Genomic DNA, 121896 nt, shown 5'->3' on the forward strand with positions numbered 1-121896 from the left:
CCTGGGGGTCCCAGGGAGACTGGCCAGAACAGGGTTGGGTGCCAGGCTGAGCTGGACAGACAGGCCCCTAGTTCCAGGCATGGGACAGAACTGGGCATGGGTGCTCGGGACAGCACTGCCCACCCACACCATAGTACATGTGACCCTGGCTCCTGGCCCAGGGGTGCCTAACTTCTGACACACACAGCTTGTGGAGGGAGGGGAAATCTCATACTGGGGAGAGATGGGAGAGCTGAGTGTGTGTGACATGGGTCTATATGGGGGGGTTAAATGGGCACCTGTGTGTTTGTGATATGAAGGGAGATGTGGGGTCTGTGTGTATTATATGGAGGAGATGAGGGGTCTGGGTATGTGATGTGGGGGAGATGGGAGAGATGGGTGTATGATGAGGAGACGGGTCTGTGTGTGTGATTTGGGGGGAGATGGGGGTCTGTGTGTGTGATGTGGGGGAGTAAAGGGGTCTGTGTGTGTGATGAAGGAGAGATGGGGGGTCTGTGTGTGAGGTGGGGAGAGATTGGGGTCTGTGTGTGTGATATGAGGGAGATGGGGGGCTCTGTATGTGTGATGAGGGGGAGATGAGGGGTCTGTGTGTGATCTGGGGGGAGATGTGGGGTCTGTGTGTGATGTGGGGGAGATGAGGGGTCTGTGTGTGTGATGAGGCAGAGATGGGGGGTCTGTGTGTGATATGCAGGGAGATGGGGGCATTTGTTTGTGTAATGAGGGCGAGATTGGGGGTCTGTGTGTGTGATGTGGGAGATGGGGGTCTGTGTGATATGAGGGAGATGGGGGGTCTGTGTGTGATGTGTAGGAAGGTGGGGGAGGGGTTTGTGTGTGTGATATGGGGGAGATCGTGGATCTGCGTGTGGTGATGAGCAGGGAGTCAAGGGGTGGGAGTGGGAAATGGGGGCGGTGTCTGTGATTTGGGCCCGGAAGGCCCAGAGCCCACGATCTCACCTGGGCCCAACATCCCATTCCCCCAGCCCCGCTCTCCCTCTGAGTCAGGGCAAATTTCCCCCAGCAGGCCCCAAACCATGCTATGGGTCCCGTGGGTGGCTGCTCCCGCTGCGGCTGCTCCCACTTCCTGCCCCCCCCAACCAGTGTCACCGTCAGGACCAGGCTCTCTCCGACAGGGGTGATTCAACTGGAAACCCAGCGCCCTGCCGAGCTAGTCAGAGTGTGCCTGCCGGGTAGATGGGGGTGGAAGCAGGGCTGGGAGCAGGAGAAGAGGATCAGGGTTAGGTGGGGTGTGGCAGGGCCCTGATCCTACCGTCAGACCCTTCCTCACCCACCAGGCCAGTCCTGCATCCCAGGTTCCTGACCTGGGCCTCCTTCCCCTCACCTGGGGAGCTGAGCCCCGCACCCCCTTAAAGGCCCAGCTCACCCTGTGAGGTGGGAGAGATGGGGATAGGCACAGGATCAGGACTGGGGGAGGGGGTGGATTGGTGCAGGATGGAGGTTTGCTGATGGGGAGTGGGGCAGGCATCTCTAGCAGAGCCCCAGGCAGGCACTGGGAGGTGGGGAGAGGCTGCGGCTGCACTGTAAGCTGTGGTTACTGTACAGGAAGCCGGGACGCCCCATGATGTAGGTCAGAGCCACAGCACTGGTACATGAAGGGTTAACTCTCCCAGACCAAGGGGATGCTCAGTGTGAGACTGGGAGCCCCTGCTGCCCCCCATACAGCCCCTACAACCTCCCAGCCAGGATCGGGGATGGGGCCCTGCTGTAGACAGTGGAGAATCCAGCAGCCTCATTTCAAACATGTGTGTGAGATGCTGCCCTGCCAGTGCCCCTTAGTCCTGACCCGCAGCCCCTGCTAGCCCAGCCCTGGGCTCCCCACTCAGCTCTGCCAGTGCCCCTTAGTCCCAACCAGCAGCCTGGGAGGGGGAGCTGCCCCTGGACTGGGTGAGATGGAGATTTCAGAAATGGCCCACCTCTCACGATAAGTTCACAGTGATCCCGGGGAGTGGGGGGGTGTCCTGATGTGCCTCTGATGTACTGAGCCCCATAAGGAACCCAGCCTAGGATCCCCGCCTGTTCCCTAGGGAGCCAGAGATATGACTGCTCCCTGCACAGTGGGGACCGACAGGGCCCCGAACTGGTGCTGAGGGAGGTGCGGTCAGAGGAAAGCTGTCGTCTGGGCCACGCTGTAATAATGGCGCCCACACACCCCGGTTTCAAAATGAATTGAGGCCGTCAGTCCCAGGGCCGTATACCCACAACAAAGAGCGACGCTGGACCCGATTCATCCTGAAAGTGAAACTCCCCACGGGCTTCGCGGGAGCCGCCCCCCAACTGATCGACTGGAATTCACTGTGTGGCTGGGAGACATTGCTGTAATTTATCTCTGACTGACTGAGATCAGGGCCAGGCGCTGCACAGACCCCGAGGGAGATCAGGGCCCCCATGACATCAGTGCTGCCTGGGACACGAGTGAGATCAGGGACCCTGTCACACCTGGCTCTGTACAGACTCCGAGTGAGATCAGGGCCCCCATCGCATCAGGTGCTGCACAGTCCCCAGCTGAGATCAGGGCCCCCATCGCATCAGGTGCTGCACAGACCCTGGTTGAGATCAGGGCCCCCATCGCAACAGGTGCTGCACAGACCCTGGCTGAGATGGGAGCCCCCATCATGAGGGGAGCTCACACCCAGTCTCAGCCCCAGAGTGCTCACAATTTAAACAGTCCCATCCTTGAGCCCCCTGCTCCCTCCAAGGCCGCCCCGCTCTGGGGACAAATCTGAGCCCCCCACTGCTCCCCCAGTGGAAGGTGTGAACCCAGCTGGCGCTGAGCCGGATCCTGCACAGTCATAGCGCGAGGGCCCAGCCCCACTCGCACCTCATTGGGTGGCAGCCTCCCTGCTCAAGTGAGGCCAGGGCTCCCACACAGCCACTCGGCCGGGACCACGGCGCACAGGCGGCACTGCAGGTAGGGTCCTGACAGCGGGAGGGGGCAGGACTCTGGGTTTGGACCCCTGCAGGGCACATCTCCCTGGGGCTGGGTGTCTGTCCAGAGTCCCTGGGCATGGGGCTCTGGGGCTGGCGTCTGCGCTGGGGTCTGCACAGAGGCCCTGGGGTGGGGATCCTCCCTTCCTGGCACACGGGGCTTCATCAGGAAAAGAGCCTGCCAGGGAAGTGGGGAGCCTGCTGTCTCTGCCTCCCTTTCCCACTTGCAGGCCCAGGCATTCTCAGCAGGGGGAGCTTTAAGATGAGGGACCCCCCCCCTCCACTGCACCCCAAGCTTATGGGCAAGCTCACCCCCCTGGAGCCGCTGTCCTGCTGCAGGGAACGACGGGGAGGTAGGAGGAGGGCTGAAGAGTGGGACCAGAGAGGGACAGGGCATGGGGTGGGGGGTGAGGAGTGGGACCGAAGAGGGCCAGGGAGCAGGGTGAAGGGTGAGGAATGGGACTGGGGGCGGGGGGGACAGGGCGTGGGGTGGGGGTGATGAGTGGGACTGGAAGCAGGGTGAAGGGTGAGGAGTGGGACTCGGAGGGGGGAGTGGAGTGAAGGGTGAGGAGGGAGACAGGGTGTGGGGTGAGGAGTGGGACCGGAGAGGGACAGGGAGTGGGGTGAAGGGTGAGATGTGGGAGTTTTTGGGGACGGGGAGTGGGGTGCGTGATGTGGAGTGGGACTGGAGGGATAGGGAGGAGGGTGGGGATCAGCTCCAGGAGGCATCGGCCAGGGGATGTTTCACACAGAGAGGCCTAGCCTTCCTAGCAGGTGTTGGACCCTGGGGTTCAGGGTGCTGGGGCAGGTCCCCCTCTGTGGGGGAGGCGCTGGGAGAGAAATGACCTTGGGCCCAAGGGCAGCAAGCAGGGGACGGGGAGCATCCAGCCCCACCCAGGGTAGGGCTAAGCTGGCAGCTGGGGTTGGGGCTGTGCCCAGCCCCCGCAAGACCCCCAGATCTCTGTAAGTTCATTGCTGTGTTTGCTGGGCTGGGTCAGTTCTCAGGCTCGGGCCCTGGGTGAGTTCTCTGCACTGGCCCCAGCTGCTGTGGGTACCATGGTGGGGCGGGAGGGTGCCCTGCTCTGCTGATGCCTCTTTCCCCTTGGGCTGGTCTCCCACCATCCAGAGCCTCTGCCCATGGCTGCCCCCAGTGCCTGGCCCCCCTGCCTGCAGCCACCTGGTAAGGGGAGGGGGTATTGGACCAAGCCACGAGCCTTAGCTGCTCAACATGGCCTTTTCCTGGAGTGCGGGGTTCAGGCACTCAAGGGGCAGGGTGAGGCCTCAAGGGATCAGGATTTGGGTGAGGGGCTTACCGGTCAGGAGTCAGTTTAGGGTCAGGGTTTACAGTCACAGGGGTGGCGGACGGCGAGGGAGCTGGCTCCAGCCTGCACCCTTGCCCCAGACTCTAGGCCCAGCTGCCCCACCCAGCCGGGTTCCTCACCCTCAGTCGCAGTCATTGGGAGCCCCGCACTCCCAGGGCCCCAGGCACTGCTGGCTGGCTGGCTCCCTCAGGGCTGGGAGTCCCCATCGGGGCCAGGCTCTGCCCAGACACAGCGAGGGTACCTCCAACCCCAATTGCCTAGCAGGGAGCTCTTACCAGGAGCCAGGGTCCAGCGGAGCCAGGGGAGCAGGGCACCAGGGGTGGGGCACTCTCCCAACAGCTTCAACAGATGGGGCCTCTGGGGCTCTCTGCCCCTTGCCTGGTGTGCTGGCAGTATCTGATCTCTCCCAAGAGCTTATCACCCCAGTGTCCTGGCCCCATGGCCAACAGGAGGTGTTGAGTCCCAGGGCAGCACCAGCTCAGGGGTAAGGGTCAAATGGAGACACAGAAACCCCTTTCAGCTGGGGGCAGAGCAACCTTCCATGGCCCAGGGCATCTCAGGCATTCCGCCGACCTGTCCTGTCCCCATCACCTGTCCCCCTGCCCAGGGACCCCGACATCACCCGAGCTGGGCCAGCTGCAAGCGACCAGCACAGAGAGTCCCCCCCACACCAGCAGCACAAGGAGGAGCAGGGGACATCCCTGGATTCCAGCCTCCCCACCGCAGCAGAAAACAAACTCTTACCCAGACAGGGCCCCGGATCCCCAAGCCCAGCTCTCATTTGCCCCCTGTATCCTTGGCTGCTGCCCCGAGGGATCGCCCCATGCATAGGGCTTTCCCTTGCAGCAGGCACTCAGTGTTGGAGTCCCCCCCCCACTATCGGGACCCCACTCTGCAGGGGACAGAGGGCTCGGACCCACGTACCCCCAAGAGTCCCAACCGCACCTTGACCAGCTCAGGCACTTGGGAGCTGGAGGTCCTGGTGCCTAGCAGGAGTCTGAGCCCCATGGAAATTGGCCCCAGAACTAGGCAGCTCAGTGGGGACCACGGTCCAGGCCCTGGCCACCTGATCTGTGCTCTCTGCAACTCACCGCATGCATGAAGGGCTGGAGAAACAGCTAGGGGGGAGCTTTTGTGCCATTTGGCCCCGCTGGGCCTGACCTAGATCACCCCCAAGGGCAGAGCAGGACCAGCCAGATGTGTGTCGGGGGGGCTGGGGCTGCAGCGACCCCCCTGGCCCAGGGGGCAGTGAGCTGGGGAGGGCGGGCAGGACAGCTCAAAGGCCCTTGGGATCAGTTTGAGAAGATGTTACCAAGCCGATGAAGTGCGAGGCACAGCTGGAACCCCAGGGCTGTGTTGGGAGTACAGCCCCCGCCCAGATGGGGTCCCATGCGCCGTGTAGGTCCCTGTGTCCCTGCCCTGCGTGATGGCTCCATGACACAGGGGTGTGTGTGGATGTCTCTGTCTTTCCAGGGGTGGAGGCAGCTTCTCCCCTTCGCCTTTGTGTCACGGTCCAGATGTTAGGGGAATCTCTCCCCCGCACTCCCTGCAGTCTCTGTCTGTCCCGCCAGCTGCTCTGCCCCAGACTCTGACCTGGCTCCCAGCTCCCCTGCATGGGCACAATGCTGGATGGGGGGGCATTAGATTGGGTAGGGATCCAGGTGCTCAATCTGTGTAATTGAACAAAAAGATTAAAGTGACCTAAGAACCACACTGGGAACAGACCTGGGGTAACAGCCTTGCAGATGAAGGCCTAACCCGAGAAGTAGCTAGACAAATTCAGAGTGGAAATATGGTGTAAATGTTCCCAGCTAGGGGGACAGCCCGTTAGATAGGGGAAGTTGCCATTGCTGGATGGTTTTCCATCTCCAGGGGCTGTTTTTCTAGCAGATCTGCCCAAGTGCAGCCAGGAATTCATGCAGGGAGATTCTCTGGATTGTGTCACACAGGAGGTTAGACTAGATGAGCTTTGTGGTCCCCTCTGGCTTTAGAACCAAGGACTCTGTGGGCTTGGCAGGCCCGGGGAGTGCTGGGTCTAGCTCAGAGCCAACTCTGTCTCCAGTGAATATCACGGCTGAGGCAGGGCAGTGGGGGGGCTCACAGGGACCAGGGCAGCTTGGGTGCGGCAGATTCTCCCAGGGCATTCATGTCACACAAGACAGATTGCAGTGATGGGCACATGGCTCCTGCCTCGTAACTGCTAAATTTCCCGGCACTGGGGGCTGGGGTGACTCCAGCTTTGCAGCCCAAGTTCTGCCTACTGCAGACTCTCCATGCAGGGAGACCCCCCCGTCAGGGTGGGCTTACATGTTTAGAACTCACCCTGGTCCCAGCCCTTCCCAAAAAGGAACCAAGCGCCCAGGGCATGAGCACAGGAGCCTGTGGCACTAATTGCTCCGGGGCGGTGACGGGGCAGGAGGAGCCTGACGCCACAGGCTCGGGGTGCCAGAGTTCCCAGCCCCATTATCCTGCCCAGGTCACCATCCACAGGGGTCACCAGGGCAGGGGGCTCAGTGACACCCCCTCACACTCATACCCAGAACTGCGTCTGGGGCCATGACGCCAATGAGCCAGGCGTGGCGGAGCTGGGGTCAAGGTCAGGGCTCAGCTCAAGGTCAGGGCTAAGGTTTCTCTGTCTGGTACCTTCTGGGCCCCCATCCCCTGTGTTGTCTGCCAGGGGTCTCTGGTGCTGGGTCTCTGTGTGTTATGCTGGAGGGGGAGGGCCGGGACACCCGGGGGGAGGGGGGAAATGGGGCAATTTGCCCCAGGCCCCCAAGAGAGTTTTTGGCGGCACTTCGGCGGCGGGGGGGGGGGTCCTTCTGCTCCATGTCTTTGGTGAAGTGCCCCGAAGACACTGAGTGGAAGGACCCCCGCTGCCGAAGACCCCTGACCCCCTGAATCCTCTGGGCGGCCCCGGGGGAGGGGGCCCTGGCAATCTCAGGTGCCCTGTGGGACCCTGCCCTACAGTGTTATCACTTGTTCTGGAGCAGGGCGGGGAGATGTGGGGCAAGCGGGGTGCCACCCTCCCCCGAGTTGTGGGGTTGCGCTGGAGGGAGGGGAGTCGGGCCCAGTTCTGTAGCCCTGCTGAGTTCCCCTTGCCTTCCCTCCTCTGCATGGAGCTTCTCCCGCAAGACACAGGGAAGGGAGAACCCTTTTGGCCCACAGACAAGACTGGCAGCCAGGACTCCTGGGTTCATCCCTGACTGGAAGGGGACTGGGGTCTAGTGGTTAGAGCAGGGGTGCTGGGAGCCAGGACTCCTGGGTTCTATTCCTGTCCAACTGCATGAGCTGGTGGGCAGGTCCCTTCTCCACCCTGCGATGTGTGATGCCCTGCATGCGTTTGTCTGTGTCTGCCCCCCCAGCCCTCCTCCCCCTGCTCTCACACAGGATATTGGGCTGGGAAGGCGCGCGGCGAAGGCACCTGTTTTCCGTTTGTTCGTTCGCTCGCGCTGGGAGATAAGCAGGCGTCGGAGCCGCCGCGCTGACAGGAAGCGGGAGGGGGGGTCTCTGCGGGACCAGCACGATGTGCCACAACGCTGCACTGAGCCCTCTGCAAACAGCCAGGGACCCGGGCGGGCCTCAGCCGAGAGTCTGTGGGTACTGTGGGGGGAGGGGGAAGCCTGGACTCGGGTTCTATCCCTGTCGCCAGGAGTGACTGGGGTCTAATGATTAGAATGGAGCGGGGGGACTTACTGGGAGCCTGGACTTCTGGGTTCCATCCCCAGCTCTAGGAGGGGAGTGGGGCTAGTGGGTTAGAGCGGGAGGGGCTGGACAGATCATTGGAATGGAAACACAAGACCAGGATTTGATTCCCGGCTCAGCTATTGGCTGGCTGGGTGACCCTGGGCAAGGCAATTCACTCCTCTTTGCCTCAGTTTCCCCCTCTGCAAAATGGGGACAATGACGGCTGGGTTCTCTTCCCAGCTCTGGGAGAGCAGTGGGTTAAAGCAGGAGGGTTGGAAGCCAGGACTCCTGGGTTCTATTCACAGCTCCAGAAGAGCTGTGTGTCCAGCTGGCTAAAGCAGGGTGGGGGGCTCAGAGTCAGGACCCCTTTGCTTAGAACTTGATCTGTGGGGGTGTGCTGCCCCCTCATTTCTCTGGGTCTCTTTCAGCTCCGTATGGGACTCAACGCCACAGGGATGGAGCCTGAGATGAGCACCTCTGGCCCCTTCTATTCCCCCTGCAGCATGGAGGCCGGGGACCCTATCAGCACGCAGGGGACGTATGCTGCCCTGGGCCCTGGGCTCTGGCCCCAGAAGATCGAGCCAGCCAACCGCAGGCTGGACCCCTTTGCCCAAGCCTTCCCCAACCCGCCTTTCGGGAAGCCGTGGGTGCTGGGGACTCAGGCATCCAGGAGCCAGGGCTTCAGCTTGCAGGAGATAATGGCCCAGCCACCCCCTATTGCCCCACAGGAGGGATACCCCCATGCCAGCCCCCTGCTGCTGCAACTCCCTGGAGGCCAGCTGGAGGGGTCAGGGCCTCCTCTGTCCTACTGCAGCCTCCCAGCGAGGCAGGGCGGAGGTGGGTACGGGCAGCAGCGCAAGGAGCCCCCACTTCCGTGCCTATACCAGGAAAACCAGCCTGCTAGCTACAGCCCCCCAGAGGGCTACCCGGGACCCGGTGAGTGACGGGGCGGGGGGAAGCGGAGTGGCTACAGGTGCCCTCAGGGGATGGTGGGGCAAAGATGGGGGAGGCCAGCTGAGGGGAACTCCAGTTTTGTGGAGGTTATGGGACTAGGGGATGCTCTCCGGGGCTGTGGTGGGGGGAAGAGACAACTTGGGGGGCAGTGGGGGGCATGGAGGGAGAATTCCAACTTGGAGAGTTATGGGGTTGGGAGGCACCACTGGGATGTGTGGGTCCAGGAGGATGCAGGGGTATGGACACAGGCCGATATGTGCCTGTGGGGACTGGAAAGGGGACACCTGGCTCAGTGTGGGTTATGGGGCAGAAGGGGGAACTCATCTCAGGGGAATTATGGGGCCACCCCTGAGGGTTACGGGATACACGATGGAGGGCCCCAGCTTTGGTGGGAGGCTGCTGGGATGGGAGGGGGAAACCCTGTCTCTTAGCTCTCACAGCCTAACCTCCCCTCCCTGTGTGTCAGCTCCCCAGGGGCTCGCAGGCCCTGAGATGTATGCTGGGCTCCTGGGCCCCCCTGACTGGCCCCCTGATGCCGCCCCCAGCCTCTGCTGCTACCAGGTAGGTTGGCACGAGGAGGGTGGTGGGAAAGGGGCGGTGCCCAGTCCCAGGACTATGCTGCCGAGGAGGGGAGGGGGTGGGGAGATTCCCCCAAGACTAACGGCAAGGGCAGTGGAGTCTACTGGTTAGAGCGGGGCTGGTGCTGAGAGCCAGGACTCCAGAGGTTCTCTCCCTGGCTGTGGGTTCAGACTCCCTGCACTGAGCCCGTCATCCCCTGCAGGACACTGAGTGCTACTGCAAGGGGCTGGAGTTTCGCCCTGCTGGTTTTGCCCCATGGCCGGGGGTCTCCCCTCGGGAGCCAGAGTCAGAGGTCGCTGCTGCCAGGCTGGGGCATGAGCAGAGCCCCCCAACGGCAGGCCACACTGCCACCCCCCAGGTGAGAGTGGGACCCTGGGGGAGTGGGGGCTGCCTCCTTGGGTGGGGCATGGGTGGGGCAATGAAGTCAGGGGAGGCCCCCCCCACTCCCAAGTCCCCATCACAGCTCACAACCTTGCATCCAGCTGGGCTCCTGATCACCCATTGGACGGGAGGGCGGGGGACACTGGGGAGGGGGATAGCCAGGGAAGGAGGGGTTGGGAGGATGTCTTGGTGGTTAGCTGGGTGTTTCCCAGCACGGGGGCGGAGAAAGGGGGAGTTGTTAGAGTCCTGCCCCCCCAGACCCAGCAGGGGTGTCGGCACTGGGGAGGGCACAATGCCGTTCCTCTCACTGCCCCCCCATGGGCTAGGCCCCTGCAGTCTCTGACCCCTTCTCCTCCCCAGGTTTCTGGGAGCTCCTTGGCCTCCAGTTATCGGGGCACTCCTTATTGGAGCCGGATGCACCGGGCCAGGGACCCCCCGCACTACACACCAACCCCCATGCTCAACCCGCTGCGCCGAGGCACGGGGCTGTTTGCTGAGCTGGGAGCCTCGCTGGGCGGTAAGTGCCCACCACCTTCCAATGCAGGCTGGGGGGCTTGATTGGTCGCTTGGGAACCAGGACTCCTGGGTTCTCCCAGATGCGGCCGAGTGTGGCCAAGGGGCAGGGGGTGCAAGGGAGGGTCTCTCCCTCCACTGAACCACGTGGGCTGGGTCCCTGGTTGTGGTGGTGGTGGTGGGGAGTCCATGAAGGTTTGTCGGGTGGGTACAGAGCCATATGGGGGGTTCTGCAGGGCCCTAGGAGATGGGCAGGGGGTTGGGAGTTCAGGGCAGGTTGGGGGACTGTGTCTGTGCCAGGGGCCTTCACAGCTGGACTCTCCCCTCCACAGGTGGCAGCCCCGACCCCCTCCAGTGCCTGGACACCCCGTAAGTCCTGTCTTTTGGGGTGGAGGGAGACTAGGCTACAGCCCCCGGGGCAGGTGTGGCAAAGGGGATGGGCCCCAGGGTGGGACTTTTGGTCCAGGGATCTCCTGGCGGAGGGAGGAATCCCCAGGCTGGGGGGGGCTGGGGAGTGTAAGTGGGGGGGAAATGGCTGTTCTGGGAGGGGCAGTAGTAGGGCGGGCACGTGCCTGTGGTTGAGGCCCCCTCACCTGCCCCTTCCCCTGCAGACAGATAAATGTGGGCCCCGCATTCCAGCCGGCACTGCCAGTGCTGCGGGACCCACACCTTGCCCGGCTGGACCCCCCGCAGGCTGATCTGGCCTGGAGGCCCTGGCCAGGGCTGGAGCAAGATGCAGAGACCCAGCGCCAAGGTGAGAGGTAGCACTGGGGATTATCAGGGGGAGGAGCTGGGACACTCACAGGCTGGGGCAGGGAGAGGGGGGGAGGCCCATATGTCCCTTACAGTGTGGGGAGGGGAGAAGCAGTGGCTCCTCTGGGGCTCAGTCTGCATGGTCCAGCCAGTCCCCAGCCTCTTGGGGGGAGTAGGCCATCTGTGATGGGGACACTCACCGTCCCACCAGCCCAGGGGCAGGGAGCTCTGTGGGTGAAGCAGAGGGTATACTGAGGGGTCCCATGAGCTGGGGGAAGGGTTCCAGGGCCCATCTGATGGCTGCTCTCTGGGTGCAGTGCGGGGAGTGGAGGGGTCCATGGGGTGGGGGTTCCCAGGGCCCATCAGGTTGCTGCTGTCTGGGTGCAGTGAGGGGGATGGAGGGGTCCCACTGGGCCTAGCTGATGGCTGCTCTCTGGTTGCAGTGGAGACACTGCTGGACGTGGCTTGCTCCAGTGCCCTCCCTGGGGGTGGCACCAATCAGGAGCTGGCGCTGCACTGCCTGTGCCAGGCTGGCGGGAATGTCATGGTAAGAGAACCCCCCACCCCATGGCCTGGGCCTTGGTAAGTAGCAGTGTCTGACCCAAGGCCAGGATGGTTCTGGCAGGGGAGCCCCCTGGGGAGGGAAAGGGTAGCTCCCCTGTCTCAGCTTTACTCCCCCTTCAGGTTGCCTTGGAGACTCTGTTGCTGCGAACCCCAGTGTGGCCCAAATGTCACCCTCTGGCCAGTTACCATTACACAGGTAAAGGGGGGAGAGGTGTGGGCAAGTGGCATGGCCAGGGTAGCTAGAAGAGTCTGGGGGCCAGTGCGGGCAGTGCTGGGGAAAGAAAGGGAACAGGGGTAGCAGCAGCTGGACAGGATGGAAGGGGAGTGGGGGCAGGATTGGGAGTTGTGGCAGTGTGAGAGGGTAGGGCTGTGGGGAACAGGAGGTTGGGGGCAGGGCTGTAGGGGGTACGGCTGTGGGGGACAGGAGGCTGGTGTGGGGCTGTGAAGGGGCAGGGTGGAAGTGGAAAAATTTGTATAGTGGGGGTGCTGAGAGCCATTGAAGCAAACACTAAACCCTGTATATGATGGAAACCACTTCAAGCCAGGGGGTGCAGCAGCACCCCCAGTTCCAGCCCCTGGGGCTGTGAGAAGCAGGGACGGGGGGGGGCAGGAACATTGGGTGGGGCAGAGTCTATGAGCGGGGTGGGATGGGGAAGAAAGGAGGGTGTGGAAGAGCTATGAGGGGGGTGGGGCAGGACTCCCTGTCTCAGATCCCTCTCCCTCCCCCAGGCAGTGACATGTGGAGCACCCATGAGCGACGCCTCTTCTCCAAAGCCTTTGCCCTGCATAGGAAGGACTTTGCCCAGATTCAACGTGCGGTGAGAGCAGCACCAGCCCCCTTCCCCGCCTCACTTCCAACCAACTTCATAGTCCCAGCTTGGCGGGGGAAATGGACACCCGGCTACTCCTGCCCTGGCCTCTCCCAGCAGGGGGCGATGTAGGGAGCCGGACAGGAGTGCTGGCTGCAGGGGGACGGACTCCTGGCCAACCCAGGCCTGGCCTCTCCCAGCAGGGGGCGCTGAAGGAGCCGGGTGGGAGCGCGGGCTGCAGGGGGAGGGACTCCTGGCCACCCCAGGCCTGGCCTCTCCCAGCAGGGGGCGCTGTAGGAGCAGGGTGGGAGCACTGGCTGCAGGGGGAGGGACTCCTGGCTACCCCAGGCCTGGCCTCTCCCAGCAGGGGGCACTGTAGGAGCAGGGTGGGAGCACTGGCTGTAGGGGGAGGGACTCCTGGCTACCCCAGGCCTGGCCTCTCCCAGCAGGGGGCGCTGTAGGGAGTGGGACAGGAGCACTGGCTGTAGGGGGAGGGACTCCTGGCCACCCCAGGCCTGGCCTCTCCCAGCAGGGGGCGCTGTAGGGAGTGGGACAGGAGCACTGGCTGCAGGGGGACGGACTCCTGGCCACCCCAGGCCTGGCCTCTCCCAGCAGGGGGCGCTGTAGGAGCAGGGTGGGAGCACTGGCTGCAGGGGGAGGGACTCCTGGCTACCCCAGGCCTGGCCTCTCCCAGCAGGGGGCGCTGTATGAGCAGGGTGGGAGCACTGGCTGTAGGGGGAGGGACTCCTGGCTACCCCAGGCCTGGCCTCTCCCAGCAGGGGGCGCTGTAGGAGCAGGGTGGGAGCACTGGCTGCAGGGGGAGGGACTCCTGGCTACCCCAGGCCTGGCCTCTCCCAGCAGGGGGCGCTGTAGGAGCAGGGTGGGAGCACTGGCTGCAGGGGGAGGGACTCCTGGCCACCCCAGGCCTGGCCTCTCCCAGCAGGGGGCGCTGTAGGGAGCGGGACAGGAGTGCTGGCTGCAGGGGGAAGGACTCCTGGCTACCCCAGGCCTGGCCTCTCCCAGCAGAGGGCGCTGTAGGAGCAGGGTGGGAGCACTGGCTGCAGGGGGAGGGACTCCTGGCCACCCCAGGCCTGGCCTCTCCCCGCAGGGCTGGGGATGCTGGCTGACCGAGTTCTCCCTGCTCCCCAGGTGCCCTCCAAGCGACTGGCCCAGTGCGTGGAGTTCTATTACCTGCACAAGAGCCGGCTGCGGCGCAGTCACAAACGAAGTGGTGCCGGGTCAGAGACGGGCGCCATCGGGGGCAGGGCCGGCCCCGGGCAGGTATGTGAGACCTCAGGGACAGGGATGGGGGGAGCCCCTGCCCAGACAAGGAAGCAGCCATGTCTGTAGTCCCTTCTGGGTGGGTGGGGGGGAGGGAGGAGGGGACGGGAGTCTGTGATGAGGTCCGTGATGTCCACCCTGTCTCTCTCTCTCAGCCCCCACCTACCCCGGAGCTGCCTCAGGACTCGCCCCCTGGCTCCAGCTTCCCCTGCAAACGTTGCGGCAAGTAAGTGTCTTTAACTCTTTGGGCTCCGCTCCCACCAGAGTGAGGGGGGCGGGGGGCAGGCTCCAAGTGGGAGTGCCCCCCAGGCCTCTTGCTTGCTGGGGGAGAAGCAGCTCAGAGGCTGAAGGGCCCCCGCCGATGACGCACTAACCCCTCCCCGCCATTCTGTCCCCAGGACATTCTACAAGATCAAGAGCCGAAACGCCCACATGAAGATCCATCGGCAGCAGGACGACTGGGGTGGGCAGGCGCGGATACTGGGACCTGGCGCTCTCCCTGCCCCTCATGCGGGGTGCCCCCCCTGGGCCAACACAGAGCCAGCCGAGCCTGTTGCTGAGGCCCTGGCCTGCCCTGGGCTGGGGCTGCTCTATGGGAGGGACATGGAGCAGCTCTTCATGTGATGGGGGGCAGAACCCCTCCCTTGGCCTGGCATGGAGAGCCCCACCCTCCAAGAGTTTGCCCCATTGGGGGCCAAGGGGCTGTGGTCTCCTCATGGGGAGCACAAGGTTACAGGAGCCCCGTGCCATAAGGGCAGGACCTGCCCCTGGGAGAGACTCCACCCAGGCTCAGCCTGGCCCCTGCACTGTCCTCTATGCCTGGGCAGCTCTGACCCTGCCTGCTGGGCATAACCACAGGGGCATGTGGGGCAGCGGGCCGAGGGGCAGAGAGACAGCCAGGATAGTGGGGGATGGGCGCTTTATTGAGGATATAACATGCTTATTGCTGTAACAGCCACCACGTTCATGCAACAGCCACACACACAAAATGGACACACAGGGCTCCCTGAAGCTGGGGAGGGGATCCCAACCCATTGCTGAGTGGGGTGGGTGTGGGAAGGAACATAGTGTCACACTCACTCACAGCTCCACTGCCTTTAGGAGCCCTGCCCAGCAGGGCAGGACCAGAGCTGCCATCCTCAGGCGCCATGCAGCGGGGCTAGGGTCCCCTAGATCTGCACACTGAGATGCTGGGCAGGGGGAAGAGGTCCTGGGGGGCGGGGGGGTGTTCAATGGGAATAAATCCTGGAGCAGCTGCCTCTCTGGGGGCAGGGTCTGACTTCCAGGCAGTAGCAGCTCAGGCTGTTGGGCTGGGGGGGGCTCCCTCAGCAGGGAGCAGCAGCACTGGAGATGCTGGAATAGAGGCTGCTCCGCCAGTGGGGTGGGGGCTGAGGGCAGGGCCCCTGAACGTCACAATAAATAAAGCAGTCTGGGGCGTTCAGTCCCCAAGTCCATTGCTCTGGCAGCCGCCCTGATCCTGTCCTGGGTTCTGGGCCAGCTCCCCAAACAGGCCTCCCTGTACCGTGGCTCCAGGTGCCACTCACACCTCGATGCTTGGGTCAGAGCCCAGGCCCTGCTTCTGCAGCAGCTCCTCCTGCTTCATTTTGGGCTTCTCCGACCGCGTGTGCCAGACCAGAACCTGCAATGGAAGAGTGCAGGACAGAGGTGGGGTCCAGAGAGATCCCCCCAGACTGCGCCCCTCCCCCAACCAGCACCCCCAGCCAGTCACCACAGCTGGAGGACTGAAGACACTTGAGACCATCCTGCTTAGAGGCAAAATTTCACATTCCCCACTCCCAGCCGGGAATGGAACCCAGGAGTCCTGACCTCCTGCCCTAACCCACTCGACCCACTGCGCTCCCAACAACACAGATAAAACCCAGGAGTCCTGGCTCCCAGCCCCGCTCCTCACCTTAGTGCAGTTGTCAGCTCGGGGCTCCAGCTCTTCGATGGAGACCAGTGACTGCAGCAGGCTGCTCTCCAGGTAGCCACGCTCAGCCAGCAAGTCAAACCGGGCCTCGCGATTGGCCAGCAGCAGCTGCAGAGCAATAGCGAAGCCGGCCATGTCCATGGGGAAGGGCCGGTTGGGCTTCCAGGCTGTGTAGAAGCCCACCACCCTGCCCTTCTCCACCAGGGGGCGCTCGAAGCGCAGGCCACCCACCAGCCCCACAGGCCAAACCGAGACACGCTTGGTGGAGCGGATCTGTGGGGAAGAGACAGGGGTGTCAGCAGCAGAAAGAGACCCCCACATGGGAGAGGCGAGACAAATGCCTTCCTGCTCCCCTCATCCCCTGCCTCCAGCGCCCAGCTATCCCCCCATTCCCCGTCATCCCACCCCACCTCCAGCGCCCTGCCGTCCACTCCCTTCCCCATCGCCCCACCCCCTGCCTCCAGCGCCCTGCCACCCCCCCTTCCCCATCACCCCACCCTCTGCCTCCAGTGCCCTGCCATCCCCCCCTTCCTCCTCACCCCACCCCCTGCCTCCAGCGCCCTGCTGTGACAAAGTGGGAATTTTTTGTAATATTTTTATTACACCTGTAAGTGTCTCCGTTTCCCCTATACAGTGCATTGTTACCCAGTGGTGGCTGGGGGGGAATGTCAGACTGTTTGCTCTCAGGGCAGGCTAGGAGACAGAGGTGAGGATGTTGCTGTCTGGGTCTCAATCCCCATACTAGTGGGACACCTCAAAAAATACCAGATAAATCCAATTGTCTGGACATTGCTTCCTAGCAATCAACCTCGCAGAAATCTATAGACTTCCACGCCTCTCAACAGGAGGCGGGGGGGCTGAGCAATGTTCCCCCAGGTTGAGATCCAAGGACTGGAGATTGGGGGGGCAAGAGTGGGTGGCTGGAGGCAGCCAGGGCTCTCACCTGGAGTCTGACAGAGGAGATCAGATGGAGGGTCAGTGAGAACTTGCACCAAGGAGCTCACTACAGCTTGGCTGGGCCCTGGGCTAACCAGACTGGACTGTGCTTTAACGTCTGTTCTCTGTGCTAACCTAAGGACTCCCTATGGTGTGTTCCAGAGGACTAATAAACCCAAGTGTTTTGACAACACTGTGTGAGTGTCACTGCCAATGCTTGGGGAGGTGCATTAATCCCTGGGGAGTGTACTAGTCTCCACTGGGGGTCTGTCTCAGCTGGACTCGCTGAATGGAGCTCACAAGGTGAAGCAGGAGTGCCGGAGGCCCAGAGGTCCAGTTTCACGAGGCAGGGAAGCCATGTGTCTTACACTGCCTCCAGGGGGTCTGGCACACTGAAGGGGTTCCTGCTAGAGACTCTTCCTAAACTGAAACCGTATCACCGACCTTGTGGATCCATGACAGGTGGTGTTAGTGGGGGGATGCTGAATGCACCGGTAGCATTTTGCAATAAGTGACTTGCAGCAGTAAACAAGGATAGTTAAATGGTCTGTAATCAGCTCCCTAAGACAGGCAATGCAAATGTGTGCAGGCAAAGAGGGCTAAGCGTTGGGAAGCTCAACAAGGGGCAGCTGATTGCATGGCTGGAGAAGGATGATCGCTCCAAGAAGCAGGTTCCAGATCCAAGGGTGTGAGTGTGAAAAAGGCAGCAACAGGGCAGCCTCAAGATCTGGCTCCCCATGCAGCAGTGGTCTTTGCGACCTGGTTCCCCACTGATAGATCTGAAGTAGTGGGACTTGGCACTGAGAGTGAAGGCGCTAGCAGATTGTTCCTACTCAGCTCCAGTCAGTTGACTGGGAGAAGCAAGGAGGAAGAACCTGCAGAAGGAGCGAAAGCAGGAACTGGATATGGAGAAGCAGAGGGGCACATGGGGAAAGATGCTGATTCTGCAGGGATCATAGATACCAAATTGTTGCCCTAATTTACGGGGCGGGGATATTGATGCCTGTCTCGCTGCCTTTGAAAAGGCTTGCGATTTGAACCAGGTTGACCCTGCAGACTGGCTCCGCTGTCTCATCCCTTACTCAGGCCCACAGCTATAGAGACGTTCAGCCACATGGATGGAGCTGATACTGGGGACTATGAACAGTTCACAAAGGCTCTACTGCTTACGTTTGAATTGACACCTACGGCTTATAGGGAGGTTTCGGGGTGCGCAAAAGACCCAGGGTGTGACCTACATGGAAGCCACCACCCTGATGGGAGAATATCTCCACAAGTGGGGTAAGAGTGCAGGGACATTACACGGGAGGATTGGTATAACCTGGGTGGGTTGGAGGAACTCTGAGATCTGTCCTCATGAGCTTAAAATGTGTCTAGTGCACAGGGAACTGAAGGACCTGCATAGCACAGGTCAGCTGGCCGATGAGTTTGTGGATGGTAGGTCTGGGTATGAAGAGAGACCCAAAGGGGACTGGGCTAAGCATGGGTCCTGGGAAAGGGAATCAGTGGAGGCACCCCAGGAGTGGGACTCGGGTAAACCTAAAGTGGGGGAGCAGCCATGTGGGCAGACCTCCTCCAAGGGACCTCTGAGACATGAGATGTAATATCTGTAGGAAAACAGGACAGAAGTGGGCACTATGGCCAAGGCTTGATGAAATAGAGTTTGCTGCATCACTCTGCCCAACCAAGAAGCCCGCCTTGTAGCTTAGGCTCTGAGCGGGAGCCACACAGCCAACTCCTCGGGGGCACCAGGGGTGGTGACAGATGGGCTCCTGATCCAGGCACTGTACACGTGTCCTGTGGTACTCTGGTGGACTCAGACTCATGGGATCCCCAGTGGGAGCAGAAGGTGCTGGTTACTGGGAAGATGTTCCTGCGGTAGAGAGATTCTGGGACAGAGAGCCCTTGTCAGAGCACATGTACAACCCATCACATGCTGAAAGGCTGTGTCAGCTGGGTTAAGGTTCCTTTTGTCTAGCTCTGACTCCTGTGCAGACCCAGGAGGACTCGGGGTGGCTGGTCTCCAGGATATCAGCTCTGACATCCTTTTGGGGACTGACTGTATCACCTTAAGACAAAATTCTGCCCGTTTCTGTACCAGCCCAGGATTTGAACCACCCGAGCGGACAGGCTCAGACTGGAGGTGTCAGTGAAAATGCAAATAGCTTGGCTGGCAGGGAGCAGGAGGGTTTTCCCCCCTTGCTTGCAACACAAAGGAATGGCTGTTAGCTCAGGACACCTTTCCGTCTGTAACCATAAAGCCAGATCTGAGTGGGGCAGGGGAATGGCCACAGCCAGCTACACATGGGAGATGTGAGTCATACTGGCTCAGGCGAAACTTCCCTGGTGCCTGATGTTGTGACCAAGGGAGCAAGCTCCCAGCCTGCCCTCACTGGGAAAGTAGCGGCAGAGTGGAGCCCTGTGGCAGCTGAAATCCCAGCTGAGTGTGGGCAGACACAGGCAGGGCAGGGGGATGGCCAAACAGGTTTGCCCTGGCCAGGGGGAGAGAAGCCCCAGTGAAGGGGCTGCTTCTGGTAACAGACACCTGATCGGAGGATGGCCCTGGCCACATGCGTTCTCTTAACCAAGAGAGCCTGAATCACAGCCCACCAGGAGCAGGGGGTGAGAGGACTGTCCTGGGGGTAAAGGCAACAGACTGACCCCAAGTGGGGAGAGATGCTTCTTGCATCACACAGCGCTGGGGTTGAGACACACCAATGTGCAGGAGCCTCTTGCATGCCTGCCTCACCAGACCCTGGGACACCACAGCCCCAGGGATATGACTGGGCGAAGACCAAATGATCCAGGGGTCATTTCCTAGGTCATTTCCCCAACCTAGGATAAGGACACCCCTGGCTGCAGCCAAGCTGACACTTGGAGGTCAGGGGCTCATTGCCCTCCTCAATCCCCAGCCAATGAGGGGGTCAAGGGAGTGGCCGGACCCCACCCCAGTTTTAAACTCAAGGTTTTGGGTTAAAACAGGGCGCGGGGCTGCACCCTGCTGGTGCCATCTAACAGACCAGACCTAAGAAAGGCTGGGAAAGTGCTTGGAACGGCGTATTGGAAACTATAAATTGGACTGAATGGCAACGGTGCTATAAGAATCTCGAGAGTGCCGGGTGGGACAGCTACCAAGGAGAAGGGGAAGATGCTGTAGTATCTCTGGATAACATTTGTGGGTTCGAACTTCCCCAGGTGACTGGTTTAAGTGACCCTGCTCAGCTTGGTCTCAAAGAGGGAAGAGATGTGACAAAGTGGGAATTTTTGGTAATATTTTAATGAAGCTTGTGTGCGCCTCAGTTTCCCCTATATGTTACATTGTTACCCACTGGTGGTATGGGGAGAGGGGCAGGGCAGGACTGTTTGGCCTTGGGGCAGGCTAGGAGACAGAGGTGTGGGTGTCACCTAACTGTCTGGGCCTTAGAAGTAGAGCCTGTGAAAAGACAATGGCAAATCCAATTGCCCGGACATCGATACCTGGTAACCAAGTGGCCCAGAGAACTATAGACTTCCCTGCCTCCCAACAGGGGGGCTGATCTCAGATCCAGACTGAAGAGATATGTGGGGAGACAGAGGAGATCAGACAGAGGTCAGAGAGAGCTTGAACTAAGGGGCTCAGTACAGCTTGGCTGGACCTTGGGCTAACCAGATTGGACTGTGCTTTGACATGTGTTCTCTGTGCTAACCTAAGGACTCCCTATGGTGTGCTCCAGAGAACTAACACTGTGTGAGTGTCACTGAAATGCTTGGCGAGGTGCATTAATCCCTGGGGAGTGTACCAGTCTCCATCGGGGTGTCTCAGTTGGACTCGGTGAACAAAACTCATGGTGTGAAGCAGGAGTGCTGGAGGCTCCAAGGAACAGGTTCAGGAGGCAGTGAAACCGTGTGGCTCATGCTTCCTCCACGGTGAGACCCTAGCGGGACCAGCACACTGAAGGGGTTCCTCCTAGAGACTGTTCCAGAGTTGGGCCCGAAGCACCGATCACATGGATCTGTGACACCTGCCACCCCCACTTCCCCAGTCACCCCACACATCACACCTCCGCAGTGCCCCACTCCTTCCCCCCCGAAGTGCACAGCACCCACCTCATCGAAGAGGCGCAGGCTGTAGGTGTTGTCGTCATCGGCAAAGTAGACCACGCCCTCCTCACTGAGCTCCCGGTTCTCCCGCAGCCACTGCAGGGCCAGGTTACGCTGCTCCACACCACGGGGCTTCAGCCAGTTGGGGTCACTCTCCTTGCGCTTGTGCTCCTTGGGTGTCTCCGTGTGCAGGTGGGTGAAGCGCAGGCCGCTCTGGGCCAGCAGCTCCGACACCAGCTGGGTCTTCACTGGGGAGTCCTCTACCACGATCCAGTGGAAGTTCTTCACGTGCAGAAAGGTCTGCGAGATGCGCACCAGCTCAGCCTTCTGCACCAACCTGCGGGAGGAGAAACAACAGAGAGATGCACCTGCTCAGCCTGGTGAGGAGTGGGAAACAATAGAGAAATATACCAGCTGGGGAGGAAGGGGGAAACAATAGAGAAAGGCAACAGCTCAGCCTGGGGGGGGAAGGGAAAACAATAGAGGAATGCACCAGCTTGGTCAGGAGAATGAGGGGGCAACAATAAAGGGGGAGAAGCCAGAGAGAAGCACACCAGCTGGAGAAGGTGGTGGTGTGAGAGAAACCAGGACATGCAGCAGCCTTCAGGGAAAGGGTGACTGGGGTGGGCAAGGGGGAGCAGGCAGTGGAGTTAGACTGTTCCTCCCAACGGAGATGAAGCAGTCGGGTTCCAAGGAGCACCTCTTGGGGATTGAAATATCCATTTCTGGAGTTGCCAGTTCTCGGCATTAGAGAAATCTCAGCTCCTCTGGCGCAAATGAGTTTAACACCAGCTCTATCTGCTGGAGGGATATTCTTCCCCTCAGCCATGTCTTACCCCAGCAAGGCAACGGTAACTGCAGGTGTGTAAACCCACACTCATGATCTCATCTGGTGAGGTTGGGAGGAGGCAGGACAGTTAGATCCTGAGCAAAATGGCTTAGTAGGTTCTGCAGAGGTTGCTTCCCCAGCTGTTTGGGAGCAACTGGAGTGTTTCCATAAACACTGATTGGCGTTGGCCAGGGGGAGCAGGGCCTCTTTCAGCCCCCTGGCTGCTAACACTGCAGCAGAGCCTGCTGGCGGGTTCCATGGGAGCCACAGGGCCCTAACCTGCTACCTGCAGGCTCCTGCTCTCCTTGCGGCTGGGTTTAGGCTGCTGAATCCAGCACTGGAGTCATTTCTGTTCCTAGCACATGGAGACTCTTCCCATCCCCAGCAGAGCCCCCCATCTCCCCAAGCCCAGCCTATTCCCAGCATGGCCAAGCCCCCTGCAGCTCCCCCAGCAAGAGCTCCCACCTGGCATAGGTGGGTGTAATGGCATAGATGATTGGCAGTGCCTGTCCCTCCAGCTCTGGGCCCCTTCCTCGTGCCTGCAGCCGCTTCACTTCACTCAGCAGCTGGGAGATCTTCTTGTCCTTGCCATGCATGAGGTCACTGGCCGATCTCAGGTGTTGGGAGCAGTCACAGGGCTGCCCTGGAGCCAGGCAGAGGAGGAGGCAGACAAGTCAGAGAAGGGAGACCCTCTGGGTCGCAGCTAGCCCACCCCTCCCTAGGGGAAGACTGGGCCCAACCGCATGGTCCCCAGAGTGTTCATGCCTGACTTAAAATCCGCTGAGTAACGGTGTTCCCAGTCCTTCTTTATCTCCCTACTGGGGAGCAGCGGGGCTCCCAGACAGATCCATTCTCAACAGGGAGCTGCGTGGCTCCCGATCTCCTCTGGGGACGATTCCCCAGCTGGACCCAGCCCTGGTCAGGGAACAACCAGGCTCCCATCCCTTCTCCCAAACCAGCATGCTCCCTCCTAATCCACCCCCTGAGCCTCAAGTATTCCTGTGACTCTCCGAGTTTCCTGCGACAGGGGCTGTGCTCTTCCCCGCAGTCCAAGCCCTGACCCCACACCTCTGAGTGAACTCCTGGCTCTTTATGCAGACGCCCACTGGAGCTGGGGCAGTGGCTAGTACCCAGATAGGCTCCCTCTCTGTCTGGCTGTCTCACTAGGGGGAGAGAGGACGGTCAGGGGCCAGTGACTGTTGGCACTGTGCTCTGGTGGGGACCGAGAACAGCTCCTGGCCGAGCCCACAAACCTGCTCTGAGTTCAGCCCCAGCACCACAGCTGTTGCGCTCAGCCCAGCACTCACCCAGCTGCAGCAATGCGTACATGAGCCCAATCACCGACACTAGGAAGTAAATGACAAACACATTCTTCAGCTTCACCTTCATGGTGCCACTCTGGCCCCTGGGGAGATGGGGAGGGAGTGGTGGTTATGGGGGTGTCCTGCTGCAGCACCCTCCGCCTCCGAACTGCTATGGTGAGCACATCCAGGAAATGCTGGGCACATGGACACGCACCTCTCGCACTGCAGTCCCCATCTCTGTACCACGGCCACCCTGGACTTCCTGCACCTGTCACCACTGGGAATGTCTGAAGGCGGGGCTTTCACCATGTTTCTTGGTAGCCCCTGGCATGACTGGGCCCCCAGCCCTCACAGGAGCCTTCAGTTTAGGCTGGGCAATGCAGCAGGAAGTGGATAAGGATTTGGAGCCATGTAAATCTCAGCCCCACCATAACCACTGTGCCCACTGTGGGGAAAGGGGGACATGGCACCATCCCCAGGGAAATCACACCCCGGGGATGCCGGGGGGGGGAAGATGGGGGATGTGCCACCATCCCCAGGGATGGGGAGAGTGTGACCCCATAATGAGGGAGATTGCACCACGGGAATGGGGGGCAAACATGGCACTGTCCCTGGAAGACTGCACCACAGGGATGGGGGGACATGGCACCATCCCTGGGGAGATTGCACCATGTGGATGGGGGTGGTGGTGGGGAACATGGCACTGTCCTTGGGGACATCGTGCCACAGGGATAGAGTCGACGGGGGTGAGATGGAGTGGGAATTTTCTGTAATATTTTGTATGAATAGTGTGTGCATGCCTCAGTTTCCCCTGCATGCTGCATTGTTAAGTAGGTGCTGGGAAAAGGTTGTTTACTCTCTGCAGGGACCCAGGTGTGACTGATGCTGTCAGGGGCATGGGGCCCATATCCCTGGAGAGTCCAAGAAGACAATGGTCACTCCATTGCCCAGACATTTGGTACCTAGCAACTAAGGACCAGGGATGGCCCTCCCCTCCGCAGGAAGCCAACCATGTCTGTGGGGGAACAGGAACAGAGGACTGAGGAGGGGCCAGGTGGAGGGTTGTTAAGTGTGGGCTGCTGGAAGCTGGAGACTCTCCTGAATGGGGACAAAAGAGGGGTCAGAATAAGGCTCTGGGCTGGCCAATATGCACCATGCTGTAACTTTCTGTTCTCTGTGCTAAGCTCAAGACTAACAAACGCTTCTATTTTACAATGCTGGCTGAGTGCCCCCGCAGATATCTGAGGTGGGACATTGCCCCCTAAGATTGTACAAGCCTCCTGCAGGGGGTCCATCCCAGTTGCACTGGCTGACCGGCGCTCACAGTGTGAAGCAAGGGTGTTGATGGACCAGAGGTCCAGCCTAGGAGGTGGTGAAACCAAGTGGCTTATCCTGGAAGAAGAGTTGGGTCTGGCACGCTGCAGGGGTTTCCTCACAGAGGTTGTTCCAAAGCTTGGACCATAGAACCAGACCTGTGGATCCAGGACAGGAGGCCTTGGCCCCGTCCCTGGGAAGATTGCACTATGGGACAGGGAGGTGGAGATGTGGCACTGTCCCCGGGAGATGGCACCATGGAGACATGTGCAGTTGGACATGGGACACGGCACCAACCCCGGGGAGATTACACCACGGGGACTGGGAGAATGTGGAACCGTCCCAGGGAGATCCCGTCACAGGCATGGGGTGGGTAGGACATGGGACAGTTCCTGTGGAGATCACACCATGGGGATTGGGGGCAGGGAACATGGCACTATCCTGGGGAGATCGCACCATGAGGATGGGAGGGCAGGGGACACGGTGCCGTCCCGGGGAGATCACACCACAGGGATGGGGGGGCGGGTGGCAGGGGGCACGGCGCCGTCCTGGGGAGATCGCACCACGGGGATGGGGGCGGGGGGGCGCCAGGGGACACGGCACAGTCCCGGGGAGATCGCACCACGGGGATGGGGTGGGGGCGGCAGGGAACACGGAGCCGTCCTGGGGAGATCGCACCACAGGGATGGGGGGGCGGGTGGCAGGGGTCACGGCGCCATCCCGGGGAGATCGCACCAGGGGGATGGGGGGGCGGCAGGGGGCACGGCGCCGTCCCGGGGAGATCGCACCAGGGGGATTGGGGGGATGGCAGGGGGCACGGCACAGTCCCGGGGAGATCGCACCACGGGGATTGGGGGAGGCGGCAGGGGGCACGGCACAGTCCCGGGAAGATCGCACCACGGGGATGGGGGCGGGGAGGCGGCAGGGGGCACGGCGCCGTCCCGGGGAGATCGCACCACGGGGATGGGGGCGGGGGGGCGGCAGGGGTCACGGCACCGTCCCGGGGAGATCGCACCATGGGGATGGGGGGGCAGCGGCAGGGGACACGGCGCCGTCCCGGGGAGATCGCACCATGGGGATGGGGGGGCAGCGGCAGGGGACACGGCGCCGTCCCGGGGAGATCGCACCACGGGGATGGGGGCGGGGGGGCGGCAGGGGCACGGCACCGTCCCGGGGAGATCGCACCACGGGGATGGGGGCGGGGGGGCGGCAGGGGCACGGCGCCGTCCCGGGGAGATCGCACCACGGGGATGGGGGCGGGGGGGCGGCAGGGGCACGGCGCCGTCCCGGGGAGATCGCACCACGGGGATGGGGGCGGGGGGGCGGCAGGGGCACGGCGCCGTCCCGGGGAGATCGCACCACGGGGATGGGGGCGGGGGGGCGGCAGGGGCACGGCGCCGTCCCGGGGAGATCGCACCACGGGGATGGGGGCGGGGGGGCGGCAGGGGCACGGCGCCGTCCCGGGGAGATCGCACCACGGGGATGGGGGCGGGGGGGCGGCAGGGGCACGGCGCCGTCCCGGGGAGATCGCACCATGGGGATGGGGGGGCAGCGGCAGGGGGCACGGCGCCGTCCCGGGGAGATCGCACCACGGGGATGGGGGGGCGGGTGGCAGGGGGCACGGCACCGTCCCGGGGAGATCGCACCACGGGGATGGGGGCGGGGGGGCGGCAGGGGCACGGCGCCGTCCCGGGGAGATCGCACCACTAGAGCAGGAACGTCCCACCGTTGCTATGGAGACCGCGCCATGGGGAGGGAACGTGCTGCCGTTGCCACGGAGACCGCGGCTGGTTACTCACCGCGCCGGCCCCGGGGAGTGGGTCTCAGCGCCCAGCAGCCTCCTCCGCACCCGGCCCCGGCACTTCCGGTCCGGCCCCCTGTCTGCTCCGGGTCACACTCAGCATCGGGCCCCGCGGGTCTCCTTCGCCCCCAGCAACTCACTTCCGGTCCGGTACTTCAGCAGCTCCCCCACTTCCGGCCACAATTGCAGGATCCCAGAACCCTTTGGTTCTTAGTCCCGGCCCATCACCGGCCCCCAGCGAGAAGCGGCGCCGCGTCCCTCCTCTTCGGCCCCCTTCCCCGAGCGGACCGAGCCTGACGGGGGAGGGGGACAGGCACCGCCCCGCCAGCGACTCTGGCCTTTGCCAGCCCCGGAGCGGCCACAGCCGGGATGTCGGGGCGGGTCCCAGGGGTGGCCAGAGCCAGAATGATAGCGGGAGGCCAGGCTGATGGGGGAGGGGTTCCTGAGGCCCCAGCCTGGGGGGAGGGAAAGCTGGGGCGGTGGGGGGAGGATGGGTTCCTGAGGCCCCAGGCCCGGGAGCAGGGTGGATGGGGACTGAGCCTTCAGGCCCAGGGCCAACCAGAGGTGGGACAATTGCTGTTCCTGACCCCCCCACACCCAGCCCCAGCAGAGAAGCCCACAGCATCACTTTTTTTCTTTTTATTGTTCATCGTTTATCAAAACATGAAGTTGATGACTGCTTCACCCCTTGCAGGGCCAGCCACCCCTGGCTCCCTTTGTCCATCCATCTCGGGGGAGGAGGCAGTTTGGGAATAAAAAGACACGCGCCAGTGCCAGGTCTGCCCAGTCTATGAGGAACGCTACCCCACAGACACCTGGAGAGTGTCAAGGCAGGGGCAGCAACATTGCAAGAGCTGAGGGAGGGCGTAGGGACGAACACTCCCGCCCTTACCCCTCAGTGTCACTCTTCTCCTGCCAGGAGAGGGGTCGAGGCTGCCTTTGGGCCCAGTCCTAGCAGCTTCAGAGGCCCCATTGGGTCTCACTGTGAGCCAAGGCACAGCTAGTTCCCCCCATCCCCCCCTTACCCACAGTCTGGACTCTGATCCCCAACCCCACATGATCCATTGCTCCCTCACCACTATAAATACAAGTGACAGTGAGTCTCTGTCATCCACACCTGACACAGCAGAACCCTCCCCTTCCCAGCAGTGGGGGCAGCGCACCACCTGCCCCCCACCGTGGGATAGGGGCAGGGGCTGCAGGAAGGTAGGAGTGCCCTCCCCCACCAGCATTGGGATACAGGGAGGCTCCATGCACCTACACATTCCAAGATTTGCTTCTGGTCCAGCAGTGTTACTTGGGGGACAGGCTGAGTTAGATGAGGGACCACCCCTAGAGAAAGGGAAGCCAGAAGCGTGTGTGAGGGGAGTCAGTCCATCTAGGACAGGAAGGGGGGTGTCAAAGGATCAGGCCAGCCAAAGTGTTTGGTCCCACGGTTCGGCCAGGGGCACCTAAATGTTCTGGAGAACTTGGTGACTGGGCAGCTACTCCCCTCCCCTCCCGGTCCATCCCACCCCCACCCCTACTAGAAGGGGCCTCTGAGCAGCAAGGGGTGTAGGGCTGTAACACACAAACCTGGTCCCTCGCCCAAGGATTTGTCATTCAGAACCAGGAGCAAATATTGCTAGAAATTAGTCTATAAAGCAGCTCAGAGAAAGATAAGGGTGGTAGGGGCTAGGTACTCCCATGCCCCTGCCACCCCTATACTGTGGAAGGCTGGGGGTGGGGTGGTGGTGTCAGAACTCCCCTGTCTGCCCTTCACAGGGGAGACCAGCCCTGAGACACAGGGAGAAGGGTGGGGTACTGCTGGCTCAAGGCCTCAGCCCTGCCTGGGCATGGTGTATCCTAGGGGGGGAAGGGGGGAGAAAAGAAACATCATCCTTCACTCCAAGCCCCCCCCCTCCACCCCCACCGCACGGCATTATCGCAGGGAGATGCTCCAGTTGGCTCCGATGTTGACGCCAGGTTTGCGCAGAGTCAGGACAGAGGTCTCCGGCTCGTGCTGGAAATCCAGGCGTGTCTCAGCCATGCCTGCAGGAGGGGAGGGGGCAGGGCAGCCATTAGAAAGGAGAGGTCCCTGGAGCACTCTCCCCCACCCCCCAACTTGGACCCAAGCCCCACAGGACATTTACTGCCATCCCCCATGACTGGACCAGGAAGCCCAAAGGTCCCTTGGCCCTGTGCCCCCACTCACCAGGCTGTCTGAGGAAGACGGCGGCTGGCTTCCCCGCTCCCAGGATCACCACCCGCTCAATCCAGGCTGGGCTCTCAAAGATGCCTTTGGAATCCGCCGATCTGGAAAAGGGGACAGAGCCTGGGGGTCAGAGGCTGCTGGATAGGGGGCAGAGCCGGGCTGGCACCAGCATGGTGGTAGGAAGGAACAGGGGCAGGCTAGTGTCATGGGGGTATCAGGTTGTCCAGGGTGGGCAGCACTACTAGGCCAGCACTGTATGTGGGGGGAAGGGAGGTTACCCGGCAGTCTGGGAGGGACTGTGCCATTTGGGAAGAGGGGGTGCCAGCCCTGTGGTGGTGCAGCGTGGGTACCAGCCATCACGGTGGGACAGGGTTGGATGGCAGCAGTACCAGGCCGGCACCACGTGGGTACCTGGCTGTCAGAGTGTTGCTGGCAAAGCTGAAGTGGCGGTGCAGGTACTGGGCCTTGATCTCGAAGTTGTATGTGTGCCCATCGTCAATGAAAAGATCTCCTTCCGCTGTACCCTGTGTGGAGACAGAAGCTGGTAAACAGGGGCAGGGTTACTAGGAAACCCCCACCCTGGGGCCCTGCATCACTCACCTGGGGGCTGAGCGCCACATAGAGCGTGTAGGGGTCGTGGTACATGCAGTCCGATGAGCGGCGTACCCGCTCCTTCCGCGGCACAATGCTCCCGCCTCGCTGGTACACAGGGATCTGCAGGGAGAGGACTGGTCAGTGGCCCTAGCTGGGGCTGGATCAAAGCCACGCCTCTGGAGGGGAAAGGCCCTGTGTCCCATTGCCCACACCCTAAGCCAGCCAACCCCCCTACCCTGGAGCTGGATCAGAGCCAGAGCCCCCTAGAAGGGAAGGCCCCATGTCCCATTCCTGAAAGAGGATGCTCCCCCATGACTCACACTGCTCATGGTGACAGGCACATAAAGCGTCTGGGGGGCATGGTGCTTCTGGTGGGAGTGGACATCATACCAAACCTGCCAAGAGAGGAGAGGTTACAGGGGGTGTCAACAGCTAGCGCCCCACAGCTCTCAGCATCCCGCTGCCCTTCCACAATGAGCCGCCTCCCTCCTCACCTCTCCTTTGCCAGGCAGGTAGACCTGCACGCCATGGGCACCCTGCTCTGTCACTGGGTGGACCAGCAGTGCGTTACCTGGGAGGAGGACACAGCAAGGTCAGCAGCAGTAAGGACATGGGGGGGAGGGGACGGCAGCACCTACCCCCCAGCCAGGGATCCCCATGGGTTGGGCACTCACCGATCAGGAACTGGTCATCAATGCTGAAGGTGGTGACGTCATCAGAGTACTCCACCCAGAGCGGCCTGGAACAGAGCAGAGCATGAGGGGGACCACACCCTGACCTCCACGAGCGCCCCCAAGCCCCTGCACTCTTATGAGCAGTGCCCCTGCCCCGAGCCAACCCCATTACTCAGCAACGCCTCCCCCCAACTTCATCCCCAGCCATGCCCTCACCCCAAGAGGTCCCCCACTCTCTCCCCAATGGTGCCTTCCCCAGTAGTTCCCCCCCCCAAGAGCTCACCAGCAGTGCCCCACCCACTCAGTCTCCAGTGGTGCTCCCACTCCATTCCCAGCCATGCCCCTGACTCAAGAGCCCCCCAACTACCTAGCCCAAGAGATCCCTCACTATCCAGCGATGTCTGTGCCCCAAGATCTCCATCCTCCAACTTCTGCTCACCTCATGACAGGCTGGCCAGAGCGGTAGCTGTGGTAGAAGGTTGTGTACCAGTAGGGCAGCAGGGCATAGCGCTGGCGGATGGCGGCACGGATCAGGGCCTTGTTCTCCTCCCCAAAGAGCCAGGGCTCACGCCGCACAGTGTCCAGATGGGCATGGGCCCGGTAGAAGGGCTGGTAGGCGCCAACCTGGTACCAGCGCACCAGCAGCTCCGCATCCGGGCTCTTGAAAAAGCCACCCACATCAGCTGCAGCAGGACAGAGAGGGACGAGGTAAGTGCTCAGCCTGACCCCAGGCCCCAATGTCCCCCATCAACCTTCCTCCTGCCCCCTAAGAGATGGATGGGGCTGTGGAGAGAGAGCCCGGTCTAACCCCAACACTCCCCTGCCCCGCCCAGCACCAGAGGTGAAAGCTTGACCCTAAGCCCCTCAGGCCCCCAACCCACTGAGAGACAGTGCCAAGGTAGGAGTGACCAGTCTGACCCCCAACTGCCCCCCATCTCCCTGTCCTGCCAACCCCTAACCCCCAGCCACAGCCTGGAAGGAGAGCAGCCAAGGCCAGCCCTGCCCGCAGACAGCTGCGCCCCATGCACACACACACCTCCGCAGAAGGAGATGCCCACCAGGGCCAGGCTCAGGCACATGGGGATGGAGATCTTCATGTGGTCCCACTCGGCCGCATTGTCCCCCGTCCACACCGCGCCTGCGAAGGGGTGGGCACCAGACAAAGGGGTGAGGACAGAGCAGTCCCCCTGTGCCCCCAACTGGCAAGGGGTTTACAAGACTCCCCCGATCATGGGATGTGCAGTCTGGTGCAACAAAAACGCTCATGCCAAGTCTTAAACGAAAGCTAGGCTCAGGCTGGTCATGGCTATTGGTGTGAAACGTTTGGAGATACGACGTGAGGTACCTGCGGAGACTGACCATGCAGTCTGCCAGATGATACCCAGGCAGAGCTGCCCAACAGCTTCCCACGACGCCAGGTATGCGTTCACCTGGCGTTTGGGTGGCATGTAAATGGAGCATTGTAAGCCAATGCTGCAGACGCGCCGATTGCCTATGAAGTCGAGAGGGGGGAGGGATATGAAATCAACAGGGAGGTGGCACACTGCCACGGGGTGTCCCTGGGGACAGACAAGGAAATTTGGGGGATAAAAAGGTGGCAAAAAGCCCCCCCTTTCTCCTGCACATAGGAAGCAATTGGGCAGTGCAATCACATTCATGAAAACAGGATCACAACCAGCCTTGGTTGAAAGGCTGCAAATGATATTCGGGGTGAGTGGAAAGGGCTTTCGCCAGATCAGCCTGCAACGTGTCTCAAGAAAGCGGGTGCCGCTTCTGGTTTGTGTGGGATCCTTTTGTCTCCGTTATCCTAGCTCACAGTCTCAGTCCTGGGTCCCCTGAAAACCACCACAGCCTCTCCACTACCCCCACAAGGGCACTGGGGGGCAGAGCTCCCCCCACCCACTCACCATAGCGCTGGGAGCCGGCAAAGAAGGCACGGCTCAGCACGAAGGGGCGCTCAAGGCCCCCCGAACGCTGCTCCAGTCCCTGTGCTGTCGCCATTTGCTGCCAGAGGGAAAAGAGAGACCTTGTGAGGGTAATTGGCAGAGTCTGCCAACACCTTTCCCCAACTGGGACCTCCACACTCCTTGAGGCAACCCAACCCCCCTGGGAGCCTACCATGGGGCTGCAATCCCCAACCCCAGGTGAGTGACACTCTTCCCCCACTGGGAACCCCACTCATTGGGATCCCACCACGGGGGTGACTTCCCCATCCCCCTGAGCCATGGGCCAACCCTCCCCCGCAAAGGTCTGAAGGCTCTTGAGCTCCCAACACTCCTGGTGCCTCCCCACACCACATAGAAGGTTGTGCAGGTGGCAGTGCCCCCCAAGGACTCCCCGCCCCCTTACCACATAGAAGCCGTAGAGGTTGTGCAGGTCACGGTGCTCCCAGCCGCCCTGGTGCAGGGCGTCTTTGTACATGGTCACCTCGGGGCCGTTGAACACAGATGGCTCATTCATGTCGTTCCAAATGTACAAGTTCTCCATGGAGGCCTGGGGATGGGGGGCAATGAGACACAGGTAGCACCACAGTCCTCCTGCCCCACCTGGGAAAAGCTGCTGAGTCAAGGGACAGCTCAATGCTGGCCCCCCAACCCGAGTGTGGGGACAGCTCACCCCACAGCTCCACTCCCCGCCCGTAGCCCCACTTCCACCCTACCTCGTAGTGGTCGTAGGAGAACATGCTGGCCCACCAGGCGCGCATCTCAGGGTTGGTGAAGTCGGGGGTAGCCAGCCGAGCCTGGGGGGGCGGAAGGGGAGGATTAGTGACACGCCAGGGGCTCCACGCCTAGCACTCTGCCTGGCACCTGCTCCTGGCCAGCCCCACCCCCACCCTGTCCCGGGCCACAGCCCTGCCCCCCATCCCAACAGCACCCCCAGCTCACCTGGCCAGCACCAGCCTTCATAGTCACTGCCATCCTTGGTCTTGACATAGAAGCCACGGGAGCGGATCTCGTTGTGGACCTGATACCCGCTGTCCACCTTGATGTGTGGGTCCACGATGGACACCATCTGGGGGGAGGGGTCAGAGACTTGAACCGGGTACCCCCACAGTCCAAGGGGGGGGTCAGGCGGGGCAGGGCATTCCTTGCCATTCGGGGCTGGGCTTATGGCTATGTACCCCTGCAGGGGCCTCACGGGGCCTCCGGCCGGCAGCTGCCCCAGTGTCTCGAGGTGGTGGGGACATCTTCCCTTCTATCTCTTGGCTCGGGACGCTGCAGGGCTGGGGGAACTGACTGAGGTCCCCAGGGAAGTAGGATCAGGGAGTGCAGGTGGGCGCTGGTGGGGTCAGGGAGGGGGCCATTGGTGGGTGGGCGCCGAAGAAGTCGGGTTGGGGGGGTTGTCAGGTGGAGGGGGCGGGCGCCTTACTGGGTGGGGGCCAGAGAAGTTGGGTCGGGAGAGTGCCGGTGGGGTCAGGTCGGTGGGGCATTGGTGGGCAGGCGCTGGCGGGGTAGGGTCAGGTCGGTGGATGTTGGTGGGCAGGCATCAGAGAAGTCAGGTTGGGGGGGGGGGTGCGTTGATGGGCAGGCGCTGGAGAAGTCGTGTCGGGAGGGGGGCACTGGAGAAGTCGTGTCGGGAGGGGGGGGCGCCACTGGTGGGCAGGCACTGGAGAAGTCGGGTGAGGACCGTTTGTGGGCAGGCACCGGAGAAAAGGGGGCCGGGGGGGAATCAGTGGACAGGTGCCAGAGAAGTCAGGTGGGGGGGGGGGGGCGCGCCGGCGGGGCTCTCACTTTGCGTCTCTTGGTGGCCAGGCGCCCCAGCATGTTGCGGGGCTGGGGGAACTTGTTGGGGTCCCAGGTGAAGTAGCGCTTGCCATCGGTGTGCTCGATGTCCAGCCAGATGACATCGCAGGGGATGTCGTGCACGTCGAAGCCGTCGTCCACGGCAGCCACGTCATCCTCATCATTGTAGTTCCAGCGGCTCTGATGATAGGCCATGGCAAAGAGCGGGGGCAGGGCCTGTGTACCTGGGGGAAATAGGAACCAATACATGGGCACCCCACCCTCCCGTGGAGCCACCTTCCCCTCGCACCCAGCCCTGCTGACAGGGCTGTGCAGCGACTCCCTAGCCTGGCCTGACCCAGCCCTCCCCACCTGGACCCGTCAGGGTCACACAACCCCATCCCCGCTTCTCTGTCCCCATCAGGGCCAAGTAAACTCTCCTCTTCTCCTATACCCACCAGGGCCATGTATCCCCCTCTCCCCACCCGTCAGGGCTGGGTAACCCCCCCCCCACCCCCAGGCCTGTACCCGTCAGGGCTGTGTACTGCCTGAAGACATCAGTGGGCGCAGGCCCCAGCAGCAGAAAGACATCGATGATGCCGCTCTCCGACATCCAGCGCACGTCGGTCTGGGGGGTTTCACCACCGCCCTGCATGTAATCCAGCATCTTCCCAAACAGTGTCTGCAGGGGGAGCCGTCAGCAATGGGGGGGAGGGGAGTACCTGCTCCCCCACTGTCCCCCTCCAACCTCCTCACTGCCCTCCACCCAGAGCCAGCCCCCGTCCCCACACAGACCCCTCAGTACCCCACTGGAGCCAGCTTCCTTCCCCCCCCACTTGGAACTACCTCCACACAGAGCTGTGCCCCCCCCCCCCCCCACAGACACACACTATCCCCTCCAGAGCCAGCCCCCCAGCAGACGATTTCTGAACCCCGCCCTGCCAGCCCAGCAGGAACCAGTGCCCTCGTACCTTGCCAGCTGTGTTGGAGCTGATGTCAACCCAGGTCTCGGCGGCATTGAGCCAGAAGATGCCCAGGGTGCGCTGGGTGTTGTGGGCCAGCAGAAGCGGCACGGAGCCATACAGCGCCATGGGGTTGTACAGCTCATATTGGAATACATCCAGGTTGTAGAGGCGGTACGGGTCACCCCCCCTGCAGGGACACATCAGGTCACTGCCCCGCCCCTCCCCACCCCTGAGAGGAACAGCACCCCCTCCCCCAATAGTCCCTCAGCCTCTCCTCAGCCCCAACAGAGGCAGCACCCCGCATCCCCCATGGGCCCAGACAGGCACAGAACCCCCCTGCAGTGCCAACGGGCCCCCTCCTCACTCGGTGGTGCGCAGGCGCAGGTGGTCGGCGTGCTCCGGGATCCCATAGACGTGCTCAAAGCCAGGCAGTGAGAAATCCAGCCCCACCGAGGTCGGCCCTGGAATGAAGGGGTTGTGATAACGCTGTAGCTCTCAGCAGCCCGTGGGGTCCAGGGCAGCACGGCACCGCCAGGACCTGCCCAGAAAGGGGCCTCCTCGCCCCAGCACCGTGCCCCCACGCTTGCTGTGCAGGCTGGGGTCCAGCAACACTCCCACTGCCAGTGACACCACAGCAAAAGGCTCTAGGGGGCAAGGTAGGCAGGGGCACTGGTCCTCCTCACAACCAATCGGCCTGTCCAGCCCAGCAACCCCCCAGCTCCAGGTCAGAGCAATGGACCCATCTAGCCCAGTAACGCTACCCCTCTTGGATCAGAGCAATGGACCCATCTAGCCCAGTATCCCTACCCCTCTTGGATCAGAGCAATGGACCCATCTAGCCCAGTTAAATCTCCCCCCGCCCCCCACCTCCCAATCAGAACAATGAGCCCATCCAGCCCAGTAACCCGTCTGCTCCAGATTGGAGCAATGAGCCTGTCCAGCCCCGTGTGGTGGGGTCAGGATGGCTCTCACCATTGGGCTTGCTGTCTGTGTGGGTCTTGAATGTCTCTTCCCAGGAACCCAGCTCCTCTTCAGCCCCGTCCGGTCTGTCCGGCACCTCCTCTGACTGAGAGGGATGGAAGTTAGACAAGGGAGCTGCAGGGATGAGCAGGCCCCAAGCCCCCATTCACAGGCACAGGGCACCCTTCTGGGGGAGCAGGCCAGGCCCCACATGCACGGGGCACAGCAGACAAGGCCTCTACATGCCTTTCCACACAGCTGCTGCTCAGCCACCCCACTCCCACAGAGGGTCTACACCTGCCTGCATACAAGTCCTCCCCACCACAGCCCCCCAAGTCTCTGCACAGGGCCCCCACTCCCTGCTCCACACAAGTCCCCTTCTCTCGCACACACCTTTGTGCTCTTCTCACTGGACTCCTCGTCCCCAGGCACAGCTGGCTCTGGCTCCTTCCCCGCTGCCTCGCCCTCCGGGGCTGGCTCCTTTGGCTCCTCCCTGAAAAAGGCAGAGGGAAGAACAGGCGGCTCAGCACCTGCCCCGGGCACCACCAGGGCACGGCAGCGCCAGGGATCACCCCAAGCTGGGCACAGCAGCATCTCCAGGGCAGGCAGGTACCATTAGTCTCTAGAAGCAGGAACCACTCACACACAGGCTGGCAACAGGTTAGCGGGGACAGAGGGCGAGAGGGGACAGCCCAGCCCAGATGCTCCCAGACTCTGCAGGGAGCCCCCCGATCTGACTCTTTCCCTCTGGACAGAGTCTTCCCCTATGCCAGGGAGGGTGCTGCCCCCACCCCTGCTGCTTCACAGTCCAGGGGTTTGGGTCCCCCATGCTAACACACTCGGGAGCAGGTCTCATCGCCCAAAGGGAGAGCAAGCATCTCAGCCACCGGCAGGGTCCTACAGAGCTATAGGCCTGGGGTGGCTACAGAGAGAGAGGGGCGGAGACTGGTGTAAAGGGGGTTCAGAGAGTCTCAGATTGGGGCTACAGTAGCACTGTGGGGGAGGACAGTGCCAGGTGTCTCGCAGCCCCAGGGCAGCCCCTTCCCTGCCAGCTTTCACTGGAAGGTTGGATTCAGTCTGAGGGGGGCAGGGCTGGGCTCGGCTCACCTGTCCCTGCACCAGCCACTCCCCCTCCATGGCCTCTGGGGCAGGGCACAGCCCATCTCCCCACCTGATCCCCATTCCTTCCTTCCCCAGGAGACACGCCCCCCCCCCCCCACCCCACTGCCCTGCCTGGCCCCCAGGGGGACAAAGCCCCTCCCCAACCTGGCCCCTTGGGAGAAAACAACCCACAAACAGATTCTACCTGTCCAAGTCCACACAGCCCCCATGTCACCCTCCCATAGCTCTGCAGGTGGCTGCCCAAGCAGGCCCCTGCCCTGAGCAGCTAGGGGGTCCCATGCACCTACCAGCTCCCTCCCTGGGTGTGTCTTGCCTGCCTGGCACAGCCTGCAACGGGGGCAGGGATTAAATCACTGAGGGTCTGGGGAGTGCTCCGAGGGAGCGACTCCCTGGGCAATGAGGCAGGGGGTGAACACCACCCCCTTGGGACTAGAGGAGGGGGAAGCATCAGCCCCAGGGCTCCCCAAATCTAGACATGGTGGGGGAGGAGGAAGGGATCTGCCCCAGGGCTCCCCAGCTGTAGTACTACAGCCCCCGGCTACGGGCGGGTTGTGGGGGTCAGAGACAGTAGCAGAAGCTGTGGATTTACCTATGGAAAAGGCTCTTGATCTTATCCCACAAGCTACCGACCGAGCTACTAACTTTATCCGAGAAACTGGGGCCGGGGGAGGCACAATCAACAAAACAGAAACAGCGAGAGTCAGTGCATGGAATTCCAGACACAGAGATCCCCGCCCCCCCCTTCATCTGCCCCTCACCAGGCCCTGTGCCCCCAGGAGCACAACAGATGCAGCAGGGACTGCTCCCCCTCCCAGCTGTGCCTCCTAACAGAGTCACAGCAAGGGGCCAGGTCCCAGCCCCTGTCCCCTTCAGCCCCCAGCGACCAGCCCTGGGAACCAGCCCCCAACCATGGTCTCCAGAGGGAAGAAATCAAGGGGTTTGGGCTGTTCCCCAAGAGCTTGAACATGGACCATGCCTCACTATAGCGCCCCCATGCTGGGAGAGGCCAGGGCTGGAGTAGCTGGGAGCTCCCCCTGCAGCCAGCGCTCTGGCCCAGCCCCCTACATGCCCCTGCCGGGAGAGGCTTGGACTGAGCACGCTAAGCTGAATGGGAGCTGGTCACCCCTCAGGGATCAGAACCCCGGTGGCTCTCAGGGACACAGCCCCACCTGCGGGGAGGCACTCACAGCTGCCAGAGATACGGGCTGGACGGGCCCAGAGCTCCCCTCCCCCTGGTACTCACGAGTCCTTCTGGTGCCGCAGGTGCTCAAAGTGCAGCAGCCCGCGGGGGTTGACGCTCAGCACCAGCTCCCGCCCCTGCAGCAGGTCCATGCGGAATGGCTTCCCTGTCAGGATCAGCTTGTGTCCAGAGTCGCCCAGTGAGAGCTCCACGCTATTCTCATCCCGGCCCGTCACTGCCAGCCTGGGGGGCAGCAGAGAGGGGATGGAGGACAGAGATATGGATGGAGGACACAACTAGGCTGCAGGGCAAGAGCCATGGGAAGACCCCCTGCCCATCCCCCCTCATCTGCTTACCCAGTGAGCACAGCTGGAAGAGCAGGCCCAAGGGTCCCCCGCTGTTAGCCCCACAACTCCCCCAAGCACAGCAAAGGGGGCCCCCTCCCTGCCAGGCCTCTTACCAGGTGGTGGGTGGGTCGCGCACCAGCACATCGGGCACCTCGTAGCGTGGGCGCAACGGACTCAGTTCATTGATCTTGATGCGCGTCATGTTCCCCTGCAGCCCACACAGCTCCAGCAGGAGTGGGACCTGGGGAGAATTAGTGTCAGCCTCACACCAGTCCCAAGGCCTCCCCTTCCCCAGCATCCTCCACCAGGGAACATGCCAGCCTTCCTGGCCAGAGGGAACCCTGGGAATCGCTTTGAAGAACTGGGGAGCCGTGCATCATCCTGCTGTGCAGAGGGGGGAAGGGCATTGCTGGGAACAGAACTTAGGTGTCCTGGCTCTCAGCCCTCCTGCTCCAACCCACTGCCCCCACTCCCCTCCCAACACTGGGAATAGAACCCAGGAGTCCTAGCTCCCGGCCTCCTTGCCTCATTAGACCCCACTTCTCTCCCAGACCTAGAGACAGAACCCAGGAGCAGTAGTTAGTCCTAAACCTGAAGGTGCCATAATGCCAATAAAATACTGATTTTCTTACACAGGAATTATTAAATTAATTCACATTTTAGTTGTATTCTGAACATCTAGTGCTGCAATCCATGGCTAAACCAGGCCTGGCTGGGGCCGGGTACCTTATCCGAAGTGATGTGTCTGGATTAAAAACAACATATCCAGACACACACACACATTTATAGTGCAGGGGTGCCAAGCCCATGCCGATTGGAGGGAACTGAACTGAGGGACATCCCGGGGACTCCAGAGAGGTCTGGCTGCGTGTCCTGGCTGCTCTAGGGTTACCCTGCTTGAGTCCTTTCCAACAAGGTTCCTGCCAACCTCTCCACCGCAGCTCATCCGGCCACCCTAGTTCCTGCTCAGTAACCAGCTATGGCCTCGGCAGCCTTTAGTCTCCAGCTCTAATGCCATCCCCCCCGGACTCACCCACATTGCGTCCTGCCCATTCCAGGGCACACAGATCCCCCCCGCACACGCACACACCTTGGCCCCAGAACTGAGCTGCCCAGATGCAGCAGCTCATGTGACCTGGCCAGAGAAGACGCCATCGAGCCCCTGCCCCAGAGGGTGAGGCTCACGTACCTCTGCTGGCTGCGCTAGACACTGCCACTTGCTCTGGCCCAGCAGGACCATCACGCAACATGCTGCTCATCATGGGTGAGAGTGTCCTGCAGCAGCATGGAGGCTCAGGGACCAGGCCCCCTTACTACTCGACTACAACATTGCTGTTGCTGCTGAGCAGTACCAGAACAGCTTCCAGTGTGACGCCACCATTGCCAAGAAATCCTGACTCCCAGCCTCTGCTCTCATCACACCCAGGACCCGCATTTCAGGGCTTAGCCACAGGTCTCTCGAGCTCCCACCCCAAGCTGGGCCCCTCACCTTGTTCACTTCATTGACAAGCTGCAGTTTCATGGAGTCCTGGCTGAGCTGGAGCGACTCCAGCAGCGCCCGGTAAGGGGAGCTCCCGGGCTTCACACTCCTCTGGCGCCTGGGGACAGGGGGGAGGGTTAGAGCAGCCAGTGGCAGGTGCAGCCTCCAGGCAAGCAGCTCAGCCTGGCTCCCTTCTCTCCAGATCTCAGCAGCAGTGCAGCGTGTTTGTGTCTCTGCTCCCTGCCCTGGGGAGAGCTGGGGGGAGAAGCCAGCATGGGAGCTGCACAACAGCCCAACCTCAACGAAAACCCGATGCCAGTGCAAGGGGGAGAGGCCAGAGAGCAGCAGCTCCTGGTCCTGCGTGGGGGCCATGATCCTCCCAGCCCTCGCTGTTCCCCTTTGCTTGATTCAGCCCCACACCTCTGCCCTACTACTCACTTGCAGAAGGAGCTCTGCTCACATGTCTTGAAGTTGCTCCTGTCCACAGCAAAGGCAGCAGCAAGGCAAAGGGCCATCCAGACAAGAGCTGCCATCCCCAGCCTAGAAGAGAGCCGGGGTCAGACGAAGGCGAGCTCTGGGGAATGCCCTGCCCAGCCCTGTATGTGGGTTTCCCAGAGGGGGAGCACTGGTTTCAGGGTTTCCAGCACCTGCCCTGAGCCAGGGACAGCATTGGTCCCTTGCTAGGGTTAACACCTGTGTGTGGGGGGTAGGGGAGGGGAAATGGGGCTTGGAGGGGATTAATGCATCTGCATCAGAGTTAACTCCAGCGCCAGGAGAAGAGAGACAGCACTGCCCCCATTACATGGGTCTCAGGGGGCAGTTCAGCACAGGTCCTGCCCTAGGGGCATCCACCTCTGGCACTTGGCACTCAGGACAGGGCAAATATGGCTGGCAGACCCCCTCATCCTGCCAGACCCTTGGGAGAAGCCCAGTTTCCCCTTCCCAGGGTAGATGCTCCAGGTAAGCCAGATGAGTCATGGGACTCATTAAAGGGCCTGCTACTGGGTCCCTCTGCCCCACAGGCCCCTCTGACATGCAGGGAAGGGGCACTGGGAGAGGTTCTACCTGGCAGGGGCAGCTCCTGATGCAGTGGGGTGGAGGGAGCGAAGGGCAGCTTCCTGCAGGAAGCGCTTGCAACACAGCCCGCAGGGCCATGTGAACGGGGCTTGCTGCTCAGTGCCAGCCAGCCACCCGCTTAGAGCATGAACTCTTCCCCCATGCACCAGGGCAAATCCCAGCGCTAGCTGGGCTAGGCTCAACCTCTGCCACCAGCACCTGGGTTTCACAGCCCTGCGGGTCTGGACTGAAGGGCGCCAGCAGAACCGTGCATGAGGAGCCCAGTGCTGGGACAGCAGGGGCTGCAGAACAGGACTGAGGGGCACTGGCACAGGTACAGGCCAGGGAAGGGCTCTGGCCACATGAGCCTACCCGTTCCTACCCGGACCCACTACACACCTGGAGCCCCAATATTGAGCCCCCTGACACCAGGGCTAATGCCTCCCATTAGCCTGGGGAGGGGAACAATGCCCCCAGACCCCCACTCCCAGGGCTACTGCCTCCACAGTCCCTCCCTGCCGCAGCTGGCCCCCAGCATCCACTGCGACAGGGGATTTTAGGGCAGCAGTGGGTGCAAAAGGCAGAGGTGGCTCAGGGAGAGGAGGGAAAAAGATTTTTGGGAGCTTAAAAGCCCCTCACCCCGCCCCAGGAGGCAAGGGAGCAGACGGGAACAGACAGCTCCAAGGCATTGCCAGCCCAGGCTCTGAACCAACTCCCCTGGGCCCTGTTAGCAGGCTCTGGCTGGACCCCAGTGGATGGAGCTGGTGTCTAAGGGGCAGCCTGAGTTTTGGTTGCGGGTGCTGGTATTAAAAGGAGATCAGGGCAGGCGAGTTGGGGGCCAATGGAGGATGTTTGGGGGTAAGGGGCAAGAGCTAATATCTGAGGGAGGGTTTCTGGGGGCTGAGCACAGAGCGCTGGGGATGTGTGGTGTTTGGGGGGGGTCTCTGGGGGTGGCCAAATAGAGGGTATTGGGGGGGCCTCTGGGACAGGAACAAAGAGGAGGGGGCTTAGGGAGGAGCTGGTATCTGGCGGGGGTCCCTGGGCCGGGCGGAGAATGGGGGAGGGGCTGTTTGGGGGGCCTGGGTCGGTCTCGGGGGACCGGGGACGGTGGGGAGCAGGAGGGCGGGGGCGGTCTCGGTTGGGATTCGGGGTTCTGGGTAGCGGGTCCCCACGCCGGCCCCAGCGCTCACCTCTCCGGCGCCGCCGCCATCTTGGATCGAGCCTGACCCCGCACACCGCCCCCGCCAGTACGGCTCGGTTCCCCATTGGCCCGGCGGGGCCTGAGCCCCTCCCCCACCTCCCCGCCAGCCAGCCTCGTTGCTGAGTTATTCATGAGGGCCCCGCCCCAATTATGAATATTAATGAGCGTCGGGTCCCGTTCTGTTCCGGGCCCCAGGCCAAGGCGACGCTCAGCGGCTGCTGCTCACGCCCAGGGCGAGCCTGGGCTAGGCCCCCACGGCCAGCGGGGTCCCCTGCCCTGGCCCTATTGGGATCCCGGCTCTGCCCCAGCCGTGCCAGGCTCTGCTCAGTCCTGCCCAGCCCCGGGCAGCGCTTGGCTAGCCGGGCGGGCTGCCGCTTCCGCAGGTCACCCGCACGGAGACAGACCCCCGGCTCCGCGGCGGGGCCCGGCTGGCTGGAGCCCCCGGGGCCCAGCCATGCCGGGGGGGACCGCACAGGCAGCTGGAGCAGAAGTTACAGCTCCCCCGTGACGCAGACACAGGGGGGCTGAGCTAAGAGGCAGGGAACAGACATGGCTCAATCATAGCGGGAGGAAGGGGCTTCCGCTGCCAGCCAGGGCGTGGCACACCCTCACCTACCTCGCCACATGCCTACCCCCCTCACCCCTGCCATCACACAGCCAGTGCGAGGCAGAGCTGGGAGCGGAACCCAGGCATCCTGCCCCCGCCCCCGTCACATCTTCTGCTGGCAACACATCCAGTCACACCCCTAGCCCCCTCATGCCCCATCCACATGCACACCTCTCCCAAACACAGAGACCCCCAACGTCTCCCCTCCTCTGCTACAACTTCCTCAACCCCCATGCTGCAGGTGCTGGGGACTACCCTCCCACACACCCCCAACACCAACTGCAGGGGCAACATTCCCTTCTCAGTCTTTATTTTGAAAAGGAGAAGGAATTGGCAATGGCGACAGCAGATTGAGCTGGGGTTTGTGCCCCCAGCATGGGATGTAGCACCCTGAATAGCTGGGGTCTTCAGACAATTCTTGTTCCATTGATCCCAAAGCAGGATGTGGTTGTGGGCCCGGACAATAGAGAGATGGTGGCCCAGAGGATGATTGAGCCAGGCTGCTCCAGCACACAGCCCCTCCTACACAGAGTGGAACCCACCCAACAGTGGTAGATGGAGGTGGAGGCTGGTTTTGGCCCCCAGCTGTCTACCCTCTATTAAGACCCCCTTGTCCACAGCAGCTCTAAAAACAGAGCAGGAACAGAATCTACCCAGGCCCAGCTCAGCAGCACCAGGGAGTGGGAGAAGAAGCTAGACTGGAGCAGAAGTACTGAACACATCTGCATCCCTCACCTCCCACCCCCAGCCAGTTTCTCTAGCTGGGTCCCAGGGCAGAGACCCTGCTGTAATCCCCCAACAGGGGGTGAGGAGACAAGAGCCCAGAAGCTTGGGAGCACTTGCAGTGAGCTGATGTGGCCCTGGGACCTGCTGAGCATGCTCAGTGCCTCATTGTGGGTGGCACAGGGCCCTTCACTACCCCAGGGCAGCCCAAACCTGGGCCATCAAGCCCCCTGGAACCAGAAACAAAAGCTCCCAGTCCCTGAGAGAAACTGTCAAGGGGGTGAAGTTTCCCCACTGCCAGCTCCTGCCTGCAGCTCCAGGGACTGGGTGGGAGGTGCTGTGACCCCCCTCACTGAACCCTGGGAGAATTTTACGGTTATTCTTAATTAGTTAAAAAAAAGAAAAAAAAGAGTCAAATGTCCCATCTCCCCCACTCAAGCAGGCACTGCAGTGTCCTAGGAGTGGGGCAGGAGCTAAGTCTGGGACTGTCCTAAGATGGCAAGGGTGGCTGTGCCCTGGGAGGTGGGGGGAGTCCAAGACTGTCTCAAGATGGGCGGCAGCACTAGGTCTGGAAGCGCCCTGACAGCAGCCCCAGGCGGTCGATGTTCTTGTGCAGCACACTGTGCAGCACGCAGAGGTACTTCCCAACATCGCAGTCACGGGAGAAGTCGCGGAAGAAGAGCCCCTTGTCAGCCTGGAAGGTGAACTTCTGGGGGAGGGGGCTGTTGTCCCGCATGTAGTCCCAGACGCTCAGCAGCAGCAGATGCACCTCGAAGGGCACCAGCTGGTGGAAGATCTCGTGCATGTTGCCAAGCACAGGCGGCAGCAGGGAGCCCTCGGCCATGCAGGCCACCAGGGCGCAGGAGGCGTGCAGGTGCCATGGCGAGCTGGTGGTGTCACCGTGGCGTGAAGCCTCCCAGTGGGCCATGAGGGTGGCTAGCAGGCCGCGCAACAGCACCGAGCAGTAGCACAGGGCTGGGGGGCCGGCTGCCACCAGCCTCAGCAGCTGGAAGAGCAGTGGGTTGTCGCGGAAGCGCCGGCAAATCTGGATGTCACGCTCCACTGTGCTGCGGGTGTGCTCCTCGGGCGGCCAGCCCAGCTCACTGTTGGTGACGTCTGGGCAGACGCTTTCCACCAGCACCACGGCCACTGCCTTGGCTGCCTCGGGGTTGACAGCCGCCGTGTGGGCTGGGGGTTCAGGCGCACCATAGCGCCCACCCCGGCAGCAGCGCAGCAGCAGGCTGAGGAAGTTCTGGACATTGTGCACAATCTCCTCAGGCTCCTGCTGCCGGGCAGGCTGGGGTGGCTTCAGTCCGCGCCCAATCACCCCTGCATGGAATACTGACCACACACTGCCAGAGAAGTTGACGGCAGTCGTGAAGCGCCGGTTGATGTCCAACAGGGAGATCCTGGTGCCTTCCAGACTGGCGTCATCCCCAGCAGGCGGCTCGGCCAGGCCTCCAAAGAGCTCGGCATTCCCTGGGTGCAGGGCTCCCTCCACCAGCTGCTGCAGGATGGCCTTCATGGCAGCTGGAGAGGCCCCACTAAGACGGGAGAGCAGCCGGGTGCTGTAGCTGATGCCCGTGGGGCACTGGCGGTGCAGCACCAGGAAGAACTGGTGCACAGCTGAGCGGATGATGACAAGCAGGTGAGCTGGCCGCATGGCCCGGGGCAAAGGGCAGACGGAAAGCAGCAGGGAGGCAGCCTCAGCCACTTCAGGATTGCGATGCAGCAGCAGCTGCCCGAGGTCGTAGAGGTGCAGAGAGAGGACAGGCCCTAGCTGGGCGCTCATGGAGGCAGGGCCCTCCCCCTCCCACTGCACAATCAGCGCCAGGTTGTTGAACAGCTGCACCATGTGCTGCTCCGACAGCCCCCCCATGTGGATCTGGCACACGCACTTCTTGACAGTCGCTGGCAGAAGGTCGCTCATACAGGAGCTCAGCACAGCGTAGAGCTGCGTGGCCAGGCCCAGTTCCTCCTGGCTCCGGGCCAGCGTCAGCAGGTAGAAGAGGGCATCAGTGGCGCAGCTGGGGGTGCAGTAGACTGAGAGGAGCCCCAGCAGCTGGTGCTGCCACAGGAAGCGCTTGCGCTCTAGCCGCAGTGTCTCCACGCACAGCTCCCGCACGTGGCCCTTCAGCTCATCCAGGAAGGGCACAGCCCGGGGCGGAGCATCCCCCAGGCTGGCCGAGCCCCGGTTGTATACCAGCTTCTGCAGGTTGAGCAGCAACAGCTGGATGATGCGGTCACAGGCCTCGCGCACGCTGTCATGGACGGCCAGCCCTGGCGTGGTGATGACCGAGGCTGGCATGGCCGTGTTGACCAGGAACTGCAGGATACGGTAGGCCCCTGCTGACGTCTGGCAGATGAGATGCACCACGATGCTCACCATGTTCTCCAGGTCCTCGCGGGGCAGCGCAGCGAAGTGCTGGTGCAGCTGGCTCAGCACGCTCGGCTTGAGGGAGTCCACCAGCTCAGAGGAGATGGTCCCCAGCAGCATGGGTGACATGACTGCCAGCTGCAGCAGGAAGGGCACCGTAGCTTTCTGCTGCTGGTCACGCACAGGTCCCAGGCTCTCATGGAACATCCGCAGCAGCTCCTGCTTGATGCTGTCTGAGTGGCGTGAGGCCAGGTGGCCCAGGATGCCCACCACCGAGGCAATCTTGGGCACCCGCTTGTCAGCAGCAGTGGGGAAGAGCAGGTCGACAGGGGCTGCCCCATGGACACAGAAGTCCTTGAGGCCGCAGGAGAGGACACGGCTGATGATGGTGTTGGGAAAAGAGGAGCCAATGTGAGCCACCACCCAGTCAAAGTGCGGAGAATGCTGCACTGAGGTGTCCAGCAGGGCATCCACACAGGCATCGGGGCAGGTGCTGATCATGGAGGACAGGCACTGGGTGTAGATGTCCATCAGCGTCCGAGTGGCCTTGCACGACATCCACAGCTGCAGCAGCTCATTGAGGCTGGAGGCATGAGGCACACCATGCCGCCCTGCATACTTGCTGCTCAGCTGCCCCATCAGGTCAATAGACCAGGCTGATACCACAGGTGCCCAGGCCTTGGGGTTCATGCGGACAAACTCAGACAGCACATTCTGGATCTCCTGCACAACGTCGTCCAGGTTGGGCCCCTGAGCCCGCCTGGTGCCCAGCCCTCCCTCACTGCTCTCCAGCTCCAACAGATAGGTGCAGACATACTCGTCAAAGACATTGCGCAGATGGTCCAGCACGGCGCTGCGTGCAGGTGGCAGGCTGCGCAGCAGCAGGATGGCACAGCGGGCATGTTCCTTGATGGTCAGCTTGTTACCATGCACAGGGTCCACACCACTGAGGAAGGCTTTGATCTCCTGGGCCAGCTCCTGGGAACTGTGAGCAAGAAGGGGAAGCATAGATACATCAGGCTGCAAGAGGGATGTATGTTCCAACCTCCCCTGTGGCCTGGATCCCAAGTCTCCTCACCATCATCCTCATCACTAGCCCTAATGCTATCCGGGGAGGGGGTGGTGGTGGTGGTGTTAGGAGGGAGAGCAGGCCCAAGGATTCTGGAGTAGCTGCCAGTCATTCATCCTATGAAGTGGTCGCCAGCCTGTACTTTCCTTTCTCATGCAGTAGGGAGTCCATTATAACATGGATGATATCCTACAACCCACTGGGGCTGGGCTTTAAACCTTGTTCCCCCAACAGCCCAAAGACATCAAGCAGCACCTGATGTCTCAGGAGAGAGCTGACCTATAAAGCTGTCATGGGCTCCAGGACTTAGAGAAGAAGGGATTTCAGGAAGGAACTATGATCAGTCCCTACCTGGTAGGGAGGTACCTAGCTGGGGCAGTTGGGTGGCCTGATCACAAGGGTTGTGGGCCTCCAAAACCTGGAGAAAGGAGAATTTCCTGCTTGGGAGGTCCCTGCCAAGCAGCAGGGGGGTCCTGGGGGCTCTGGCTGGGGATCAGATTCCCAGGGTAGAGGTGGGGATTATGGGGCTCCAGGTGAAGGGGGCAGTGGGGATTTCCTGCTGGGCAGCTGGAGAGAAAGGATCCCTGTTCCTAGGAGTGGGATCTGGTCAGGGAGGGGGATGGGGAAGGAAGAAGATTGATAGGCTTAAGACCCCCCTGGAGAGTTCCCCATGGGGGGCTTTCCCAGGGAAGGCAGGGTCCTAGTGACCTGTGGGAGGGGTTGTGGCTCTGGGGGCTTCCCCATGGACGTCCCTGTTCCTGGGGTTCCCAGTGAGAAGTCCCTGTCCCAGGGGAAGGGCTGTGGAGCTGGGAAGGGGTGTTCCCAGTGAGAGGTCCCTGCCCAGGTGGAGGGGCTGTGGGGCAGGGTTCCCAGTGAGAGGTCCCTGCCCAGGTGGAGGGGCTGTGGGGCAGGGTTCCCAGTGAGAGGTCCCTGCCCAGGTGGAGGGGCTGTGGGGCAGGGTTCCCAGTGAGAGGTCCCTGCCCAGGTGGAGGGGCTGTGGGGCTGGGCTCCCAGTGAGAGGTCCCTGCCCAGGTGGAGGGGCTGTGGGGCTGGGCTCCCAGTGAGAGGTCCCTGCCCAGGTGGAGGGGCTGTGGGGCTGGGCTCCCAGTGAGAGGTCCCTGCCCAGGTGGAGGGGCTGTGGGGCTGGGCTCCCAGTGAGAGGTCCCTGCCCAGGTGGAGGGGCTGTGGGGCAGGGCTCCCAGTGAGAGGTCCCTGCCCAGGTGGAGGGGCTGTGGGGCAGGGCTCCCAGTGAGAGGTCCCTGCCCAGGTGGAGGGGCTGTGGGGCAGGGCTCCCAGTGAGAGGTCCCTGCCCAGGTGGAGGGGCTGTGGGGCAGGGCTCCCAGTGAGAGGTCCCTGCCCAGGTGGAGGGGCTGTGGGGCAGGGCTCCCAGTGAGAGGTCCCTGCCCAGGTGGAGGGGCTGTGGGGCAGGGCTCCCAGTGAGAGGTCCCTGCCCAGGTGGAGGGGCTGTGGGGCAGGGCTCCCAGTGGGAGGTCCCTGCCCAGGTGGAGGGGCTGTGGGGCAGGGCTCCCAGTGGGAGGTCCCTGCCCAGGTGGAGGGGCTGTGGGGCAGGGCTCCCAGTGAGAGGTCCCTGCCCAGGTGGAGGGGCTGTGGGGCAGGGCTCCCAGTGAGAGGTCCCTGCCCAGGTGGAGGGGCTGTGGGGCAGGGTTCCCAGTGAGAGGTCCCTGCCCAGGTGGAGGGGCTGTGGGGCAGGGCTCCCAGTGAGAGGTCCCTGCCCAGGTGGAGGGGCTGTGGGGCAGGGCTCCCAGTGAGAGGTCCCTGCCCAGGTGGAGGGGCTGTGGGGCAGGGTTCCCAGTGAGAGGTCCCTGCCCAGGTGGAGGGGCTGTGGGGCAGGGCTCCCAGTGAGAGGTCCCTGCCCAGGTGGAGGGGCTGTGGGGCTGGGTTCCCAGTGAGAGGTCCCTGCCCAGGTGGAGGGGCTGTGGGGCTGGGCTCCCAGTGAGAGGTCCCTGCCCAGGTGGAGGGGCTGTGGGGCAGGGTTCCCAGTGAGAGGTCCCTGCCCAGGTGGAGGGGCTGTGGGGCAGGGCTCCCAGTGAGAGGTCCCTGCCCAGGTGGAGGGGCTGTGGGGCAGGGTTCCCAGTGAGAGGTCCCTGCCCAGGTGGAGGGGCTGTGGGGCAGGGCTCCCAGTGAGAGGTCCCTGCCCAGGTGGAGGGGCTGTGGGGCAGGGTTCCCAGTGAGAGGTCCCTGCCCAGGTGGAGGGGCTGTGGGGCAGGGCTCCCAGTGAGAGGTCCCTGCCTAGGGGCGAGGGGTTGTGGGGCTCAAGGACCCGGGGCCGGGGGTTCCCAGCCGGAGGTCTGCTGGGGGGCTCCCGGTACCTGAGCGGCGGGTGGGCCCCGTGGGCCGGGTTCTGGGGCGGCCCTGGCGGCGCCGCCCCCGGGGCGTCACACAGCGCGGACATCCAGGGCCGGGGGGTCCCGGTGTCAGCACTCAGGCTCACTCGGCGCCTGCGCACTGGGGAACGTGTCACAGCGAAACGGCCCCTCTCGCACCCGGTGCCCGATATGAAGGTTCCTGCCCCAGTACGTTGGGGAGATGGTGGAGCTCAGGCCAGGGAGGGTGCGAGGTTGGTGGAAATGGGCTAGATGTGGTGTCTCACTGCGGAATGGATTTGGGAATCTGGCTGAGGGGTTGGGTGCTGATCTGGGGGCCAAACTACAGGGAGATGGTCAGCTGTGGGGATTTGGGGGCTTGGTTGGTGAGTCCTGTATAGGAGGTTTGCCAAGTTCTGAATTGTGGTGAGTTGGGGTCTGAGCTGGAGAGAGAGAGAGAGATCGATCTTACCTGGGGCAGGTGGATTTGATCTGGGATAAAGACTGAGCAAAAATCCAGGCTGGGGGCATCTAGGTCACATTGGGTTCCCATGCAAAAGGGTTTCACTTTTGGGTGGCTCCCCCAGCACAGGAGGGTTTGTTACAGTTTGTACCAAACACTAGTGCTAGGTCTGGAGCAAGGCTAGAATTGAGGGACAGCCTGGATTCCCCAAGATAACACTACCTCCCTCCAGCCACTGCAACCCCCCCAGCACCCAGTGCTGGGACAGCCACTGTAGGTCCCTCCCACCCCTAGTCCCCTCAGGACAGCATTGCCAAGAGGCCTGCCCTCCTGACTGGGACAATAAAGCACATGCGTATCCCTAGACCCCTGCAAATCTGCAGCTATCTGCTTTAGATCCAGAGATACTGTATCTGCATCCATAGATGTGGTTGTATTGTTTGCCATCTTTGTGGATCCAAATTTTTGTATCCACGCAGGGCTCTACTTATCCCCCTGTCACCAACAGAAGCCTTGTCAGTGACTAATGAAAGCAGGAGAAGGGCTGGGGTTGAGCTGGCTGACGTAGCCCCTCCAGGCCAGCATCCTGCCTTATTCATGCACCACTAGTGATCCACCAGTCTCTTGCCTCCAGCAGCAAGATCCCTGTTGATTTAGATAGTGCATAGCATGCTGCGCCCACTGGGCAGTCCTGCCCATGGGCTTAGAGGGGAACATCTTAGCACTGCCCTGACCCAGTTTGATGCTGTTAGTAGCAATAATAATATATCCGGTCCCTTTTCCCCAGGTGTGATACCCAGCTTCAGTCACGCATCCCTACCACCTCATACAGACTGTGCAGTCCAGCAGTAGCTGCAAGATAGGAGCTTCCTTGGCCTCTTCCCAAGTTCCTTCTAACCCTTCACCCCCCCCCCCAAGTGTATGATCTGAAGGGATCCCTCTGTGTCCGGACTGCATCCCCTCCTGCCAAGGAAACCATCACACCAGCATGAAACTCAGCATTTCCCTGAGTCCACTTATTGCTAACCAGGCCTGGAAAAGGTTCCCTGGGTGTTCAACCAGCAAAGGGAACAGGCTTCCTGCTGCACCTGGTCATGGCTGTACTAAGACAACTGGGAGCTTCCCCACAGACACTCACAGCACAGTCAGCCCCCACCCCAGAAGGAGCCCTCCCCATGCTCAACCTGAAGGGGAATAACCCAAAACAACCACTGCCCTGAGACTCACCTAGTCCAGCTCAGTTCCTATCTCCCAAAGGCCAAGTAGAAGAAGACTATTCATTATCAAGAAAGCCCCTCCCACCCTTGCTTGTCCCTCTAGGGGTCCAGCCAGAGGGAGATGGTAAGCTCCAGAGGTGGTTCATTTCACACACGGCCACTGTCCCCTTCCCTCCCACAAACAAAGCCCCCTTCTCGACCCTGACTTACAGCCACCATGCACAGACTGCTGGGGTGAGGGGCGCAATGGAAGAGCCCCAAAGGCAGCAGCACAAACAAGCTGAGATGCTAAGTGCCTCTGGCCCCACGGGGGGACCAGCCATGATTTTATTTCTTTCACAGAATACCACTGAGTCACACGTCAAAGCCCCAGTTCGTCCAGTCACTTCCCACATGGATGGGGTTGGCATTGCTTCAGCTCTAGAAAAGCAGATAGAGGCCAGAGACGCTTGGAGCTGCCCATTCACCCAGGGTCCGGCATAGAATAGAGCCAGGAGAATGAGAACAAGACACTATCTGCCCCAAGAATCCTGGAAAGGAGGCTGCAAAGTCACGGAGCTGCAGGCATCAACGCAGCAAGCAAGGGTGGGGCAGATTCGAAGCGTTGGAGCCGGTGGTTCAGCTGTCCAGTCCTGGCCCAGCCTCTGCTTCCTTCATCTCCACGTCTTGGGAGGCTGTAGGTTTCTTCCTCCTCCCATTGCCAGTGATTTTTTTTGTCTGTGCCAGGTTCACAGCTTCAACTTTGCCCAAGAGAGAAGGAAAATCATTTGTGCACGTATAACAGTTGTGTAATCCCTGTCACGCTGCACATAGCCCAGCCAAGATGTGGGGGGGCCCCCATCACAGAGAAGATATAGTCCCTGCTTCCCATTTAAATACGGTGGGAGAAAGGAAGCATCATTATCTCAACTCAACAGACTAAGAACTGAGGCCCAAAGAGATGAAGTGACTCCTCCAAAGCCATACAGAGTGTCTGGCAAGAATTTGATCCCAGCCTGTCCGTGGGCCAGTCCAGCACTATGGACACTGAACTAGCCAGGAAGCCCCAGATGGTTCTGGGGATTGTGGGTGTCGTGAGATTTTAGGAGCCGGAAGACCCTGAGCCCTGCCCCCTCTTCAGAGCAGAGTCTACCCATCCCTGCTCTTAGCTTCATTTGCCCCCTTTGGGTTACTCACCCATTTCAGGACCCTGACCACACACATCCTCCCCCAGGCCCCATGGGTCACAGCAAAGAAGAGGTTACCCTGCATGGTGGCTTGCTCCTTGGCGGCATGACGGATTTGCTTCATCAGCTTCCTCCGCTTCTTCCCTGAGAGGGTGATGTTGGCTCGCAAGCTGGAACTGTGGGCAGGAGATACCCAAAGCCATATTACACCCAGAGATGGCGTAGAAGCCAGGAGAAGCAGTTGAATCAGCAGCTTCTACTACCTCCCAGCTGCAGATGCTCACTGGAGTCCAGTGGTAACAGGGAGAGCTGCATGTTAAAACCACAGACCCCACCCCCTTCCCAGAGATGGGAACAGAACCCAAGAAAGAGCCTTGGATCCCAGGGCCCCCTGCACTAACCACTAGACCCCACAGCCCTCCCAAAACTGGGGAATAGAGCCCAGGTGTCTGAAGAGATGGTGAGGCCTGAATGCTGAGCTTATTCTGAGTTGGGATAGTTAAATGCCCTTCCCTGGCCCTCTGTCTCAGAGCAGCTTCTGGATCCTCTGGGGGGACTCACGCACGCTTCTTCAGGTGGTGGATGGTGATCAGCCCCTTGTCTACCACAGCTCCTGTGATCTGGTGTTTCCTTCTTTTCTCTTTGCTTAAAACCCGGCGTCTTTTGAAGAGGTTTTTCTTCAGCTCCTACAGGAGGAAAAGCACAGGGCTCTTAACTCACTACCTGGCACCAGTAGCACCCCTAGAGCAGCCAAGGGGCTGGGACACCCCAGGTAGAAGGGCAGGAAGGCACAGACCCAGCAAAACACTATAGAATTCAGATCGTAATACACTTAGCAAATGACAATGCAGGAGGAGGGAGGGGACTGATGGTCCCGAGTTTGTTGGGAGCCAGAGAGAATTTGGGGGTTGGATAGAAATAAAATCCTCCACCCCCAGCCCTGTTTTCATCCCAGGGTTGGGGGACGCAAGGAGCCACGGTTCTGGGGCTCAGCATCGCAGAAATACCATAAATCAGAGCTACGTGATGGGGGAAAGGACAATGGGGCTGGTGTCCCAAGGAGACAATGCGTTTCAGAACTGGGGATCAGGGTGTACGCTGTGGCGGGGATGTCTCAAAAAGAAGATCATGGGAAGGGGGAACCCGCCAAAGGGGATCTGAGGAGCGATTGGGCGCGACGTAAAGGGAGAAGCAGGGCTAAGTTATGGAGCAATGGAGGGGCCATAGAGAGGACCCCCAGGAGATGGTTTGAGGCCAGGAGGGGAATCCCGGAGGAAACCCCATGAGGGGCTGGATGATTATGGGGACTGGGCGGGCCCCGGGGGCAACTCTCATTCACCGTTCGGGGCCGGTTGATTTTCCCTCCTGGGGTCCCCATGCTGCACCCACGTGGCCCAGGTCGCGCGGCTCCTGATGAAATCACTTCTGGGTCCTGGAAGGTTACGCCACGTGACGTGATCATCACACGTCTTCCGGTTCCTTACTTCCGCCTCTCCCAGACGCGTATCCCACCTTCGTCGGGCCGCGCTGGGGATTTGAATTCGAAACGCGTTCTCTGATTGGGGAGAGCCGGATGCAGCTCTCTGAGTGGAAGGCCGGCTGGCCAATCACAACGAAGGTGCACTAGACCGCGCCCTTGCCCCGCTACGTCGAGTAGCTCCCTGGCCTGCCTTATAAGCAGCCGCGCCGGGCTGGGCGCGGTACATGCGGCGCCTTTCTACAGAGAATTTTGTCGGCTAGTTTGGGGGGGTCTAAGGTGAGAGCGCTGATTGGTGGGGGCTCGGAACGGGGACGACCAGCGGTTGCTAGACATTGGGGAGCAGCGTTCTGGGGGCCTCAGGGCGGCGCCTCCTTTTCTTGGCAGGCCCGGGCGGTGTGGTGCCCGGCTCTGTGATGCTCCGGAGGCAGAGGAAGGGGATCCCACCCCCCCCCCCGGTGTTCTGTCTTCGGTGCCAGCAGCTTCCCCGTCTGCTGGTTCTATCCTCAAGCACCGGGATACGCGGCTGCGGCCCCGCGGGGAGGCTCTCCTGGGAGGTGCGGGTAATCCTCTGTGGTAGGGGTCGGGAGAGGCTTGTCCTGATGACAGATCGTGGGGAGGGGGTTTCTTACGATTTTTTTCTCCCCCTTCTCAGGCTCTCGCAAGGTCCGGAGGACTCCGCTGTGCTGCCGCTAGAGCGCAACGACATGTGGGCTTGGAAGCAGCGAGGAGGTTACTGCAACCTCCCCTCCAGATCTGCCCTGATGCCTCTAGGAGACGTGCTGCCTAACGAGGGGCAACTGAGATTGTGCTTCTGTGGGTGTGAATGTCTGCAGTCTTCCTCCTTTGCCTCTGGCTGTCCGCTCCTAGGGCAGGGACCCCTCCTCTCTACAGTGCCCCGTGCAATGTGGTCCTGATCCTCATGCAAACAAATAACACCTAGCTTGGTTTACAACTAGCGCCATGCGGTTTGGGCTCAGACTTGAGCTCAGTGGAGGGGTGGAATTCCCTGTGTAGAAGAGGTAACGCTCCAGGTCCAAGATGACAAAGATGAGGGGCCAGGTGCCTGTTCAGACGACCCTGCGACTTGTCTGTTCGCACAATTTAGCGAAGAGGTCCTGGGGAGTTAACTTGGATTTAACCAACTTTGTTTCAATTTGGTTTAAATCTGTTAGGCAGAGTAGAGTGTTTAAGTGAAGTTGCTTTGAAACGGGTGAGGTGTTCTAGTTTGAAGTAGTGCACGTTTTTGCGTAGTGGGGTGGGGTGGGGGCTGAGCCGGGGCTCTGCCTGGAGGGGGCAGTGCAGCCTGCTGGCTAGACTCCTACAGTGGGAGTCAGGTGGCCTTGGTTCTCGTCTTTGCTCTGTTGCTGGGTGATCTGGGTTCCCGCCTCCATAGGGTTGAAGAGATCCTGAGCTTGGCAAAGCAGCTGCCTCTGAGCTGAAGTGCTGTGGATGAGTGTTCGCGTTGCACTAAAGCTGAATGACCGTGCTCCTTTGGCTAATAAAATTCTGAATGGCGTTCCTGTTGTTGGCTGGTTGTTTGCGGGGCAGGGATTCGGGCGGGCGGGCGCTCAACTGCTTCTGGGAGGAGGCCTGGTGGAGGCCAAGCTGCCTGAGCGAAGACTACCCCTGTGGAGCTGAACCCTCCTCGGGGGACACGAACCGGCCACTCGCTAAGGGGCGGTAGGTTAGAGTACGCGTAGCTCCGCGGGCGGGTGCTGCCCAGCCAGGGAGTGGGGGGGGGGCAGTAACCGCCCTCATCACCCGCCCGCTGCTTGGATACGGGGCGGGAACCTGCTCTCACGCCCGCGGGCAGGCCTGAGTTACATGGGGGGGGGCGGTGAAGCCCCGGCAGGGGGCGGAGCCTAGGGCTGGGTCCCTGAAGGGGCGGGGGGGCGAGCATGCAGGCCCGGGCTCCCTGAGCATAGAGCCGCGCCCCAAGGAGCAGGAGGCCGGGCGCGGGCACCCGCCGCATGGCAGCGCTGATGCTCCCCCCGCGGGGCGGCCCGGCCCTGGGGACTCTGCTCCGGCCGCTCTGCTCCTGGGCAGGTGGGTGCCAGCGCTACGGCAGGGGTGGTCTGGGGGGGGGCCCCCGGCACGGACTGACTGGGGCGTGTCCCGCCTCGCCAGGCGTCTCTCGCGTACCGGGGGGCGGGGGACGACCCGGCAGGGGAAGGGTGGAATGCATAATATGGCTCCAGAGGCTGATGGGAGGGTCAGGCCAGGGGGAGGGGGGCCGTGGAGTCAGGCTTGGAGGGATGGTGGTTCCCAGTCCCATTGGGTCAGTTGTAGGGGCAAAAGAGGGGGGTCCTGGTCCCATTGGGTCAGATCATCATGCTGGGGCAGGGGAGATGAGGTGGGCCTATGGGGTAAGGCTGGGAGGTGTGGGGGGACAGGGGTGGGAAGGGTCCTTGCCCTATGGGGTTACATGGGTGTAGGGTGACCAGACAGCAAATATGAAAAATCAGGACGGGGTTATAGGAGCCTATATAAGAAAAAGACCCAAAAAGTGGGATTGTCCCTATAAAATCAGGACAGTTGGTCACCCTACTTGGGGAGAGGTGAAGATCCAGGTCATATGGAGTCAGGCTGGGTTATGATGGGGGAGATGGGATCGGACGGGGGGAGGTGGCCCTAGCACTATGGGGCCAGTTGGCAGGGGGATCACAGCCCCAGAAATGGAGCATTCAGTCTCACCTCATCCCCAACTCCGCAGCACATGTGGGCTCCATATAGGGTGGCTCCAGGATCTTTTGTCCCCATCTGCTGGCCCCAGGGTGGGGTTGCACCCCCTGCATCACCCAGCCACCCAAGGGGAGTCAGCATGACACCAAGGGCCAGGGGGCTGTTTGTCCCTGGCCCCTGCAGAAATGTGGCCCTCTCTCCCACACCCATCCATCATAACTCTACAGGGCTGGGATCCACCCTTCCCAGCTTAGGCCTGAGCTGAGACTGGGCAACCCAGGCACTATAGAGCTTCAGACCCCTCCCCATGGGCCCTGCTGGGATCTTCCCCCTCCCTCAGCCGACTCCCCAGCCCATAGACTGACCCCGCCTTCCTCCCCCCAGATGGCCTGTTCCACAGCATGGCCCAGCCTGGCACATGGGACCGCTTCTACACGCAGCAGGACACAGCTGGCACCCCCAGACATTTCAACTGGTTCTTCGACTACACAGCCATCTCCGGGCTCCTGCTCCCGACCCTGCAGGGGTGTGGCCCCTCAGAACCCAACGCCAGCCCCACTCGGGTGCTCGATGTGGGCTGTGGCACTTCGGATCTGGGTCTGGGGCTATACCGGGACTCCCCACACCCTGTCCACATCTCCTGTGTGGACGTGTCCCCTGTGGCCATCAGGTCTCTCCATCGGCTGCTCCAGGAAGTCCCCCCACCCCGACACCCCCTCTCCCAGCTTCACCTCCATGTGGCTGATGCCACTGACCTTGAGGGGGGTGGCTTTGGCAATGGTTCTTTCCACCTGGTGCTGGACAAGGGCACATGCGACTCACTCCTGCGCTGCCCCCAGGGGCCAGGCCAGGCTGGGCGGCTGGTGGCCGAGTGCCTGCGAGTGCTGCGCCCTGGGGGCAGCTTGCTGCAGTTTTCAGATGAGGACCCAGATGCCAGGGTCCCTTTCCTGGAGCAGGCTGGGGGGGCTGGCGTGACAGTGCAGGAAGTCGGGCACATTGGTGGCATCTGCTACTATGTCTACACGCTCTGCCGGCTGGCCCCGGAGACACCAACCAATGGAGCACTGGACTAGGAGGGCACAGGAGACCCTGGGCTATGGATATGGGGGTGGGGGATGGAGGACCCTGCCCAAAGGGAGTGCAGGACTCAGAGAGGGGGGCATTAGGAACTAAAGAGATAGTGCCTCCAATCAGTGTGCCAGGGGACTTCCACAGCAGCACGTGCTCAGGGTGGGGGTGCCCAAGCCAGCTGGAGAATCATTAATAAAGGAATTAGCACCTTGCTGGAGTCTGGCTTGGTACCCAATCCCCCTACATCTAGGGTGGTCACCCCCATTGTGGGCAACTCCCCCCTTGAACAGCAGCCCCCTCCTACTACATCAGCCGGGGGCCCTACACCTCAGATGCAGGTGCTCAGGTATTGCTGCCTCCCTCCCCCCAGCTCAGCCACCCCCTGGGGCTCAGAGAGTGTGGAGCTTGCAGCCCCCGGGAGCCGGCCCCACAGAGGCACTACACCTGTTCCCAGGGCCTCGCCAGCCACTTCACAGTGAGACACCACAGCTAGGACAGGAACCTTTTATTGCTGAGCTCAGCAGGGGAGGAGCAGGCAGCTTGTACCCACTGACACAAACCCTGCAGGCTGCTGGCCCCCCAGCTCCTGGAGGTGGTGGGGGCAGTGCATGCCCCATGGTGCTGCTGTCCCAGATCAAAGTCACGCTGACTCTTGCTCACAGATGGGGTGCACTGGATCCGGCACGGAGGATGCCCAAGGCTGGTCTTATTCTGCCCCCTAAGGTCCTGGTGGCAGGGGGCCCATCCCCTCCTGCTGCTGTCCAGCTCCTGGGGAGGGTGTCCTCAGTCCCTGAGCTACGGCCCTCCCACAAGGCTACAGCTGGGTCTCTAGTGGGGTCTGAGGCCATACAGGGAGAGAGTGGGGTCCCCTCTGTCCCCAGCAGCTTCACAGCAGTACTTCATCCAGGGTGCTCTCCAGTGCGGGGGGCCCTGAAACACAAAGCGCAGGGAGAGGCCTGAGGTCAGAGCCTGTGGGGCAGCACAGAAAGCAATGTGGGGCCCTCTTAGGATAATTTTTATTTAAATACTAAGCCCCTCCCCTCTGCTCCCCAGGCCCCTCCCCCAAGCTGAACTCCCCTCCAACCCTTCCCCCAGGCCCCTCTCCTCCCCTCAGCTTCTCCTGAGGGTGAGGCTGCCAGCCCAAGCTCCATTAACCATCCAGCTCCATGCCAGGAGTGGTAACAGACCCCTCCCCAATGCCTCGCGCCAGAGAACGCCCTGCCAACTGCACCCTCAGTGAGAGGGCCCCAGCTCAGACATCCCTGCTGATCGCAGTCACAGCAGCACGGCCCAAGGAGAGACGCAACAGTCCCTTGGGCAGGACAGTCCCAGGTCTTTATGGGTCACAGACACCCCTTCAAGCTCCGACCAGCTGGGCGCTCAGGCAGTAAGCGAGCTGTGGCATCTTGTGCCAGCCCTCGCAGAGGACACTTTGCAATAGCCTGAAGAATGTCTGAAAGGTCCCTACCCCAAGAGAAAGGTCATAAGAACACAGAAGCTACCATACTGGGTCAGAGCAATGGTCCATCTAGCCCAGTATCCTGTCTCCACCAGCGACCAGTACCAGAGCTTCAGGGTGAGTGTACAGAACACGGCAATGCTGGAGAGATCCACCAGTGTCTGATTCTCGAGCTTCTGGCAGTCAGAGGTTCAGGGACACCCAGAGCATGGAGTTGTGTCCATGATCACCTTGGCTAATAGCCATTGATGGACCTATCCTCCATTCATTCATCTAATTCTTTTCTGAACGCAGTTATACTTTTGGCCTTCACAACATCCCCTGGCAATGGGTTCCACAGGTGAATTGTGCATTGCGTGAACACGTCCTCTTGCTTGTATTAAACCTACTGCCTATTCATTGCATTGTGGGAAAAGGTAAAGGGCCCAGCGTCAAATCTGGCAGGGCACTGCTCTAAGAAGGCTGTCAAAGAGCAACTCAGTCACCTGTGAGTTTTGGGCCCTGGGAATAAGTGGCAGAATCATTCCCCCAGTCAAAGAGCTGAGAGTGTAAGGCCAGAAGGGACCTTTAGATCACATAGTCTGCCCTCCTGTGTAGCACAGGCTGGAGAATGTCCCCCAGACACTCCTGCATTGAGCCCAATCATTCGTATTTGACTGAAGGGCCTTCCAGAGAGGGAGCCAGCCTGGACTGGAGATGGAAACTTCACCCCTGCCCTGGGGAGCTTGTTCCAATGGTCAATCACATGCCCTGGGACAAATTTGGGCCTTGTTTCTAACTTGAGTTACTCTGACTTCAGCTTCCAGCCACTGTTTTTGTTCTGCCAGTCTCTGCGCAGTTCGAGCCCTTCTCTACCTGCTGTTTTCTCCCCGCAAAGGCCTCAGACACCTGAGCTAAACAGGCTGAGTTCTTTCAGTCTCCCACTGGCAGGTGTTTTCTCCTGCCCTCCAGATCCCCTCCAATTCTTCGATGTGGCCCTCAGAGCCCCAGGATCAGGCTCAGCAATGTCCTGTACAGAGGAAAATCCCTCCTCAGGCTTGTCTGCTCTTGGAAATTGACACACTAGCTATTTCCGGTTAAGCCCCATGTGGACACTGGGCTGAGGATTGAGCTAAGCAGGGTCATGGCCCTCTCACTCCAGAATGTCCAAGGAGCTATTTTGGTACATTTCTAGGTGCTGACAAGCCCCTCCCCCCACTTTTGCCTCCTCTAGCTCCTCTGGCAGCTTCCCTCAAGGCCCCAGCACCCCCCCAGGCCTCGGCAGCCAGCTGGATCCCCTCCACACTCCCCTCACAACTTGACCACGGCTGAGGCACTGGAGATGGAGAGCAGTGCCAGCCCCATGCCCCAACCCCCTAATGGCCTCATAGACACACTGAATGGGGGAGGGACTCCTGAAGCACATCCCACCCCCCCAAAGCTTTATGGGGCCACAGTCCTCTCCCAACTGGGCTCTTGCCATGGAGGCTGGGGAGCCCAGATCCTGAGGTGCCTCCAAGACAAAGGATCTGTATCCCAGGGTCCTGTTGAGGCCCCTCTCCCCCTTGCATGGCCATGCCCCCCAGACTCTCCTGGCACCAGCCCTGCCTCGCCCCACAGACTCACTGGGCCCTGCCCCTGCCCCCCAGACTCTCTGGGCCCCACCCCCAAGACTCACTGGTCCCCAGCTCTGCCCTCGAGACTCTCGCAGCCCTGCCCTGCCCCCCAAACTCTCTGGGCCCTGCCCCCCAGACTCATCAGGCCCTGCCCCCCAGACTCACCAGGCCCCGGCCCTGCTACTTACTCCTCTCCATCAGTGAAGAGCTCATCCTCGCCCTCCAGCAGCAGGAAGTCATCTGGGGGCCAGCGCAGCTCCCTGCTCTCCACCTCTCCCGCCTCTGTGGGTTCCACCACAATGGACGGCAGCTGGGCCTTCCCCTGCACTGGGCTTCCAAGGGGGCCCTCGCATGGCTTCCCAGGGGGAGGATCTTTGCACATTTCCTTGCACAGCCCTTCACATGGCTCCATGGGGGGATCCCTGCACAGCTCCCAGGGAGGAGTGTCCTCACACAGCTCCACGCACGTCACCTCACACGGCTCCCTGAGGGGATCCTTGCACATCACCTCAGACAGCTCCTCAGGGGGACCTTTGCACAACCCCTCACACGGCTCCCTAGGGGCGCCTTTGCCCGTCTCACATGGCTCCAGGAAGAATGAGGCACAGAGGATAAGGGGGTTAGTTTGCGCGCCGGGGGAGCCTAGCTGCCCAGAAACCTGGAATGGCAGGGAGGAAGGCAGGGCAGTAAGGCTCTGATATGAGGATGGGGGTCTGGATCTGATCCACAGGAGGTGAGGGCAGCAGCACAGGGGGCTTTGTCCTGGGTGGCTCACCTGGCTCTGGCCTCATCTCAGGGGACCCAGTGAGGGGATGTCCCAGGAAGGGGGTGTCTCACCTGGCTCTGTGCGGGAGGCTTTGTCTGGATGGGGCTCCTTCCCACTTCTGATAGCCACTGCACCTCCTTGTCAGTGCTGTGGAGCCAGGCCAGGCTGTTCTGCCCTGCGGTCGCCACAGGTAGCTGGATGGGGTTGCAGGCCTCACCAGGGGTCAGCACTGCCTGGGATGGGGCACCACCACAATCCAGAGTCCCCTCAGCCATAGCGATGCTGGGAGTAGAAACTGGGGGTCAGGCCTGGGAATGGCCCCGTCTCCTTCCCCCACCCAGCCAGGGTTAAGCCCTATGTCTATTCCCCAGGATCCAAGCCCTAAAGTTCAGACACCCCTGCACTGGCAATTTAGGCCCTTCACCAGATTGGGGTGGGGGGGGAGGATTCCCCATACCACAGAATCCCATATACACACACTGGAACTTCTGGTCCTTCCCCTGTGGGGGGCACTTCCCAGCCCCAAAAAGCCTCACTGTGACACCCCCAACCCTTGCCAGGGGTCACCTCCCCCCTTCAGCTAGACTATCACTCCCTCTTCCCTGAGAAATCCCATTGTGGGGACAGAGGGAGTCTGTGCCTGGGCTGACCCCCACCCCAGCCTCCCCTCGGTCGGTCACACACCATCAGGCGCTGTCCTGGGCCATCCCAGGATGTGCAGGGATTACAGGGCCCAGCAGTCCCCAGGTCAGGGAGCCGACAGATGCTCCAGGCACCATAAGCGCTTTGTCCTGACACCAGGCTAATCCCCTGGGCACAACAGCTCTATGGTGCCGGGGTGGTGGATTCCCCTATTCAGTGCTACCCGCTAGGACCTTCTGCATTGTCAGTGCCCCCCAACCTGGCTAGAGCACCCCTGCCAAGCTCCCCTGTACTCCCAACCCTTGGATCCCCCTGCATTCAGTAATCTCCACCCCAGGGAGAGTGCTCTCCTCTCCTCCCTGGACTGCACTCCCAGCCCTGGGCCCCACCCCATCCCCCACACTATGAGGGCTGCCTGCTCCAGGGAGATGTTCCCAACCCCTGCACCTACAGACTAAGGTGGGAGCCCAGACCAATCAGGGCATGGGCAGCTGCTGCCCTGGCCCGGAGTTGTCCCAGGACATGGATAATTACGAGGGGAGGATTGGAATCAGGGCTTCAGTTAATCACTCAGTGAGCTCATGGGAACTGCCCAAGGAGCTAACTGGCTGCCCTGAAGGTGGGGGAGCAGAGGAGCTCTTTAAAGGTCAGGTAGGGGACCCAGATCTCACTCAGCCTCTGGCATGAAGCTTGCACACCCTAGCTAAGGGGCAAGGCTGCTGGATCCCTGGGGCTGCTCCAGCCATGGGTGGGAGATTGAGTCAGCAGATGCTACTGACACAGGCTGGCTTTCACCATGAACGGGGTCAGGGCAGAACTGGATTAATTTGGCAGCCATGGAGCAATGAACAGGGGCCCCAGAGCCCCTGGGATTGGAAGGCCCCACCTCAAGATCTGTCCAGTTGCCAGGCCCCACCATGGTCCCATTTCCCTGTTATGCCCAGGTCTAAGCCAGCCTGATTACACGACTCCCAAAGTTTAAAGGGGCCTTAATGGGATTGGGGTGATGAGCCCCGGGCAGATTAGAGAGGTCACTATGGGGCACATTCACAGCATCAGGGGCTGTGGGAGAAATACCCCTCCCTCTTCCCAGACGGTTCTCCATCATTAAAGACCACAAGATGGGGGGCCTCAGACCCAATGATTTGCCCACTGAGCGATGGGGAGAGAAGGCTGGGTGCCCCCTGCTCCCACTTAACAGGTGCCAGTGCTTCCCAGTGAGGACCATGGCACAAATCCCACCCCTTCCTCCCCCCTGGTGGAGAGAGACCACAACAGAGCTCCCTTCAGGACTGAAGGTTCCCTGGCCAGGTATAGCCCTGGGATTGATCAGATGAAATCCATTTGGTTCATTTGTCTCCCTAGTGCACCGCCCAAGACTAATGCAGAACGGGGTCAGCAGAGCCCTGACGCAGGGGGTTTAGGGGTTGTCTGAGGGAAGACTGGACTGGGGAGGCCCAGGGGGAAGGGTCAGTGGAACTAACTACAGAGGAACTAAGGCCTCTGGAGGTACTGAGCATGGGAGCAGCCTGGGCAGAGCGAGACCTGCACAAATACACTCCATCTACACCACAAGGGACTGACTCCTCTGTGCCTCTCCAGATGGGGCTGCTTGGGCAGGGAAAGCTTACATCACCCCCTGCCAACATGCTTCCCTCCAACTGCTCTCTGAGGGGGACAGCACGTTTGGGGACTTGGGTGCCTGCCCCAGTGGGGACCAGACTGAAAACCCCAGAGACGGTACACTGACCTAGCCACAAAACACCTCCACCCCTCTCTATGGTAGGGGAGCAGGTGTCTGGCCCGTCCGAGCCCCACACCACCGCTCTTTATGCTGGGAGGCCTGGCCCGCCCACCCACGCACCCCTCCCCTATAGTGAGGGATAGGGTCGCCTGGCCCAGCCACACACCCTCTCTGCCGCGCGGGAGCGAACCGTCTGGATCAGCCAGACGCAGAACCCCCTCTATGGCATAAGTCCTATGATCTCTATGGTTGCAATGGGACGCTCTGGCCCACCAGTCCCTGCTTTCTATGGTAGCAAAAATCGAACACTCTGGTCCTTTTCCGCTGTTTCTCTGTAGTAGCAAAAGGGGGCGCTCTGTCCACAGCGCATGTTCTCTATGGTGGTGCCTGGGTCACACCGCCCATCTATAGTAGCGTGACAGGACGCTCTGCCTGGACACCTCCCCCGCTCTCTATGGTTAACTTCTGTCCGCTCTGTCCCCCGGGCAGCCTGAACTCCGCGGCTAACCAGGGTTTTTCATACCGCGCCCTAATGGAATTCCTGCGACGCCTGCTGCTGGGGAGCCTGATGGTGGCTGCGACCACGGGGCTGGGGGTCGGGGTCTGGGCGCTAGTAACGCCGCGGGAGCCGCGCAGGCGGGAGATAGCCAAGGTGAGGGGGCCTGGAAACTACCTCCCCTGGAATGGGCCATGGAGGAGGGAGGCCTGGAAACCAACATTTCTGCGGTCAGGGAGGAGAGCGGAACTCGAAACTGCTGTTCCACTCTCTTTTCAGAGAGAAGGGGGAGGTCTAAAAACCACCAAACACCTCGCCCCCCCCTCCCGACCACTCCCTTCTCTCCTCAGGAGCTGCCGGAGACAAACCCCCTGCGCTGGGCGGAGAGGCGACACCAGAATGAGCTGGTAATGGCAGCGATTAAAGAGGCAGCTGAAACAAATGAGAATGTGGCCCGGAGGCCTTCACCAGCCTGGAGCAAGTGACAGCTGCCCATCACCCTCCCAAATGGGAGCCAAGGCAACTGGTCCTGAGACCGCTCCTGAGGTGGGTGCAGGCTGCATTCTCCATCCCTGCAGCCATCTCTGGTCTCCCCCAGGCCAGAATGGGATGGACACTCCATGGCTGTCAGCAGATGTAATGATCAGTGACCATTATGCTGAGGGGGACTCTGTCTCTTATTCCCAGTCCCTGGTTATACCCACACAGGGTATGGGTGTCATGCAGATCTGACAGCAAAAACTACAGCATGAGATAAAGAAGCATTTTCATGTCTTTAATAAACTAACCTAGTAACCTTGTAAAGACCTGTCTGGTGTCATGGTTAAAGCAGCTGGTGCACTGGGGTTGCTGCCTCTTATGCTAATCATCATGCCTCCCACAGAACTGAATTTTGATAATATACAGGCAGCTGGTGGGGGGGTAGATACCCCTCACAGCAGGCTAAAAAACTGCACAGGCTGATATTGTTATTCATCCACCGTTCCCACTGCTGTTGTGCCTAAATCACCCTGTGTGGGTTTGGCTTTTCTATGACAAGATCTTTGGGGTAGGGTCTGTTATTTGCTCCAGGTCTTTAAAGACCCCAGCACAATGGGATCCTGGCTTGACTGGTCTTCAGCAACAGAAACATTAAGTAATTGTATCTTTATGCTTCCTTCTCTCAGTTTGGTATACCTGCTTCTCATGGTATCCTGGGATTGTGCACTCATTGGGGGTAGGGACCAGCTCCTCCCCAGAGGTCCCTGATAGGAGCTTCTATATGTAGAGAATGCTGCAGTCTGTATTCTCAGCAGCACAGACTACCGTGAGTGTAGCACACCTGCCTCCTGCGCTCTGTGCTGACTTCCCTTAAGTTAAACTCAAGGCCTTGGTTCTTATCTTCAGTGTGCTCCATGGCTGAGCCCAAGTTGCCTAAAGCTTCGGGACAAAGAAGAGCAGAGCACTCTGCTCCTCAGGCACAACAGAACTGTGGCATCAGTTTGTCTGTACCGGAGACAGTGCTTCCCTGGGGGTTGATCCCAGGTTGTAATAAACTCCCCCAGGAACTAAGAATCAACCCAAATTTCCCCATCTTCCACTCCAACAGTCTGGGCCACATCTCCAACCTGCCTTTGCGAACATCAGCACATAGAATATATCATCTCTAAAAAAACAGCCTTCTGCTAGCAGTAAAAAAAAATCCCCCTTGCTCCTCCTTGAAGAAAGAACCAGCTGTGGCAAATGTTAGTCATGTCACTTAATGCATCATTCACAAAGAAGCCAGATACCACAGAGTATAGGGCTGTATAAGAACCAGAATGGAGCCGAGTTGGTGCTACTGCAATACAACGGAATAATGGTAATGTTGAATAATAGTTAATACAGTTAAAGTTTTTGATATTAATAAAAACTAAACTATTTAAGCCTCCTGTTGCTTTGTGCCCTGGCCTGTACCCCTTGCTCTGGTATCTATTCAGACTGTACTGAAGGAACCATGTTTGATTAGTTATAGGATAATCTCAGTAAAGGGTGAGACCTGTGTCAATAATATACACTATTAAAATGGGCAAAGTAAAATGAAAGCTTGCAATAGCTACTGAGAATTCCAAGTTTTCCAACCCAAGCTTATGCTCCTGCTGTGTTCCCTACAGCACTCCTGCTGGGAGTGTCTGGCTCTGGAGTACCTGAGAGTTCCTCTCACAGCCAGTATTCCTGTCCTGCTTCCTACACTACCCCCTGCTGGGAGAAGCCAGATCTAGAGTAACTGGGAGCTCCCTGCCTCCAGCAGGCTCTGCTGGGAGAGGCTGGAACTGGAGTAGCTAGGAGCTACCCACAGAGCCAGCGCTCCTGGTCCCAGATGTTTGTGCAGCTGGGGATGTGTTATGGTTCTACCTCACCGCCCCAAAGGGCTCGTCATGGGGACCCAGCTGTAGGGCTCTCTTCAACTTTCCTCATCCCCCCCTGGGGTGCAGCCTGGACTCCAGTTCTTCTGGGGGCAATGGCAGATGTCCCAGGAGGGGCGACTGTTTCCAGCAGGGTATGCCCAAGGGCAGCCTTGGACAGAGGCCGTCAGGGACAGAGGGGTTTGGGGAGGGGGGCAGGTTCTTCAGAGCTCGGAACTGTCAGCGCGTAGGCGACGTTGGCACACGGACACTAGACGCTCTGACACCACACCCTCACGGGAAGCATTTCCTGTTCAGTTCTTCCGCTCCCCAGAACCCCAATAGGCTGGGTCAGTACTTCCGGTGGCTAGGTTCCGCTGTGTTACAAAAGTTTCTACTGCCGGGTTCCTTGCTGACGACTTTCTGGCACCCATATTTCCGGTTCCCCCAATGGGTGCCGCCATCTTCGGAATCGGCTTCTTTCCGTGCTTCTATTCCCGCCGCCATGTCTAAGGCCGCGGAGGAGAGCAAGGCGGCCGCGCCTCCCCCCAAGCCGCTGTTCGGGAGCTGTTGGAGCTGCCGCATCCTGTCCGGCTCGGCGCTGATCGGGGCCGGGTACTGGATCTATCTAAGCCCGCGCAGGGTCATAAGCCGGGGCATCGCCCCCTCCCCGTGGAACATTTTCCAGCTCTCCTTCGCAGTCAGTAAGTGCGCGTCAGGGGTCACGGCGGGGTCAGGGGTGGGCAGAGCGTGACCCCATCTCCATGGGAACCGTTCCCCACGTCAGAGAGTGCTGGGGTCACAGGTCGTATTGGAGGTCAGGGACCTGTGACGTTATTGACCTTGAGGCCACCCAGGGGGTTAGAGGTCACCCTAAGGCCAGGGTTCAAGGGTCACACCAGCTACATGGGACCAGCCACCCACATCACCCTCATTAGGGGCATTCCAGCCACTGGAGTGGGGAGGAGTCAGTGGTGTTACCCCATCTCTCTGGGACTGGGGGGGTCACTGAGGTCGGGGCAAGTGTCCTAGAGGGGTTAGGATAACTTCCATGGCTCCCACTACTCCTACTTCTATGCTGGCTTTAAGGAGCGTATGGACTCGTGACCTAGCAAGTTCCCACCTCAAGGGAAACTGTAACCTACATGTTGATCACCCCCTTTAAGTTTCTGGGGGTCATGCCCTTAAGGGGAGAGTCAGTCCTATGCAATCACCCCCTGATGTCTCCCTCCTTTCTCCCCTTCAGGTCTCGCCTGCTGGGGTGTAGTCATCCTAGCTGATCCAGTTGGGAAACAGAAGAAGTAGAACAAACAAGGCAGGACAAGGTGCAGCTGCTGCACTGGCCAAGTCAAAAATGTGCATTTGGGACAATAACATGAATCCAAGAGAAAACTGTTTGCTTTTTCTTACTATGGTAGCCTCCCAGTAGTACCTGAGAGAGAAGAGACCCACTCCAACTCCCCCTTTACTATGATCCTCATCTTCCTCTCCGCTAAGCTCCAGCTGCCTGCAGCCCTTCCCTCTCTGCTTGCCTTATGTCATGGCAGCTCCCCAGACTGTCCCGCTGGTGCAATCCCCCGAACTAACTCCTGCTTATGGGATGAGCTATGACAGTATTTCTCCCCACGTCTTGACTCACCCTGTTCATTCCAACATCCAGTTCTAATTTAACCTCCTGCTGCTTTGAACCCCCCTTGGCTCCAGCTAGGCTCTGCTCTTCCACCCATCAGTCTGCTTCTCTAGAACAGGTCTCTTTCTGCACAGTCTGTCCCTTTCAGAGCTCAGCTGAAACCAGTTTGCCTGTTGTTCCCTCACTTCTCCATTTATGGTATCCTGGGATGGGGGGAGGCAGCTTTTGGGGAGAAAAATTTGCACAAAAGGATGTCGTGTGACTTGTCCAACAAGGAATTGGCCCCCGGGGGGCCTGGACTCACAGAACTGGTGGGGGAGGAATTGCATTTCAGTCTATGCTAGGAAGCAGTGACTCAGAAAGGCAAAGGGATAATCACAGCTGAATAGGAGCTCCTAGTGTAGTGCTTTAGCCAAAAGGGATAATGTGATCCTTGGCTGTATGAACAGGGGAATCTCATGTCAGAAGAGAGGTTTTAGTCCCTTTTATTCTCTCTGTAGCTGGCACTGTTGCAGCCACTGCTGGTATAGTGTGTCCAGTTCTGGTGTCCACAATTCAAGATGCCTGTGAATAAGCTGGAAGATGTTTTGGAGAAGAACCACAAGAATGATTAAAGAAAAGGAGTACTTGTGGCACCTTAGAGACTAACCAATTTATTTGAGCATGAGCTTTCGTGAGCTACAGCTCACTTCATCGGATGCATACCGTGTTTCCATGGTATGCATCCGATAAAGTGAGCTGTAGCTCACGAAAGCTCATGCTCAAATAAATTGGTTAGTCTCTAAGGTGCCACAAGTACTCCTTTTCTTTTCGCAAAGACAGACTAACACGGCTGTTACTCTGAAACCTGTCATTATGAAAGAATGATTAACGGATTAGAAAGCCTGCCTTGGAGTGACAGACTCACTGAGCTCAATCTTTTCAGTTTAGCAAAGAGGTCAGGAGGTGACTTAGTCAATCTAGAAGTACTGAATGGGGAATGAAAATTTCATAGAGGACTTTCCAATCTAGCAGACAAAGATCTAACGAGATCCACCAGCTGGAAGTTGAAACTAGACAAATTCAGACTGGAACTAAAATGCAGATTCCACAGGAGAGTCATTAACCATTGGAACAAGTTATCCAGGTCTGGCGTGGATTCTCCATCAGTGGAATTTTTGGCCAAGTTTGCAAAGGCTTTAGGCTCAACTTGATAACATTTGTGTGTGGAACATGATCACTTTTAAATGCCACATCTGGTCAATTCCAAAATTTCAGGGGGTACTGTAGGCATCAAAGGCCAGAAAACCAAAAAGGGGGACACATGAAGCCTCTGCCTCTTAATGCTTCTCATACAATACCCCATCTCTGCTCATCCAATAGCGTAATGGTGACAGCCTGAATGATTTCTATCAGATGGAAATAATGGGGGCACACAGAGCTATTGGTATAGGAGGGAAAATGGAGGACAGTGGGGGGGAGGAAGTCCCCAAATTCTCCCTGTCTAGGGGAATTTTAGAGGAGGATGGGAGGGTGGCAGCCAGCAGCTTTTGTGGGAACTCAGCCCACACAAGCTCCAAAGTTGGCATTCCTCTCATTAAATCTGATGGGGTGCTTTTCTCAAATCCCCTCTAGTTCAAACAGGAATGTGCTCAGGGATGCTCGAGGGCCTGGGGGTCAGGTCAGACCAACTGAGCACAGTGGCCTGTTGCTAATCCAAACAGATGCAGGGCCCAGCCAGGGGCTGCGTGGGCTTTCCCTCCCCAGTTGTACTAGAAGAGTTTGGGATTCAGCAGCTGCTGGGCAGCATGGCTGGGAAGGTGCTAACAACAGATAATGGACAGAAGGTCAAATTCTGCCCCCGACGCTGAGAGCATGCAGCATCTAGTGCTTAAAGCAAAGGGTCTGCTGGGTTTTATGGCTGACCCAGCACACTACCTCAGGCAGTGGCATTGAGCCAGCAAACTGGGGAGGGAAGAAGGAATGTAGAGAGTAAGGGCTCCATCCTGGGAGCAGCACCTACTGCTCTAACTACTGATTGCATCCTCAGCCCAGCACCCCCAGCAAGAACTGGGCTGCTCGCTGCTCCCTGCCCCCTCCCGCATTCCCAGCCAGGCTCTTTGCAGGGAAGCTGGCACAGTCATTCCCTTTGTGCAGGGTTTGGATTACGGAGGCTTGCCCCAGCCCAGCCCAGCTGCAAGAACATGTGCTCCAAAAGGGCCCCCATAACTCAAGCTGCTCAGAGAGGGCAAACTGGAGCTCCAGGCCCAGAGTGCCCCGTGGGCTGCTGCTCCTTCAGGGAACAAGGAGCCTTGGAATAGGCTTCCCAGCCCTGACAGCTTGGGGAGAGTCCTGGGACACAGGCCCCTTCTCACTTGCCCTCTGTTAAATTATCACCTTCAGCAACAGCTTTGAAACCCCATTCCAAGTTCAGGCCAGTGGGGCTAAGCCCCCCACAGGGGTATCAGCAGCAGCCTGGCTCCTCCCACTGCCCACTAATTCCACACTAGACCCCACACATTCATTCCCTCAGGCTCAGGGGTGGGTAGGAGCTGGACCTGCCTAGACACAGCTGTTTTCCATCTCCTCACCCACGCAGCTCCCTCCCCACTGAGGAGCGCACACAGCACCGTGCACCAGGGCAGGAGAAGCCCATTCAAACCACAGGGTTGCACCTTAGGCTCTTTACTGACCGTGGGCCAGGCCTGGGTGTCACATCTCACCTGGAGGATGGTATGGTCCAGCACAGCCCCACTCCCTGCAGTACCCCACACACTAATGCTTCACGGGGGCCAGCACCAAGAGCAAGGGGAGAGCACCTCCTGCAGAGCTTGGACTTTTCTTTGCACTATCCCCTCCCCATAGTGCCCCATTGAGCACGTGGGGTAGGACAAGATCACAGTGTAGGGGTAGAGAGAGCAGAGGAGTCTCTCCCCCACCGACTGCCTAGGGTAGGGTATCTTCCCTACCTTGGCAGAGTCAGGCCTTTCCCCTCTGACTTCCCCAGTTTTCCCTCTCAGCCTCTGTCTATGCAGCACCTGCCATGACAGACCCCACTCTTGGCTGCAGGGCATCTGTGCAGCACCCGGTGTGATGACGGGGTCCCCGTCTTTGCTGCGGGGAGTGATAGCGGCCGCGGCATTATCCGTGCAGCCTCTGGCACAACGAATCTATGACCCTTGGACTATGAATTTATAGTGGGGCCCCCCCTCGGCTGGTGGGGTCTGCTCAGTGCCCATCCTGCTGGCTGCTCCCCTTAGCTCAGCTGGGGCCTCCTTCCCATCAGCCCACCAACAGCAGCACGCGGGAATAATGGGTGGCAGCGGCGGCAGCAGCAGCAGAACAGATGATGTTTATTAGCGTCCCTGGTGCTGGGGCTCGCGCTGTGGCACTCCCCCAGGGAAGCTGGACTCAAAGCCCCCCGCAGCCGCTCTGCTGGGTTCCAGTCCTGGGGAGGCGAAATGGTCAGTCACTTCTCTGGGCTCAGTCGGGCAGGGGGAGGGGCAGAACCACGGTGTGCGGGTGGCAGAGGGAACCACAGGAATCCAGGGCCAGGGTGGGGAGGGAGTTCCTGTCACAGCACGCATGAGCCAAGGCATCCTTCAGCTGTTACACTTCTTGGCCACTATGAGAACGGCCGAAGGCACCAAACCTGTGGGGGCAGGAGACAGACTGAAGCCAGGACCCAGGTGCATATGGGTTGTGGAGGGAGCAGTGTCCACTCATGTGGCTGGGGCTGGGCAGGCTGGATCCCTGAGAGCGGGAGTGATTTCAGCAGGGGAGTCTGAGCTGGAAGGGCCCTGGGTGCTCTGTGGTTTGCATCTCCCCCTCCCAGGACCCCGTGGTGGCTGGTGCCAGCAGCTGACACAGCTTCCTCTGTGCGGAGCGCCTGCCCGGCTGCAGCCTACCCTGCCCAAGTGAGGGCAACAGGGACAGAGCTGGCTCTTGTAGTGGGTTCTCTGCTTACAGCTCGGGCGTCCCCAGCACCAGGCAGCAGCACCAGCCCACAAGCAGATTCCATGCTCTCCCTTCTCTGATGGGAATCCCGAAGAAACAGCTGGATGGTCCTACAGTCATGAGTCCCCAGCCCAGATCTGTTCTCAAAGGACTCCACGCTGTTGCCTAGTGGTTAGAGTAGCGGGGCCTGGGAGTCAGGACTCCTGGTTCTGTTCCCCAGCTCTGGGATGGGAGTAGGATCTAGTGGGTCAGAGCAGGGCAGCTGGGAGCCAGAACTCCTGGTTCTATTCCCCAGCTCTGCTGTTAACCGTACCCTCAAGCCAGTCGCTTCGCCTGCCCCTCCCCCAGAGGCTCACCCAGCTCCTGCAAGGGCTTCTCCATGTCCTCGTCCGTGAAGATACGGCGAGGGAAGCTGGTGAGGAGGTGGAAGGGCTCCCCACCATCCTTGCGGTTCAGCTCTATATACAGCCGCACAGCTGCCAGCTGCTCTTTGGCCTTGAAGGTCTGCATGAGCGACGTCCCATCCAGCAGTCTCACCTGGACAGAGGGCAAGAGGGGATGAGTGCAGGCCCCATGCCACAGTAGGGCAGCATGCTGGGCGGGCCAGTTCCCCTGCATTAAGAGGAGAGCTTCCTCTGTTCTCCTTGACTTGCACCTCTGGGTGTGACCCCAGAGATAGGGGGCTTCCTCCAGAGCTGCAGCAGCAAGCCAGATCAGGCCAATATCCCAGTTACTGCCTGGGACCCCCACCTGCTTTTCCAACAAGGCAGGATGTCTGCGCCCACCCAGGAACCCACAGCAGGGGACAATGTGGGGTAGACTGGTATGTGTGTAAGCAACAGATGGATGAAGCACAAAAGTTTGTGGGGCCATCTTCCCCCGGGTACCTGTATTCGGCACTGGTCATACTCTCTCTTCGTGGGCGGTTCCTGGCTGGGGGACGAGGGCACCAGTATCTCCTGGGCTGGCTCGGCTGGGGCCTGGGAGCTGCTGCCACCTCCGAACTGGATGGGAATGGTACACAGAGTGGGACAGGCACCAAGATGTGAGTGGGTTCCCCTTCCAGCCCCAAGCTGGTTTCACCAGGCTGCCTCAAGGACCCCACGAACCCACTCCCTAGCACTCACACAGACCACCCCACACACACCCATACCCAGCAGGCACAGGAGAAAGCCATGCCCAGGGCATCTCCCTCCCTCCATATAGGGCACTGGGCATGGGATCTCACGTGATGAATGGGACGCACCACAGCCCCACCCCCTCATCAGCCCTTCCCCCCACAGCCTCCTTCCACAACACATACCCCCCCACACCCCCAGCTTAAGGGACAGCAGTGGCAGGAGCCACCATGGGGGGCCTAGATCCCACCCAGCCTCTGCTGCTCACCCACCTTCTTGACTCGCTCTGCTTTGTCCCGCTCGATCTTCTCACGCACCCGCTGCCTGCAAGGAGAACAGACCCAGTTAGAGGTGGCAGCATGGTGGAGGGTGTTTCTGCTGCAACGTCACAGCAAGGGCAAGTTCCACGTCTACATCCACTCCTCCCCTTTCCCCACATCTTCCCCCAATGCACCCCATCCCACTGCCCACCCCTCCCTCCACCCATGCACCTACTCCCCACGCATCCCCATCCCACTCTCCCCGGGCTCTCACTTGGCCAGCTTCTCCTCCATCTTCTCCCTGCGCCTCTCCTCTGCCATCTTCTTCATCTCATCCTCCTGCAGCTTCTGGCGGATCATGGAAAGCTCCTGGCCCTGCTTGCGCCGCTGCTTCTCCCGCTCAATAGTCTCCCGCTTCTCCCGTTCCTCCCTCTCCCGCTGCTTCTGCGCGATCAGCTCCATCATCCTGCAGGAGGAATAGGAGTGGGCACCACCTTCCACTGCCCCCGCTCCCCACAGGGCCCACAATCCACAGGGACCAAATCCTCCTTCCTCCAAGAGCTACGCTTCCCAGCATGCATGCAAACTGGCATCCCAGGGGGACAGGCCTCTCCCTGCCAACCACGAAAGCGGGGGCTGGGGGGCCTTCCTACCGCTTGGTCTGTTCCCTCTTCTCCTCCTCAGTCAGGGGGTGCTTGTCATCTCCCTCCGCCGAGCCCTCCTCCACACGATCTGTAGGGAAAAGCCTCCATTATCCTCTGCTCAGAGGCCAGAACCCCCTGCTGCCCACACAGGTAATGAGCAAAGCATCGGGGCATCAGGGTGGGACCAGGCTCCTTCAGGGCCCCCGTCACTCCAGGGTCTACCCCACACAGTTGTGGGGGGGTGGCGCAAGTGAGGAGGCAGACATGCCACATACCCTAGGTGTGAGCCTGAACCGCAGCAGGGCTTCCAACCCGCCCCTCCTGCAGGCAAAGCCCACCCCCTGAGTCAGTGGGATCCCAATGTGGGTGGAGGGGGTCGCTCAAGGAAGGAACAGCCAAGAAGCAGGCAAGATCCTGGTGTGTATGGGCCACAGCTGTCCCACAAGCCAGGGTGGGCAGCTTGACTCCCCTGCCCCCAGCACAGTCAACTCCCCAGGGTTGTTCAAACCTGCTCTGGCTTCCACAGGCTCGGGGGTGCTTCCCTCGGGGGGCTCCTCCGTGCCCAAGACATGGCCCTGGGGAGGCACGTATGGCTCATCCACGTCGGGGTCATTCTCATGCTCCATGAGCCTTTTGAGGGGGGGAAGAGAGAACAAGCATCAGCAGGGAGAAGGCGGAGTCACAAGGATGGAAATGCAGACAGATCTAGGAGGAGGGGGTCTCCAACCCACCAGTCCATGGCCTGCTCGATGCCTTGGTTCCCTGTCAGCGCCAGCGCCTTCTCCCTGAAAGAAATAGACAGCCGTGGCTGAGTTCCACCCAGAAGCTGAACAGCTCTATCACTGCCCCACCTCCACAGCAGCATCGTTCCCATGAAACGCTTCACAGAGCAAAGACAGATGGGTAGCTCAATGGGGTGACCCAAACTGCCACTGTCCAGGCCTTGAGAACAAACCTGGGTCTCCCCGTCTCTGGCCAATTGACAGAACATTACCCCAACCTGGAATAGATACCACAGCCACCAGCGTAACATCAATCTGCGAGCCAGGGATGAGGGGGACTCAGCAGGAAGCACAGAGGGGCCATGTGCTAGGCTGGATAACTGGAGTGATGATAATTCATGCTAGTGGAGGCTCTGGAAGGACTGAAATACTGTCTGCTTCAGGGCTGAGCCAATCATTAGATATTGGAGGCTAAGGTGAGGCCTTCATGGGACACGTTGTCCTCCAGCTGCTTACTTCTGTCGGTGCAGAGGCACAAATAGCTCCCTTCCCACCACCACCACCACAGCACTGGCCCCTCAAGACCATTCTACTGCCTAGGAAGGCCTACCCAGGAGCAGGGAGGTGATTTCACTTCTGCTTATGGCCTTGGTGAAATCAAGACTGGAATCCTGCACAGAGATCTGGGTGCTACCTTTGAAATTGGGTGTTGAGCCATTGAAGAGGTTGAGGAGAAGAGCCTTAAAAAACAATTTGAGGGCAGAAGAAAACACCTGATGGTGAGAGACTGAAAGAGCTCAGTCTGTTTAGGAAAAGAAGATAGAGGTGACCTGACTAGTATATACGTAGCAGGAGAAAATAGCAGGCACTAAAGGGCTCTTTAATGTAACAGAGACAGGGAGAACAAGAACCAATGGCTGGAAGCTGGTGCCAGACACATTCCAATGAAAAACAATGCATGTTTTTTTTTCCCAGGGAGGGTGATTGACCATTGGAACAAGCTCCACAGAGCAGGGGTGGATTCTCCATCTCCAGTCCAGGCTGGCTGCCCTTCTGGAAGATGTTTTAGTGAAACACAAGTGATCAGGCTCAATGCAGGGGGAACTGGGAGACATTCTCTGGCCTGCACTATACTGCAGGGCAGACTAGATGATCTAATGGTCCCTTCTGGCTTTACCCTCTATAACAGCCTTAATAAGCATTCCTTGTTTAGTCTGAAGAACCCGGGGAGGGGGGACGACGACACGACACACGGGATGACAGGGCAGAGGCGTTATCCCTGCTCTACTGATGGGGAAATTGAGGCAAAGGGACAGTACTCCCGGTCCTCATCCTCTAACCCACTAGACCCCACTCTCCTCCCAGCACTGGGGATAGAATCTAGGAATCCTGCTCTCAGCACTAGATTTTTCCTTCCCCTCAAAAGCATTCCCACATTGCACCTGATCCCTTTGTGCTGCCGTTCTACAGCCATAGGCCATGACCCCCAGTCACTGGTAGGGAGCACCCTGACCAGGTCAAGATGCAGTGGCAGCTAAGGCAGCCTGTGGACGGCTGGGAGGGGAATGAGGGAATGGAGGTGGGGGCACACATACGCTCTGTTCTGGGAGAAGCCCATCTCGATGAGACTCTCCAGTGCCGTGCACTCCATGATGTGCTGCTGCTCTGGACCGAGCTACCTCTCTGCAAATGGAAGAGAGGGAGATGTGTTACAGGGCAGCTCCAAAAGGATCGGTGGCTGCTAAAGGACAGAGTAGGACAGCTGGAGAACAGGATGAAATATGTGGCACTACCTGAGAGGTTCCTTGGGCCTGGACCCCACACCTCTCCCAATGCCAGGAATAGAACCCAGGCGCCCTGGCTCCCAGCTCCTGCTAGATCCCAAAGACCCCTTGGGCTCACATGATTTATGCTGCTGTGGTGGGATTCACCCCAGGACTAAGCAGCATCATACAAGGGGGTTACAGCTAGGCCAGGGGACAAAACCCAGGGCAGACAAGGGCAAAGGGGCCACTCAAGCTGTGCCCAGGTCCAGAGCATTGTCCCCGAGGAGCTGTCCAGGAGCCAGAGAGAATGGGGTGTGATGCCATTTAGCCCTCCTCTACCCACTGCGTTAAAGGGCCCCTTAGAATTAGAGCCTGCAACCAACGACTGGATGTGCCCAGCTCACAGCTACGTTCAGGCCCTGGCACCGGGGTCCACTCTCCACCGCCCCCCAACTCTGCATGTCCGGTGTCACCACCTCAGGTGGAGACTCCGCCCCATCCCTTCTTTACAACCCCAACCCCCAGGCAGAGCCCCCCACACCTCCCACAAGCCCCCGTACCTCCCCCCGCATCCCCCGCGGAGCCCCCCCACAAGCCCCCGTACCTCCCCCCGCATCCCCCGCGGAGCCCCCCCCACAAGCCCCCGTATCTCCCCCCGCGGAGCCCCCCCACAAGCGCCCGTATCTCCCCTCGCGGGGGCCAGACTAGGGGATTTTGAGGGGAACAGGTCCCGACGGGGGAGGGCGACGGCGTCCCGGAGACTCACCGGGTCCGACTATCGGAGGCTCCACACCGGAAGCAGCGAGACTCGCGCGGCGGCTGTGTTTGGTCATGTGAGGGTGGCAGACGGAAGCCGTCCAGGGGCAAACGGCGCCGTTCCGCGCTCGTCCTTAAAGGGGTAGAGACCCGGAGCGGCGTGGGGGTTAGTGGTTAGAATAGGGAGGGATCAGGATGCCTGAGTTACATCCCTAGCTCTGCCAGTGATTCACTGGGTGACTCGGGTGAGTCACGTCCCCACTTGCTGCCTCAGTTTCCCCACATCCAACGTGAGAACCAACCCATTAATAGGTGCATGAGCCACACTCCAGACAGGTTTCAGAGTAGCAGCCCTGTTAGTCTGTATCCGCACAAAGAACAGGAGTACTTGTGGCACCTTAGAGTCTAACACATTTATTTGAGCATAAGCTTTACCAGGACAGAGAGAAACATCCAGACATGCCCTCTCTAGCGTGACCCCTTTTCCCCCTCATCCAGTGGATCTTATCCCGGCCTCCCTACCACAGGAGCTGTCAGGTCCCAGGTTCTGTCTATATCACTGAGCCTATGCCAGCATAATCTGGTCCCCATCACCATAGCATCTGGCTGCCTCACAGCCTTTACTGCATTTATCCTCACACACCCCAGGGAAGTAGAGCCAGGCTACTATCCCCATTGAACAGAGCAGAAACTGAGGCACAGAAAGACTAAGTGACTTGCCCAAGATCACACAGGAAACCTGTGGCAGAGTCAGGAAGTGAACCCAGGTCTCCCAAGTTTCAGACTAGTGCCTTGACCAAAAGACCATCCTTCTTCTCTTGTGGTAGCAAGCCCCCTGGTACCAGAGGAGAGGAGTGATAACCCCCATGCCCATCCCAAAGCTTTTGACTTTTTTAGGGCTTGTTTGCATGGTGAAGTTATTCTGGACTAAGGTAGGGTATGAATTCAAAGCACAAGGGCTATTCTGGAGCAGTTTCCCAGGCAGCTGCTTTTACTCTGGAATAGCTGTTCTGGTCAATCTCCCCAATCACGATGATGACAAGCCCATTGTGTGCCCGGGCCATGTGCTGCTGAGGAGACTGTGCTGCAGCCCATAGTCTGCATCCCATCTCCAGTCCCTGTGGGATGCACATTGCGCAGGGCCTCAGCGGTGAATGGATGCTGTGCTAGGACTACAACCTGGGATATCTCTACAAACTCAGCTCCTGCGTAGATTCCTCGTTATCTCCTTTGGTGCCCTAAATCTACCCGACACCCAGCCCAGTAAGGGGGCCCCGAATCAGGGAAATGCAGAGCAAAGGAGATATTTCAGGGGGCCCAGCTGTTGTTATTCCAAGACAGCTGTGGGGGTGGCAGCCTGATCTTACCCGGGGAGATGGGAGCTGAGGCAAGGGGCCTGATCTTAACCTGGGGGGTGGGGTCTTGGGTGAGGGGTGGAGTCTTTTCGCTACCCTCTTGGTCTCCGGGGCAGGTGGAAGAAGAGAAGAGTTTGCTTTGAGGACACGTGGCGTGAGATGGGGCAGTGAGAGGCATCTCCCTAACCCAGCATGACACCGCTCAGGTTGGAACATCCCAGCCGAGGCCACAAATGTTTCCTCGGTGATGCCCTGCATCCGGAACCTGCACACATGGGCAGAACCTTGACATTCCTGGCCCAGCACCAGTGTGGGGCTGGAGGCACCTGGGCTGGTCAGGATGGTGAGAGGCAGTGGATGGGAGGGGTCTGTTGTGCGTATGTCAAATGGCTGCCTCATCTTGCTCCACCCCAGAGGCAGCTGCATCTCTTTACTGGATGAGGGATCCCTGTGTAAATAGCCCCTGTGCCCCACCCCAGAAGGGGCTGCATCTTAGTTCTGGGCAAGAGATGCCTGTATAAACAGCCCCCATACCTCACCCCAGAGTCAGCTGTATCTCAGTGCTGGATGAGGGATCCTTGTGTAAACAGCTGCCATGCCCCCACCCCAGCAGCAACTGCATCTCAGTAGCAGGGGCAGCAGTCTCTGTATATACACTGCCTGCAGTGCATGTTGGGATCTCATGAGCGAAATGTCAGATATTGTCATATTGAGCACGGTAGCCCCTTTTGCCCCCTCATCTGTCTGTCTATTCTTCCCTTGCAGCAGCCCCCAGAAGCAGAATCACACCCAGGCCTCACGCCTCATGGGCCAGGCCCAGCCTTGCTCTACCCGTCATGGCCAGCTCTCAGCATCCCTCCAGCCCCTTGGGCATCTGGGAATATCGTTGCACTGGAGCACAATTACTGCAGCTGGCCAGGTGCTGAGGGCTGCATGCGAAGAGCCCCCAGCTTGGAGAGAGTGGGGCCGGCCTCAGTCAGAAGGAGACGGCAAACACATCAGGGCCCAGGGTACAAAGCTAGGCAGGTGAGTGGCGGGACAGCAATGCTGATACAGGTGGGTAACAATTGAGGGCCAGGGATCTGGGGGACTGGCTCAGAGCCACAGTCCAGGCCAGGACCCGCATGCACATCAGTGATCCTTAGAGATCCTACAAGAATGAACAAGGCATCTTATCTAACCCTACCAGGGGATCCCTGTATAAACGGTCCCTGAACACCACCCAAGAGGCACCTGCATCTCAGCATTGGCGAGGGTTCCCTGTATAAAGAGCCCTTGTGCACCACCCCAGAAGTGGCTGCATCTCAGTGCCAGGTGAGGGATCCACGTACCAACAGCCCCCGCCTCTCACCAGAGGCATCTCCATCTCAGTGCTCCCCATGATTCCTTCCTGGTGGGGTTAGTGAATTACTGGGTATAAAGTGCTGAGACGCTCAGATGAAGGGGAGCCTCTAGAGGGTGCAGCATGGGCATTAATATATGGCTGACTTATCTGAGGTAGAGGGCCCCAGACCCCCAGCCAGCAGGTCTGGTACAAGGCAGCAACAGGGGATTGCTGGGGGCGTGGGGAGAGCAGCTCTGAGTCCTGGTTTGGCCCATCACTCCAGCTCTGCCCTTTCTCGCAGGGACTCTGGGCCTCTATGCCCCCCGGACCCACAACAGCCAGCATCTTCTGCAGCCACCAGCCCCTCAGGGTGAGGAGGAGGGCAAAGGCCCAGGCTGTTCAGCCACTCCGGATCCACGGCCTGTCCCTGGACCAGTACCAGCAGCTGTTCCGCTCACTGGTGGAGCAGGAGCTGGGTCCAGCAGAGCCCCCAGGCCATGGGCTAGAGTGGGGCCGCAGGATCAAAGAGCAGCTGTTCTACGCTGTGGGCTGCCCCCGCTACCGGCAGCTGGTGGGGCCCGACGGGCATGTCCGGGTGGTGGAGTATGCGCACCGCACTGGGCACAGGCAGGCCCCACCCCACTATGACATTGACACTGGGGATGAGGAGCCACCTGGCACCAAGGAGGCACCAGGCCCAGCTGAGCCTTCGCCCTAAGAGGCCAATCCTGCAGAGCCCGGCTGGGCTGAGCCACACCCAGGCAAACCTCTGTCAATTACACTGTGAACCTGGCAGCGTGTGATCTATGTCCTGTCTGTTGTGAAGGGACCCAGGTGGAGCTGAGTCTGGGTCAAGCCAGGTCATTGTTCCCAGCCCTGGGTTTCTTGATTGCCCTTCCAGGCATGGACTCCATGGGGCTCCGCAGTCCAGCTGCCCTCGCCCCCAGAACGGATCCCCAGACCTCCTGAACCCCTAGTCACTTACACACACATCCCCCTGGCTGTGGGTGCTCTGGGCTTCTAGTTTAATCCCTTGAGGGACAATACGGCAGGAAGGCAGGGAACACATAGTTAGCAAAGGCAGCTCTGAACCACAGTCACTTTACTCTTCAAAAACGCTCAAGGGTAACGGATCTCCGCTGTTCTGGTCAATCTCCCCAATCACGATGACGACAAGCCCATTGTGTGCCCGGGCCGATCTCTGCAGGGAGAGATAGCTCAGTGGTTTGAGCATTGGCCTGCTAAACCCAGGGTTGTGAGTTCAATCCTTGAGGGGGCCATTTAGGGATCTGGGGCAAAAATTGGGGATTGGTCCTGCTTTGAGCAGGGGGTTGGACTAGATGACCTCCTGAGGTCCCTTCCAACCCTGATATTCTATGATTCTATGATCTCTGGAAAATAACAAAAGTCCAAAACCCCTACCTTGCTGGATCTCCCCCATCCTGTGCATCCAAGGCCTCTGTTGGTGTGTCAGGCTGTTCAGCTTCCTTCTGTCCTTGCTCTCCTGCTGCCATGTGGCAATGGCTGCCACCCACTCAGTGTAGCACCCCGCTCTCTTCCTTCTTTGGCTGGGTGGTTGGCTGGACAGCTCCCATACCCTCCCCCAGCCAGGTACCTGTTCAGATGAGGTCCAAGTGGGTAGCTCAAGAATCATTTGATCAGGACAGCTGCAGACTGTGAGTCCTGGTGGATTCTCTGTGCTGGGCCTTTGGCAAGCTGCCGTGCCCTTGGGCTGGGCAGGGAGGCTGGCTGGAGGCATTTAAATAGGTTCAGCTTCATCAGGGTTACATCATACAAAATGGGCTTCACAGTTTGATGTAGACATATCCCACTGTGTCACAGGGATACCCTAGTACAGAGCCCCCCCGCAATGGGGCTGGGATTCCCAGTTGCCCCAGTACAGACTCCTTTGGGTGGAGCTGGGATTACCAGTTACCCCAGTTAAAACCATTTAAGAACACCTTACTCATGCACAAAAAGCTTCAATCCGACAACTGAGGAAGAAGACTATGCTGGTTAAAAAACTGACCTGGTTTAGAGGGGAAGAGAGGGCAGAGATTAAAGAGAGAGAGAAACACATGGAAAAAAGGGGACGTTGAAAGAATGAATACATATCGGAAGTTAGGCATTGCAGAGAATTGATAAGGGAAGCAAATAGAAACAAGGAGAAATCTATGGCCAGCAGAGTTAAGGACAATAAGAAGGAGTTTTAAAAATATATTAGGCACAAATAGAATCCTGACAATGGTATTGGTCCATTACTAGATGGAACAATCAATAATAATGCAGAAAAGGCAGAAGCATTACATCAATATTTCTGTTTTGTACTTGGGGGAAAAACAAAGGATACAGTCTCATCATATGGTAATGATAACCATTCCACTCATCTCTTTCCATTCAGCTAGTATCTCTGGAGGAGATTAAATGGCAACGACTGAAGTGGGACATTTTAAAATCAGCAGGTCCAGTTGTCTTGCATCCAAAAGTTCGTAAAGAGCTGGCTGACAAGCTTTCTGGACTGTTACTGTTGATTTTCAATAAGTCCTGGAGCATCGGGGAAGTTCTGGAAGACTGGCACAAGCTAACATTGGGCCATTTTTTGAAAGGGTAAATGGGATGACCTGGGTAATTATAGTCCTGTCAGCCTGACATTGATCCCAGGCAAGATAACAGAGCAGTTGATTCAGGGCTCATTTAAGAATTAAAGGAGGGTAATGTAATGCAAATCAGCATGGTTTTATGGAAAATAGATCTTGGCAAACTAACTTGATGTCTTTTTTGATGACATTACAAGTTTGGTTGATAAAGGTAATAGTGTTGATGTAATATACACAGACTTCTGTAAGGTGTTCGACTTGGTACTGCCCAACATTTTGATTAAAAAACTAGACCGATATAAAATTAACATGTCCCACATTAAATGGATTTAAAAACTGGCTAACTGATAGGTCTCAAAATGTAACTGTAAACAAGGAAGCATCATCAAGCACGTGTGTTTCCAGTGGGTCCCCCAAAGATCGGTTCTGGGCCCTATGCCATTGAACTTCTTTATTAATTACATGGAAGAAACAGAAAATCGTCACTGATAAAGTTTGCAGATGACACAAAAATTGAGGGAGTGGTAAGTAATGAAGAGGACAGGTCACTGATTCAGACCAAGTCTGGATCTCTTGGTAAGCTGGGTGTAAGCAAAGAATATATGTTTTAATATAACTAAATGTAAAGGTATACAGCTAGGAATAAAGAAAGTAGGCCATACAAACAATGGGGGACTCTATCCTGGGAAGCAGTGATTCTGAAAAAGATTTGGGAGTTGTGGTGGATAATCAGCTGAACATGAGTCCACAGGCAACTCTGTGGCCCAAAAGGCTAATCCAATCCTGGAATGCATAAACAGACATCGCAACTAGGGGTACAGAAGATTTCTGTATTTAGCACTGGTGTGACTGCTGCTGGAATACTGTCCCCCATTCTGGTGCCCACAATTCAAGAATTATGTTGATAAATTGGAGAGGATTCAGATATGAGCAATGAGAATGATTAAATAATTAGAAAACATGCCTTCTCGTGGTAGATTCAAAGAGCACAATCTATTTAGTTTAACAAAGAGAAGGTTAAAGTGTGACTTGATAATAGTCTGTAAGTACCTACATGGGGAATAAATATTTAATAACGGGCTTTTTGATCTACAAGAGAAAGGTAGCACATGATCCAATGGCTGGAAATTGAAGCTAGACACATTCAGACTGAAAATAAGGCATAATGTTTTGACAGTGAGGGTAATTAACCATTGGAACAATTTACCAAGGGTCCTGGTGGATTCTCAATCACTGACAATTTTTAGTTCTAGATAGGATATTTTTCTAACACATCTCCTCTAGTTCAATCAGCAATTAATGCAGGGAAGGCCTGCATTATACAGGAAGTCAGACTAGTTGATCATAGTGATTGATCCTTTCTGGACTTGGAATCTATGAAGCCTCTGCTGGTGCTGGGATTCCCAGTTTTCCCCAGTACAGACCCCCTGGTTGGAGCTGGGATTCCCAGTTTTCTGCAGTGCTGACCCCTGGTGGAGCTGGGATTCCCAGTTTCCCCAGTACAGAGGCCCTTGGAGTTCCCATGTCTGAGCTGCCCCATGTGGACCCCAGGAATGGGGGCACCTGCTTGCTCCCATCCCATCTTGCAGAGAGAAGAGGGGATGTCTTCCTGCTGAGTCAAGGGCTGTGAGACTGAGAGCAGCCTGTGTGCTGTGCTTGCCAGCTGGTGGTGGGCTGGGCAGGCAGCCACAGCGGGAGGGAGCGGGTGCTGCCCCTTTAAGGAACCCCCAAGGACAACGGGACTGTGTGCACTGGCCACTCCGAGTGCAAACTCTTGGCGACAAGTGCAGAGCAGCAGGGGCAGGGACAGGAGCCCAGAGCGCAGATAGGGAGAAGGCTGCTGGGACAGGGGCAGGGACAAGGCTGCCAGGGGAGTGGGTTGGGGTAGGGACAGGAGTCCAGAGGCTAGACAGGGACAAGAGCCCATATGGGGGCAGGCACTGCTGGGGTAGGGATGGGGCTGCCCGGGCTGCCGATGCAGACGGAGCACCAGGGCTGGCTGGCAGGGCCAGGGCTGTGGGGGCACCAGGGCTGGCTAACCGCTCAGCTCTGTCTTGCCATCGGCCTGTTCCTGGCAGAGGTGGTGGCCAGCCGGGTCACAGGCTCGCTGCTGGCTCTCTCCTGCTCACTCCAGACACTGGGGATGGTGCTCGCGCTGGGGGTGGCTCTGCTGGATGGCCAGCTGACCTGCGGAGCACACCCTGATTGCAGGAACACCTTTGGATGGGTGCGGGCCCGAGTGGCAGGGACCCTGGTGTGTGGTGTGTTCCTGACAGCACTCTGCCTGGCCCTGCTGCCCAGAGCACTGCACCGGGCAGGGCAGCCCCAGGTGACAGAGCGGCCCCTGGCACTGGTGGGAGTCGGGGCTGCTGGGCTCCTCATCCATCTGGCTGGGGTGAGGCTGGATGGGCAGCACCATCCCTCTCGGGTGAAGAGTCACCACAGCAGCAGTGCCAGCACCAGCAGAGAGGGTGCAACTACAGGCAGATCTGCCCAGGAGACACAAGGTGAGTCCTGGCAAGGTTGGGGGCTGTACCGGGCCAGGCCTGTCTCTCAGCTAGAGGGCAGGGCTGAGCTGGGGGTTGGTACCAGGCCAGGCCTGCTGTGTCAGCGGGGGGTGAGATGTTTGGGGATGGGTGTGGGGGGAAGGGGTACTGGGCCACTCTTTCAGCTTTGGGTGGGGGAGTTTGCATAAGTAAGAACTGAGCCTGCCCTATGACTCCCTAAGTCTTTGCTCCTTCCCCCCGCACCTTGCCCTGAGATCCCTGCCCTTTGCCCCCAAGCTGTAGCATGAAATGCTGCCCCCACACCCTTTTCACACCTCTTCCTTCCCCCCTGCACAGACCTGCTGGGGAACAGGCAGCCCTGGCTAGAGGACGGGTGCTTGCCTTCAGAGGAGTCTGGTGCCCGGTTGGCTCTCTGCCTTCGCCTCCTGTCTGCCTCCTTGGGCCCTGCCACTGTGCTGCTATATTCACTTGCCTTCCACCTGTTGTGGCCAGCATGCGGGGAGCAAGTGGCCTGCCTGCCCTCCAGCATTGGGACGCCATGCCGGCCCCTAGGCAGCCCTGCACCAACCCTGGCAGAGCTGGGGACCTGCTGGCTGCTGTACCTGGACCCTGGGCTTTGTGTGGTTATGGTGCTGGCCTTGATCCTTTTGGCTGCCCCATCCCTGCGGGAGTCTGCCCTGGTGCTGCTGCAGGCTGTGCCCGACCATCTGGACCTTTGGCGACTTGAGTTGCATCTGAGGGGCACGGAGGGGGTGGCAGCCCTGCGTGAGCTCCATGTCTGGCAGCTGGACAGTGCCTACAACCTGGTGGCCACAGCCCATGTCGGGTGCCTGGACACTGCCTCCTACGGGGCTGTGGCCAGGAGGATCCAGCAGGTGTTCTGGGAGCATGGGATCCACACAGCCACAGTGCAGCCCGAGTTCGATGCACTTCAGGGACCATGCTGCATGGCAGCAGGTGGGGGTGATGGCTGCTTGGGGCATGGTGAGGCCCCCAGGAAGAGGCACCCGTCACTCCCCTCCCCCATCCCCACGGTGATCCTGGAGTACGAGACCATGGTGTGAGCCATGGGAGCCACCTTTGAACTAGCACTTAAAAGCAGCACATCCTGGAGCGAGCGGGGGCCATTGCAGCAACTCCCCATGAGCAGCGTCTGCTGCCCCCACTCCTCAGGCAGGTCGGGTGTTGAGAACTATGCCAGTGCCCCCACCCCCTTGCCGTGCCACTGCTCTTTGCCTGCCCCAGGCCCATGTGAGTTTCCCGGAGGGAGAAGCCAGGGGCATGTGGGGGAGCAGTGGGGTGTTGGAAGCCCTGAAGACTGAAAATTAAATGGGGAGCAGAAACCGGCCTCCAAGGATCAGCAGCACTATGGGGATTTGGAACCTGCCGTGCTGCGGGACGGGGCTGCCTCCAGGACTCACCACGTGCCATGCTGCGGGACAGGGTTGCCCCTGGACTCAGCACTCAGGACAGGCCGTGGCACAGGATGTGGCTCCCCATAGGACTCAGGACCGGATATGCCACAGGACGGGGCTGACGTGGGACTTCCCCTTTTAGAGCACTGCATTCCCTGTAAATAAAGGGTACGGAGTTGCCTGCCAAGATGTTGTTCTTTATTGCTTGGTAACAGCCACAGGGGTTGGAGCACCAGGGGGAGATCAGGGACTGGCCTGGGCTGTGACTCCCTTTCGGCTGATCCCGTCATGTGCTGCCCTGGAAAGCACAGCACCCTGTGTGGAGAGAGGGGAGATGGGGCAGTGTCAGCTCCTGGCATGTTCATCCCCCGACCCCACACAGCCAGGGGCGTGTCCTGTGACCCCACATGGGCTGGAGCATATCCCTCAACCTCCCACAGAGCGCAGACCCCACCTGGGCTGGGACGTGACCGCCTAGCCCACTGGGCTCCTAATGCCTCCAACTACCCCTCAGCCAGGGTTCTCTTACCCAATCCCTGCTCGTTACTGTTTCAGGACCTTGCTGATGCCTTCACAGATGCGCTGCACCTTGGCGTTACTGTCCACATAGCCATCACCGTTCTATGGGATCAGGGGATGGGTCAGTCTGTGCTCCCCGTGATACCCCTGCCCTTCTGCCCATTTCCCCCTAAAGCTGGGGATGTGTCCCCCACGCCGCCTCCCAAAACAGGGATGTGCCCCCTGCACAGTGCCCCCAAGCACCCCCAGAGTCAGGGATGTGCCCCCATCACAGTGCCCCCCAGCACTCCCAGTGCTGAGGATGTGCCCCCTGCAGAGTGGCCCCCAAAGCCAAGGATGTGACACCCCGCACAGTGCCCCTGTCCAGCCTCCCCCAGTTAAGGATGTGCCCCCAGCACAGAGCCCTCAAAGCCGAGCATGTGCCCCCCACAGAGAGCCCCCCAGAGCCGGGGATGTGCCCCCAGCCCCCCAGCCCCCAGCCCCCCAGATTCCCCAGCCGGGAGGTACCAACACACAGCGCCTGCTGGGTACTCACAATCTTGGAGTGCAGGACCTCCCCGCTGTCAGGGAGAAGAACCTCGAAGGCCCCAGAGCCGGGGGCCATTTCCCCTGTCTGGGGAGACAGCGAGTGTGTGGTGAGCAGATGGGGGAAGCGTGGGGACTGAACAGCAGGGCAGTGGGCCCCAAGGAGAGCTGTCCCGGAGTGGGGATGAAACCTTGAGGAGCCTGGGGCATGAGATCCCCACACAAATCTTGGGGATGCCCTTGGGGGCTCAGGTGAGTGGAGTGGGGCGCCTTGCTCTAACCCTGCCCTGCTGGTGCTGGAGCAGCTCCCAACCCAGATTCCCTGTCCCACCTAACCCAGGCCCTCTGCCCCTCCTGCACCTGGTCCCCAAGCCCCAGCCTCACCCCAGTCACTCACAATCTCCAGCTGCTTTGGGAAGCGTTTCTCTAGGAACTCCTGCAGCTGCAGGAACTAGGGGGAGCAGAAGGAGAGATGGGGGGAAGGTCAGTGACTTGGAGTGGGGGAGGGCCCCACCACTGCTCCCCTTTCCCCAGCCCCAGGGAGCCTATTAGGCCCACAAATCCCCCTACACCCTGCCCTTTGGCATCACCCAGGGCATGCCACTCCTCAGAAGGGGAGACACCATCAGCCATTGGGCCCAGCTCCCCCTGCAGGAGGGACCCTGGGGGCAGATCCCTAGGGGGAAGGGCTGGGAACCATCCCCCACATATGAAGGTGTGAAGGCCCAGCAAAAGCCAGGGGCACATGGGGGCATTGGGAGGGCACACAGGTGGAATGAGGGCCACATAGGCTGTGTCTCTCACAGGAGGGTGGGGGATACATGTGGGGGGAGGTCTCTTTACTCACCCGGCTTCTGTATCCTCAGCTGCCACTACAAGGCAAACAGCCCAACATCAGTGTGGAGCAGCCCCATGCTGAAAGGGAACCAGTGTGGGCAGGAATGCTGGGGTTTGGGCAGAGGCCCAGTGTCAGGGGTGTCAGAATTGCGGGGGTGAGAAGGGAGGCTGAGGCAGGGACCCAGTGCCTAGGGTGGGCTGTGCCCTTAGGGGGGCAGTGCTGGGTAGGACGTGCCCATCGAGGGTGCCAGGGGGCAGTGCTGGGTAGGGGGTGCCCATGGGGAGCGGTGCTGGGTGAGGGATGCCCATGGGGGTGGAAATGTATGGGGTGTGCCCATGGGGGCATTTCTGGGTGAGGGGTGCCCATGCGGGGTGGAGCTGTTTGGGGTGTGCCCATGGGGGCAGTGCTGGCTGAGGGGTGCCCGTGGGAGGTGTAACTGGGTGAGCAGTGCCCATGGGGGTGGTGCTGAGTGAGGGGTGCCCATGGGGGTGGAGCTGTATGAGGTGTGCCCATGGGGGCAGTGCTGGGTGAGGAGTACCCATGGGGGGGTGTAGCTGGGTGAGGGGTACCCATGGAGGGTGAAGTTGTATAGGGTGTGTTCATGGCAGCAGTGCTGGGTGAGGGGTGCCCATGGGAGGTGTAACTGGATGAGGGGTGCCCTGGGGGGGGCAATGCTGGGTGAGGAGCGCCCATGGGGACGGTGCTGGGTGAGGAGTGCTGGGGGGCAATGCTGGGTGAGGGGTGCCCACGGGGGGGGTGCTGGGTGAGGGGGTGCCCACAGGGGTGGAACTGTATGGGTGTGCCCATGGCGGGTGTAGCTGGGTGAGGGGTGCCCATGGAGGGTGGAGTTGTACGAGGTGTGCCCATGGGGGCGGTGCTGGGTGAGGGGGTCCTGGGGGGCAGTGCTGGGTAGGGGGTACCGCTCACCAGAAGATGATCCGCACTTGGAGGCCTGGGGCAGCCATGGTGATGCCGGACCCAGCAGGAGAAGGGGGGTTAACGGCTCGGAACTAGCCTGGGCCAGAGCGGCCCATTCATCCTGCCACGGGGGAAATGTGCCACCAAGGGCAGCTTCCCCCCTAGAAACCGACTTCTCCCCCCAGCCTCCCAGCAGCCTGCACCAGGGCTTGGGTCCACGGGAATTGGGAGGGGGGGGTCTCTCAGGTTAAAGCTCCTACCCGCCCCACATGGATTGGTCTTGGCTAGGTCTGTGGGGCATCCCAGTTGTTAGGCAACCGCTGAAAATTCTGTGTGAGTCGATGCCCATAGGCCCTGCCCCCCATACCTCTCACAACCCTGCCCTCTACCCCTGTCCCCCATGCCAGATTGTGCCCTTTCCCCCGTCATCCCTCCCCCCCACCAACCCCCCACATGCTCCCTCTTCCCCTTCTGTTCCCCCTTTGCCAGCTATTTCCCCTGGGTCCTGCTCCCACTCCTCCTCCCAGACCCTGCTCCATTTCCCTGGCTTCAGCCAGCTGAACGGGGCTAACCCCCCGATTCTTGCAGAAAATCTTGTAGGGATCCTGAGTGACCCCATGTGCAGGGGGATGGAGGGAGAGGATAGGGCTTGTCACAGCCTGTCCTTCCCCCTGCCCCTCCTCTGAATGGACACCTGGCCATTGTGAGGGGACCCTGCTGCCAAGCCCCCTGGGTCTGGGCTGAGCCAGGTCACTGTTACCAGGTCTCTAAGTGCCCCCACAGTCTGGCTGCCTTACACGTTGGAGCCAGCACCCCAGCCTGCCCCAGCCCCAAGTGCTTGGACATGTCTCCCAGTCCACGTGTTCTCTGGACATGTCTCCCCAGAGTCCCCTGGGCCGCGGATGCTCTGGACACATCTCCCTGGAGTCCTCTGGGCCACGGGTGCTCCAGACACATCTCTCCAGAGGCCCCTGGGCTGTGGGTGCTCTGGGTTCTTGACAACTTGGCTGCTACCACTTTTGACCTGAGTGGCTGGTCAAAGCCCAGGGCCCTGGGGGTGGTTCTAGCTGGGAGGAGCCTGGACGACAGAGTCTGGGCCCTTTGGTATAATCCTGTGTATTTACATGGACTGTACAAAGTCCTGTTCCCCCAAACACAGGTGGCACCAAACAACAGGAGGCAGTGTCCTTGCTCACAGCCCCAGACACAGCCCCCACCCCCCACCCCCAAGCGCTCTAGGCTTGCTCCTGGCTTGTGCTGCCAGCTGCTTCTTCGGGCTTTGTCTGACTCTTGTTTTGTCCTGCTTCCCTCTTACCCAAATACCCTGGAGAGCCCTCTGCCCACATAGGCCAAATTCCTGGGTGGGCTGGCATACCTCTTGGCTCAGGTGGGGCGGCCTAGCTGTCTCTTACACCACTCATCAATGAGGACTGGCAGTCACAACAGTTTAAGGAGATTTAACCCAGCCCGCATCAGAACAGGGGCTTGGTCAAGGCATTTCTGAACCACAGGCACGTTGCTCTTAACCAAACCACCTAGAGATCCACAATGAGTCCGTGGACACAACACAGAGCCCTGACTGCAGCTCCTGCCCCAGGCTGATCTACCCATCTTGGGAGGCCTAAGTGTGCCCAGCATCCTTAAGCCATACCACCCTATCTCCTCTTAGCCTGGCCGCCAGGCACGGAACGATGGACTGGCCTCACTTAGGGTAGCCCCCTCCCTTTTAAAATCATCTTGGGCCCTCCTTTCCCCATGTGCTTCTGTCGGGGGAGATGCAGGCTCTAGCTGCTTCTGTGGAGAGGGTCAGTCCAAGGTAATGGCCCTATGGATGGCAAAGGCACTGTCTCAGCAGAGGAAAGCCAGTCTGTGTTGTGGCCCTGTGCCATCAAGTGATCAAGATGCATCTCATAGTCTTTCCACTAGGTGTCCAGCCCCCACTGCGCAATGGATGCGCCAATTAACTATGGACATGAAACATAACATGAAAGTCACACTCCTCCAGGAAGGTCCCGATACACAATGGTGCATTCACAGTCCCAGGAGGAGGTCATACCGGAATATAGACATTGCTCCCAGTCTGTCACAGGAAGTATCATGAATTTACACTTAGGGCTGAGATGGGAGCCAGGACTCCTGGGTTGTATCCCCGGCTCTGACAGAGGAGTGGGATCTAGCGAGTGAGATCAGGGCAGGCTGGGAGCCTGGACTCCAGGTTCTTTTCCCAGCTGTGCCCCTGACTGTGTGTTTTGTGTTTGTCTTTCTTGGCTGTAACATTCACTTAGCTCTCCAGGCAGAGGGAAGTAAGTGTGTGTGTCTGTGTGTGAGAAGTGCCAGGTTCTTTCCCCCCACCCATGGTCACTGCCCTGGAGAGTGGGCCAGGCTGGGGGTCCCATGGCCAAGGAGTGGGGTACCTGAGGCTCAGTGTCTGGGGCCTCGGGCCGGGCAACCCCTTCTACCAGGCTTCAGGGCCAAGCAGTTGGGGGTTCCCATCTCAGCATGGGACACAGCTACCCAGGGGTGGGGGAACTGATCCGTATTGTGGGGGCAGGGTGGATTGTTGCCCTGAATGCCATGAAGCACCTTCGCCAGGGCAGGCCCGTCATGGGAATGGGCTGGGGCTCATGCTTCCCCCTTCCTCCCCATCATGGCTTTTCCTTTCCCATCCTCTGCTCCAGCTGGACCCTTTCTTTTCCTTCCCTTCCCACGGCCCCTCCTGACACTGCTCCCACCACTACCTCATGGCTCAGCTAAACTGCCCCCTCCCATGCCTGCTGGGACAGAGCCAGGGGCCTTGGCTCAGGGCAGCGTGGGGAGGTATGTAGGTCAGACAGGAAACTCTCCAAGCAGGGAATGAAAGAGGCTTTGTCCCATCCTCCCCCCTCCGTCCCCAATCACTGGTGCCACCCTTAACACTCTGTGCGCTGGACTGCAGCCAGCATTGCACGGCCCAAGAGTCACTCGCAGAGCACACAGCGTGTATTCAGACAGGACGGGGCAAATGCACATGCATGGACGGGGTTACAAAGAGTGTGTTTTTGTGCATGTATGACATGTTGGTCATGTGGAGGGGGTGAGGATGTGTTACAGTGAACATATGCGTCTGTGTGAGTGTCTGACAGTGAGTGGGGATAATGTGTGTGTAACATGGTGTGTGTGTTTTTCAGTGATCATGTGGATCTGTGTGTGATATGTCAGTGTGAGTGTGCGGTATAGTGAGCATGTTCCAGTGAGTGTGTTGTGTGTGTTTGGTATGTGTCTGACATGGAGTGTATGTTACAGCGTGTGTAAAGTGAGTGTGAGTGTTCCAGTGAGTGTGTGTGTGTGAGTGAGCGTGTGTCAGCATGTGTGTGGGTGTTATAGTGAGCATATGTTGGTGTGTGTGGAGTGCGTTTGTGTTACAGTGTCAACGAGTGTGTGTTACAGTGAGTGCATGTTGTTGTGTGTGGCAGTGTGTGCGTGTTGGTGCATGTGTGAGCGGGTGTCAGACCCAAGGTGTTCACAGCTTTCAAGGCAGGCAATTGTCCCAAAACACGAAGCTCTTTGTAGTCGGGTGCTGCCTGGGAAATCATTGCGGCCGACCGAGTGCAAACAAAGCGCAGCTCAAAGCACCTGAGTGCCCAGCAGCGAGAGCCCCAGACACACACACTCCTACCTGGCCCTTCCCCCAGAGTGCCCTAATGCAGAGGGGCAGGTCCTGGGCTCACACCCCTGTGGCAGGGGAGTGCCGGCTCAGTGTCTGCGGGTGAATGTTAGATCGGTGCTGGGAAGCCATGCCAGCTCAGGGGGTGCTCAGCATCTGGCATGCGAGTGGCTCAGGGCCAGGTTCTGAAGGTGCTCACCACTGAGACCTGGCTTCCACAGCACGGCAGCCAGCGTGGTGAGAGCATGGAAAACCTGGCCTGGCAGTGAGTGTGTGAGAGAGCATGTGTGTGAGAGACACTGTGTCTGTCAGCGAGGGGCCAGGAGGGGAAGGGGCTGGGCTTTGGACCCAATAGCACATACTGTGTGTGCATGTCCGTGTGTGTAGCATTCGCATCCTGTGTCTGGATTTCATTCCGAGTATCTGCATGTTTCTCTGTGTGTGCACATGTTACTCTGTGTGCCTGCATGTCTGTGTGAGCAAGTGCCAAGAAGGGAAGTGGCTGCAATCTGGCCCGTTATTACACTATGTCCCGTACCAGTGAATTCCTCAGCCGGGGGCAATGATGTCTGCCCAGATTACACAACTTGCAGCATGAATGGCTGCGTCACAACAATACAGGAGCAACCCCTTCCCCCACTGCCCCATCTCACTGTCAATCCATGCCGGGGGATCCCTCTGGCTTCAAAACAGCTGGGACCTAGAACACACACATAGGAGGGCTGGACTAGACAGAGGCATCTCCCCACCTCCATGCCCAGCCAGTCCCCTTGGCCCTGGGGTGCACAGCCCTGAATGCAGACGGTATCAAATCCATGCATTCAGCCTGGTGGCCGGCGCAGTGAGGCTGAGCTCTGCCCCAATACCTCCCTCCCGCCTGCGCCTGGGACCTGCGGAGCATCCCTCGACATGCACCATCTGTCCTGGGCTTCCCCTCACATACCTGGGCACCACGGCTTCCCCAGCAGTCAAGGCAGGGAGCTGGGCTGTTCCTCAGGAATCCCCAGGGCGAGGAGGGCGGGGGCTGCTGAGGGGGGTTGGGGCTGCTCCTCATTCCCATTCCTTCTGGGCTGGGGCCCTCTCACACACATCTGGGATGGATCATGTTTTCCAGGCAGTGGTTCAAGGGCCCTTGTGACGCTGCTGGATGTGGATGTGAGCGGAAACCCCAGCAGAGCTGGGTCCAGACAGATTGTCCAGGAAGTGGGGGGGAATAGCCCCGATGGGGGGTACCATAATGATTCACTGTTCCATGCAACCGAGAGGAGCTGAAGGAGACGAGGGACAAACCTGCGGCCAGGACATTGCTTCTGGGCTTTATTCAACACTAACAATTTCACATTGCCAGCAGCACAGAACACCCCCAGCCTCCCCATCTCGGCAACCAGCCCCCTGCCATGGCTCCTCCCCCCTCCGCACCATCCCAGCTATGGGAGGAAGGTGGTCTCAGGGTGAAGCCCCGAGGCCATGCAACAGCAACTGGGACGACCTCCCCCCACAACAAGCAGGGGGAGCCCCAGGCAACCCCCTCCCCCACATGGAGCCAGCACAGGGGTCTGGTGCGGGGTGGGACTGTTACTCAGAATGATTCATACTGGTTGTCAAGGGCCTCTGCCTATGGGTCCCTCTGCTCGCTCCCCCATGGGGCCTCCCCACAGCCCTTGATGCTTCAGGACCCCCCCCAACACACTTTCACTATATAAATATATAAATAAATAAATAAATGTTGAGGGGGGGCATCAGGACCTGAGCAGCCTCCCCCCATGTGGAGTGGGGTAGGTCATCATGCCCTGGCTGGCTCAGGTGGTGCCCCCTACAAACTCCACATCTCCGCCAGCCCTGGTCCCCACTGCACTGGACAGTCCATGGAGCGTGGCTGCGATCCAGGCCAGCAGTGTACATGTCTGGGGGCTGGAGGGTTCAGGTGCCCCTACAGCTGCTCCTTGCCCCCGTATGAGCCATTGGCCACCCCACCTGGCCCCACCTCTCCATCCAGGATGTTGTCCTGGGAGCCGTGGAACTGCCGTCTCCTCGAGCGCAGGGCAAAGTGCCAGGTCAGCGCGGCCACCACCACCAGGCCGAACATGGCCGCCAGTCCTGCCACCACATATGCATAGGGGAGCTGGGGGGCCAGGGTGCGGATGGTACGGCATGGTCCGTGGTCCCGACTCCCATCGTCAGTAGGGCTGACACCGGCCTGGTTGGCTGCCATGATGCACACCAGATAGGAGGTGCTGGGGTGCAGTCCCCCAAGCACTGCTATCCGGAAGGTGCTGTTGAAGATGGGACCAGCAATGGTGTGGTCCCCATCAGCCTGGTACATCAGCCGGTACTCCCACACTGTGGAGGAGGGGGCACACCAATGCAGGCTGGCCGCAGACTCAGTGACGTGCACTACCCCCAGCTGGGGCGGTTCTGGGGGCACATCTGGGCCAGTCACTCCAGGGCATAGGCAACCAGTCTCCTCTCTCAGCTCTGCACAGGCTGGCTGCAGGTGGCGGCAATGGTGGTAGTCACAAGGCTGATAGGATGGGTGCTGGGAGCCAGGCATCTCTGGGGTGGAGAGGTCCTCATAGCTGTAATAGTCTGTCCCCAAGTCATGCTGGGGGGTGGGGGAGGTAAGGGGGCTGCTCTCCTGGGCACGGAGCCAGGGCCAGTGGCTCTGGCCCTTCGGGGGAAGGGGTAGGGAGCCTCCCATGCTCGTTGGAGCCCCCTCTGGGCACAGGATCAGGAGGCATGCGGCCGTGAAGACTGGAGCCGAGAATCCCAGGAGGATGGTCATGGTTCCTGGAAGAGAGAGGACTGGGTGACTGTATGAGGTGAGATGATGCTACAGGATACTGGGGGAGGTATGATTCCCCCATCAGAGCACTCTGCCCCAGTCCCGCCTCCTTACAATATCCCAGGGAGCTATACAGCCCTTGGGAGCCAGGGCAAGGTTATTGCCCCTACTTCACACAAGAGAAAACTGAGGCACAGACGGGAAGGAACTCACACCAACAGCCAGTCAGTGGCAGAGCTGGGAACAGAACCAAGGGGTCCTAACTCCCAGAAGTCCATTTGTCCCTACTGGGGGCTGGAACTGAAACCACAACTATCAATAAGATAATACTGTCCATGTGCCCCTTGGAGGCTTCATCCCACAGGCCCTTCCGCAGGAGAAGCGGGGGCTGGTTGTTCCCGCACAGCAACCCTCACAAGGAGACACCCCTGGGGCTTTGGCCTCCAGGCAGGTGTCCCAGGACTCTGGAGATGGGGGTTCCCTACAGCCCTGGCTTCACTCACCCGCTGCCTGCAACTGGAGGGGGGCGGGCGTCAGGTCACTGGGGCCACGGGGCTCTGGTCTCCAGCAGGAAAGGGCTCAGCGCTGGGGGTCGGGGTTCTCCTCTCCGGGGCGCTGCGGGATCGGGGCTGGCGCCGCTCGACTCTGCTCTCGCGTCTCGTCTGCTTCGCTCCGGCAGCTGCAGCAAGTTTTATCCTGTCGGGGCGCTGAGCTCATCCCCCGCCCCCAGCTTAGCTGGGGCTGCCAGGGGCGGAGCGGCCCGGGGGCTCCTGAATGGGGCGTGGGGGAGCTGCAGGTGACCATAAGGAAAATAAAACTCTGCCTTATAAGGACATTTCTGTCCCTCCCGGCTGATCCCCCACCCGGAGGCCGCAGAGATGCTGCAGGGCGAGCAGGGAGCCCAGCCCCCGGAGTCACGGGCACGGTCAGGGACGGCTGCGGGCGGGGTGGACAATGGGAAGCTGCCTGGCCACAGGTATCTGTTCCAGACAGACTCTTCCTGCCCTGGCCCAGCCCTGACAGTCAGGAACCAGACAGACCGCAGGGACCAAGCCTGCAGCCAGGGCAAAGCATGGGGAGGGCTGGGAGCCAGGACCCCCGCGTTCTAGCCTTGACTCTGGTAGGGGAGGCGGGGGCTAATTGTTAGAGCAGACAGCCTGGCAGTCGTGACCTGGTGCTGTCCCCAGTATTGAGAGGGAAGAGCGATCTAGTGAGCTAGAGCTGGGAGCCAGGACTCCTGGGTTCTGTCCCTGACTCTGGGGGGGACTGATGGATTAGAGCAGGGAGAAGGAGCTGTGTACTAGAATAGGTTTTATTCTCTGCCACTGACTCACTCTGTGATCTTGTCTCAGGGGCTGACATTCACCCACTTTACAATGGGGACAAGCATCCGGAGAGGCTCCATTCATTCCTGTTTATAAAGCAGCCACCATCCAATGTGTATGACAAGAGGCTGGTGGAGGCGGCCACCCCTTGCAGACAATGCTGACCCCATCAGCATCCGTGAGCTCGTGAAGGGCAGGAAGTGACAGTCTCTTCCCTGGATCTCAGCCCCTAACTGCACTGTGCACAGTAGCTGTGGTGGGAGCCAGCCCTGCTCTGGAGGCATGGGTGACTCATGGGGAGCAAAGAGAGCAGGAGCCGCTGGGGTGGATGGGATGGGAGGGGGGCTCTGCTCGGACAGACACATATGGTGCATCACTGCTAGGACAGTATCAGCTCCTGGGGAAAGCCTGGATCCTGCTCAGAGCCATGGCTGCTCCAGGAGAGGCCTGGCTTGTAGCAGAGCTGGGGGCTCCCCCACTGGTTCTCAGGTGTCCAAGAGGAACACAGCCTAAGAGCGGGGTTATTCGTAGCTGGAATGGTATGGGTGGGAAGGGAGCAGTGCCAATGTCAGAGTCCTGGCTCCCCCCAGCCAGGGGCCTCATCTACACCTGCAACTTGCTCTGGCTTAAAAGTGACACGCTGCCCTGGATGCTCCGAATCTAATTAAACCCAGGTTACTGCAGGTTGGCTCGGACCTAGGACTCTGCCCAGTCAGCTGGCAGCAGCCAACTGTGGTTTAACACAGATTGAGTGAGAGGCTGGAAACTCCTAACTGTGACAGACTCATGAGTCAGGCAACCCAAATCACAAGATTTAAAAAGAACACTACGTGTTGCAATGTTGGAGCCCTGCACACCTCACCCTAGAGGCATCTGCATCTCAGCACCAGCCAAAGGAGCCTTGCATAAACAATCCCCTTGGGCTATGCTAGAGGCAACTGTGTCTCCTTGCTGGGCAAGGGATCCCTCTAGAAAAAGCCCCCTCACTCCACTTCAGAGACAGCTGCATCTCAGTGCTGAGAGAAGTAAATTTTGCACTTGAGTTAATTAATTAACTGAGGTCTCTCCAGAGCTTTGTGTTCACCTGCTGCGGGCTTGGAGAAGCATCATTAGAACTGTCTGGTGACTTTTAATGTAAAACCAGGCTGCTTCGGTCTTTACATTGTTTAGGGTAATTAGTTACTTGGTTTAAGATGACGCAGCAGGGCCCGATTCTGGACCAGGACTCCACTGCTAGTCAGGGATCACTCATTGCTGAAGATGTTTGTAAAAGATCTGTCTGTTCCCAGCAGCCCACCCACACAGTTTGGGAAGCTCTTAAAAGCACAGGCCCTAATATCACAACCACTGTGATAGGTGCTTTATGAACCCGGGGGAAGGGAGGGCAGACAGACAAGACAAAAAGTCACTTGTTTAAAACATAAGCTGGTACTGTTAGCAGTGGCTTGCTGCTGCATGGCCCACTGGTGTTTCTGAGCAAGGTGGCTTAGCTTAGTGGTGTCCTGGTATAATGTGCAGGTGCTTTTACACTACTATCATTATACCGCTGCAAGCCCTCCTAGGGATGCAACTAGCCCAATCCAGCCATCCCTAGCTCTAATCCAGCACATCTCAGAGTGCTTTATGGGCCCAGGCACAGAGAGGGCCACCAACTTGCCCAAGGGGACTGTGGCCAAGGTGGGGGTAGAACCCAGTTCTCTTGAGCGCTGGAGCTGGATTGAGGCTCCAGTCTCTTCGGGGTCATGGGTTCGTATCCCACCACTGTCACCAGTTGTCAGGGAGGCCCCAGGCAATGCTCTGGAACTGCTCCCCACAAAGCCAGTCAGGACTCTGGGGAAGTCTCCTTTCTGTGAGCAGACTGTCTTCAGGACACACAGCTCACACAACTTCCACCTTCCTGGGTCTGACCTCAGAGCATTCAGCATCCTCTGCCCCTCTGTGTGCTTCCCACAGCAAGTCTGCCCAGGCAGGGTCCTGGGGAAGCCAGAGGGTCCTGCACCCCAACTTCACAGTCAGACGTGACTCTCAGCCAGCCAGTAAAACAGAGGTTTATTAGATGACAGGAACATGGTCTAAAACAGAGCTTGTAGGTGCAGAGAACAGGATCCCTCAGCGGGGTCCATTTTGGGGGGCAGTGAGCCAGACAACCACGTCTTCACTTCACTCCATGTCCCCAGCCAGCAGTTAGCCTTAACCTTGCCTAGACGGGGATGAGCACCTGCCCCATGGTAAAGCGGCAGCACCATTCAATAACACTAGCAGAGTCAAAGCTGAACTTCACTGGTGCAGAGATAAGGCCGAGGTTTCCAAACAAACTGATCACTAAAATAGCAACTAACCTGAAGCAGAGGGACTGTAGGTGCTGAGATACAAACACCTCTGGGGTGGGGCAGAAGAGCGGTTCATAGACAGAGCCTTCACTCCCACTGCACCCCCAGGACATCCTTGGATTCCTCCCTTCCCCCTAAAAACTGCCTGGGTGTCACCTTCCCAGCCTCCATTACAGGATTCTGCAACGCCCCCCATCCATGCCAGGGGCTGTGTGCCCACACACTGGCCCCTGCCATTTCCCCCCATGCCAGGAGCTCTATTTGCCCACCCACGGATAAGACAGAGTTGGGTACTTAATCCTAGCAAAGATTTGGGAATGGAGAGAAACGCTCGTGTGTCAGGGCTCAAGCTGATTGCAGAAGATGTGACCTAACCTGGGGGTAGGTTACTCTACCTCTGCTACTGGGGCGTTCTTGCACCTTCCTCAGCAGCAGCTGGGGCTGGACAGCCAGCGGCTAGGTGGGCACTGGGGACAGAGCCAGCCTGCCCCTTCCCCCAGGTCTCTGCTGTTAACGGGCTGAGTTGGTTGCACCAAAGCACGTTATTCCACGCAAGCTCACCTACAGCAGCCAGTGGGGCCACTGGCAACTGCCCAGCCCCATCGATGACGCAGCTGGATAGGGGAACATTCCCAGATGCGCCTCAAAGGCTTAGCAGCCCACATTGCATTTACAAAGGGACCTTTTGCCCCACCAACTCATTGAAAGGGAAAGGGCTTCAGGCTCATATGTCACCCAAGGCCTAGAGGGGTGGGAACACGCCACAGCAGGAGAGGGACTGTGCCTCCCACTCCCTCCACGACTGGCCAACCAGCAGCACCCATGCCTGGGCCACCCACAGGCTAGGCCAGCCCAGAAACAGCAAGGAGGGCTGGGCCACACACTGGCTAGCAGTCTGGGGTCTTTGGCTGGGGCTGGCTAGGGAAGCTCTTGCCATCTAAGTGACAGACTGGAGCAGCAAGGACAAGGATGAGAGAGAGCACAAGGTGTGAGGGCAGCCATGGCCACAGCAGCCTTCAGCCCCTTTCTGCTCAGCTTGAACTGGGCTGATGGCACCAGGCCATGGTCAACCTGAGCGTAGGGTAGTGGTGGCTCCTCTACGGTCTTTGTGGAGTGGATGGGCTACCTCCAAGGCAACAACTCAAAGCTCTTCTTTCCCCCCCGTCCCTTGCCACTCCATCCCCCTCCAGCTCTGCCACCTGCAACCCAGCTCCTACAGGGGCAAAAACTCCCCAGTGAAGCTACTCCTTGAAGCCCCCAGGCCCAAAGGGGGTGGGTGGGGGTACAAGGACAGCAGATTCTTGCCCTGCTGGGTGGGGCTGCTCACCGAGGCTGGCAGGCAGAGCAGTCTCAGGCATGGCCTACAGGCGGACAGCCAGAAGCTCATAGCTGGTCCAGAGACAGGAAGTGGTGTAGGTGCCTGCTGCCTACATTGCCCCCAAAGTACAGCTGGTCTTGGTGGAAGGGGGGGGGGGCGTGCAGCTGGAGCTGCCTTGAGGAGTTGCAGGTAGACGTGCCCCCCCAGATGGCCAGCCCCTCCCCCCCCAAGCCCTGCAAACAGGGGATAAACAAGTGCAGCTCCCATGCTGGGAAAGCACCATTGCACTGCCCCCTCCCCACCTACTTAGCTGAAAGACAGTCTGGCAGCTACAATGTTCTCCTCCCACCACGAGGGCGAAGGCTGCAAGGAGTTTGTGGGTGGGTGGGGTGGCGGGATGTACGGGTTGGGCTCAGAAGCCTGGCCCTGAGCCATGCACCACTCATCGCAGCTGCCAGGTGCCCCCAGGGGTGGGTGAGAGGTGAAGGCTGCAGCATGGCAGGAGCAGACATCTCCCCTGCCGGGCTTACAGCCCTCTCCGGAATCCAGCCCCGCCATTACTGAGCCCTCTGGAATGTAGACATCACACAAGCCAGGCGGGAGAGCTCACACCGGCTTCCCAGCTGCAGTGAGCTCAGTTCAGGAGCGTGGGGAGAAACCCTCCCATCTGGCTTCGATGAGGCCCATGGGCCAGCACAGCAGACAGGAAGGGGTGCGGCTGTGGAGAGAGGATGGGGGAGCTGGGGGAGGGGGGGCCTCCCATCCTGCTGCCATGGGTGCCCTGCTTGGGAGCACGGATGCCAGGGGGACCCCAGTCCAGCTCATCATGAAGGGAGGGGTCCCTCTTCTGGTAAGGGAGCAAGAGATGGAGCACAACTCATTTCAGCCCTTCACCACAGTGACTTAGTCCCTCACCTCCATGGAGAGGCCCCCAGCCCTCCTGTGCCCTACAGCCCCAACATCTGCACCTACCCCCACCCCACTCCCACACTAGCAGCCTGGGTCTGTTAGCAGGTGGTTTATTAAAATTACAGTAGTTCCAAGTGAGGGGCCAGGAGGCTGGAATGTAAACATGAGCTGGGAGCCCAGGGAACAAGGCTAGCATTTTTTGTTTTTGTTGGGGGTGGGGGAAGCATGGTGCCCTCAGGAGCTGGAGCAGATGTGTCTCTGACGGATCTCAGCCCCTGGGATGGGCTCAGCCCCCTCTCCCAGCTGTGGTAGTGTTAGGAGTGTCCCGCTAGGGGGCGGGTAGTTGGCATCTGTGAACAGGGAGGACTCATCCACTGACTCAAACTCAGTCTCTGCAGGAGAAGAGACAGTTAGAGATCCCAGAAGAGCAACAATATGGGGCGGGGCGGGGGGGCAGGGGCTCTCATAGGCTCCAGCAAGAGGAAGCTGCAGGGGTCCTGCAGACACATCCCTTCCTTCAGGGGCTGGACCCTCTGTCTACCCCCCAAGGGGCACACGGACAGCCCACAGGGGACAAAGCCCATCTCCCATAGAAGCTAGAGGCAAGGGGCAGGGGACAGCCCACTCCCCACTACAAAGCCGTTCCCAGCTGCACCCCTCACCCTCAGCCCTACTGCACAGTGGGGTTCTAGGTTCCTGCTTGGGAACAGAGGGTCTCTAGGTGCCCTGATGGATGCTGGAGCCTTGGACCACAGCTCGGTGGGTAAGGAGTGGAAGCTAATGGGTTGGGGCAGGGGCGGAGTGGAGTGGAAAGAGTCAGGACACCTGAGTTCTGTCCCCTGATCTGATGCACGGGGGTTGGGCTATGAGGAGCCTGGAGCCCCCAGGGGGAGAAGCTGGGGAACTGTGTTACCCACCTTCACTCAGATCCAGCTCCTTAGCCTGGGCTGATCCCCCTATAGGGCCAATGGTCTCCAGAACCTCGCCTGGTAGCTGTGGGGGGGAAGCTGCAGGGGAAGGGGAGAAGCACAGGTCAGAGGCAGGGCTAGGTCCTGGGGTCCTGCCCCCTTGCATAGCAATTAGGGCAAAGCACCAAGACAGGCCAGGTCACAGGGCCTTGTCCCCTCCTCCACTCCTAGCGTAGCCAACAGGCCGCACTGGCCAAGGCTCCATTCTCTCCCTGGTGGGGTCATGGGAGCCCGCAGTAATGACTGGGCCTTCAACCATACCCTCATTGGAAAAGGAAATAAAACTGTCCCCCTAATTGGTAGCAGTAACTGGGCATGGGAAAGGGGCACCCGCAATAAGACTCAACGAGTCTCAGAGAGACCTACTGATGTGACTCAAGAGGAGCATGAAAATCAGAAATCAAACCCAGAAATCAAAGTGCGAGAACAAGAATTAACCAATCCAAATTGGTGTGGCAGAAATTAAGGCTAATGGGTAAACAAAACATAAGGGGATGGGTTGGGCCACCCCCCACTGCCTTTCGGGGTCCTCAGGAAGAGACTCTGGGGTGGGGTGGGGGGGAACGCGTGGAGACAGATGCTGGCTAAGAGATAGAAGAGCAGGAAGGAAGGAGCGAGCTTCACCATCATGGCTACCACCCACACTGTTCGCTGGGACCCCCAGATCCATTCTTGGGCTTTTGACTTCCTGATCCTGAGACATACCCTGACCAGACAGAGGGATCCAGATGTCACCACCTCAGCTGGCTTTGACTGAATCCCAACCCCCACCCCCTCACAGGTCCTTTTCCTTCCTTCTCTCGCATATCCCTCTCCTTTGGCCTTCTGGCTTAGTTGGCCAAGGCTGCACATTTTGCAACACTGCTGTAAGCCTGTGACCAGCTACAAGTACTGCCCCGAACAGCCCAACCCTGGTACGAGTTGCCCAGACGCGGGTCAGAACAGCCGACGGGCATGGGTGGCTGTGTCTGTGTTTGCCAGCAGTAGATGCAGGTGAGGAGCAGCAGAAGCAGAAGCTGCATTTGCTGTCCCTTTCTTTCCCCGCTGGTTTTTCTTCTAGGAAACAGGATTGCACTTTAAACAGCAACAACTGCGCCAGCCCATCTCAACTAATGTTCCCTCTGTTCCCAGAGGACAGTTACCGCCCTCTAACCCTGGTGTAAAGATTGAGGGGGAGAAGGGGGGGGTCTTTCAAAACCTCTCTCCAGTTGGAGAGGGAGAACAAGGGATGTTGTTACAATGCAAGCCTGACTTAACCCTTCACATTCCAAATCCTTTCCCTTGCTCTGTATGGTTAACAAAGGGTTTCCAGGGGACTGTAATGGTGTTTGGGGCTAAGCAGGCTGAGGGCTCTGTACTCCAGCCCCCAAGCCTTGGTTAATACTATTCAGTGGCGAGCAGCGATAGAGCCACATTAACACCTTCGCCTCTTTGGGTCCACCTAAATTAACAGAACAGCCCTGCCTCCCTGCCCAAGCCCCACCTCAGCAGGTAGGGAACAGCCCAGCCGCAGGCTCCTCCCCCCCAGACCCAGCTGGAAGGGAATCGTCAGTACCTGTGCCCTGGGGAATCCTCTCCTGGTCACTCTCGCCCAGCCCCATGGCCTCAGGCTGCGTTGTTGTCAGCTCCTCTTGGTCATCTGCTTCAGGACAGAGAGCATCAGGGCAGGGGTTGAGGCCAAGACCAGACCTGGTCTGCACCACCCCTCTCAGGTGAGAGTAGTAGGACCCCCCCGCCCCAGCCACAGACAAATGGGAACCCCCCCCAACCCCACACAAAGGGAGAGCCCACTCTCCCCCCTAAACCTGCTTTACCTGGCCTGGGGGAAGCCATGCACCGTCGTGCCTCCTCCTGCCGCTGCTGCAGGCTGGCCCCATCCTGCATGTTCACCTGGGGGGGACGGGGGGGGGGGAGAGAAGGGGACAGGAAAGTGGGGGGACCAGGCAACACAGTGTCTCCATTAATGCCACCCCCATCCCACCAGGGCCCCATACCCCCAACTGCATAGTGGGGCATAGCCTCCTGCTCCAACTCCCCCCAGGCACTATCCCCTTACCCTGCTGCACAGATACTTGCCCTCTTATTTGCATGGGGTACATCTCCAGCTCCACAGCCTGCCCCCCCCCCCAATTTCCTCACGCCCACTCTGCCCCCTGTTCAATGCCCTACCCCATCCCTCTGCTCCCCTAGCCACGGAGCCACCTTCTCACCTGTACCGAGAGGGGCTCCCGGGGCCACACGCTGCCCCAGATCCATTGCAAGTAGCTGAAGAGGACGATGACGCTGAGGAAGGTGAAGTTACTGGCCACGCCCAGGATGGCCGAGGTCACTGGGAAATTATAGAGCAGGTACCTGGGGCAAGAGGGGGTGGAGCCTGAGCATTAGGAGGCTGCAGCCTGGATCCAGTCTTCCCCGTCCCAGACACGGGCCCCTCTCCTAACCCCCGGGCCCCCAAGCATCATTCATGGGGTAGATTATAGGGATCAGCTTTGTGGGGCTGCTGAATTGAGTGCACTGCAGTCCCCTAGCACCAGGAACTGCCCCCAGCACTGGACAGTCCCATCCGTCCCCCCACCACCAGTGGCACCCCCCAATCCTCACCGCAGGCCCGTGAAGTGGGCATGGATCCGCAGCTGTGCCCCGTAGATCTGGATCCGCTTGGTCTGGATTTCTATCACGGCTCCAACAGTTGGGACATACTGGGGGTCGGGAAGGACAGTCAGGGTCAGAGCTGCAGGTGGGGCCATCACAAGATCCCCAACCCCAACAGCAGGGCATACACCTGCCTTATGCTCCAGTGCCCAACTCAGACAGCCAGGGCATGTGACCCTCCCGACCAAACCAGACAGAGCTGCAGTAACCCCCAGCCACCAAACTCAGACAGCCGAGAATACACTCCCCCCCCCCCCTGCACTCATGCTCCCAACCCACACAGGAAGGGAAGCCATTACTTGCAGGGAAAAGAGAGGGTCTCTACGCCAGGCATCCAGGACACTCCTGGCAATCAGCTCCCACACTGGGGAGCAGAGGCTCTGGCCAGGCCAGGCCAGCCAGCCAGTCCAGGCCCAGCAATCCAGGCAGCTAATGCAGAAGAGGCCTCCTCCCTCACCGAGTCCTCCCGGTAGTCCGAGAACAGCTCCACCTCGACCATCTGCTTCTGCTCAGCAAAGCCCATGAAGAAGAGCCCAGCGAAGATCAGGGTATCCAGGGTCTGCAGCAGGCCTGAGCGGTAATGCAGCATGGTCTGGGGAGAGAAGAGCCAGTGTTGGCATTGAACCCAGCCCCCAGCATCTCCCACCAGCTCCCCGTGGCCGTTAGGGGCACTGCCAGCAGTGAGCTGCTTCTTGCCCAAGGATCTTCCAGGATTTCAGAGAGGAGTCCAGGGCTTCAGCCCCACTGCAGAGAGGAGAAGGGAACTGCCCAAGACTGCACAGGGGCAGTGGCAGAGCACAGAATAGAACCCCTGTGTTCTGGCTCCCAGCCCTCCCTGCCTAATCCTCGAGCCCCACTCCCTCCTAGAGCCAAGGATAGAACCCAGGAGTCCTGACTGCCAGCTCCCTTTGCCATACTACCCGAAGTGTCACTGTAGCCCCTGGCTAGGGGTGGAATAGCTGCCATGGGGAGCCCTACCTCAGCCTCCCTGGAGGCTCTACGCGAGGCAGCAAGGCCAGGATTGTAGGTGTGTGTGGCCCTGAAATGTTGGATTGGATGGGCAGCAGACTCACCGATCTGGCTGTGGAGGAGATGATGCGCCCACCCTTGGTGTAGCAGGACATCACCACCATAAACATGCCCAGCTCCTGGTTCACAGGCGACTCAGGCAGCTCCAGCTCCAGGGAGATGCGGTAAGGCTGCCCATACATCAGCACCTACAGGACAGCAGGAGGCATCAGAGAAAGGGGGTGCTGCTTGCCCCTCCCGAACCACCCTGAAGGCCCCACAGCTTCCCAGAGGCCACAGCTGAAGGGAAAGCACATCAAAGCTGGAACAGGGAGCCTGCTCCCCAACTCTCAGAGCCTCTTGCTGTGGGAAGAGTACATCAGATGGATTGGGAAGCCTGCCCCCAAACCGCTCCAGAGCCCCCGCTGCAGGGAGAGAGCATCAGAGATGGAGCGGGCAGCCTCTCCTCACAGCTTCCCAGGGCCCCCTGAGATGAACAGCGGGGACTATGAACTGTAGTCTGTAACTTATCATTTGAATCAGCTCCTGTACCAAATGACTGGAGGATAGCGAATGTGACACCAATTTTTAAAGAGGGCTCCAGAGGTGATCCCGGCAATTACAGGCCACCTGACTTCAGTACCAAGTGAACTAGTTGAAACTATAGTAAAGAACAAAATTGTCAGACACAGAGATGAACATAGTTTGTTGGGGGAACAGTCAACATGGTTTTTGTAAAGGGAAATCATGCCTCACCAATCTACTAGAATTCTTTGGGGGGGGTGTCAACAAGCATGTGGACAAGGGGGAATCCAGTGGATACAGTGTACTTAGTGTGACATTCTATACCTTGGGGGAGCATCCTGTAATCCCCATATTCCTCATTTATATATAATTATGATATTGCATACACAGCATGGCATGTAAGGTATCAGGGTAAAGGTTATGATCTGCTGAAAGTCACTGTTCTATCTAAGTATGTATATCATTAGTGCATATGAAGTTATGAGATTGTGTTGTATGGTTGTCAGTAAAACATGTTATAAGTTGGGGAATCAGCCAGATATTAGGTCCCCAGAGACAACAGCAAGGAAAGTATCCAATGCCCGGGCAGGTATCAAACAAAATCAACAGCCATTGTCCAGCAAGGGAGCTACAATGCAATGACTCACCTGCATAAGGTCAAACCAGGGGAATGGCTCAACCTTGCCTGGGGATTCAGCAGTGCCTAGCAGACGTGCTTGGAAAACACAAGTCCAGGCATATCATGGACTAAGGGTAACAGAACAGAACACAGTGGCCGCATGCTGGGCCTTTCTCCTGCCCCCACCTATGCTGCAAGCAACAAGGGCACTGGAAGTCTTCAGTCTAACAGAGGAGACTGGCCCAAAGTTTAAAGGAAAAACCTGTATACTATGAACTGCAATATCCAGTGGAATGAGAAAAACTGCTTTGTCTAGATGTTACCCAGTCTAATCCGGTTGAGAGTTTAGACTGCGTACTTACATTTTATTTTGGTAACTAACGCTGACTTTTTGCCTCTCACTTAAAATCTAAGTTGTTTTACTGTTTATCTTTATCAGTGAGTTTGCCTGAAGTGTTTGGTAGATCTGCTCAGGTTTGCAAAGGCTGGTGTGTATCCACTTTCCATTGATGAAGTGGTGAACCAAGTAATAAACCTGCACTGCTTATCTTGAACAGTGCAAGACGGTATATTCCTGAGGTGCAAGACTGGGAGCGGATTTGGCACTGGTGCCTTTCTCTGTGTGATTCATGAGTGGCTCTGGGAGCATTCATGCAATCTGGCTGCATGTGGGGCTCCACGTGCAGTTGTGCTGAGTGATAACAGAGCCTGGAGAGGTTTGCTGCTTGTCTCTAGCAAAGCATTGTGAGAGACAGCCCAGTCTGGAGAGTTAAGGGGGCACAGTGGTCCTACAGTCCCAAGCTGCACCCCAGAGATCCCATCACACTTTTCAGAAAGCTTTTGACAAGGTCCCTCTTAAGCAAAGTAAGCAGTCACGGGATAAGAGGGAAGGTGCTCTCATGGATCGGTAACTGGTTAAAAAATAGGAAACAACGGGTAGGAATAAACAGCCAGTTTTCAGAATGAAGAGAGGTAAACAGTGCTATCCCCCAGGGTCTGTACTCGGCCCAGTCTTATTCAACATATTCATAAGTGATCTGGAAAAAGAGGTAAACAGGGAGATGGCAACATTTGCAGATGATACAAAACTACTCAAGACAGTTAAATCCCAGGAAGATTGTGAAGAGCTACAAAAGGATCCCTCAAAACTGGCTGACTGGGCCACAAAATGGCAGATGAAATTCAGTGTTACTAAACACAAAGTGATGCACGTTGGAAAACATAATCCCAACTATACATATAAAATTATGGGGTCTAAATTAGCTGTTACCACTCAAGAAAGAGATCTTGGAGTCAGTGTGGCTAGTTCTCTGAAAACATCCACTCAGTGTGCAGCGGCAGTCAAAAAAGCCAACAGAATGTTGGTAATCATTAAGAAAGGGATAGATAATAAGACAGAAAATAGCATATTGCCCAAGTCTATATAAATCCATGGCATGCCCATATCTTGAATACTGCGTGCAGATATGGTCGGTCACCCTCCATCTCAAAAGAGATATATTGGTATTGGAAAAGATTCAGAAAAGGGCAACAAAAGTTATTAGGGGTATGGAATGGTTGTTGTATGAGGAGAGATTAATAAGACTGGGACTTTTCAGCTTGGAAAAGAGATGGCTAAGGGGGGATATGATTGAGGTCTATAAAATCATGAATGGTGTGGAGAAAGTAAATAAGGAAGTGTTATTTACTCCTTCTCATAACACAAGAAGTACGGGGCACCAAATGAAATGAATAAGCAACAGGCTTAAAACAAACAAAAGGAAGTATTTTTTTCTATGCAACACACAGTCAACCTGTGGAACTCTTTGCCAGAGGATGTTATGAAGGCCAAGACTATAACAGGGTTCAAAAAAGAACTAGATAAGTTCATGGAGGATAGGTCCATCAATGGCTATTAGCCAGGATGGCCAGGGATGGTGTCCCTAGCATCTGTTTGCCAGAAGCTGGGAATGGGTGACAGGGGATGGAGCACTTGATGATTGCCTGTTCTGTTCATTCCCTGTGGGGCACCTGGCATTGGCCACTCTTGGAAGACAGGATACTGGGCTAGATGGACCTTTGGTCTGACCCAGTATGGCTGTTCTTATGTAACCATCCCAGAGCGCCCCCCCCCCACTGCAGGGAGAGTGTATCAGAAATAGAGCAGGGAGCCTGCTCCCTAACCTCACCCCCAGCACTGCTGTCAGCTAGTCCCAGATAAAAGCATCAAACCCATTGGGTGCCCGGGGGCCAGAACCCCAGGGAGCTGACAGCCAGTGGTCTGTCTCATGCCCACTGGCACTTACCCTGTCCCGGCTGTTTTTGACCAGGGAGATGTTGGCAATGGGGAAGGAGCAGAGATCAGGGCCCGACGAGGCACAGTCTGTCCTGGGAGACAGAAGGCAGTGGGTCATGTTCAGTGGTCACCAGCTCCCCCAGACCGCTTCAGCCCCCCACCCCTTCCACTGCAGGAAGTCAGACCCTTACTCTTGGGAGCAGGCCCCAGCTCAAAGGCACCCACAGCCCCAGAAAGCATGTGTGGGCTGGGAGGGGCCCAGGAGATCTGGCCCAGAGCAGTGCTCAGGCAGTGCACAGAATCCTACAACCACAGATTAGGAGGAACCGCAAGGGTCATCTTGTCTAACCCCCTGCCAAGATACAGCATTTGTTGGTTCTAACCCAACCAAGACAGATGGCTTTCCAGCCTCCTTCTGAAAACCACTAGTGAAGGAGCTTCCACAGCCTCCCTAAGTAATCTGTCCCCTCCTAGGAGGCAGGAGGGTCTGGCCCCTCCCAGGGGTGCCCCACTCACCTGAAGCTGTAGTGCACAGGGCTGACATAGCTGACGGTGGGCATGTAGGAGTAGTAGAAGCTGCCGTAGAGGAAGACCGCGACCCAGAGCAGCAGCAACAGCACGCAAAGCAGGATAGCTGTCTGCAGCACCGTGCGCCGCACCCGCAGGAGCAGCAGTGCGGCCACCTCCTGGGCCCATTGCAGGAAAGGCCCTGTACTACCCATCACGGCACAGGGGCCCTGGGTGGCCACGCACTGGCGTCGGGGGGGAGCTGAGCCCCCAGCTCCTGTATTGAGGAAGGGGGGAAATGGAGCAGCAGTGCCTGCTTGAGTGCTTGCAAAATGGCTCAGGCTGCTGGAGAGTCCTCTTGGCCCAGCTGGAAAGGGCCCAGGCTCAGGGGTTCCTTTACAGGGAAAAGGCACTGGCTTAGGGCAGGCTGGCTGGCCTGTCTGCGCCGCTTGGCCTTCCAGTAATTGTCTCTAGCCATGGAAGAGGGTACCACGGGAGTCACTGGCACCAGGACATGGTGAGCAGGGCCATGCCAACAGGCTTGGCGCAGGGCTGCCCTGGGATTGGTCACACGCTGGAGTTTTGCCACAGGGGCCAAAGACCAGAGCCAATCTGAGGAAGAAAGGACACAAAAAACTGGGTCAGAATGGAAACCACATGGGGGAGTCTAAACTAGGATTGCATGAGTGGGAGCTAGGACTCCTGGGTTCTGCGCCAGCCTAGGGGGAAAGGGATGTGTTAGGAGTCTGGATGCTTGGGCCTATTAGTAGCTTGGAAAGGGGGTGGGGAGCAGGACTAGATGTCTAGGTTCTAGTCTCAGGCAGACAGGAGGGCTTTGGAGTGGAGCTGGGAGTTTGGACTCCCGGTTCTACTTGTGAGAAATGCTATCCAAGAACTCGGGGGGGGGGTCGTCTAGTGGTTAGAGCAGGTGGCATTTGCAGCCTGGACTCCCCAGCTCTGGGAGGGGCAGGGAGCTAAGAACCAGGACTCCTGGGTTCTATCCCAGCCCTAGGTGGGGGTCTAATGGTGGGGGGTGGAGCTAGGACTACTGGGTTCTACTCCGGCCCGATGCGGGGTGGGGCCCGGCGGTCAAGGCAGAAACCACGGACCCCCGAGTTCTAGGCCCGGGCGGGGTGCACCAGGAGCCGGTCCCAGGGTCTCGGCACGTCTCTCACCTCCCGGTCCAGGATCGGCTACTCCTGCTCCGCCTCTTCCGGGAGTGAGTGAGAGCTGGCAAAGACTGCGCGGGACTGGACGGGGCGGGGCCGGGAAAAACTCCTCCCACTGCAGGCACCGTCCGTCACCTAATTAAAGACGCGCCTCTCTCTGTTTCCATGGTGACGCGATCCCCGAACGACCCCGAACGCTCCTTTCCCCCGTAGGCCAGCCCCGCCCCCCGAGACACCCCGCGGGTCCTTATCCCCACCGAGAGGCCCCTCCCACTCCAGGGGCAGCCCCTCTCAGGGGGATCCCGCAGCCCAGTGTCCCTGTCCCCGTCCCCCCCGAGCAGACCCCAGGGTCCTGTCCCTTCCAGCCCCGGAGAGACAGCAAGACCAGACCCACCCCAGACAGACCGCCCCCCCCCCCGGGATGATGGGCTCCCAGATAAGACTCTGCCCCCCACCCTCGAGGGAGACCCCTCTCACGTCCATGCCATGTCCTCCACAGCAAGATCCCCCTGGCCCCCTTCTCCACCGAGTATATCTGCTCTTCTCCCCAGGGACCCCTCCAACTCTGGGGACCCCCCTCAGAGAGACCCCCTCCCCCTCCTCAAGGCCTCCCCCATGCAATGCTCTAGAGTAAGATGGAGCAGGGGAGAGGGCAGCAGGGCTTGTACTAAGAAGAAAAGGAGGACTTGTGGCACCTTAGAGGCTAACCAATTTATCTGAGCATGAGCTTTCGTGAGCTACAGCTCACTTCATCGGATGCAACTTGTATTGTACGGGCTTGTACTGGGGCCCAGCCACACAGAGCTGAGCCAGTCCTAGGTGCCTGCTTGCCACCCCAGGTACGTGGCAGGGGACTGGGAAGGCAGGACTCCCGGGTTCCGTTCCCAGCTCTGGGGGAATGGAGTTGTGTCTGTTGGTGAGAACCGGGGGGCTGGAAGCCAGGACTCCTGGGTTCTATCCCTGGCTCTGACAGAGACTTGCTGGGTTGCTCCACGTATGTCTGGTCCCCTCTCTGTGCCTCAGTTTCCCTCTCCCCAGACTGGGGTTATCCTTAGGCTCTCAGGTGTGAAACCAGCCAGTCCCCAACAGGGCTGAACTCCGCTGCCTGTTCCCCACCCCCTCACACTCCAGGCACTGGCCCAGCCCCAGGCTCCCTGGAGAGGGTCTCAGAACCAGGCATAGTAGCAGCCCCCATGCCCGGTGTAGCCCCTGATGTCAGATTTCCAAATGAGTGTGGTGGGGAGACTTTATCCTCACTGCAGCTACCGCGGGCCTGTACCACCAGCAGCTGTGCAGGGGTGCCGGGAACCCAGTCCCTGCCTGGCCCCCTCCTGGGGCGCTCTTCCCCGCCAGCGCTCGCTCCCTTCCTCCTGCCCTGCCTGGGGCTGTGCACCAGGGGACTCTGGGGCCTGGGCAAGGAGCCAGAGCTCAGCCGGGCGCCGCTGGGCGTGCACTCCTCCCCCCAGAGCGGGCATGGTCCGCTCCCAGCATCGAGCGGCTCTGAGCATCTTCAAGGTACCACGGGCTCATTGAATTAGCTGCATCCCGGAGGAGGCACAGGGAGCGGAGCCGTCTGCAGGGCGCCCGGGGCACCTGGGCACACAGGGGAGCCCATCCCAGAGTCTCTCCAGATCTGGCAGCGACCGTCGAAGGTCAGTGCCCAGGAGTGCCCTGACTGGCCACTGGGGCGTGCCTGGGTACCCAGAGGGGCAGCCAGCCTCGATGGGGGGTGGGGGGGCAGGGGGCACCTGGTATCGTCTCTGTACCGTCAGGGCCCATGTGGGTCTGGATGGTCGATGGGGCCCCCGCCATGCCGTTGCCTCAGGAAACGGGGGCTGGGGACAGGGTTCTCTCCCATCTGCGCCCAAGGCATATTGCAGAGAGAGAGAGGGCAGGATCGAAAGAAAGCTGCATTTATGGGCTAGGGCAGATGCACTGGGGGGTGCAGCTGCAGAGTGGGCTGCTGGCGTTGTTAGAAGCAGAGCAAAGCAAGCAGCAGCCCCTTTGTCTGCACATAGGGCTGGGCTAGTCATCCTGCACCTGCGCCCAGCACTGTGCCATGGGGAAGCGGGTGCTGCTCCAGAGACAGTGAAGGGCTCGAGGATGCGGCTCAGATGGGTAAAAGGGGCTCAGCAAGGGGCAAAGGGGCTCAGAGATGGGCTAGAGCTGGGAGGGGCACTCAGCTCCTGCCTCTCAGCCTGGTGCTCAGGTCAGTCTGGGATTTGGGAGCCCGGGGTCTTAGGAGACAATTCTGTGGGGCAGCGCAGGGCCTATTGTGCCAGAGCCTGGGGATAGAAGGGGGGTGGCGGGCTCAGGGATGGTCCCCTCAGCTCCCCTCTCCCTGGGACTGAGCCCTGGGCAGACACAATCCCACCCTTCAGCCTGGGCAGGCAGCCGCCAGCGTTGAGTGACCATGGTGGCAGGACAGTCCATTCTGCATCTACTGCCTCCCCCAAACTCAAGAGGAACAGTTCATGTACTTAGAACAATGCCCCTAGCCATCCAGCACTCCTGGCCATCGGGTGGTACCTTGCTACCCATAGGCAATGACCCCCCCACGCATGGGCAATGACCCCACCCCAATCTCTCCAGGGCAGGAGTAGCCATACTGGAGCAAATTGGAGCTTTTATTCTGGAGCAACCCCCTGCCACACCCTCCCCAAGGGGATTGAGCTCCAACTAGGGGTGCTGGGGCTTGTCAGGACATGCTCTAACCATGGGCCAGGTGGTCCTGGGCAACCAAGATTGGGGATACAGGTGCCCCAGGCAGCTGGGAGCTCTGAGTTATAGGGGAAGTACTTGACAGCCAGGGTCAGGGATATAAAGCCTGGACCAGGAGAGGGTGGGGCAGACAGGGGGAAGCTGGTAGGGAGGAGCTGAGGCCAGGCAGGATTGGAGCTCCCTCTAACCCACCGCCAGCTGGGGACGGCGCTGAGGGGCTAGGAGTGACCTAAAGAAGCTGAGGGCAGGTGCAGTTGTCCAGGGCATTGTGCCCACCCCATTGGTCAGGACGCTCCAGGATACAGGCTCCCAGGTGCCCCATGACCCTGGCCCGGGCTGAGCCCAACCTATCCTCTCCCTCTACAGGGTCCCCATGAAGGGCGAAACCCCCGTCAACAGTACCATGAGCATCGGGCAGGCCCGCAAGATGGTGGAGCAGCTCAAGATTGAGGCCAGCATGTGCCGGATAAAGGTGGGGACTGGGATGGTATCTTGACAGCTTCTGTGGCAGAAAAGGGCCCCACCCACCTCCAGAGCTGGAGTAGAGAGGAACTCCCCCCCCCCCCCAGCCCGTCCTCCTGCCCCATTCCCTGCAGCATCCCCTGTGGGGAGAGGCCAGGGCTGGAGTAGTCGGGGACTCCTCCTCCACCCCCCACAGCCAGTGCCCCCTGTTAGGAGAGGCCAAGGCTGGAGTAGCTGGGAGCTCCCCCCTGCTCCCTACAGCATTTCCCGCTGGGCCCACCCTGCAGAGTTCTCACCCCTCCCCTCCCTGCAGGTATCCAAGGCAGCAGCTGACCTGATGACATACTGTGATGCCCACGCCTGTGAAGACCCACTCATCACCCCGGTGCCCACCTCCGAGAACCCGTTCCGTGAGAAGAAGTTCTTCTGTGCCCTGCTCTGAGCCCTACCTGCCCCCCCCCTCAGCTACAGCCACCATAACCCCCACTCCTAGCCTCTCCCCACACCCTGCCCGGGTGATCAGGCAGGACTTCCCAGGTAGGGCCTGACTCCCCCCAAAACCAGCTTTGGAGCTGGGTGTTTGGCTGGAACCACTCCCCCCACCCACCCAAACTTCCACAGACAGGGTACCTACCCTGAGCACAAGTCCCCAAAGCCCCTCCCCTTCAGGGGGAACCCACTCCACCCCTACCCCACACACCTCAAATCAGGAGGGGGTATCAAACCTTACCCTGGCAGGAGTCACACCAAGTCCTGCTCCCCTCTCCAGGCCTGGGGCAGCTGAAGCTGCAGGCCCATCCCCAGCAGTGTCACACCGGCCACAAATCACCCCATTTCCATTGGAGGGGGAGGGTGTCAGCTCCCAGCCTGCTGATCCTGGGTGCCAAAGGGGGAAAGAGGCCCATCCCCTACCCCCAGGGCTGGTAGGGCAGTGCCCAGATTGCAGGGCTCAGCCGCTCCAGACAATGTAAACTGAGACCTTGAGAATAAAGTAACAGGAGGCACAGAGCCTGGGGTGGCATGAGTGTTATTGCGGCACCAGGGGCAGTGCTGGAGGTATTGCTGGCACTAGGGGGCCTGGGTTGGGGAGATGGGGTGGGCATGGGCAGTGCCATCAGAAGAGCCTGGCTGGGGCTTGTTTGTGGGGTGGGCAGGGGGCACTTTTGGGACTAGGGGCCTAGCTTGAGCAATGAGTGGGGGCCAGGGGCAGCACCAGGAGCTTTGCTGACAGCTGGGACACTGCCCAATCTGTATGGGGAGTAGGCAGCCTCCAGCAATGGGGCCCAGTGGTGGGAGCGATGCCCAGGATATAGGCCCCAGAGCCAGTCACCATCCCAGCGGAGATTGGATCAGAGACCCCAGCAGGGAAGGGAGCAGCCCAGAAACCCCCTACTCCCCTGTCCAATTCCCAGCCTTTAGGGGAAGCTCAGTGGCTTCCTACAAACACAATAATCCACCCACCCCCAAAAACAGCACCTGGCACCCCTCCACTCCCCACCAGCCCATCCCAGTGCTGGGACATGCATGGCCCCCTCACCTGACAGTGTCAGACAGTGCCCACCCCCGTCCTATCGCACTCCCCCCGACACAGCACTGGGCTCATGGTGAAAATAAATCATGGCTCTTTATAGCTATTTCTATACAGTGAAAAAGCAGCTGTGAGACTTCCCACAGTGGGGGGCAGAGCAGGGAGATACAGGCATGGCGGGAGAGGAGACAGGAGTTCCCAGTGGGGAAGGGCAGGGAGATCTTTGTCCCCATGGGGGGCAGGAGTGACAGGTGGAGCAGGAGCTGGATTTGGGCTGGGGCCCCGCTCGTGGAGTGAGCACAGCCCGCCTGGCACAGTCCTGGAGTGAGGGGGCGGGCAGCTGCATAGCCCAGCCTTCAGCAAGGGGGAGCAGAGTGTGGCAGGAGGCCTGTAAACCACAGGCCAGGGCTCCCCAGCATGGGCAGCACAGGGGGGATGGGGGACAATTCACTCTCTCCCAGGAGGGGTGGAGCCCCCCACAGCACAGGGGGGTGCATGGCAGAGTGAGAGGCATGTGTGGGGCTGCTCCCAGCCCCTTGGTCCCTGTGATCCTTTGCTGACGGTCCGTGTGTTGGGGGTGTCCTGGGACAGAGCCCCTGCGACTGACGGCCAGCCAGGGAGGCTCAGAAAATCTTGATGATGGATTCGCGGAACTTCCCGACGCCAACCCACTTCACTGTGAGAGGAGAGATGGGGGTGAGAACTGGAAACTCCCAGCCCTGTGGGGCAGATCCCTCCCCCACACAGAGCAGATTCCCCTACCCCTCCCCACCACACAGATGCAAGGCTGATCTCCTCCACCCCCCAACAGAACAACTTCCTTCCCCACGTGACAACCTGGGTGGAGGAGGAGGCTTCAGAAACCTTGATGAAGGATTTGTGGAACTTCCCAACACTGACCCACTTCACTGTGGGAGGAGAGAGGCAGATCCCATGTCCCACGGCATCCCCTCTCCAGGGAACTGCACAGCATCCCGATGGAGGCACCCAGCATGCCCATCCCCAGGCCCTGATGCTGCGGCTGTGAGCCAGGCCAGCAGGCAGCTCAGTAGGGCTGTGGACGTACCTGGCACTCCGAGGTAGTGCTCGATGAAGTGGACATAGCTCTGGGCCTGCGGAGGCAAGTCGGCAAAGCTGCGGGCCTGCTCTGTGCTGCACTGCCAGCCTGGCAGCGTCTCATAGCCCACTGACACCTTGTTCAGCAGCTCCTGGTTTGCTGCGGGGAGCACAGAGGCTTACTGGCTGCTGCAGGGCCCAAGGGAGCCCCTATCCCCAGGGTGGTTCAGCCCCTACTACCCAAGGAGCCCCTATCCCCTGTCCCAGGAAGCCCCTTCCCCCACCTCATTCCCAGGGCAGTCCTGCCACCCCATCCCCCCCACTCCTCAGACAGCTCTGCTCCCTGCACTCCCTAAGAATGTCCCCACCCAGGGATGGCTCAGTCCCTCCCCCCTGGAGCCCTGCACCACTCCCCTACAGGAGCCTCTCCCACCCCCAAGCTCAGAGGATACAAGGCCTGCCCTCTCATTGTGGGGAAGGCAGAAGAAAGGGCAATACCTCCCCTTCATGGGGTAACCCAGCCACTGGCTCACCTGGGAAGTAGGCAATGGGTTTCCCCTCCAGCCGGTACTCCACGCCCACCTTAATCTCCGGGAAGGTGTCCAGGATATCCAGCTTGGTGAGCGCCAGGCTGCAGGGAGAGCAGGGGGCAGGTTATGCCGGGGTGGGGTGGGGAGGAGCGAGACCAGAGTGCGTGGGAGGCAGTGACTGATGGGGGGGTGGGTGCATGAGGTGAGAACGGTTAGCGAGACTGTAGGAAGGGAGGGACAATGGGAGGGGAGGATTGGCGAGTGGGTGGGGAGTTAGTGAGGCTGTGGGTAATGGCGGAGGAGATGGCAGGGTGGGTGTGGAGAGGGTTACTGAGGCTGTGAGGTGGGTGCAGTGGGGGAGGGGATGTAGCCCTTACGCGCTGAATCCGTTGACCATGTGGGCGTATCTCACCAGCATCAGGTCCAGCCACCCGCAGCGGCGTTTGCGGCCTGTGGTGACGCCGAATTCTTGGCCCCGTAACTGCAGCAGTTCCCCAATCTCCTGTGGAGCCAAAGGGGAAGGGACAGGCAGTTACTCCTGAGACCCCAGAGGGCCAGGATCTTCCCTGCTCCCTGGGGGACGCAGGGGGGGGCCCAAAGGGTCCTCCCTGTCCCTTCAGGGGGAATCCTATGGAATCCCACTTCCCTCTCTCTGGGACTACCCATAAGCATCAGGGGACATGTCCCCTCACTCCGCAACTGGTCATTCAGACCCACTCTGCACACTCACGTTGTCCTGCTCAGTGGGGAAGGTTCCAACGCCCACCCGGGTGGTGTAGGCCTTCACCACCCCGTACACCTTCCCGATGTGGCAAGGTGGGACACCTAGGCCTGTGCAGACGCCCCCTACTGTGCAGTTTGAGGATGTCACGAACGGGTATGTCCCTGGGGAGAGAGGAGAGGCCAGAGTGAGCTAAGCAGGGGGTGGCAGCAAACACACCACTATCCTAGCCCACACACCACTATCCCAGCCCCAGACTCCAGTTGTGATGAGGACTCTTTCTTCCCAGCCTGCACTGCAGTAATCAGAACATGTTCTCTTTGGCTCCCACTGCTTTTGCTGTGCGGAGCCCCATGGAGCAGGGAGGAGTGCAAAATGTGGAAATTTTGGTACTATTTTTATTAACAATGTATGTGACTCAGTTTCCCTACTCACTTTGTGTTGCTCCCTGCTGGGGGTGAGGGTTAATTCCTCCTCTGAGGAGGGTGAGAAGGGATGGCTGGGTGCCACACAACCATATTGGTTCCAGCCCAGATAGCTTATCCAGAGCTAAGTGCAGTCAGCCCAGATGAATGGAGGGCCCTGCAGAGACCATGGAAACCTGAAGCAAAGCACAACAGCGAAAGCACCAGGGCTGGAGTTAGGGACAAAGGAGCAGGAATAGTGAGGAGAGAGGGCGATCTTGGCAGCCCCAGGCAAAGCACACGCAGGGTCAGACAGACACAGGCTCCAGGAAGCCACGGAGAAAGTACGGCAGTAGCTTCTGCCAATATTGGTTCGGATTTAAGCCCTGCTTTCATGGTTAACCCAAGACTTGGAGCCTTGAGGCTGCCCTGGGAAAAGCTAAGCTCAGGCCTGGCACTCCCTAGAGACTGCACAGAGGCGGGGGGGCCTCACCCACCATACACTGGGCATAAGGGCAGTGTGCCACACTTACCGAAGTCAATATCCAACAGGGCAGCATTGGCTCCTTCCACCAGGATCTTCTTGGGGGGCCCGTGCAGGGCCTGGTGCATGAAATAGACACCATCCTTCACCAGGGGCCGGATCCTTTCAGCATAGACCTGGGGAGAGATGCTGGGATCAGATGGGTGAGGTGCTACCACTCAGTCTCTGGGGCTACTCAAGGATACTGGGTGTTTTCGGTCAGGTGGTGGATCAGGGTGTATTTCCAGGGGAAGGGGAGGGCGGTTCCTGGGAGGCTGGTTCACACCCAGGTCGGGAACCCTGGAGGCAAGGAGGAATTCCTGGGTGGTTCTCAGGCAGGTAGGGGATCCCCAGAGGAGAAGGTGGTGTTTCTGAGGGGCAGGTTGGTTCTCAGCCAGGTGGGGGACGGGTTATTTCTGGGGCAGAGGGGAGGGTGGTTCACAGCTGGGGGGCATCACTAGGGCCCTCAACCACCTTCAGCTGTTGCAGCTCAGCCTCCGTGTCGATGGTGAGAGCCGGGTACGTGGCCTTGTACTGCTGGGCTAGCACCTTGAACCTGAGAGAGAGAGAGATAGGGACTAGTAAGCCCACAAGCGCACCCTTAAACGCCGCTGCACTGCCTGGGGTCACAGACACCCAAGCCCTGCACTGCCATGTGGGGTGTGATCTGTGAACAGATCCCCAGGGCAGGGGCAGGGCATCCTGGGAGGGCCCCAGGACTGGAGGGCATGAATGGATCCCCGGGGGCCCCTGGGCATCTTCCTGAAAGGATTGCTCCCCTCCTTTCCATTCCCCCTCCCCCCCCCCCCGCAACTCACTTCCTGGAGAACTCATGGAAGTCGGCCAGGAGGTCACAGATGCGCAGGCTGGTGCGGGAAGCCTTGCAGGCATAGGCGGGGCCGATGCCCTTCCTAGTGGTGCCCAGGCTGCCAGGGAAGCAGAGTCAGAGCTGGGTTGTGGTGGGAGCTCCTCCTACCTGCCAGGCTGCAGCCAGACTGGATGCTCCCCACACTGGCCCAGGCTGCAGGGAAAGGAGCTGCCCTGTCACCAAGGGATGGGAATCCCACAGAAACAGCCTTCCCTCCTCCCAACCCCAGCCTAGCCACTGCCATTGGTGACCAAGGGGAACCCCTAAGGAAATGCCCTGCTCCAGGGGACCCAGCCACAATCCTCCCCAGGCCCAGACCCAGCTCCATCCCTCCTGCCCCTCCCAAATGGGGACCCAGCTGTTAACCCCCACTCACTTCTTGCCATCCTGCTGCTGCCGCTGCTGCTCCTGGATCCCATCCACAGCCTGGTGGAAATCGAATACTGTGGCGAGAGAGAGAATGGGAGATGAGGTGAGAGGAGGGACACCCCAAAGCCTCTGCTACCACTGCCCCCACCAGCCCCCTCCCCATCTGCTTACACAGCCCGCTCAACTCACCCCCCAACCCCCCACTTCCACTGTTCACCTGCCTGGTCATCCCCTCCCAATGGGCCCAGTGCCCCTGGGTCTTGATAGGAGACATTCCAAGGGTAGGAGGAGAGGTCCCAGAGGATGCAGACAGCGTCCCCTGCTGGCTGCTCTGGACTTACCAATGTGAGCTCTATCTGAGATCACCATGCGGGACTCCCAGCCCTCCAGACCTGCGGGGAAGGAAAACACATCACCGTGGGAACGTGAATCACCCTTAGGCCTCCCACTTTGGACCCCCGCAGCCTAGACTACTCTACATGCCAGGCCTGAGCCTCCCATCCCCATGCATGGGGCCCGCTGACAGCCCTGCTACAAAGCGTGGGAACTGGGATTTATTTATCATGCCTTTATGTAACCAAGGAAAGAAAAGAACCCAGGAGTCCTGACTCCCACCCCCGTTCTAACTCACAAGACCCCACTGCCCTCCCAGAACCCAGGAGTCCTGCCCCCCACCCCCCAGACCCTCTCTCCGAGGGAGGGGGCAGCAGGGTGGCTGGGTTCGGTCACTCACCAGGCCCTTTCTCAAGGTTCTTCTCAGCTTCTTCAAAGAGTCCCGGCAGGTGGATGACCACTCCATTCCCTGGAAAGACACCCAGCAGAAGGGTCACAGGCTAGAGTGCAAGAGGCTGAGTGAGGGGCAAAGGGCCTAGTAGAGATGTGGAGTGCAGAGACAGCATTGCAGGTCAAGAGCCTGCCAACTATTGGAGGGGTGTTGGGGGTCAGGATGGGGATACAGGGGGTACTGGGATATGGGGTATATGCAAGTGGAGGATGTCACGCAGCGATGAGGAGGTGGCATGGCAGTTCAGGCCCCGCAGGACAATTGGGAAGATGGGGTGTAGGGAGGTCTTCCACAGATAAGGTTCAGGCCCCTGCTGGGTGCCAGGTGCGGAATATTGGGATACTGGGGTATATGGGGTGTAGAGACAGCTCTCACTGATAAAGGAGGTAACATGGTGGCTCAGAAGGCAGCTGAGCACTGCAGGTGGGGAGGCAGGAGGATACTGGAGTACATGGGGTGGTGTTGGGGGCAGGGATGCAGAAGGATATTGGGGTACACTGGAGTCACCCACTAAGGAAGGAGGTGGGGTGTCAGGGTGGAGATGCAGGGGGATATTGGGGTGCACGGGGTCACTCACTGTGGAAGGAGATGGGGTGTCAAGGTGGGGCTGCAGGGGGATATTGGGGTGCACGGGGTCACTCACCGAGGAAGGAGGTGGCATGGCGGTTCAAGACCCCGCTGGGCAGCAGGTGAAAATTGTACTCGACCAGCCCCGCCACCACGGTGTGGCCCGCGTTGTTCCCCCCCTGCGGGGACAGGGCGGTCAGGAGGACGGGGCGTTGGGGTCTCAGGAGCTACCCCCACCCTAAGCCCGCCCCGATGGTGAGTCCCTTCCCGGGCTCCCCCGGCACCGCAGAGCAGCCCCCCGTTCTCACCTGGCACCTGCACACCAGGTCGGCATCCACGGCCAGCAGATCCACCACCTTCCCCTTCCCCTCGTCCCCCCACTGTGCCCCCAGCACCACGGTCACCCGGTTTCCCCGGTCCGGCTCCGCCGCCAGCCGGGGCCGCTTCCCCCCACTTCCATCCCCATTCTGTTGGCCCCGGCCCGACCGCGCGCCCTCTGCCCCAGCCATGCGCAACCTCTAGCCTGCCAAACACAGGGGAACGTGGCGGCGCCCAGGCCGGCTTCAGCGCCCAGAGCCAACATGGCGGCGCCCAGGGTCCTATCACTTCAGGGAACCAACATGACACGGCACGGAGGATGGGTGCGCACGCGCGCATGCATGTATGTATTCCTACCCTGCAAGCTGCACTTCAAGCATCTTCCATTCCAGCACTCAATATGGCAGCTCCTTGGGTAGCTTCCAATCCAGAATCCAAGGTGGCGACTCCTTAGGTAGCTTCTATTACA

General features: G+C 59.5%; 16 protein-coding genes and 1 non-coding gene across 39 annotated transcripts; 7 read left to right on the forward strand and 10 right to left on the reverse strand.

The window, feature by feature from the left end:
- Positions 1-12568: 12568 nt before the first annotated feature.
- LOC140914407 (zinc finger protein 541-like) lies at positions 12569-14957 on the forward strand. The gene is made up of 4 exons (XM_073352114.1): positions 12569-12630; positions 13652-13783; positions 13939-14009; positions 14182-14957. The coding sequence occupies exons 1-4, from the start codon at positions 12583-12585 to the stop codon at positions 14405-14407; spliced, it is 477 nt and encodes a 158-aa protein (XP_073208215.1). The 5' UTR covers positions 12569-12582; the 3' UTR covers positions 14408-14957.
- Positions 14686-26052, reverse strand: B3GAT3 (beta-1,3-glucuronyltransferase 3). 6 transcript variants are annotated; one of them, XM_073352113.1, is made up of 6 exons: positions 25976-26052; positions 22866-22904; positions 22024-22201; positions 20736-21066; positions 15696-15986; positions 14686-15422 (listed from the first exon to the last, which is right to left on the reverse strand). In XM_073352113.1, exons 2-6 carry the CDS (start codon positions 22885-22887, stop codon positions 15324-15326), a joined length of 921 nt encoding a protein of 306 aa, XP_073208214.1. In that variant the 5' UTR covers positions 22888-22904; positions 25976-26052; the 3' UTR covers positions 14686-15323. The 6 variants fall into 6 exon arrangements, with proteins under 6 accessions (XP_073208214.1, XP_073208212.1, XP_073208208.1 ...); XM_073352111.1 differs by having other exon boundaries at positions 22812-22904; XM_073352107.1 differs by having other exon boundaries at positions 22812-22963; positions 25976-26044.
- Positions 26053-27897: 1845 nt separating this feature from the next.
- GANAB (glucosidase II alpha subunit) lies at positions 27898-41561 on the reverse strand. The gene is given in 26 exon segments (XM_073352106.1): positions 27898-28008; positions 28172-28272; positions 28583-28695; positions 28772-28885; positions 29086-29160; positions 29260-29336; positions 29440-29504; positions 29879-30122; positions 30476-30577; positions 31347-31443; positions 31789-31932; positions 32099-32164; positions 32166-32179; positions 32325-32451; positions 33171-33406; positions 33690-33843; positions 34133-34313; positions 34491-34587; positions 35099-35192; positions 35480-35579; positions 36798-36863; positions 37452-37631; positions 37849-37976; positions 39225-39333; positions 39654-39755; positions 41462-41561. Coding segments are annotated over 26 exon segments (2916 nt in total). The 5' UTR covers positions 41482-41561; the 3' UTR covers position 27898.
- Positions 41562-42277: 716 nt separating this feature from the next.
- Positions 42278-48763, reverse strand: INTS5 (integrator complex subunit 5). Its single transcript, XM_073352115.1, has 2 exons — positions 48579-48763; positions 42278-46164 (listed from the first exon to the last, which is right to left on the reverse strand). The coding sequence occupies exons 1-2, from the start codon at positions 48659-48661 to the stop codon at positions 43365-43367; spliced, it is 2883 nt and encodes a 960-aa protein (XP_073208216.1). The 5' UTR covers positions 48662-48763; the 3' UTR covers positions 42278-43364.
- Positions 48764-50545: 1782 nt separating this feature from the next.
- On the reverse strand, positions 50546-52881 carry C7H11orf98 (chromosome 7 C11orf98 homolog). Its single transcript, XM_073354851.1, has 4 exons — positions 52758-52881; positions 51980-52104; positions 51497-51594; positions 50546-50992 (listed from the first exon to the last, which is right to left on the reverse strand). The coding sequence occupies exons 1-4, from the start codon at positions 52878-52880 to the stop codon at positions 50871-50873; spliced, it is 468 nt and encodes a 155-aa protein (XP_073210952.1). The 5' UTR covers position 52881; the 3' UTR covers positions 50546-50870.
- Positions 52882-53265: 384 nt separating this feature from the next.
- LOC140915428 (small nucleolar RNA SNORA57) lies at positions 53266-53419 on the forward strand. Its single transcript, XR_012160166.1, has one exon. It is a non-coding gene; the product is annotated as a small nucleolar RNA SNORA57 (small nucleolar RNA).
- A 1065-nt stretch (positions 53420-54484) lies between these two features.
- On the forward strand, positions 54485-56863 carry CSKMT (citrate synthase lysine methyltransferase). Of its 2 annotated transcripts, none has more exons than XM_073352117.1 (2): positions 54485-54578; positions 55965-56863. In XM_073352117.1, the coding sequence occupies exon 2, from the start codon at positions 55982-55984 to the stop codon at positions 56651-56653; it is 672 nt and encodes a 223-aa protein (XP_073208218.1). In that variant the 5' UTR covers positions 54485-54578; positions 55965-55981; the 3' UTR covers positions 56654-56863. The 2 variants fall into 2 exon arrangements, with proteins under 2 accessions (XP_073208218.1, XP_073208217.1); XM_073352116.1 differs by lacking the exon at positions 54485-54578 and adding an exon at positions 54781-54944.
- A 286-nt stretch (positions 56864-57149) lies between these two features.
- Positions 57150-66490, reverse strand: LOC140914410 (uncharacterized). 4 transcript variants are annotated; one of them, XM_073352121.1, is made up of 4 exons: positions 65727-66490; positions 60543-60753; positions 59894-60363; positions 57150-57581 (listed from the first exon to the last, which is right to left on the reverse strand). In XM_073352121.1, the coding sequence occupies exons 2-4, from the start codon at positions 60744-60746 to the stop codon at positions 57551-57553; spliced, it is 705 nt and encodes a 234-aa protein (XP_073208222.1). In that variant the 5' UTR covers positions 60747-60753; positions 65727-66490; the 3' UTR covers positions 57150-57550. The 4 variants fall into 4 exon arrangements, with proteins under 4 accessions (XP_073208222.1, XP_073208223.1, XP_073208219.1 ...); XM_073352122.1 differs by lacking the exon at positions 65727-66490 and adding an exon at positions 63024-63674 and having other exon boundaries at positions 59894-60291; XM_073352118.1 differs by lacking the exon at positions 65727-66490 and adding an exon at positions 63024-63674.
- Positions 63264-64157, forward strand: UQCC3 (ubiquinol-cytochrome c reductase complex assembly factor 3). Its single transcript, XM_073352123.1, has 2 exons — positions 63264-63509; positions 63704-64157. Exons 1-2 carry the CDS (start codon positions 63312-63314, stop codon positions 63836-63838), a joined length of 333 nt encoding a protein of 110 aa, XP_073208224.1. The 5' UTR covers positions 63264-63311; the 3' UTR covers positions 63839-64157.
- DMAC1 (distal membrane arm assembly component 1) lies at positions 66133-67108 on the forward strand. The gene is made up of 2 exons (XM_073352124.1): positions 66133-66420; positions 66963-67108. Exons 1-2 carry the CDS (start codon positions 66222-66224, stop codon positions 67019-67021), a joined length of 258 nt encoding a protein of 85 aa, XP_073208225.1. The 5' UTR covers positions 66133-66221; the 3' UTR covers positions 67022-67108.
- A 3550-nt stretch (positions 67109-70658) lies between these two features.
- UBXN1 (UBX domain protein 1) lies at positions 70659-76661 on the reverse strand. 2 transcript variants are annotated; one of them, XM_073352125.1, is made up of 10 exons: positions 76559-76661; positions 75622-75709; positions 74036-74089; positions 73813-73934; positions 73314-73392; positions 72935-73126; positions 72673-72724; positions 72170-72286; positions 71639-71819; positions 70659-70773 (listed from the first exon to the last, which is right to left on the reverse strand). In XM_073352125.1, exons 2-10 carry the CDS (start codon positions 75675-75677, stop codon positions 70682-70684), a joined length of 945 nt encoding a protein of 314 aa, XP_073208226.1. In that variant the 5' UTR covers positions 75678-75709; positions 76559-76661; the 3' UTR covers positions 70659-70681. The 2 variants fall into 2 exon arrangements, with proteins under 2 accessions (XP_073208226.1, XP_073208227.1); XM_073352126.1 differs by having other exon boundaries at positions 70659-70977.
- A 7090-nt stretch (positions 76662-83751) lies between these two features.
- On the forward strand, positions 83752-85897 carry LOC140915268 (proton-coupled zinc antiporter SLC30A1-like). Its single transcript, XM_073354852.1, has 2 exons — positions 83752-84331; positions 84668-85897. Exons 1-2 carry the CDS (start codon positions 83752-83754, stop codon positions 85393-85395), a joined length of 1308 nt encoding a protein of 435 aa, XP_073210953.1. The 3' UTR covers positions 85396-85897.
- Positions 85898-85922: 25 nt separating this feature from the next.
- On the reverse strand, positions 85923-93368 carry LOC140915269 (selenoprotein W-like). 7 transcript variants are annotated; one of them, XR_012160117.1, is made up of 7 exons: positions 93133-93368; positions 92843-92889; positions 87638-87662; positions 87188-87241; positions 86801-86878; positions 86276-86367; positions 85923-86061 (listed from the first exon to the last, which is right to left on the reverse strand). XR_012160117.1 is itself a non-coding variant. In XM_073354854.1 (4 exons), exons 1-3 carry the CDS (start codon positions 93247-93249, stop codon positions 86290-86292), a joined length of 273 nt encoding a protein of 90 aa, XP_073210955.1. In that variant the 5' UTR covers positions 93250-93368; the 3' UTR covers positions 85923-86061; positions 86276-86289. The 7 variants fall into 7 exon arrangements, 1 of the variants encoding a protein (XP_073210955.1); XR_012160121.1 differs by lacking the exon at positions 92843-92889; XR_012160122.1 differs by lacking the exon at positions 92843-92889 and having other exon boundaries at positions 87638-87705.
- A 197-nt stretch (positions 93369-93565) lies between these two features.
- LRRN4CL (LRRN4 C-terminal like) lies at positions 93566-95564 on the reverse strand. Its single transcript, XM_073352133.1, has 2 exons — positions 95475-95564; positions 93566-94976 (listed from the first exon to the last, which is right to left on the reverse strand). The coding sequence occupies exon 2, from the start codon at positions 94969-94971 to the stop codon at positions 94120-94122; it is 852 nt and encodes a 283-aa protein (XP_073208234.1). The 5' UTR covers positions 94972-94976; positions 95475-95564; the 3' UTR covers positions 93566-94119.
- Positions 95565-95656: 92 nt separating this feature from the next.
- Positions 95657-110678, reverse strand: BSCL2 (BSCL2 lipid droplet biogenesis associated, seipin). 5 transcript variants are annotated; one of them, XM_073352131.1, is made up of 11 exons: positions 110583-110678; positions 109417-110019; positions 108911-108992; positions 105547-105690; positions 104931-105065; positions 104423-104520; positions 104032-104173; positions 103636-103711; positions 103377-103463; positions 101771-101860; positions 95657-95761 (listed from the first exon to the last, which is right to left on the reverse strand). In XM_073352131.1, exons 2-11 carry the CDS (start codon positions 109620-109622, stop codon positions 95703-95705), a joined length of 1119 nt encoding a protein of 372 aa, XP_073208232.1. In that variant the 5' UTR covers positions 109623-110019; positions 110583-110678; the 3' UTR covers positions 95657-95702. The 5 variants fall into 5 exon arrangements, with proteins under 5 accessions (XP_073208232.1, XP_073208231.1, XP_073208228.1 ...); XM_073352130.1 differs by lacking the exon at positions 95657-95761 and adding an exon at positions 98329-101245 and having other exon boundaries at positions 103377-103460; positions 110583-110677; XM_073352127.1 differs by lacking the exon at positions 95657-95761 and adding an exon at positions 98329-101245 and having other exon boundaries at positions 110583-110677.
- A 1342-nt stretch (positions 110679-112020) lies between these two features.
- On the forward strand, positions 112021-114767 carry GNG3 (G protein subunit gamma 3). Its single transcript, XM_073352139.1, has 3 exons — positions 112021-112228; positions 113664-113769; positions 114073-114767. The coding sequence occupies exons 2-3, from the start codon at positions 113671-113673 to the stop codon at positions 114199-114201; spliced, it is 228 nt and encodes a 75-aa protein (XP_073208240.1). The 5' UTR covers positions 112021-112228; positions 113664-113670; the 3' UTR covers positions 114202-114767.
- Positions 114768-115364: 597 nt separating this feature from the next.
- On the reverse strand, positions 115365-121691 carry LOC140914416 (adenylosuccinate synthetase isozyme 2-like). Of its 3 annotated transcripts, XM_073352134.1 has the most exons (13): positions 121418-121689; positions 121186-121288; positions 120492-120560; positions 120100-120150; positions 119766-119832; positions 119340-119447; positions 118996-119077; positions 118532-118658; positions 117604-117758; positions 117251-117375; positions 116877-116974; positions 116354-116503; positions 115365-115963 (listed from the first exon to the last, which is right to left on the reverse strand). In XM_073352134.1, the coding sequence occupies exons 1-13, from the start codon at positions 121616-121618 to the stop codon at positions 115911-115913; spliced, it is 1389 nt and encodes a 462-aa protein (XP_073208235.1). In that variant the 5' UTR covers positions 121619-121689; the 3' UTR covers positions 115365-115910. The 3 variants fall into 3 exon arrangements, with proteins under 3 accessions (XP_073208235.1, XP_073208237.1, XP_073208236.1); XM_073352136.1 differs by lacking the exon at positions 116354-116503 and having other exon boundaries at positions 121418-121691; XM_073352135.1 differs by lacking the exon at positions 119340-119447 and having other exon boundaries at positions 121418-121690.
- Between the last annotated feature and the right edge of the window lie 205 nt (positions 121692-121896).

Source organism: Lepidochelys kempii, chromosome 7 (genome assembly GCF_965140265.1).
Source record: "Lepidochelys kempii isolate rLepKem1 chromosome 7, rLepKem1.hap2, whole genome shotgun sequence".
Lineage (NCBI taxonomy): Eukaryota > Metazoa > Chordata > Testudines > Cheloniidae > Lepidochelys > Lepidochelys kempii.

Coding starts and splice junctions, on each gene's coding strand:
- LRRN4CL (XM_073352133.1), bottom strand. CDS start 94,971: ATGACCATCCTCCTGGGATTCTCGGCTCCAGTCTTCACGGCCGCATGC.
- LOC140914416 (XM_073352134.1), bottom strand. CDS start 121,618: ATGGCTGGGGCAGAGGGCGCGCGGTCGGGCCGGGGCCAACAGAATGGG. Junction 118,659..118,995: donor CTGAGCTGCAACAGCTGAAG/GTGGTTGAGGGC, acceptor ATCTCTCCCCAG/GTCTATGCTGAAAGGATCCG. Junction 117,376..117,603: donor TCCCCACTGAGCAGGACAAC/GTGAGTGTGCAG, acceptor TTGGCTCCACAG/GAGATTGGGGAACTGCTGCA.
- B3GAT3 (XM_073352107.1), bottom strand. CDS start 22,947: ATGAAGGTGAAGCTGAAGAATGTGTTTGTCATTTACTTCCTAGTGTCG. Junction 15,987..20,735: donor GCCTGCGCCTCTTCGATGAG/GTGGGTGCTGTG, acceptor TCTTCCCCACAG/ATCCGCTCCACCAAGCGTGT. Junction 15,423..15,695: donor GAGCTGACAACTGCACTAAG/GTGAGGAGCGGG, acceptor CTTCCATTGCAG/GTTCTGGTCTGGCACACGCG.
- C7H11orf98 (XM_073354851.1), bottom strand. CDS start 52,880: ATGATCACGTCACGTGGCGTAACCTTCCAGGACCCAGAAGTGATTTCA. Junction 52,105..52,757: donor AAATCAACCGGCCCCGAACG/GTGAATGAGAGT, acceptor TTCCTCCTGTAG/GAGCTGAAGAAAAACCTCTT. Junction 50,993..51,496: donor GGAGCAAGCCACCATGCAGG/GTAACCTCTTCT, acceptor TCTTGGGCAAAG/TTGAAGCTGTGAACCTGGCA.
- INTS5 (XM_073352115.1), bottom strand. CDS start 48,661: ATGTCCGCGCTGTGTGACGCCCCGGGGGCGGCGCCGCCAGGGCCGCCC. Junction 46,165..48,578: donor GGGGCCCACCCGCCGCTCAG/GTACCGGGAGCC, acceptor TCTTGCTCACAG/TTCCCAGGAGCTGGCCCAGG.
- LOC140914410 (XM_073352121.1), bottom strand. CDS start 60,746: ATGGCTGAGGGGACTCTGGATTGTGGTGGTGCCCCATCCCAGGCAGTG. Junction 60,364..60,542: donor AGCCTCCCGCACAGAGCCAG/GTGAGACACCCC, acceptor CTGCCATTCCAG/GTTTCTGGGCAGCTAGGCTC. Junction 57,582..59,893: donor CTCTTCACTGATGGAGAGGA/GTAAGTAGCAGG, acceptor TTTGTGTTTCAG/GGCCCCCCGCACTGGAGAGC.
- BSCL2 (XM_073352127.1), bottom strand. CDS start 109,622: ATGGGTAGTACAGGGCCTTTCCTGCAATGGGCCCAGGAGGTGGCCGCA. Junction 105,066..105,546: donor TCTCCTCCACAGCCAGATCG/GTGAGTCTGCTG, acceptor TTCTCTCCCCAG/ACCATGCTGCATTACCGCTC. Junction 101,246..101,770: donor GGAGCTGGATCTGAGTGAAG/GTGGGTAACACA, acceptor CTTCTCCTGCAG/AGACTGAGTTTGAGTCAGTG.
- CSKMT (XM_073352116.1), top strand. CDS start 54,869: ATGGCAGCGCTGATGCTCCCCCCGCGGGGCGGCCCGGCCCTGGGGACT. Junction 54,945..55,964: donor GCCGCTCTGCTCCTGGGCAG/GTGGGTGCCAGC, acceptor TCCTCCCCCCAG/ATGGCCTGTTCCACAGCATG.
- UBXN1 (XM_073352125.1), bottom strand. CDS start 75,677: ATGGAGTGCACGGCACTGGAGAGTCTCATCGAGATGGGCTTCTCCCAG. Junction 73,127..73,313: donor AAGAGGGAACAGACCAAGCG/GTAGGAAGGCCC, acceptor TTCCTCCTGCAG/GATGATGGAGCTGATCGCGC. Junction 72,287..72,672: donor AAGCAGAGCGAGTCAAGAAG/GTGGGTGAGCAG, acceptor ATTCCCATCCAG/TTCGGAGGTGGCAGCAGCTC.
- LOC140915268 (XM_073354852.1), top strand. CDS start 83,752: ATGGGGGCAGGCACTGCTGGGGTAGGGATGGGGCTGCCCGGGCTGCCG. Junction 84,332..84,667: donor ATCTGCCCAGGAGACACAAG/GTGAGTCCTGGC, acceptor CCCCCTGCACAG/ACCTGCTGGGGAACAGGCAG.
- DMAC1 (XM_073352124.1), top strand. CDS start 66,222: ATGTCTAAGGCCGCGGAGGAGAGCAAGGCGGCCGCGCCTCCCCCCAAG. Junction 66,421..66,962: donor CCAGCTCTCCTTCGCAGTCA/GTAAGTGCGCGT, acceptor TCTCCCCTTCAG/GTCTCGCCTGCTGGGGTGTA.
- UQCC3 (XM_073352123.1), top strand. CDS start 63,312: ATGGTTAACTTCTGTCCGCTCTGTCCCCCGGGCAGCCTGAACTCCGCG. Junction 63,510..63,703: donor GCAGGCGGGAGATAGCCAAG/GTGAGGGGGCCT, acceptor TTCTCTCCTCAG/GAGCTGCCGGAGACAAACCC.
- GNG3 (XM_073352139.1), top strand. CDS start 113,671: ATGAAGGGCGAAACCCCCGTCAACAGTACCATGAGCATCGGGCAGGCC. Junction 113,770..114,072: donor CCAGCATGTGCCGGATAAAG/GTGGGGACTGGG, acceptor CCCTCCCTGCAG/GTATCCAAGGCAGCAGCTGA.
- LOC140914407 (XM_073352114.1), top strand. CDS start 12,583: ATGGACACCCGGCTACTCCTGCCCTGGCCTCTCCCAGCAGGGGGCGAT. Junction 13,784..13,938: donor GCAGGGCCGGCCCCGGGCAG/GTATGTGAGACC, acceptor TCTCTCTCTCAG/CCCCCACCTACCCCGGAGCT. Junction 14,010..14,181: donor CCCTGCAAACGTTGCGGCAA/GTAAGTGTCTTT, acceptor TTCTGTCCCCAG/GACATTCTACAAGATCAAGA.
- LOC140915269 (XM_073354854.1), bottom strand. CDS start 93,249: ATGGGAATGAGGAGCAGCCCCAACCCCCCTCAGCAGCCCCCGCCCTCC. Junction 86,879..93,132: donor GGGGAAGCCGTGGTGCCCAG/GTATGTGAGGGG, acceptor CTGTCTCCCCAG/ACAGGGGAAATGGCCCCCGG. Junction 86,368..86,800: donor AGGTCCTGCACTCCAAGATT/GTGAGTACCCAG, acceptor CTGATCCCATAG/AACGGTGATGGCTATGTGGA.